The sequence below is a fragment of the Balaenoptera ricei genome, chromosome 16 (assembly GCF_028023285.1).
Source record: "Balaenoptera ricei isolate mBalRic1 chromosome 16, mBalRic1.hap2, whole genome shotgun sequence".
NCBI classification, from domain to species: domain Eukaryota; kingdom Metazoa; phylum Chordata; class Mammalia; order Artiodactyla; family Balaenopteridae; genus Balaenoptera; species Balaenoptera ricei.
In genome coordinates this window covers 39,811,287-39,955,465 of record NC_082654.1, presented here as the reverse complement: position 1 = coordinate 39,955,465, position 144,179 = coordinate 39,811,287, and the positions used below count along the sequence as shown (strand labels likewise).

At 37.7% G+C, this 144,179-nt stretch overlaps 1 protein-coding gene across 1 annotated transcript; it reads left to right on the top strand.

Moving 5' to 3' along the window:
• Nucleotides 1-59,334: 59,334 nt before the first annotated feature.
• Nucleotides 59,335-136,112, top strand: A1CF (APOBEC1 complementation factor). Its single transcript, XM_059899448.1, has 12 exons — nt 59,335-59,412; nt 84,978-85,121; nt 101,826-101,960; nt 103,761-103,891; nt 108,885-109,123; nt 115,476-115,640; nt 121,874-121,971; nt 126,420-126,693; nt 128,653-128,858; nt 131,913-132,049; nt 132,767-132,918; nt 135,961-136,112. Exons 2-12 carry the CDS (start codon nt 85,023-85,025, stop codon nt 136,110-136,112), a joined length of 1,788 nt encoding a protein of 595 aa, XP_059755431.1. The 5' UTR covers nt 59,335-59,412; nt 84,978-85,022.
• Nucleotides 136,113-144,179: the final 8,067 nt, after the last annotated feature.

The window sequence follows — 144,179 nt, the reverse complement described above, 5'->3', positions numbered from 1 at the left end:
TAACATAGGCAAATCAGTCAATATGATACACCACATTAAAAAAAGGAACGACAAAAATCACATCATCATCTCAATGGATGCAGAAAAAGCATGTGATAAAATTCAACATTCATCCTGATAAAAACTCTCATCAAATTGGGTGTAGAGGGAACATTTCTCAACATAATAAAAGCCATTATGGTAAACCCACAGCCAGCATAATACTCAATGGTAGAAAGCTGAAAACCTTCCCGCTAAATTCAGGAACAAGACAAGTATGCCCACTCTCGCCACTTCTCTTCAACATAGTACTGGAAGTCCTACTCACAGCAGTCAGACAAGAAAAAGAAATAAAAGTTATCCAAATTGGAAGGGAAGCGTAAAACTGTCATGATTTGCAGATGACATGATACTCTGTAATAAAAACCCAACGACCCAAGTGCCCATTAACAGACGGTTGGTTTAAGAAGATGTGTATGTATATACACATATATATATATGGAATAATTACTCAGCTATAAAAAGGAATGAAATATTGTCATTTGCAGCAACATGGATGAACCTAGAGAATATCATACTAAGTGAAGAAAGTCAAACAGAGAAAGACAAATATTATATGATATCACTTATATGTGAAATCTAAAAACAAAAAAATACGATGAATCTATATACAAAACAGAAACAGACTCACAGACATAGGAAAAAAAAACTTATGGTTACCAAAAGGGAAAGGGAGGGTGGGGACTGATAAATTAGGAGTATGGGATTATAGATTCAAACTAATATGCTTAAAATAGAAAGGCAACAAGGATTTACTATAAGCACAGGAAACTGTATTCAATATCTTGTAATAACCTATAATGGAAAAATAATCTGAAAAAGTACATTTATACATATATAAAAAACTGAATCACTTTGCTGTACACCTGAAACTAATACAATATTGTAATTCAACAATTATTTCAATTTAATAAAGAAGCCAAATTGTAGTGGGTCAAAGAGTAAATGAGAACTAATGAAAAGGAGAAAAGTCTTTAACAAGCTACAATACATACAGAGAAACAGACACATATCACATACAAAATGCAGTTATCACTAAGATATTTAGATATCTTAATTTTATAAGTAATGAAACTAATAGAACATTTAGGCTCCATGATTTTTTCTGTGTGCCTTTCAGACACCCTTTAAATTATCTGTGGTGTCTGATCTACCTATGGTAGGCAGATGCATGTATTTAATATGAATTCTTCAATCTCATAAATGCTGTAATTCAATGTGGGATTTAATCTTAATTCCAATCCTTACTAGTTTCATGACCTTGGATTATATGGTTTGTCCAGCGTCATACATCTAGTTTATTAGGTAATTTGGGCTTCAAATTCAGATCTGACTCCAAAGCTCACATTCTTCATCATGGAGACTTCTGGTGAACATACTGACTTGTGAGTCGGCCCCCACTTTTATCAATGCCAGCATGACTTTGGTTTTTTTCACATGAAGCTACCTACCCTTCCCTTCCACAGCACACAAAATGAGAGCTATATGTGGAGAGACTGGATAGAGGTCCTTAGGTCAAGAATACAGCCAAGAGGCAGGAGTAAAAGCCTTAGTCTCCATATTCCTAAGGATGAGGGGTCCATCCCTTCCTCCTGGCTAACCATGCCCTTTCCCAAATTCCCAGCCAGCTGTAGCTGAGAAACAGATAACCTGTTATACAGAAAAGTTCTCCAGCAAAAGCCTGTGCGAAAGAAGAGTGTAATTAAGTGGTACCAATTATAGAAATCAATCACATGCAAACTTTACAGGCCACTCTATATTCATTGTGGAGGCCTTCCAAATGGCATCACCTGTGATAAGAAGAAGTATGTCAATTATGTCATTATCAGAGTGAAAAAATGTGCTGACAAAATAAAGCTCTAAATATTCCTTTGAAGTCAACCACTCGTTTTAAATGGTTTGGACGTATAATGTAGGGAAGTGTTTTTAATTGAAATAGAGTAAATAAGTTATTACAAAGAGTTTCAAAAGAAAAATGATTGTTATGCTAAACTTCAGCTATTTTTTTATGGGTTTTCCATGGCCATAGGCTTGCCTTTTTTGCATTTTCTTTTTTTCTTCTACTAGTGAAGAAACAAAAAATGACAGCAGCTAATGCCAAGTCCTTTGAGCCATTGCTCTATAACAAAGCAATTTAGGGAGGCAGACAGAGGATGGAGTCAACTTTTATGAGAAAGTTGCTCATGTTTTCCTCTGATACAACTTTTCCATTCAGATGTTTTATGACAACTACAGTCTCTAAGGACTAACTGCAAAGTTAAGACTGATATTTTACAGTAAGACTTCCCTTATTACTTAATCACTGCAATCTGACAATAAAACCATCTGCCTATAATGGGCCAACTCCGCAGACTGCTCAAGTCCAGAAAGCTGAACGTCTAAAAGGACTCATTGTTTTAACCTGGATGCAAAATTTTACTTTCAGACAGACTTTGAGTCTGAATTTTATGTCATCAGTGGGATAAGACATTTTGCTATTTTTTCCCACTATAGGCACCTTAAATTTTAAAAATCTGATTGGCTTTACATTAAATGATGAAAGAATCATCATCAGAAGTGCTTGGGATGATACAGAGTCTCACATTTGACAATCTGTTCCTGTTCTACAATCACAGTAACAAGAATTCCTGAGACTTATTTAGTTGTTACACAAGGGAGTGTGCTTTACATGCAATTTACTGTTGAATTCACACAAGAATCATACAGGATAAGAACTATTATTTTCTCCATTTTACAGAAGAAAAAAAAACTAAGGTTTAAAGACATTGAATAAGCTTCCAAAGTCACAGAATTATTAGTGGCAGTGGTGGGACTCAACTCAAGAGGTTTGAGATCAGAGTCTAGTACTCCTAACCTTTATCATAAAGAAAACAGAAGGCATCAATTACTATAAGGAATGGGAATCCACATCTAGAAGACCGTGCCAAATGGTTAATGAGTTAATGCACCTCAGGAAAGGGAGATAAGAATATTTTTTTAAACAATGTACATAGCATTTAAGAGACCTACAAATACGAGCCTTTTTTTCACTTTCACTTTTGATATAAAAGAATATTTTGAAAAATCCACAAGAAAACTAAATGGATGACTTTAGGTCAGAACTATTTTAAGGAGGCTAAATCTTGGTAAGTAGACCCTGTTATGCTAAGCACTTGAGAAGGTTTCTAATACTTTTTAAAGGAGAAGTATTTATACCCAATTCATTTGGGTTTTTAAAGACTCAAAGGAAAAAAGAAAAAAATGCATTTTGTTACTGGTGACATACTTTCTAATTATGACATCTATTTCTTGAATTGATGCTTCATAACCAGATTAACAGGCTTGTGTCACAATATTGTTATGAACTGATCAATTGAAAGCCCATTATTGACCCAATTATTCCAGAACAGGACAAATGAATGAGATGAAAGTCATGGTCTCTGAGGCGCCCAAGCTTGATCAGTTTGATTCTGTTTAAATGGAAGTACTTTTGACAGTGGTAAGGGGCACTATTAATGATTATGCGGAGGCAACAGATGCAAAGCTATGGACATTCACTTACCCTAGCTAAAGCTCACTCTCTGGTTATCTCTTGGTGCTGCTACTGTTGGTTAAGGTAGGAGAGTGAGACCCTCTGTGGAGTGTCGGGGTGTTAGAAAAGGAGCTTTTGATAAGAGTGAGTGTAGACAAATTGCTTGTGCCCCATTAAAGGAACAAGATGAAAATTCCTGTTGAGACCATGTTTCAAACAACTCCAAATCTGGACTAGTGGGTCATGGTTTATGAGTTTTACTGCAGTTTGTACATAAAAGAATACACAGGATACATATGGACATAATCAGAGTGAGGCTGGTAGAGGCTGAAGGGATGAAATTCATGTGAAAACAAGAATGAGATAATAATAAGGTCCTGCAGAAAGGGAGAGCATGGGCAGTTCAAGTTGCAAGGAACAGGCTTAAGCTGTAGTACTTTTTTTTTTTTATATAAGATACATGTGGAAATAAGGATGATGAGACTGATCACGTGCCGTGAGCTTGCAAAAATTTATAGTCACACAGATTGGCTTCACATAGAAGGAAATATTCAGAAATTGGAAGCTGGTTTAGAATCCAACATAACCCTAGACACTGGATTGTCTCCTCCCCCCTGGCAACAGGAGCTCCTTGCTTCCTTCTCTGCTGTGATGTGAAACTACCCTCTGCCTCTGCTTCTTTCTAAGTCACTGTCTTCTGCCCTTCCTTCCAAATACTCACTTCTTTATGTGCACCTGGCATCCAGTATCTCCAGTGTAGAGAATCCATTTTGTTCATTAACCCACTATCCAATAGAGAGCTCCTGCAGGGAAGGGTATCTGTGTCAGAAAATGTAATAGGCTTCTGGTTAGTCTGCAGGCCAGTTGTCTTTAGGTCAAAAGCCTACCCCTTGCCCAATAGCCATGACCATGGTACTGGAATCACAGCAAGTTGAATGTGGTTACCTGTGGTGCTGGGACACCACACTCTCCTAGATGTCCCCCCACCTCTCTGGCTGTCCTCAGGTACTTTTCCAAGATTATGCTCTCTGACTAGGCAATAAATGTTGGATTTCCTTGAGGCTGAGCCTTAGGCCTTTTTCACTTTTCCCCAATATTTTTCTCCTTATATAATCTCTACCACGCCCATGACTTCAGTTCACACAATATGCCAACAATTTAAAAATGTATCTCTTACCTAGATCTCTCCTTTGAGCTCCAGACCAGATATCTAATTGTTAAGCTGATATTTCCACTTCTATGTCTGAAAGACTTCTCAGTTGCAATTTGTTCTTGACTTATGTTCTTCTGCTTCAAACCTGTATGTCTTCCCGTATACCCTTTCTTCCAGTATCCACCACTATCCATTCTGCTGCTAAAGCCATTAGCTTAAGAGTCATGTTTGACATATGCTTCTGCCTCAAATCCACTTTCAATCTATCCCTCTGTTCTGTTAATCTCACTTCCTCAACATCTCTTAAAGCCTTTCCCTTTCAGGCTCTTCAAAGCCACCACCCTAGTTCACGCTACCATCATCAATCTCCTGAACCGCTGTAGGAATCCGCACATCGGTCCCCTTCATCTACTCTAGCCCCTTTTCGATACACCCCTGACACTGCAGTCACAGTGAACTTTACAAAAAGCAACTCTTATCATGTCATCCTGAAATTGAAAACTCCCAGTGATTTCCTATTGCTCCTGGAATTGAGAACAGCATTTTTAATGTGGTCCTGCGTATCTAGTCTAGGCCCCCTCTACCTCACCACCTTCATTTTACACAGTTACTTTGCTCTAGCCACATTAGCCTCATTTCTGACCCTTGCATATGCAAGGATCCTTCACTGGGACAAGTTCTTTTTCAATGGGCTGATCCTTTACATGGAAAGCTCTATACTGCCTGGTCATCTGTATAACTCCTACCCATTCTTCAGAACTCTACATTTTCTGATCCCCATCTATGTCAGGATCCTCTGCTATACACGCTCATAGGGCCATATTTCTGTCCTTCAAAAGGATACATTAAAGATGTGATTATTATTCTTTTTATGTTTCCCCTCCAGACTCTAACATTCATATTAGCTAGGAACATTTTTTTAATTAGTAAATGTTTAATATATGGGCTACAAACAACAATATAAATATGCACACAATTCTACATCAGAAACCCCTAACACCACCAACAGCACAAATCTTTAATTAGAATATGTAGGTATAAAGCTAGACTATGTTCGCTTACTATAGTCCTTCTGCTTAAATGTGTTTTCTCCTATTTCCTGCTGAACCCATAAAGTTAGAAGCAAAATTTTCCATTAGGTACTATTTCTGATCTGTGCTTTGCTTTTCTAATTACCTTTGCTTCCATAATATAATATCCTTAACCTATAGTATCTTTCCAGTGATAACCATCTTAATTTACAACAACTTCCTCCTTGACTAAATTTAAATGTTAGGCCAATTCTGTTCAAGTTTTAAAAACTTCATTTGAGTTGGTTAAGTTGTCAGTCTAAACAACATTAATTCTTCCAATCCAAGAACATGGAATACCTTTCCATTTCTTTGAATCACCTTAAATTTCCTCATCAATGTTTTATAGTTTTCAGAGTATAGGTCTTTCACCTCCTTGGTTAAGTTTACTCCTAGATTTTTTTGTTTTTTTGGATTCAATTTTAAACAGGATTTTTCTTTAACTTTATCTTTCTGATATTTCATTGATAGTGTAACAAAACTGCAACAGATATCTGTTGGTTCATCAGTTGTAACAAACGTACAGCTCTACATGGGTTACTGATAATGGGGGAGAGTACACACGTGGGAGTAGGGAATGGATAGGAAATCTCAATACCTCCCTCTCAGTTTTGCTCTAAAAAAATTGTCTTAACTGGACACCATAACACTCTTAGAGGAAAACATAGGCAGAACACTCTTTGACATAAATTGCAGCAATATCTTTTTTGATCCATTTCCCATAGTAATGGAAATAAAAACAAAAATAAACAAATGGGACTTAAACTCAAAAGCTTTTGCACAGCAAAGAAAAACTGTAAACAAAATGAAAAGACAACCTATGGAATGGGAGAAAATATTTGCAAACGAAGTGTCCAACAAGGGATTAATCTCCAAAATATACAAACAGGTCATAAAGCTCAATAACAAAAAAACAACCCAATGAAAAGATGGGTGGAAGACCTAAATAGACATTTCTCCAAAGAAGACATACTCATGGCCAACAGGCACATGAAAAGATGCTCAACACCACTAATTATTAGAGAAATGCAAATCAAAACTACAATGAGGTATCACCTTACACCAGTCAGAATGGCCATCATCAAAGAGTCTACAAACAAATTCTGGAGAGGGTGTGGAGAAAAGGGAACCCTCATACACTGTTGGTGGGAATGTAAATTGGTACAGCCACTATCGAGAACAGTATGGAGGTTCCTTAAGAATCTAAAAATAGAGCTACCATACGATCCAGCAATCCCATTCCTGGGCATATATCCAGAGAAAAGTATGGTTTGAAAGGATACATGCACCCCGGTGTTCTTTACAGTGCTGTTTACAATAGCCAAGTCATGGAAGCAACCTAAATGTTCATCGACAGATGAATGGATAAAGAAGATGTGGTACATAAGTACAATGGAATATTACTCAGCCATTAAAAAGAATGAAATAATGCCATTTGCAGCAACATGGATGGACCTGGAGATTATCATACTAAGTGAAGTAAGTCAGACAGAGAAAGACAAATATCATATGATATTGCTTATATGTGGAATTAAAAAAAAATTATACAAATGTACTTATTTACAAAACATAAACAGAATCACTGACTTAGAGAATGAACTTATGGTTACCGAGGGGAAGGGTGGGGAGAAGGGATAGATTGGGAGTTTGGAATTGACATGTACACACTGCTATATTTAAAATAGATAACCGACAAGGACCTACTGTATAACACAGGGAACTCTGCTCAGTTCTCTGTAATAACCAAAATGGGAAAAGAATTTGAGAAAGAATATATACATGCATATGTATAACTGAATCACTTTGCTGTAACCTTGAAACTAACACAACATTGTTAATCAACTATACTCCAATACTAAATAAAAACTTTAAAATAATTGTCTTAAAAAAAAACTATTCAAAAAGACAAGTTCCCAAAGGAGTAGTCGGCTGATCATAGAAGTATGTGATTCAAAAAGGAAGAAAGATAAATGTCAAAAAAATGAAAAAAAAAAGTATACTCTCACTAGTAATTCTTTTCAGTCTGCAAAGTAAAACAATGGGGTATAATTTTGCACCTCTTATGCTGAAAAACACTTAAAAGAATAAGAAAACCCACTGTTGGCATAAATTTTTGGAAAATGAGCCTCAAGCACTCTTGGTAGTAATGGAAATGGATTGGTTCAATAATACGTATGTTAAAATTTTAAATATGTCAAAATTTTAAAGACATATATCATTTGACCTAGTCATTAAATCTGAGAAAATAATTGGAAAAATGTAAAAAAAAAAATTTTTTTTTGAGACTAAAGATCCTAATTTCAGCACTGTTTACACCAGTAAAAATTCTAAAAACAACCTAAAGTTACAATAGATTGGTTAAATAAATAAATATGGTAAATCTACTCTGTGGAAAACTCTGTAACCATATCTTTTCTTTATGTTGATGTATATTTAGTGACACAAAAGATGCCTGTGGTTTATTCTGTAAAATGCATATTATAAAATAGCATTTTTCATATATCATATCTATCCTCTAGAAATGCTTACGTCTTCATTTAAAGATCTCAAGATCTCAAGATTTACCAAAAAGTTAACAGTGGATATATCTGAGTAATGAGATTGAGTGATTTCCACTTTTAATCCTTTCTATATTACTTATATTTTAAAATAAGCATTACTTTTATAATAAAGTTGGAAAAGAGGCATAATACACAGTCAGTTAAAAGCATTTAAGAGTATAGAGATAATTCACACTTGTTCCTGTATCCAAGCTATAGCCCACCACCTCAGGTTTCTCAAACCTGAAAATTTCTGATTTGGAGAGGACTTCCCTTTCCAAGAATGGTATAATAACTCTACCATGCCATCTAGTGTTAAGAACTGTGATGTCTTAAGAAAAGCTGGCAACTCAAAAAGATTTTAAGTATTCCAATTCACAATTCTATAGGCAATTTGAGGAAAACAAGTACATCTTTTAAAAAGGACACTGAGATTTGCTGTGAGTGTAGAGTTAGGTCAAAGTTTAAATTGCAAACTTGCAACTATGTCATTTTAATTAGGTTGTAATTGAAGAAATCACAAGACAATACCCAAGAGCCAAGGTAGTTAAATATTTAAACTGGTGAAGGGGGAGAGTGAATCTCTGCCCTTATCCTCATCTCACCCACACCACTACACACACCTACCTTTACTACCATCACCACCATCACCTACAGAAGTTCAGAATCAACCAGTTTCTTTAAAAAGTTACAAAACCAAAGATTCTATTTGAAGATATACCCAGAGTCTACTTACTTTTGCTCTAAGTATAGAAGACAAACAAAAAATGTGAATAGCAGATTTATTTTCTTCTGTGTTATTGATAACAAGTTAATACTCAAAGAAGTTGATTTCCTGTTGGTAGCTTGGCTCCAGGGTCATTTGGGAATACCTTAACACAACTCTAAGTAGAGCCATACACCAGTCAGACAAAAATATTTACTGAGTACCTATATGCAAGGCTGTTTTAAGTGTTAAGAAACTATAATAGGTGTTATGAAACAATCATCTGAAAAGATAAAGTCTCTGCTAACAGGGAACTTATAGACTAGTGTGACTTTCTTAACTAAACAAGATTTTTCCAGTTTGAGATCATGTACCAAGTACTTTAAATTTTTCCTGCTGTTAAAAAACAAAATTCATGGGGCTTCCCTGGTGGCGCAGTGGTTGAGAATCTGCCTGCCAATGCAGGGGACACGGGTTCAAGCCCTGGTCTGGGAAGATCCCACATGCCACGGAGCAACTGGGCCCGTGAGCCACAATTACTGAGCCTGCGCGTCTGGAGCCTGTGCTCCGCAACAAGAGAGGCCGCGATGGTGAGAGGCCCGCGCACCGTGATGAAGAGTGGTCCCCACTTGCCACAACTGGAGAAAGCCCTCGCACAGAAACGAAGACTCAACACAGTCATAAATAAATAAATAAATAAAAGAACGTGAATTTCTTAAAAAAAAAAAATGGAGACAATTTCTTAAAAAAAAAAAAAAAAAAAAAAAAAAAACAAAATTCAACTGAATAAATTTGAAGATCTAGTTGGTTCTATTGTATGATTCATGAATTGGGCAGCATCTCATCTAGTAAAAAGAGAGGTGCGCCAAGGAACACCTGTTCATATTTTTCTTTTGCTACTAACTTTCTTATCCCATCCATACAGAAGCTGGATGGGATAAGAAAGTTAGCAAAAGAAGACTGTTTCAGTCAAGGTCGCCTTTATTTGGGGGAGGGGCAGCAGGGGTATCATCAAGCGGATTACTTCACTATTGTTGATCAGGACATTCCAGACTGATTGGCTTAAAACTCCACTCCTGAGAGGGGTTGAAACTACAGTTCAGTCTTAAGTTTGTTGTCCTGGGAGCAAGTGACTCCACCTTCATACCTGTTCTTCCTTTTCTTTCCTTTTTTTTTTAAACACTACCCCATGACTGATAATTTGATTTCTGGGCATTTATCTTAAAGAAAAAATACAAGAAACTCACCTCGCAATATATAATAGTGATAAATTGAAAACAACCTAAATGACCAAAAATAGACGATTGGTTAAGAACCATTTTTGCAATAGAATAGTATGCAGCCATTTAAAATGCTATATCAAAGCTTCTAAAAATAAAATTTGCAAACATCCACAATGTCCAATGAAAGAAGGAAGAAACAATAATATATGAAATATCAGAAGCTCTTCGGCAAGTGGAGTAACCATGGGTGATTCAATCTGTCAGAGTTTCAGCAACTGTCATGAGCAAAGGGCGTGGCAAAGTCCCAGGACAAGATGAGATGGTGGAGCTATCCAAGTCTCACAGGATTCCCTAAAGAAAGCCCCTAACACTGTGTCAGGTACATAGACAACCAGGTTCCCTCACAATCCTTGGAATGGAAGATGCTAAAAACTGGGTAAATAGCTGTACTTCATCAAACCTACATCCCTCAGACTAAGGCAGGACAAGATGAGTCCAAAGAATATGGGAATGTCCTCATGTTTATAGCTTTCTGAGAACCAAATATTGGAATAACAGTAGACCTCCCTTCCCACTCCAGTTTTCTGAATATTTTAATGCATTGAGTTGAAGGGGAACAGAATATACCACCCCAAAATATGTCTCTTTGGCATAAGGATCATTTTGAGCTGGTTATTTTTAAGAAATGGCAGACATAGGAAAAGCTCTGAAAATCAGATAAAGTAAGAGACATTTATATTTATAAGGGAAATCTCCATTTGTAGTGTGTCTCCCTCTCTGTATCAGGAAGAAGAAGATGAAAAATCTCTAGTAAATCTTATCAGTGGAGAAGACAGAGACTTAGATCTGCATAACAATGTACGCTTGTATACTGTGCCTTTCCTGGTAACCTCCCCATAACTGGCCATTCCTCTTCCCATCAACATCTTCTATCTTTAGCTGAAGATGGTATTTAAGGTGGTGGCTTGGGTCATTTCAGGAAGTTACTCAGTTTTCCTGGGTATCTTCCATGTATATAGGATGTACACATGTTATTTAACTTCTGTTTTTCTCTTCTTAATCTGTCTTTTATTACAGGGAGGTCTCAGCCAAGAGCCTAAAAGGGTAAAGGGAAAATTATTTTTCATGCCCCTCCCCATCCCCCAACCCCGCCAGAGTGACCAAGCAAGGCTTACTTCCTCTTCTGAAAAATAGACTGTTTGCCTAGGAGTGTTGACATGCCTTTTCCAGCTTCCTAGTCTATTGTATTGGCCCTTCTGTGCCTACATTGCTAAGAGTTATTTGCGTCCTTGCCAAAACACCGGAGGAAGATCCAATTTGTGATCAAACCAGATGTCACAGGGTCCAAAGTGGCAGTCAGCAGGGACTTTGGGTTGAACCAAGAAATAGACAAAGTTTGTTTTCTAAGCAAAACTCAGTAAAGAGTTCTTTCTGCATCCTCTTAGTAACTACAGCTTAATCTATAAACCCCAGCCTCACCAAACCTGCCCCAATGAACATAATATACCCATCCACAGTAGTCATTCATTCAACAATACAAGTTGAGTATATTCTGTGTACCAGGCACTATGCCACGGGTAGAATGGAGATGAGAAATATCCCCAGGCCATGCCCTTACAGTCCTCAGGGTGGAGAGGAAGGCGGGGAGAATGATGGATATTGATTGAATAAACATAAAATAGTAGGAGAGCCAGAGTGAAGCGAGGGGAGCCTTTGATGAGAGGCAGTGAGGGCTGAGCTCGTGAGGCCAGGTTAAAGATCCTGGCCTTTCTTCTGGGAGTCAGAGGCCCCGGGGTCCACATATGGCCCGGCCGCTGCCTTCTCCCTGGCTTCAGGACAACCACATCTTGTTAACAGTCACAGTTCCAGTTTATCTTTTTCTCCTTTGTAAAATGCAAGGTTGAGTTAAATGATTTCTATGGTTTCTTCCAGCCATGAACTTGTTCCTTTTACAAGATCTACAGTTTACTTAGGCTTAAATCACTAGAATGTTACAAAGATTTCAAGGATGTGTTGTGATCGTGAAGCCATGAGCCCTTACAGATCCTTGCTTTTATAGAGTTTGAAATAGTCTTCATACCAGGAGAACTGCAAAGCGACTACTGTTGACCTGAAATAGACTGCCAGGAAACAAAACCAAAACAAAACAAAACAAAACAGACTGCCAGATATTTCTCCAGCAAAGATGGGTTTACTTGGGATCAGCAGATAATTGCAACTTGGGGGCCTGCAAACATGGCGAGCCACATGCAAGTCCCTGCACAGCAAGGGAAGGAGAGCACTTTTATAGAGGGAGAAAAAAGTTGGGGGGCTGGGGGGGCTATAGTAAACAAGGAGTCCATGGTTTTTCATTGACTGAGTCCTGGCCAGGAAACAAGGGGAGTCTTTTTTTCTTCCTGTTAGGCTCTGCAATCATCTCAGGGAGTAGGACCCTCACCCCCCTCAACCTTCTGGTCTCCCACCTCCATGTAATTGACATTTCTATGCATTTTATAGTATTCGTGAACATTGTGCAAAGAAAACGGATCAAGAATAGTGTGACTCAATCATTTTAGCTGTCATTTCTTGTTTCCTTAGTGTGGAACACAATGTCATCAATTGCAAGAAAAGTTTCAGCTGCACAATCAATAAACTCTAATGCTTCATACACTAAAGCTGACTTGGAATGATGCTAATGTTATTCAAGTGTTTTCAGTTCCTTTTTTTTCTAGCCAGAGCCTTCTACCTTAGCAAAATGGGTTCTGATGAACAAAGAACATTCTTTACAATTCTATGCCACTTAGTGTTATGTTTTCTGCAACTTAGGTGTTGAATCTTGTCCTTCTTCTAACTCCAGTCTAATACAGTCTTTTTGTAGAGTTTTGAAAAGGGTTTAGTTTTGTTTCCCTCTCATGGTACATTTCTAAATTCATTTTCTCATGTTTTATTATGGTCATGAATGTCAAGACTGGGACAGCCTGAGTATTAAATGACAGCTCAGAAAAAATAAACACCTTTACAAAAGCCAATTGAGCATAAATAACAGTAATTATTACCTGCTTAGTTTTAAGACATACTTGCCATCAAATTCAACTGTATCCTTTCAGGATGTTGTGAGTAATGGAAACGTATTATATTTGTACAAAATGGATTGAGTTCAGTAGAAATACTAAATTTCTTTCTTCCTACACAGTGAGCTTATTATATCTCAAACAAGAAGTTATGATTTGGGACTTGAAAGTGAAGCAAAACAATTTTCTTAGATTTTTCAACTCTGTCTAAGTGGTTGATACAACTCTTATTGCTTTTGCTTGATGGCAGGGAAGGGCTGTTTGCCTTTGTGTAAGGAATCTGGAATTTAAAGTTGAGAAAGCCGTGGCTTTCCTAGATATCATGATAAGTAGATACATATTGAATCGGATGAAAATGTCATGAAAAGGAGCCTAAATGATGTTACAAATATGAGAGATAGGCTTTAAACATGAAGAGACAACAAGAGCACTTTGGCTACTCAACTCTAAACTTTTACAGTTTTTTCCCTCTGATGAGTTGGAGTTTGTTTTGTTTTTAGATTTTTAGCTTAAAAAAGTAGACATTTGTGGCTTTTCAGGGAAAGGTAGGGGAAAGGCAGCTGTTGGTATGGTGACAGACCGATGGATAGTGAAAACCCGCAGGCTGCCTGGGGATTGCCTTGCCTATAGGAAGGAACCATGGTGGGGTAATTAAAGGTGTGGATTCCCAAGTTAGCCAGCCAGCTCCATCATCCCCTCCTCTGAGTTATTTAGGCTGTGATAGTTTTAGATAAATCTCTCTGTGCATCAGATTCTTCACCGATGACACAGGTCTAACAGTACCTACTTCCTAGGATTTTGTGAGGACTGAAATGAGATTACACATACACAGTGTTCAGAAGAGTATCTGCACATTATTTAATTAACTTTACGGCAATGCCACATATGACTTAAGCCGTTGCCAATAATAGGCGATACATTTTAATGGTGATCACCACCACACCTGAGAGATTAAATGAGGCCATTTATCTCAAAGTTTATCAAAAATAAGTAAAATCAGTGGTGTCAAACAGAACGCACAAATCAATGGGAAACTCTTTGGACAATTCTAATGCTTTCAGAAAGATCAGGTGTTACATTCTAATGTAGAATCTTGACTGTGCAGTCAAAAATTCATTATTTCACGTGGGAAGTTTCTAAAAACCAAAAGATATTTTGCTCCTCAATATAATAGCTTGTAATGTACTGGGAAATTGGCTTTATAAACACTTTTGTTTTTCTTTCATGCATTAAATGTATAGTGAGTTTGATCCATCCCATAAAGTTGGCCTCCTTTCTGTGAAACCTATTTCAAATCATTCCACCTCAAGGGTAAATTGCCACCACGTTAAGAAACTATTTTTTAAAACTGGCGTTTCAACAATGTGGGCACTCCTTTAGGAGAAGTCAGATATTCGTTATTCCTTTAAATGATCTCTTAAATATGTAAGAAAAATTAAGTTATTATTGGGTGACAAGGGTGAACATTAATTAACTGTTAACTGAACATTAATTAAACTGTTAACAGTTTAACACATCCTGGTTCAACCTGTAGAGTCTATAATATATAATTTATCATTTACAGATAGTGAAAACAACCCAAATCAAGAACTGTCCACATCACGTTTGGCATTGTGGCATGTCAGGAATTGATTGGCTGTTTAAAACCTAGGGATCTCCTTGGGTATTTAATGTCAGCATGAAAAAAGAACCTAAACTGAAATGTTAGGAGGAAAGTACAGAGATATTACTGTTACTTAAAAGGAATCCAATAACCTAAAAATAGGTTATAGACTGTAAGTGAATTTAAACGGTTTTGAAAAATTTGTGACAAAAATTGTTTCAATACTTTAAAACATTAATTTTATACTCTCCATGACACTGGATTAAGAAGTATTAAACATATACATATTATATATTAAGTATATATGATGGAATATTATTCAGCCTTAAGAAAGAAGGAAATCCTGCCATTTGTAAGAACGTGGATGAACCTCTAGAGCATTATGTTAGGTATAATGTAACAGACAGAGAGAGAGACAAATATTGCATGGCTGTATGGTATCATTTATATGTGGAATCTAAAAAAAAAAAAGTCAAAATCATAGAAACAGAGTAGAATGGTGGTTGGCAGGGGCTGGGGGAAGAAAGGAGAGGTTAATAAAAACGTACAAACTTTCAGCTATAAGATGAATAAGGTCTGAGGATCTAATAAAACATGGTAACTACAGTTGATAATACTGTATTATACAATTGAAACTTCCTAAGAGAGTAGAATTTAAGTATTCTCATACACACACACACACACACACACACACACACACACACAAAGGTAAATATGTAAGATGTTGGAGGTGTTCATTAATTCAATGGTGGGAGTCTTTTCACAAAGTATATGCATATCAAATTATCACGTTGTGCCCTTTAAATATACTACAAATTTTATTTGTCAATTATATCTCAATAATGCTGAAAAAAGGATTAAATATTGCCAAATATTAAATACTGATTAAATATTCAACTTCCTTGTGGAGAGCCATTTTAAATCTCAGTTTTAAAACCATATTTAATCTTAAAATATATATTGCTGCTGGAGCTGTGCATTTAGAGTGACAGTGTAGAGGAAGACCTGAAAGAAAGGTATGATTAATAGAAGGTTTTGCTTTCAGAGCATTTCCTGATATTGTACAAGTGAATGCAGGAAACAAGTGAGAGAGCTAATACCTCCACAGTCCTTATAATTGTGGGTCACATAAAATTAAATGATTTCTGGATCTACGGGCTGCGAAAGCTCACAGAATTTTAACTTATAATGCAAAGAATAAAAAGATGGGGAGCCTTAAGACAGTAAGCATGGGAAGGTTTCCTGTGGCTTTAGGAAATCATAGAGGGATTTCTATATAATTATTTTCTATAATCATACAGAGAATCAGAGATCAAGAGCCATATGGCCTCATCTTCCATCTCAAGAAAAAGTAGCAATCACCTTACCCATTTGACAATAAGGTAACTGAAGCTGCTAGCAGCAGGTTAACTGGCCTAAGGTCATGAAGGTAGTAAAAGGATGAGGAGTCTCTAATCCCAGTTCAGGGTTTAATCTTTCTGTTACATCTGAATAGAAAGAAACTAAGGCAAAATCAAATAGTACTTGGGGTAGATGTGCCATTGCTAAAACTAGAAAACAAATCCAAAAACCCAACCAAACTAAAACAAAAAAACCCAACCATAACTGTTTAATTGCCTTGGTCTAAAATGAACTCTCTCTACCTTATACCAGTCAGAGTGGCCATCATGAAAAAGTCTACAAGTAATAAATGCTGGAGAGGGTGTGGAGAAAAGGGAACACCCCTACACTGTTGGTGGGAATGTAAATTGATACAGCCACTATGGAGAACAGTATGGAGGTTCCTTAAAAAACTAAATATAGAGCTACTATATGATCCAGCAATCCCAATCTTGGGCATATATCTGGAGAAAACTCTAATTTGAAAAGATACAAGAGGCTGGAGAGAAGATGGCGGAAGAGTAAGATGCGGAGATCACCTTCCTCCCCACAAATACATCAGAAATACATCTACACGTGGAACTGCTCCTATAGAACACCTACTGAACACTGGCAGAAGACGTCAGACCTCCCAAAAGGCAAGAAACTCCCCACGTACCTGGGTAGGGCAAAAGAAAAAAGAAAAAACAGAGACAAAAGAATAGGGATGGGACCTGCGCCAGTGGGAGGGATCTGGGAAGGAGGAAAGGTTTCCACACACTAGGAAGGCCCCTCGGGGGCGGAGACTGCGGTGGGGGGGGGGGTCGGGGAAGCTTCAGAGCCACGGAGGAGAGTGCAGCCACAGGGGTGCGGAGGGCAAAGTGGAGAGATTACCGCACAGAGGCTCGGCGCCGAGCCGCACTCACCAGCCCGAGAGGCTTGTCTGCTCACCCGCCGGGGCGGGCGGGGGCTGGGAGCCGAGGCTCGGGCTTCGCTCGGACCGCAGGGAGAGGACTGGGGTTGGCAGCGTGAACACAGCCTGAAGGGGTTAGTGCGCCACAGCTAGCCGGGAGGGAGTCCGGGAAAAAGTCTGCAGCTGCCGAAGAGACAAGAGACTTTTTCTTGCCTCTTTGTTTCCTGGTGCGCGAGGAGAGGGGATTAAGAGCGCTGCTTAAAGGAGCTCCAGAGACGAGCGCGAGCCCCGGCTATCAGCGCGGACCCCAGAGACGGGCATGAGACGCTAGGGCTGCTGCTGCCGCCACCAAGAAGCCTGTGTGCGAGCACAGGTCACTCTCCACACCTCACCTCCCGGGAGCCTGTGCAGCCCGCCACTGCCAGGGTCCCGTGATCCAGGGACAACTTACCCGGGAGAACGCACGGCACGCCTCAGGCTGCTGCAATGTCATGCCGGCCTCTGCCGCCGCAGGCTCGCCCCGCCTCCGTACCCCTCCCTCCCCCAGGCCTGAGTGAGCCAGAGCCCCCGAAGCAGCTGCTCCTTTAACCCCGTCCTGTCTGAGCGAAGAAAAGACGCCCTCAGGTGACCTACACGAAGAGGCGAGGCCAAGTCCAAAGCTGAACCCCGGGAGCTGTACGAACAAAGAAGAGAAAGGGAAATCTCTCCCAGCAGCCTCAGGAGCAGCGGATTAAATCTCCACAATCAACTTGATGTACCCTGCATCTGTGGAATATCTGAATAGACAACGAATCATCCCAAATTGAGGAGGTGGACTTTGGGAGCAAGATATATTATTTTTTCCCCTTTTCCTCTTTTTGTAAGCGTGTATGTGTATGCTTCTGTGTGAGATTTTGTCTGTATAGCTTTGCTTTCACCATTTGTCCTAGGGTTCTGTCCATCTGTTTTTTTTGTTTGTTTGTTTGTTTTTTTTACTGAAAAAATTTTTTTTCTTAATAATTATTTTTTATTTTAATAACTTTATTTTATCTTTATTTTATTTTATCCTCTTTCTTTCTTTCTTTCTTTCTTTCTTTCTTTCTTTCTATTTTTTTCTCCCTTTTAATCTGAGCCATGTGGATGAAAGACTCTTGGTGCTCCAGCCAGGCATCAGGGCTGTGCCTCTGAGGTGGGAGAGCCAACTTCAGGACACTGGTCCACAAGAGACCTCCCAGCTCCACATAATACCAAACAGCGAAAATCTCCCAGAGATCTCCATCTCAACACCAAGACCCAGATTCACTCAACGACCAGCAAACTACAGTGCTGGACACCCTATGCCAAACAACTAGCAAGACAGGAACACAACCCCATCCATTAGCAGAGAGGCTGCCTAAAATCATAATAAGGCCACAGACACCCCAAAACACACCACCAGACGTGGACTTGCCCACCAGAAAGACAAGATCCAGCCTCATCCACCAGAACACAGGCACTAGTCCCCTCCACCAGGAAGCCTATACAACCCACTGAACCAACATTAGCCACTGGGGACAGACACCAAAAACAACAGGAACTACGAACCTGCAGCCTGCGAAAAGGAGACCCCAAACACAGTAAGATAAGCAAAATGAGAAGAGAGAAAAACACACAGCAGATGAAGGAGCAAGGTAAAAACACACCAGACCTAACAAATGAAGAGAAAATAGGCAGTCTACCTGAAAAAGAATTCAGAATAATGATAATAAAGATGATCCAAAATCTTGGAAATAGAATAAACAAAATGCAAGAAACATTTAACAAGGACCTAGAAGAACTAAAGAGTAAACAAACAATGATGAACAACACAATAAATGAAATTAAAAATACTCTAGAAGGGATCAATAGCAGAATAACGGAGGCAGAAGAACGGATAAGTGACCTGGAAGATAAAATAGTGGAAATAACTACTGCAGAGCAGAATAAAGAAGAAAGAATGAAAAGAACTGAGGACAGTCTCAGAGATCTCTGGGACAACATTAAACACACCAACATTCGAATTATAGGGGTCCCAGAAGAAGAAGAGAAAAAGAAAGGGACTGAGAAACTATTTGAAGAGAATATAGTTGAAAACTTCCCTAATATGGGAAAGGAAATAGTTAATCAAGTCCTGGAAGCACAGAGAGTCCCATACAGGATAAATCCAAGGAGAAACACGCCAAGACACATACTAATCAAACTATCAAAAATTAAATATAAAGAAAACATATTAAAAGCAACAAGGGAAAAACACCAAATAACACACAAGGGAATCCCCATAAGGTTAACAGCTGATCTGTCGGCAGAAACTCTGCAAGCCAGAAGGGAGTGGCAGGACATATTTAAAGTGATGAAGGAGAAAAACCTACAACCAAGATTACTCTACCCAGCAAGAATCTCATTCAGATTTGATGGAGAAATTAAAACCTTTACAGACAAGCAAAAGCTGAGAGAGTTCAACACAACCAAACCAGCTTTACAACAAATGCTAAAGGAACTTCTCTAGGCAAGAAACACAAGAGAAGGAAAACACCTACAATAACAAACCTAAAACATTTAAGAAAATGGGAATAGGAACATACATATGGATAATTACCTTAAATGTAAATGGATTAAATGCCCCCACCAAAAGACACAGACTGGCTGAATGGATACAAAAATAAGACCCGTATATATGCAGTCTACAAGAGACCCACCTCAGACCTAGGGACACATTCAGACTGAAAGTGAAGAGATGGAAAAAGATATTCCATGCAAATGGAAATCAAAAGAAAGCTAGAGTAGCAATTCTCATATCACACAAAATAGACTTTAAAATAAAGACTATTACAAGAGACAAGGACACTACATAATGATCAAGGGGTCGATCCATGAAAAAGATATAACAATTGTAAATATTTAGGCACCCAACATAGTAGCACCTCAATACATAAGGCAAATACTAACAGCCATAAAAGGGGAAATTGATAGTAACACAATCATAGTAGGGGGCTTTAACACCCCACTTTCACAAATGGACAGATCATCCAAAATGAAAATAAATAAGGAAACACAAGCTTTAAATGATACATTAAACAAGATGAACTTACTTGATATTTATAGGACATTCCACCCAAAAACAACAGAATACACATTTTTCTCAAGTGCTCATGGAACATTCTCCAGGATAGATCATATCTTGGGTCACAAATCAAGCCTTGGTAAATTTAAGAAAACTGAAATCGTATCAAGTATCTTTTCTGACCACAATGCTATGAGACTAGATGTCAATTACAGGAAAAGATCTGTAAAAAATACAAACACATGGAGGCTAAACAATACACTACTTAATAACGAAGTGATCACTGAAGAAATCAAAGGGGAAATCAAAAAATACCTAGAAATAAATGACAATGGAGACACGACGACCCAAAACCTATGGGATGCAGCAAAAGCAGTTTTAAGAGGGAAGTTTATAGCAATACAATCCTACCTTAAGAAACAGGAAACATCTCAAATAAACAACCTAACCTTGCAAGTAAAGCAATTAGAGAAAGAAGAACAAAAAAACCCCAAAGTTAGCAGAAGGAAAGAAATCATAAAGATCAGATCAGAAATAAATGAAAAAGAAATGAAGGAAACAATAGCAAAAATCAATGGAACTAAAAGCTGGTTCTTTGAGAAGATAAACAAAATTGATAAACCATTAGCCAGAGTCATCAAGAGAAAAAGGGAGAAGACTCAAATCAACAGAATTAAAAATGAAAAAGGGGAAGTAACAACTGACACTTCAGAAATACAAACGATCATGAGAGATTACTACAAGCAACTCCATGCCAATAAAATGGACAACCTGGAAGAAATGGACAAATTCTTAGAAATGCACAACCTGCCCAGACTGAACCAGGAAGAAATAGAAAATATGAACAGACCAATCACAAGCACTGAAATTGAAACTGTGATTAAAAATCTTCCAACAAACAAAAGCCCAGGACCAGATGGCTTCACAGGCGAATTCTATCAAACATTTACAGAAGAGCTAACACCTACCCTTCTCAAACTCTTCCAAAATATTGCAGAGGGAAGAACACTCCCAAAGTCATTCTACAAGGCCACCATCACCCTGATACCAAAACCAGACAAAGATGTCACAAAGAAAGAAAACTACAGGCCAATATCACTAATGAACATAGATGCAAAAATCCTCAACAAAATACTAGCAAACAGAATCCAACAGCACATTAAAAGGATCATACACCATGATCAATTGGGGTTTATTCCAGGAATGCAAGGATTCTTCAATATATGCAAATCAATCAACGTGATACACCATATTAACAAATGAAGGAGAAAAACCATATGACCATCTCAGTAGATGCAGAGAAAGCTTTCGACAAAATTCAACACCCATTTATGATAAAAGCCCTGCAGAAAGTAGGCATAGAAGGAACTTTCCTTAACATAATAAAGGCCATATATGACAAACCCACAGCCAACATTGTCCTCAATGGTGAAAAACTGAAACCATTTCCACTAAGATCAGGAACAAGACAAGGTTGCCCACTCTCACCACTATTATTCAACATAGTTTTGGAAGTTTTAGCCACAGCAATTAGAGAAGAAAAAGAAATAAAAGGAATCCAATTCGGAAAAGAAGAAGTAAAGCTGTCACTGTTTGCAGATGACATGATACTATACATAGAGAATCCTAAAGATGCTACCCCAGAAAACTATTAGAGCTAATCAATGAATTTGGTAAAGTAGCAGGATACAAAATTAATGCACAGAAATCTCTTGCATTCCTATACACTAATGACGAAAAATCTGAAAGTGAAATTAAGAAAACACTCCCATTTACCATTGCAACAAAAAGAATATCTAGGAATAAACCAACCTAAGGAGGCAAAAGACCTGTATGCAGAAAATTATAAGACATGGATGAAAAAATTAAAGATGATACAAATAGATGGAGAGATATACCATGTTCTTGGATTGGAAGAATCAACATTGTGAAAATGACTGTACTATCCAAAGCAATCTACAGATTCAATGCAGTCCCTATCAAACTACCACTGGCATTCTTCACAGAACTAGAACAAAAAATTTCATAATTTGTATGGAAACGCAAAAGACCCCGAATGACCAAAGCAATCTTGTGGACGAAAAATGGAGCTGGAGGAATCAGGCTCCCTGACTTCAGACTATACTACAAAGCTACAGTAATCAAGACAGTCTGGTACTGGCACAAAAACAGAAATATAGATCAATGGAACAGGATAGAAAGCCCAGAGATAAACCCACGCACATATGGTCACCTTATCTTTGATAAAGGAGGCAAGCATATACAGTGGAGAAAAGACAGCCTCTTCAATAAGTGGTGCTGGGAAAACTGGACAGGTACATGTAAAAGTATGAAATTAGAACACTCCCTAACACCATACACAAAAATAAACTCAAAATGGATTAAAGACCTAAATGTAATGCCAGACACTATCAAACTCTTAGAGGAAAACATAGGCAGAACACTCTATGACATAAATCACAGCAAGATCCTTTTTGACCCAGCTCCTAGAGGAATGGAAATAAAAACACAAATAAACAAATGGGACCTAATGAAACTTAAAAGCTTTTGCACAGCAAAGGAAACCATAAACAAGACAAAAAGACAACCCTCAGAATGGGAGAAAATATTTGCAAATGAAGCAACTGACAAAGGATTAATCTCCAAAATTTACAAGCAGCTCATGCAGCTCAATAACAAAAAAACAAACAACGCAGTCCAAAAATGGGCAGAAGACCTAAATAGACATTTCTCCAAAGAAGATATACAGATTGCCAACAAACACATGAAAGAATGCTCAACATCATTAATCATTAGAGAAATGTAAATCAAAACTACAATGACATATCATCTCACACTGGTCAGAATGGCTATCATCAAAAAATCTAGAAACAATAAATGCTGGAGAGGGTGTGGAGAAAAGGGAACCCTCTTCCACTGTTGGTGGGAATGTAAATTGATACAGCCACTATGGAGAACAGTATGGAGGTTCCTTAAAAAACTAAAAATAGAACTACCATACGACCCAGCAATCCCACTACTGGGCATATACCCTGAGAAAACCAGAATTCAAAAAGAGTCATGTACCACAATGTTCACTGCAGCTCTATTTACAATAGCCAGGACATGGAAGCAACCTAAGTGTCCATCATCAGATGGAATGGATAAAGAAGATGTGGCACATATATACAATGGAATATTACTCAGCTATAAAAAGAAATGAAATTGAGTTATTTGTAGTGAGGTGGATGGAGTTAGAGAACTGTCATACAGAGTGAAGTAAGTCAAAAAGAGAAAAACAAATACAGTATGCTAACACATATATATGGAATCTAAGGGGAAAAAAAAAAGTCATGAAGAACCTAGTGATAAGACGGGAATAAATACACAGACCTACTAGAGAATGGACTTGAGGATATGGGGAGGGGGAAGGGTAAGATGTGACAAAGTGAGAGAGTGGCATGGACATATATACACTACCAAACATAAAATATATAGCTAGTGGGAAGCAGCCACATAGCTCAGGCAGATCAGCTCGGTGCTTTGTGACCACCTAGAGGGGTGGGATAGGGAGGGTGGGAGGGAGGGAGATGCAAGAGGGAAGAGATATGGGAACATATGTATATGTATAACTGATTCACTTTGTTATAAAGCAGAAACTAACACACCATTGTAAAGCAATTATACTCCAATAAAGATGTTAAAAAAAAAAAGATACATGCACCCCAATGTTCATTGCAGCACTATTTATAATAGCCAAGACATGGAAGCAACCTAAATGTCCATAGACAGATTAATGGATAAAGAAGATGTGATACACACACACACACACACACACACACACACACACTGGAATATTACTCAGCCATGAAATAGAATGAAATAATGCTATTTGCAGAAACATGGATGGACCTAGAGAATATCATACTAAGTGAAGTAAGCCAGACAAAGAAAATATCATATGAGATCACTTATGTGTGGAGTCTTAAAAAAAAAAAAAAAAAAGAAATGATATAAGTGAACTTGTTTACAAAACAGAAATAGACCCACAGACATAGAAAACAAACTTACAGTTACCAAAGGGGAAAGGGTTGGGAGAGGGATAAATTAGGAGTTTGGGATTAACATATATACACTTACTATACATAAAATAGATAACCAATAAGATCCTACTGTATAGCACAGGGAACTATAATCAGTATCTTGCAATAACAAAAAGGGAAAAGAATCTGAAAAAGTTTTATGTGTGTGTGTGTGTGTGTGTGTGTACTTTGCTGTATACCTGAAACTAACACAACATTGTAAATCAGCCATACTTCAACTAAAAAAAAAGAAAAAAAATGAACTCTCTCTCGTTTGGTGGGTCACTATATTTGTTGCAGTGGAGGTGACAGTAATGGTGAAAATATATCCCCAGTAGGTGCTTCCTGGAAGATGTAGTTTGTGTCTACATGTTTCTAACATAAGTGGCTAAATTATCTTTGAAAATCTAAGAGCTGGTTGGATTCAAACTAGGCAAGCCTAAGAGACCAACTGTGAAGTTCTTATTTAGACCCAATTTGGGTCTTTCCCAGTTCCAATTCCTTTGAACTAGAACCTGTATACCCAATATCCACATCCATCCTCTTTCCACATGCGATACTGCCGCAGGTAGGGTGACCAGGTTCTCCAGTTATCCAGGACACAGGGCTTTCAGTATTAAAACCAGGATAATTCCTGCAAACCAGGACAGTTGGTCATACTAACTGCTGATTGCTCATTGAGGAAAAGGCTGACAGTGATGTGGCCACAGACAAAGGTCTGCTTCCCAAGAAGCCTGATCCACTTAGCTTGATTCTGTTGCTGAGAAGTGGGCAGATGTGCAGGGAAAAGCTGGGATGAGAAAAGGAAAAGAAAATGGCCTGCGCTCCCAATGGTTTCCAGATTTCTGATTTCAGTGGTCCACGAGGACCAGCTGCAACTCTATCATTTTATTAACCCAAAATAAACTTGTATAATAAGTTGCCTGGGTTTTATTTATTGTTTTGGTTTAAATTAGTGGAGGTCAGTTTCTGTTATTCAGAACTAAAATAACTTTGATTAGTATAATATCCATCACCAGCACTGTCCAAACAATTAAAAAAGTTTTTAACTCTCACACCCTACTGAAGGTGGGTCAGTAGTATCATATTTGTGCACCATAGGGAGAATTATTAATAGTTTCTGGAGCAGTAGCAAGATCTATCCATTAATGCTTCAGAAAGCAAAGCACTAATGGAAAAGTGGTGCCTAGTTTCCAATTTTCTTTGTTAATGAGCACATTTCACTCTCAGGTCAGCAAAGACTAGCTCAGATTCCCTGGTGGTGGGAAAGTTCTAATCTAAGTGCTATCCTGGTCTGTTTTGAAATCACAGTGCAGACAAAAGCTTAGATGTCCCAGGTTGAAAACAGATTTGGAAACTAAAACTGTACAAAAACTAAAATGTTTTAAAAAGTGTTATCCCTGAACATCTGGAGTCAAGGGTACAGTGATACCTGATGTGGGATAAAAGGCAACAATTTATGAGAATGTCCGGGTCTCCCTGAGCCCTGAGTTGCCTCACACTCACAAAGGATAAGGAGATTCTCATCCCAGTCCTTACCTGCTTTGGTCTCTCCCATGAGGTCTGAGGAACATGAGTCTCAGAAAGACAAAAAGAAAAGGCCCAGAGTGGCTGAGAGAGCTCTCTCCTTCCTGGAATAATAATCTATCATGAATCTCACCACTTCTCCAGTACCAACCTAGTTCCATCACTATCATCTCTCAATTTTACAGCAGTTACCTCCTACCTCATCCCCCTGCTTTCTCTCGTCTTCCTAAAGTCAACTCCTCACAAAACAGCCAGCGTATGACCTTTTGAAACCAGAAATCAGACTGCGTCACCCTCTGCTTCACACATTCTTGATTCCCCATCATACTCAGAATAAAATTCAAACTCCTTATGGTAGTTTAGAAAGCCCTGTGTACTCTGGCCCCTGCCTCTCTTTCCCCGACTTCAACTCCAACCACTTTTCTCCCTCGATCACTCTGCTTTAGCACTTTGTACTTGAACACACTAAGCACATGACTCTTTATGGGCCTTTGCACAAGCTGTTCCTTCTGCCTGGAATGCTCTAACCTCAAATCTTTGCATAGATCTTCAGTGAGGTCTCAACTCAATTGCTACTTCCTCAGAGAAAAACTTTCCTCCCATCCTATCTAAAACAGTACCTCTGCCCCAACCCAGTCACTCTCTTTCCTTTTATTCTGCTTATATTTTATATATAGCATGTATTTCTTGACTACTTACACATATATATGTGTGTATATATCATCTATGAAACATACATACACATATTCTCTGGGTCTAACAAAATAAGCCACTATTCTGGGTAGCGTGGAAAAAGCAGAGTGTCAGAAAGATTTCGGTTTGAATTTAAGTTGTTGCTGATATTGTCTGCCCCCCTCACTAGAACATAAAGTCCATGAGAGCAAAGCCTTGTCTTCTCAAATACTGCTATATCCTTGGTTCCTGACACACAATAAGTCAGTGAGTGAGTGAGTGAGTGAATGAATAGATGAATGAAGAAACAAAACACTCCTCAGTTCAATTCCCAGCTCTTCCACTTCCAGGCTATGTTACCTTTAGCAAGTTGCTTAACTTCCCTGGACCCTAATTTTCTTCATCTCTAAAGTGAGCATAATTATCACCTCCTCTAAGAGTTGTCATAAGGAATAATTGAGATAAATTGTATAAATCCTCTGAATAGTGGGATAGAACTTAGTATGTATTCAACAAATTTTCTTTCCCCCTCAAGGTATCACTTTTCTAGGGATACCAAAAGCACTGTAAAGTGAGGCTTCACAAGTTATCAGACTAACTACTAGGTTATGTGTCATGAATTCATCAACATACCCAAACATTGAAATCCTATCATTTATTCAACTAGACCTCTCTGTCCCTGTACATTCCTTAAAAATGCAAATATTTCTCAATAAAATATCCATAAGTTCATCTTTATCTTAATAAAAATGCGTTTCAATTTTTTTTCTATGACTTAAAGTCCTGTAGAAGAAATAGAAAGCATAAACAAAGGATGCCAAAGAGCAGCTTCATAGATGTGTAGAGAGTTCGTTTAATATAAAATCACAGCCTGAAATCAGAGTCACAGCCAAATCATCAGAGGTGAGACAATTGGTTCTTGAAGAGGAATGGCTAAAGAGATTTTTTTCTTAAGCACGGACATCACTCAAGTTTGGCAGGTTTGTTGCTACCTGACCAATGGGTACTCATGGTGGGAAATTCCCAAGTGGCTGAGCCAGAAACAAACTGTTTTATTGGTTAGAGGACTGATCATATTAAATTAAGCTAGTGATATGATCATTCCAAAAGACCTTACGATTTCTTTATAGTTTAGCTAAGATAGCCCCAGTCCTAATATGATTCAGCCTAATACCTATGCCTTCCATCCTTCTTCTATTCCTAAAGGTAGAAGGGAAAGGAACTGGCCACAGTCAACTACTCTGTTTTTCCACCATCCTTTCCACAAAGGATGCACTTAAACAAGCTCATCTAGGTTGCTCACATCACCACTCTAGGCTTTGAAGTAGTCCGTGCCTCTGATGTTGGTACCCTCTCATCTCACATCTCTTTATTGGCCTTGAAATACCTCACCAACTCTTGTCTCTTCTGGGACCATAGAGTCTGTAGCCTAAAAATGCCTGGGTTCCCTGGATCACCAAGAATTTAGAATCAGGGAAAAGTCATTGGAAGCCCATTAGCTTGTGGGTCTATAACATTGAGGGATTTCAAGACTTTCCTTTTATTCATTCAGTCTTATTCAGTGACATGCTTCCCTTGCCTATGTCCATCTGCCACCCCCAACCCAGAAAAGCTTTTGAAGTTGAAAGCCCTTTTGAAAATAAAATTCTATCATTTAGTAAAATATTTTTTCTTTTGGTTGCCAAGATATATTTTTAATAGTCTATCACACCCAAGTATGTGCAATTACGGGTAGATTGTTGCTAATCAACTTGGTTTGGCTGAAATATAGCTTTCTTTTATTTCCTTATTTCCTTGTGTAGTTTTGAGCCAACATTCCTAAAATGGATGGCTCTTGATTGAATAAACAGACGTAAATGAGACTGATCTTTGGATAAACATAAACCTTATTTTTATAGAAAGCTGTGCTCATGTTTGTTGTTTTTTTTAAACATACTCATACCTGAAGTCCAGCCAAAACTGTCTTATCTCTTACAGAAATCTGTGCTGCTAATATATCTTAGAGAAAGAATTCTAAATAAGGGAGGCAGAGATGACCTAAAATCTCCTCAGTGTCTTAAATTCTATACTAGTAATTTTAGAATCGTAACTTTAGAACATGAGATTGCACTGAGGAGCTAATAATACTACTAAAACTTGTTGCTGTCTTTTCTAAGCCTAGATCAAAGGTTTTTAAAAGCAAAGAACACCAAAGCTCTAAAAAAATTTTAATAATTACTATGCCGTTTGCAGGACGATCCAGATTAATCTTTTATTTCGAGGGGCCACCTTATCCTCTCTATAAACTAAACGTAGAAAAAGTGGGAATGAACAGCAAAATCTTGTTTAATATCAGCCTACTTCAATGGGTAAAGGAAAGTTTTTCAAGTAGAAAGTCCCTGACCTATGGCTTAAAATTTTATAAGGATTTCCTTTGCTATTTAAACTTTGCTGATTATGAAGAGGAGAAAACATGAGACAGTTCCTGGGGTCACCATTCATTTAAAAGTCTTCCGGGGAACTCTTGCAATGCATCAGTGATAACTATGCCCATTCCATTATTTTCTCTATCATCAACTAGTATTTTGAACTTTTGAATGTTTGCTAGAGGCCACACACTTTGCTGGGATCTAAGAGTAAAATGTTGACCCCACCCCTATTTTCAAGACAAGAGCTCAGTCTTAAAGCTCACTTGTCCTGATCAGTGCCCCTCCTTAGAATGACAAATTCATCATTATTTGTTTCTGGAATCCCTCAACCCTCCTTTCAGGGCGTTGCCCTCTTCAAAGGCTCTGCTCTACAGTGTCGCTTGAAAAATAATTCACATTCATGTGAGTAAATCTATGACTAAGTTCTCCTTTCCCTCTCTTTACCTTTGCCTACAATTCACCTTCCCCAATAGACAGAATCTACTATAATAGAATATATACAATGATATATGAATATTGCCTTTCAAGGAATAACACTTCTGAAAGAGAACACTTGGAAAGGATAAAGTTTAGCTCAAGATATGAAGCCTTCAACAATGAAGGCTTCAGGCTATGGGGCGACCTACTGTCCTCCATTTATTTTGCCTGCAAGAAGCAGAAATACACTAGCATAGACACAAAGTAGGATTGATGATAAGAATACAGGCATTTCATGGGCCAAGAACAGAGGATGAAGAAAAGATGGGCAATTGGTAGAATTTTAACTAGAAACTAGGAACTACATGATTTCTAACTTCTGTTCCTCTGAGTTTGGTCCATTTCCTTTCTCAATCAGCTTCTTCTACTTCACCTCGCACATGGCTCAATGTGACCAGCAGTTTCAACTCTATGTCATAAAGTTTCAGCCCTTCTGCGCATCACCAACTAGTACCAGTCTTAGTTCCTCGGTTCAAATATGAAGGAGGGAAACAAGGAGAGGATATGAGTCAGAGTTTGAATGGTCCAGCTCATCTCTTCAAGCCAAGCTATAAAAAATTTGCTGTCTAACAATTGCATAGGCAGATATTGGATAAGGTGCTTACTCATAGCCCAATTATCTGGACCCAGGATGTATCAAGGCACCAAAGTATGTAGGGCTGTCTAAGTGGCATTTGGATAGGGAAGAATGTTTTAAAATCTGTGGATAGGGGCAAGAGATGAAACATCTTTAGTGGACTCAACCTCTCTATTCCTACCTTGAAATATCTGTAGGTTGTTTTATAGTATGTTCAGCCCTTCCTCTCTTTTGCTTTCCAATTATTATAGATTTTCTTGATTCAAATCCATTTCACATTTGTTTGCTAGCCTCCTACATCTCTTTCATTATCCTTCACTTTAAGCCCTCAACCTTCAGAACCTACTTAGCATTGAAACAAGGCAAAATCCACATGGATCATCTATCTAGTGACCATGATTGCCCACTTCTACAGCAATCATGATAAGAGGGTGCTCAAATTTTCTCCATCTGCCACAGCACACTCTGACCGTAATATTGAGTACCATAGAGACAAGTGGGCAAGAAGAATGGAATGTTCATAAATGTCCTTTACAATAGATCCAGAGAGGAATGAAGGGGGTTCTACATTGCCCTCTTTTCAACTCACAAGAATGGACTGGCTCTGAAACAATAGAATCTGGTTTCTCTTTTATACCTACCTGGTCTCTTTAAATCTCTACCTCCCTTTGCCTTTCTTTCTCCATTCTCCCAGTATGTTAACCCTAATCTCAACTGCTGAGGGAAAACAAACTTTACTACAGATGGCAAATTGTCCATTTACACAAAGTACACTGGGGTCTAAGAAACTATGGCAAGGAAGATAGAAAATAAAATCCTCTACCCTGATATAAAACTCCCTTATGAAATGCCCCATCATTCCAGAAATGCAACCATCCTATGGTTATATTGCAAACCTCATTTAATAATGATGTATTTGATGACGTGGAAAAATTGCAAAGTAAATATTATTTTTTGTCCTTCAGATACAACTATCTGATGAATAGGAGTATTTGAATAGCAGAGGAATAGTAAACAGATTAAAAGGAGTACTCAATTTATTTCCCTGGGTCTATTATTGGATCTGTCTTGACTAATCTTGTGACTTTGGACAAATTGTTTAACTCCCACTGGGGCTCAGTTTCCTCCAAAATCAAGTGCTGAGTTAGATGCTAAAGCAAACAGTGTTGGTTTCCAGGAATCATTCTCTCCCCTCCTTCCTTGCTAGTGGAACTTATCTCCCACTATAAAGCTAAAAAGATCATCTCACTTCTCCATTTTCCTATGTATCTAGGACACAGGCACCTAATCAGTCTCAACCAGTAGAAAGTGATTATTCTGCCTGGGGTATTCTGGGAAAGGTTTTCCTTACTATTGAAAATAAATTTCCCTCCTATATGCCTTTGGAAGCTTTTGTGCTTGGAGCAGTGGTAGCTATCATGCAACCATGACATGGAAGATAAGAGGATTATATAGAATCTGAGGGTCCCCCTGTCACTTTTGAACTGCTGAATTACCAACATTAGAATTCATTAAACAATTTCTCATTCTATAAGCCATTTGGGGGGACATTCCATTACTTTTAGCCAGAATCATCCTTATTGAATAGATGTCATTCTAAGGGGTCCTAAGACTGCTTCCAGCTTTAAAAATATATGAGTCAATAAGAAAAAAGAGAGACAGAGAGAAAGAAGGAACGTTGTCCCCTTGATAAAAAGAATAACTGCAAATCTTTAAGGACCAATAGTAAAGAGACTTCAAAAAGAGATACTCCAATAAGACAGACTTACAATGAGAGTAAAGAACTGCTGATATGATATGGCTTGAAGAGAACAAGATATGAATTTACCCCAAATATCTCCCACTGTTTCTGTGTGTGCCTCTGTAGCGTCATGTGTAATATTTTGACTGCCCATCATTTGAACACCCTTCCTATTTTAGCAATCTGTCTCCCACTATGAAAGTCAAAGGGAGATTTGCTCTCTTCCTATCTCTGGCAGCCAGAATAAGAGAAGATGTCTAAGGCTTGGCCAATTGAGGGCTTCTACACAGGATTTTCAATTTTGGGGAATGGAGATGAGGGATGCCAAGGCAGTTCTAAAGTTATTGACAAGTCCTTGGCAGAGACAGGGCAGGGAAGGGATCACCAAGGGTGACTCCTCAACCAGACTGTTTCTATGGTGTGTTTTGGATGAAAATTCCTGATGCCCTGATCTCACTTGGTCCTGCCTGTGTTTTGACACTGGTTCTGCAAAAGCTACTAGGAGCTATCCCCAATATATTTGAAATCGTTTTCTGGTTTTGGTTAACCAGAGCTTGTTTTTGTTTACTACAACCAAAAAATCTGACTGATACAGTCAACATCTTGAATGTGAAAAATGTGTCTTCAGAAGTCTAGATTTCATACAAACTTGTGAAAATAAAATTTGGAAGAACAGCTGGAGCATTTGAAAAACAGCTGGAACTTTACAGTACCTTCTGGCCTTACCCAAGAGAGGGATATCAGTCTTGGAAGGCACCAAGGGAAGTGAGACAGACTTCCCTGAGCAGCCCTGAGCATCTCTGCTGCTCCCCTTCCTGCGAACAGGAAGTTCCCTTCCCCAAAGACTTTAGAACAAGTGGTCACAGATGATATCAGCAAACAGTCTCATTTCTTACTGTCATCTTTCAGGGAGATCTGTGATTTTCCTTCAAAAGTGTTTCTGAATATTCTTAGTGAGGTATGTGTGTTTGAGAACCAATATTGAGTAGAATATGACTTTTATTAAGTGTGACCCCTGCAGAACTGGCTAGAGAGAAAGAGGCCTACAAATTTTCCATTTATGGTGGAATTATTCCCCTATCCCCCAAAGACCAAACTTCCTGCTACAATGAAAAAAACAAGTTAAAAATTAAAATAAATAAACTTAAAGGAAAACACAAATGAGAGCTATATGAAAACAAAGATAAGAAGTTAATTGGAGGTTAATGTTGTTGGTAAAAAAAATACAATGAGCAAAAATATTATCATTAAAAATAAAACAGGTGATTTTTATCCTGTTATCAGTTAATGGCAGAATCAAGCTTTGACACCAAACCTGAAATCACTGGGCTATCCCATCTCTTTTGCACTGTGCTGCTGAGGCCCAGTTTAATGTCTGGGACAGAGCAGATGCTCAGTAAGTAAGCTGACTAAAAGAAATGACCTCTACAGTCTCCCAAGGCAGTAGAAATAGAAGCAAAAATAAACAAAAGGGACCTAATCAAACTTACAAGCTTTTGCACAGCAAAGGAAACCATGAACAAAACAAAAAGAAAATCTACAGAATGGGAGAAAATATTTGCAAACAAATCAACAAAGGATTAATCTCCAAAATATATAAACAGCTCATGCAGCTCAATATTAAAAAAACAAACAACCCAATCAAAAAATGGACAGAAGACCTAAATAGACATTTCTCCAAAGAAGACATACAGATTGCCAACAAACACATGAAAGGATGCTCAACATCACTAATCATTAGAGAAATGCAAATCAAAACCACAATGAGGTATCACCTCACACCAGTCAGAATGGCCATCATCAAAAAATCTAGAAACAATAAATGCTGGAGAGCGTGTGGAGAAAAAGGAACCCTCCTACACTGCTGGTGGGAATGTAAATTGGTACAGCCACTATGGAAAACAGTATGAAGGTTCCTCAAAAAACTAAAAATATAGCTGCCATATGATCCAGTAATCCCACTCCTGGGCATATATTCAGACAAAACTGTAATTCAAAAAGATATATGCACCCTTATGTTCATAGCAGCACTATTCACAATAGCCAAGACATGGAAAAAACCTAAATGTCCATCGACAGACGAATGGATAAAGAAGATGTGGTACATATATACAATGGAATACTACTCACCCATAAAAAAGAATGAAAAATGCCATTTGCAGCAACATGGTTGGACCTAAAGATTATCATACTAAGTGAAGTAAGAAAGAGGAAGACAAATGCCATGTGATATCACTTATATGTAGAATATAAAATATGACACAAATAAACTTATCTACGAAACAGAAACAGACTCACAGACATAGAGAAGAGACTTGTGGTTGCCAAGGGGGAGGGGAAGTGGAGGAGGGATGGATTGGGAGTTTGGGGTCAGCAGATGCAAACTATTATATATATAGGATGGATAAACAACAAGGTCCTACTGCATAGCACAGGGAATTTCATTCAATATCCTGTGATAAATCATAATGGAAAAGAATATAATAAACAGTATATATATATATATATATATATATATATATATATAACTGAATCACTTTGCTGTACAGCAGAAATTAACACAACATTGTAAATCAACTATTACTTCAATTAAAAAAAAAGAGGGCTTCCCTGGTGGCGCAGTGGTTAAGAATCCGCCTGCCAACGCAGGGGACATGGGTTTGAGCCCTGGTCCCGGAAGATCCCACATGCCGCGGAGCAGCTGGGCCCGTGAGCCACAATTACTGAGCCTGCGCATCTGGAGCCTGTGCTCCGCAACAAGAGAGGCCGCGATAGTGAGAGGCCCGTGCACTGCGATGAAGAGTGGCCCCCACTTGCCACAACTGGAGAAAGCCCTCGCACAGAAACGAAGACCGAACACAGCCATAAATAAATATAAATAAATAAATAAAATTTAAAAGAGATAAGCAAAACATTCTCTCAAAAAAAAACCCAAAAAACAAATGACCTCTACTCAGCCAAGAGACATATTTGAAAAGTTGCCATCTGAGGGGGTTTGACAAGGAGTTCCTTGTTAATTTTTGCATACTCATCCCACAGACATAGACAGGACATCTATAACATGCAACAGATTGTGCCTTGCAGGTATGGAAATGGACTAAAAGTTGTTCTTGCCAGAAGCACCTGGAGGACACAGAACCCCCCCCCCCACCATCTCATCTTGTACTCCTTGCTCTCTACTAGACACACACATACAAAAAAAAAGAAAACAGGAATCAGGATGGTTAAATTATAATATAGTAAAATACAAGATTCAAATAGATAAGAGTTAAAGAGAAATCAAAAGATCAGATGAAAATAAAGAATGAAAAGGAAAACAAATTAGAGATCCAAAAGATAATATGAATCCAAAAGGAAAGAGTGTTTTGAAAAACCCTAACTCAAAATAAGAAAGTGTACCAAACCAACGCAGTACAAACTTAGTGGCTTAAAACAATACAAATTTATTCTAACAATTCTGGAGGCCAGAAATCCAAAATGAGCCTTACAGGGCTAACATCAAGGTACTGGGGCAAGCTGGATCATTCTGGAATCTCTAAGGGAGAATCCATTTCCTAGCCTTTCCTGGTTTCCAGAGGCTGTCTTTGTTCCTTGGCTTATGGCCCTGCATCAAAAGACTGTTTCTCCCTGTTTCCATCAGCACATTGCCTTCTTCTCTAGTTCTGATTTTTTGCCTGTGTTCCTTATGATAATAAGGACCCTTGTGATTACATCAGATCCATCCAAATAATCAAGGACAATCTCCCCACCTCATGATCCCTAACTTAGTCACATCTACAAAGTCCATTTTGCCGCATAAGGAAACATTCCGAGGTTCTCAGGATTAGCATGCAAACATCTTCAGTGGCCATTATTCAGCTTGCTACAGACTGGTTGTGTCAGAATTTCCTGAATGGTGGATAGTTAATAGTATTGAACCCATGTTCATTTCCCAGTTTTGGTAATTATATTAAAATTATGTAAACTGTTAACAGGAGAAGCCGGATAAGTGGTATATGTGAACTCTCTGTACAATTTTGGTAACATTTCTATAAGTCTAAAATTAGTGAAAAACAAAACAATGTTATTGAGGTTATAAACAAGAACAAAGAATTTCCTGGGGGTTTTATTAAAAACAAAGATTCCCAGGTCCCTCCCAGGATTATAGAATCACATTCTCCAAAGACAGAGTATAAGAATCCGTAATTTAGACAAGTACACGTTCCCTGTTCCACAGGCAGGTTTGACAGTTGCTAACTTGAGATTATGCCATTGCTATTCAAAATGTGGTGCACTTTCAGTGACATCACCTGAGGTCTTTCCAAAATGTAAATTCTCAAGCCTACCCCAAACCTATCAGTTAGAAGCTCTCCTGGACGTGGGGACCAGGAACCTTGTGTCTTAACAAATTCTTCAGGTGATTCTTTTGCATAACATATTTTGATAAGTACTAGATTGCACACATTTAAAGCATGGGGCCTGACTATTATTATCTCCAGTTACTTCAAGCCCAAGAGAACTGAGGATCAGTTAAATGAGGTTTTCAAAATAAGACAGCTGATAAGAGCCAAAACTAAGATAAAATTCCAGGTTCAACTGAAATCTTCAACAACTTGTCATTTAATTCTGATATTTCCCCTTTAAGTTAAAGTCTTTCCCAAAATGAAAATATATTACTCTGCATGGGTAAATCATTAAGATGAGCAAATTATGTTCATTCGTTGAACATGAATGAGGTAACCTGTTACTATTAGGAACTTGAATGAGGAATGAGACTCTGAATAGTCCGTTTGATGGTCAAAGGAAAATCTGATACCATAGCCCTTGAATATACTGACTCAACAACATATTTCAAAACTTTCAATCCAATAGTCCTTTCTTCAACTATCTTATTCTATTGTCCCTATAAAAATACTCACACTTCTCAGATATAACTTCCCAATAATGAGACCCAGATAATATGATTATCTTACTTATGAAGGGATAGCCAAGGAGGCAGATTCATATGCTTGGTAAAAAGGACGTTTGGTAATGCAACTCAAAGGAAAGAAAGAATATGCCCCAAAAAAGCACTCTAAGAGGTTGAGCATCACAGCAGAGTGCAAGTCTGACCATAATGGCAGTGTTACAACTGCATGTTCTGTGTATCTTCCCCAGTACTGCTCTCCACCGTGGTCCACCCTGATGGAAGAGATGGAACTGCATGATTGATAGCCAACAACAGAAAAGAAGCCCCAAGAGGAAGGCCCCAAGAGAGGGAGCCGGAAGGCCGAAATTTAAAAACATGTGAAGGAAGGAAGAACCTTCCCCCAGGACCTTGAGAAGAGTAATTAACTGTGGAGTGGGAGTCATAAGTGGCCCACAATCACCGAGGTTGGAGGACAAGTGGATGAGAGTAACAGAGTTACTCACGCACTCCCCTCCACCAGTGGATTCCACGTGAGATAAAAGACACAAATCGAACCTGAATTATGGTTTCATGGACTTGGGTGTGCTCGTCCAGCAGATTGAATGATGTTTACTAATAAGTTGGACCCCCGTCCTAACCACAGGCGAAGACAGAACTCTGAGTGAGCAATAGAGCAGGATGGGAGTGGGCTTGAAGCCCTGAGGGAGGTTTGGGGGAAGAAGAAAATCAGCTTCACCTAAGCCTAGGGGGCGCTCAGAGGGAGAGCCTAAACCCACCATGTGGGCCTCAGTGCCAGGCCATCCTCTTTTTCCAAGCTCCAGAGATGTGTATTGTGTGGGAAGCTGGCCTTTCACGGGTTCTAAGCACTTCCAAATGCTAAGGACACTTCAAAGGCTTGCTTATTTCAGATCCTTGTTTTTCCATCCCATAAAATCTCTGGCTATGAAGAAAACCAATTGATTTTTTTTATAAACATCTTTATTGGAGTATAATTTCTTTACACATGAGGGAAATGAATCCTAGAAATGATGCCAGGGCACTGTTTGACACTGTTTCAACAACTTGCATCATAACCACCTACGGCCTGATTTGAATTAATTTTAAAGTGCTTTGTAAACTACTCAAGAACTTAGCAGCTCTTGCTGAGGCATGGAGGTTAACAGCCTCCAAGCAGAATGTTAGGAAGGGAGAAGGTTGCTGCCTGCTACCTGAGCTGTCCTGACTTGCTGGCTGCCTTCCAGACTACTTGATTAGATCAGGACCTAAATTTGTCACTGACCTGTTTTCACATCTCTGGTATAGGCAGGTAATGTAAGCCCAGCGCTCTGGTGTTATGTATGAAACTTGGGTTTAGCCAGTTCTGTGTTTCATATCTCAATTCTGCGAATAGTAACCTGTGCCTGTAGTTATTGTTAGAGGTGGGTAAGAGCCTAATAGTGTGGGAGTAAAGGAACCTGGGGAGAGATCCAAACAAAGAAGACAAAATGCATCTCCATGAATGAGCTCATACACATGCGACTACCAGATTCCTGCTGAGGACACAAAAGGCTACGGGGAAATCAGAAAATCATTGAACTGACCTGACTTCATTCAACACTTTTGAAAGCCATAGCTCTGAACTGATATTGAGAACAAATCTCACCATCCCCGCCCCCCGTGATTGAGAAGCTCTTTGGTGAGGTGTTCCTAGCCTAGAATTCTAGAACAGGATATGTAAAAATAAAATACACAGCTCCTGGACCCTAAGAATGCACATTCTAATGCAAGTAAACTTATTTACGAGAGTGTGATAAGTGTTATGATGGAGGTAAACCCTCGTGTTGTAGGAGCAGAGAAGATGGGCAGCCAACCCAGAATGACATGGTTTAAGAGCAGAAAGAAAGGTTAGGGATGGAAAGACACTTGGAGGTAGAGAAGAGGAGAGAAATCCTAAACTACTAGGGCAATGATTCCCAAACTTTTGTGGGCAAAAGAATCACCAGGGAGCTCTCAAAATGCAGATTCCCAAGCCACTCCTCCCTTAACCCCTTCCTGAGTTTATTATTAACTGGGACTTGGGTGGATCCCAGGAATCTGATTTTTCACAAGCATTCCGAGGTGATTCTATTTCAAGTGGTCCTATACCCCATTTTGGGAAACGCTTTACCCAAAGCTAAGCCAAGATCACCCCACTCTCGTGTGTGCTATTCCTGACCTGAGGTAGGCAGAATTACAAAGTCAAAAAAGTCATCATTAATGACTTTGTCTATATTTTCTGCACTCTTTCAGCTGCAATCCACTCAAATTACACCCCTCTTCACCCAGTCACTCATGGCCTCCTCTATGGAAACATGTTCTCTGGAAAGTGCACCCTTCACATCCCAGCGTGAAGTGAGGGTCTTGAGTTACCATGACCAGGATGAATCTGCTTTTTATCCTGATCTCTGAAGAACAAAAATCTTTTCTTCAATTAAAGGAATGTGAACATCCTCAGGGAGGCAGGATTACCTGCAGATTACCAGGGAACCTTTCCTATTGACCAGAAAAATCAGACCTTGAAGGTGACCATTTATTTAGTTTGTGAGAAAAGGTACCCCAGAGCTCTGGGACACACCTGCTCTGTGGACCGCTCACTCTATCCACACTTGCTATCTCTTACACAAGATGCACAATGAACGGGTCTTCATTTCTTTGTGGTCCAATGAGTTTTATGCTCCTCTCCATATTTTCAGAAGATAAGGACTGAAAATAACCTCTGAAAAACCACCAAAGCCAGGGTCCTTGGGAAGGCCTGTCCTCCCCCAGGGAACCGAGGAGAAGAGGAAGGAAGGCTGATGGCAACAGGAACCTTCCCAAACAAATAGTTTTCTAAGACAGTTTACATATATCACCAAACACCAAAGGAAAAACAACTTAGAACACACTACTGGGCACTACTTTTCCTAATCAGATGAAGCCTATTTCTTCAGGGTCTCCTGCGGCCCTTTTCTATATCACTTCCTTCCATACGTAAAGCATTCCCTGGCTCTGTGTCCATCTTCCAATCTCTCTTCCACTCCCATGTTTTTGCCTCTGCTCTTGCTTGCAAAACACCACCCTGATCCTTGTTGTATCTTTCCTGGAGGTCCACCGTAACAGGCTCAGAACCAGCCTACTGACTTCAATGCATCACACTGACTCATCAGGCCAGTGTGGCCAGATGAGTATTTGCAAAGCACAGCTGCTGTCAGGTAAGTCCTCTGCTCAGTGGCTCCCCAACGCCTCCGTGGAAGACCTTCTTCAACACTGGGAGCCAACTTCACCCTGTGCAACAGCCAAACATATCTTCATGCTGTTTTCTTCCAAGGACTGTCTCAAATTCTCTCTTCGCTTTGGTTGTTGTGGCTGCTTTTTAACATTATTTTTGTAATGTTGTAAATGCACATAGTAAATATTCAAACAGTGCAAAAGGGTATGAGGAAATAAATTACATTTCCTTTCATCATTGACTCCCACCCTGTACCCTTTCCCAGAGGCAACAACGCTGCCAGTGTCAGAGCTATTCAATGCATCTATAAGCATATCCCTATGTATACATGCCCCCGCCTTTTAAAATAAATAGTAGCACACTATACACACTGTTCTACACTTGGCTTTTGTCATCTAATAATGTCTTAGAGATTGTTCTGTATCGGTACATACGGATAGACCTCCCACATGCTTTTTAGCAGCTGTATAATATTTCATTAAAAATATATCATAATTTATTTAACCAGTACTCTGCTAATGAACAATTTGATTAGCCCAGGCTTTTGCTACTAAAAATGATGCTAAATTACACAGAGACAGATTCACAGTGAAGCTACTGAAGCTCAAGCTTCAGAGTCCCTCACTTTCATGGGTCATTTGGTGTATTTTTCCTCTTAACAAGAGAACCACAAAATTATAATATATCTGCTTCAAGATCCACAAAACCTGGATCAGCACCTGGATGTAGTATAAATTTTCTATGACAGCAGAGTCAAAGTGCATGTGTATTTTACATTTTGAATAATGTTGTGAATTCTAAAATCAAGTCTATAATCCATGTTGATAGACACTCACACTACCTCCTTCAATTCCCAGGGGGATTCTACTGACACCTCTGGTAAGATGCATCCTTTGGTATCTTGCTTTAGTTATTCAGGTACTTGTCTTATCTTCTTCTTCGGGCTGTAAGTATCTTGAAGTCGGCACTCAAGTCCTCTATCTCTATTCTGCTCAGAGCCTGGCATAGCTGCTCCACACAGCAGGCATTCAAACATTTGTTGACTCTGCTGGAAGTCCTTTTCAGACATGAGGGGCATATAATCAGACAATAAAATACTTATTGAGTGAATAATAAACCACTTCTGCATCATCTTCAATACAATTTGATTTTAGATTCTATCCATGAGATACCAGCTGTGCCAACTTTGCAGATTTAAAGACTATGCTTTCCTTTCCATCATTAAAGTCATGTAAAATAGTACATAGCAGTGGCCTAAGGCCAAAGACCTATAAAATATTACCTAATAAGTTCTCTTCCCTTTTTTAATACTGCTATTAAGCCACTGATATTGCAGTCTAAATATAGCCTTGCAAACAAATTTAATTTGTAAATATGAAAAAGAATCAAAAGCTTATTGAAGCTGAAACACAAGCTGGCTACTTCTTTCTCATTATTTTCAGTAAGAGGTCCATTGCTTTGCCTAAGAGGCAAATTTCATTTGTTAGACATATTTGGTTCTTTACAAAACAGCACGAGGTATTAGAAAACTCTTCAATTTGTCTGAAGTGTTTGCCAATAAGTTCAGAGGCATTCAAGTTAAGGTAACCAGAATATGTAGGCACTAAATTGGATGGGATATGTAATTTCTCATTTTAAGCAATATGAAGTTTAGCAATGTTGAAATCAGTGCTGAAGGCACCATTTTTTAATATAATAAAAACTTATATTAGAGGATCCCAGAAGTCCACTTAATCATTATCATACATTAATCCTCTCCTCTGACTGTCATTGGATATTCACTTGATTCCAACTCAGCTGTCCCTCCATGCTTTCTAAAATCTCTTTTCCTCTTTCATTAAGCCCAGTAGTTTATCAACTTTGATATGCATCATAATCACCTGGAGAGTTATTAAAAACACAGTTCCCTATTCCCATTCGTACAGCGTCTGACTCAATAATCTCTCTAGACCTTGCTACTTAAAGTATGGTCCCAGCAACATCACCTTGACATCACCTGGGAGCCTGTTGTATATTCAGAATCTCAGGTCTCACCCTAGCCCTACTGACTTAGAATCTGCACTTTTACCAAGATCCCTAAGAGATTTGTATGCACTTCAAAGTTGGAGAAGCACTGAGCTATTCTCTTCTTCCTTCCAGCCTTTTCAGTTTGTCTCCTTGATTCTATCCCCTCTTGTCTATTCAAAGACATTATTGCTTAAATCACCTCCTTATTTTCTTATATTGTCACTGTGCAAGGTAATTGAAATTCAGCAGTGAATGAGTCAAACAAAGTTCCTACAACCACGGAGTTTATCTTCGGAAAGAAAGATAATAAATATAACCAACAAATGAAATGAAACAGGTAACGACCAGGATAGGTTAAGAAAGAAATAAACACAGTATAATGAGAATGAGGTAGGTACTATTATTATTCTTATTTTACAGACAAGGAAATTGATTTTGACAGTTACACAATTAGTTGAGAGTCACGTAGCTAGTAAATGGCAGAGCTGAATTTAACCTAAACTAGAGCCTACTGTCTTAACTACTCCACTAACATAGATTCATTGAAAGCCCAGGTGGGATTCATTCATACCCCATTTTTGGTCACCTATGAGAACTTTGCATTTATTTTTCCAGGATTTCTGACCGTTCTGTTCCCAGTTGCATGTTTTCTTGCCCTGATAAGTTTGGATGCATTTCTCAAGCTCTGATCCTGGCTCCACCGCCAATGTATTTACCCACCCTCTTGCTTCTCATACCACAGTGGGGAGAAAAACAATCTAATCTTTTACCTCAAACCCAGAAGGTCCAACTGCCTCTCCACTGGATAAAGAAATTGACCATATTATCCGTCATCTTATCTAAAAAAAGTAAAAGGAAAAGAAGGAAAGAAACCTGCTTCTCTGTAACTACAAATCACCAGTAGTGTGCCCTTAAATCCTTTCCTAGAGGTAGAGCAGCTAGTAAATTAAAACACACACCTAGGGAATATAGAAGAGATCCCATCTCTTCTCTCAGATCCAGAAAATGACAACAGTTCTCTTGCCCAGGTTATAAAGACACTTGGGTGATTCTAGTCAACTTTAGGCAAATAACCTCCCAAAGAGCAGCGTTCAGTTTTCATAGTACTATGCTAAAATACCCTCATCCAACTTCGATTCTCTGAAATGTTGATAACATTTGTGATATAATAGAAATATTCAAGTACTAGAATATTCTAACAGATAACTCTGAAACATTGTACACGTTTGTTCCAAGAAAGTATTTTACAACTTTGCCCATATTTAAATATGAAAACTGCAAATAGATTTTATTTTGTACAAGCACTTACAAAAACTTGATGCTTATTGAATCAGGTAACGGGAAAAGATTTTGGTTTCAACAATAGCATTAAACTTTAAAAGTACGGCTTGAAAAAAAAAAACCGCCTTGATGCAGCGTAAAACAAAGAGAAAGAAAAGCTCTGTAGGCGACCCTGTATGGCTGCCTCTCAACATTCCCTTCCCCTTTCCCCTTAGTGCACCAGCCCATGTGGTTTTCAAATTTAACCCTGGCTAATCTTAATCATGAGAATGAAATTCCCCTTTGCCAATAATTGGCTTAGAAAACAAGACTTAAGCCATGAAATGGATAGCTTTTCCCTACAGAGGTTAACTGAAGAAGGAACTCATGAAGATCTTTCTCTTCCTCTAGATTTTGCTATGTGAGCATGTAAGGCCTGAACCGAATTAACCATGAGGGGCTGACACATTAAACCAAGAGTGTTGGCTGAAATATGGAGCCAGAAGCTCTAGAACAAACCTAAAGCCTGTGCTACCTGAGGGCATCCAGCTGCCATATTTTATCGAATTTAATATGCCATCCATTGTAAGACATGCCATTATTATATGCACCACTAAGAAAAAGCTCTGTCCCTGAGACATAATGCTTTCTTACACTTAAGGTTTTTTTTTTTTTTTTTTTTTTTTTTTTTACTTTGTTACTGAAATAGCTCTTTTAGACTTATTCAGGCATAGATTGGAATTATACCTCCTTTTCATACATAATAATAAGGGATGCATACAAAACAAATTTAAGGTCATCTCAAAACTTCTTCACACTCAATCTGGCTCTCCTTGGATCCCATATACTAACCTTTTCTATGCCATTAAGGATACCAACAACGCTTTTTTACCCCCACAAGAATGGTCCACTACTATCTTCAGGACCGCCTTTCAACCCAGTAACACCTATTCTTCTTATATTGATACGCACATGGAGGTGATGACAACATTATATCCACTGTCTGGCCAACTGAGACTGTAAGACACATTGAGATTTAAAATATGGAAAATGTGCATCTTAGAATCACTAAATACCAGTATACATGCCAGCAAATGTCCTTATTGCTGCAGTATCCTCTAACCATTGACATGAGACCATGCTAGCTGAGAGGCCACCAGACCTCCCACTATCACTGACTGTGAACTGCTCCTTTAGAATCATGACAAACAACTGGAGAGGTGGGCCAACAACAGGGTCTGTGCTGAAGGATTCTGTAAGGCAACAGTGATTTATGGGTTGACTGGTGAGTCACTGGTGAAACCTTACACAGTATTAAAAGCAATTCTTAAAGGGCATGGAAACTGGAGGGCAATAGGTATTAATATCTACATTATAATTCATTGTCCAGCACACCCAATATGACCAAATGGAATTAAACATTATTTGTCATAATACAGAGGGGGATTTGCTACCATTGGTTTAGAGGATGACAATGTTCCTAAATAAGTGGAGTAAGTGATAGTCTGTGGGTCATTAAAAAAAAAGTGTGGAGCATGTTTATCAAAGAGTATGAGGCAGTTGAACAGAGCCAGGGAGCTATCTTTTTTTTTTTTTTTTTTTAATTTATTTATTTATTTATGGCTGTGTTGTGTCTTTGTTTCTGTGTGAGGGCTTTCTCTAGTTGTGGCAAGCGGGGGCCACTCTTCATCGCGGTGCGCGGGCCCCTCACTATCGCGGCCTCTCTTGTTGCGGAGCACAGGCTCCAGACGCGCAGGCTCAGTAGTTGTGGCTCACGGGCCTAGTTGCTCCGCGGCATGTGGGATCTTCCCAGACCGGGGCTCGAACCCACGTCCCCTGCACTGGCAGGCGGATTCTTAACCACTGCGCCACCAGGGAAGCCCCAGGGAGCTATCTTTATAAACTAGATTATAATTTAAGAGTAAATGTATTCAAGTTAATATTTTTGCCAGAAAAATAGAGTCTCATCTTGAAACTAAGCATTTTCCAAAATCGGTCACGTGTCGTTTATGGGTTCTCAGCTTGAGTCTCCCTATACTCCGTATCAGTCCTCCACTAAAACAAAACACTTAAAAAAAAACTCCTATATGTTTTAAACTCCAGAGAAGGGAATAACAATGATAACAAAAATAAAAAACAACAGCTACCATGTATTGAATTCTTTGTATATTACAGGCACTGTGTTACGCACTTAATACGCAATGCCCCATTTCATCTTCACTTATGAAGTGGGCACTTTGAATACCACCGTTTTATAGAGAAGAAAACTGAGGCTTGAAAGTTTTAGGGAACTTGCCTGAGGTCTCCCGCTGGGAAATGGCAGAGCCATGAGTCAAACCTGGTCTTTCCATCTCCTAAGACTATTTGCTTTCCACTGACTGCCCATTGTCACTAATTTATAAGGTGGTAAAATAAAACCAGGGGTCCCTTCTGAGCCTTTCCATGAAGAGCAGAAAGATGCTTTATTTAATTCTCACCAGTATATTGGAGTAACCTACGTTGATTTAAATATACAGCTTACTCAAATTGGAACTCCTCCTACAAACCAGGATATGTGAGAAAAGGTTGGAAGATGCATAATTTACGCACTGAGTAAAGGACTAGTAAAATTTAAAATTTTTTGAAACTTATACTCACTTTTTTTGGTTCCATTTACAACAATAGATGATACCTGGTTGTATGTAAGTACGGATAAAGAGAGAGAAGGAGAGAAATAGTGAGAGCGGTGATTATATACACATATAACCTTATAATTAGACTTTTGAAGATCTTTAACATATGTCTCAATTGCAATATTCAGGGCTGCCCATGTGCATCAAGTCAGGCAATCTTGGGTTCAAGTTCTTGCCTACTGCTGTGTGACTTTGGTCAAGTTACTTCTCTGAGTTTAGTTCCTCCATCCATAATATAGGGAATAGTAAGGCCTCCTTTTCAGAATTATTTTGAAGTTTACAAATGGTGTATGTAATGTGCCTCAGACACAGTGTCTGACACATTCATTTAGTCATTCATTCCTGTATTTAGCCATTCAATATTCATTGAGCACTTAACTACATTCCAGTCAACTTCTAAATATCAAGGACACAGTGGCAAACAAACTCAATAAGATATATACCTTGCCCTCATAAAGTTTATAATTTTGTGAGGAAACTGCATTAAATCAACGAATCATAAAAGTATGTGTAAAGTTACAACTGTAAAAAGTGTACCTGGACACAGCAGCTAACTGAAAGATATCCCAATGGCCAAAGTTGGAACAGTTTGAGCAAGAGAAGAAAGTACTATTAGATTACAACCCAAAGGGTAAAATAAATATCCATGGTTCCACACTGATAAATAAGCAAGCAAACAAGCAAGCAATAAAGCAAGCAAATAGGGGAGAAGAGCCAAATCTCCCATGCAGAAGAATTCCAAAGAGATTATGTAGGTCCTATACTCTAAAGGAGGGGGAACATAGCTCCCTACTCCTTCAGTGTGGCCTGTGCATAGTGTCTCTCTGCCAAAGAGTACAGTATGGAAAGGGGAAAATAAAGAGTAACTTTGCAGCAGAGAAAGCTGACAAACAGTGCTTCAGCCAGGGGTTCAAGGTCAACATCAACAGTCATAAGTCATGTTGATAGTATGTACCCTTGATATGATTAAAATAGCACTTTACCTCTGTGCTCTTCCCCCAAATCTATAACTCCAGTCTCATCATGACAAAAACACAAATAAAACCCAATTAAGGGACGTACTACAACTCCCTTGATCAGTATGCCTCAAGACTGTCAAGGTCACCAAAAACAAGGAAAGTCTGTGAAACTGTCACTGCCAAGAAGAACTTAAAGAGGCATGATTGCTCAATGCAATATATCTTGGATGAGAACCTGTGACAGGGAGAGGATATTAGGTAAAATTTAAGGAAATCTGAATAAAGCATGTATTTTAGTTAGAAATACTGGGTCAATATTGGTTTATTAGTTGTAACACATGTACTATACTATTATATGATGTTAATAATAGGGAAAACTGGGTGCTGGGTATATGGGAAGTAAGCACTGTCTTCACTATTTTTCTGTAAATTTAAAACTGTTCTAAATGTAAAGCAATTATACTCCAATAAAGATGTTTAAAAAAAAACTGTTCTAAAAATAAAGTTTATTTTAAAAATAGTTAAATGTAAAGCAATTATATGTAAATGTAAAGCAATGTAAAGCAATTATACAAATGTATAAATGTAAAGCAATTATAAATGTAAAGCAATGTTCTAAATGTAAAGCAATTATACTCCAATAAAGATGTTTAAAAAAAAACTGTTCTAAAAATAAAGTTTATTTAAAAAATAGTTATTTTAAAAATCTAGAATGTACGGTTCTAAACTTTAATAAACATGTTTTCAAAAACTTTAAAAAGTGCCCCTAAATAGAAGCATATGCAACTAATAGAGCAGGCAATTGCTAGATTTGATTTCCAACTTCTGGATTTATATGTGTGTATATAACAGTTTCCTTGAGGCAGTATTGGAAGAGCTGGGTTTGGACTCATTAAACAGTAGCTATTTTTTTTATTCTGATAAACTTTTCTGGTTTAATTAAAGAAAAAAAAATAGATTTCTGCCTCCTATGAGAAATCTACTCTATTGGAGTCACTGATTTGAGTTAGGCTACCCAACGGCCTTTGCCTGGGAGAGGGGTTAAGATCCCTAAGTGTGATTGTTTCACCCAAGAAGCCAAGATGCTGCCATTATTCCATCAGTCTAAGAAGGAAACTAACGTGTATCAGATGCTTGTGTGCTCAGCACGTAACAAGCTTTTTAAACAGAACCAATCTCACTCTTCACAGCACTTCTGAAGTGTGACAACTCCCATTTTACACATGAGGAAACTAAGGCTCAGAAAGTATATGGCCAGATCTGCCAGAGCTCATACTCATTAAACTGAAATCTTTCTGGCTTCCTGCTTTTTCTGTACAACCCAAAATAACTACCCTAATGAGATGAAACATTTTTAAAGGCCTGTCCTAGTCACAGTTATATGGGAATGTACAAATTTCACAGAATGGTGAAAATGTCAATCTACTTCCATACTAAAAATTAAAAAAAAAACAAAAAACAAAACTCCTTGGCATTAAGTCAGCAGTCAGATGTTTGAACTCAAAGGACCTCAGCAAAGTAGGTCTTGCTGAATTAAATGTGCCTTTAATTGGTGTTTTGGTTGAATGTCCCTTTTGCAGAAAAGGGATCACAATAAATGCCATTAACATGGAACTTGTTTTCCAACTGAGTGAACAGAACTAGCTGAGGTTGTAAAGTTTGGTTGTTCTCTTTTCAGTGGTTCTCCGCTGTGTGAAGTTAATGGGGTAGAAGTAATTTGTGTGGCCTGGTCAAAATATTGCCAGCAACAAAATCCAGCAATATTTGAGTTGGCCAAAGCAAACACAACCTGGGATGTGTTTTATACCTTCCTCTCCAATTCTCTCACCCCAGGATTCAGGCATAAATAATGCTACCCTCAACACCAAGCATGCATTTTAATTGATGCTTTGACACAAACTGAATATACTCTGGGCCCTTCTACTGTCTCTCATATTTCTGTCAAATAACTATATAAAGGAACTCTTACCTTTCTCCTTTATTAGGAAATCTTTCTGGATGGTGGACTCATGATATCATTGGAACTCATGTTTTACTTCAATAACCTATAGCTAACATCCACTGAATCCTTAGAGTTTGCCTGACAATGGGTTAAGCACTTTACATAATTATAGTGATTAATCCCCCAAATACCTCATTTTAAATGGAAGGAAACTAAGCACCAAGAATTTAAATAATTTTACCAAGATTTCACAGGTAGTGAGTGGGGGAGCTACAATGTAAATAAGCAGGACATCAAGCTTGAGAGCCTGAATGCTTCATCACCGCACCATCTCACCAGGCACTACTACTCAGCCATGCCAGCCAGTGAATTCCACTATTGACCTCCTAACTCTAACTTAGAACCAAGTTTTAAAGTTGGATTTCAAGTTTGGGAGTTGCTTATCCTAGGTCTTGATGTTCTCCACTAAACTAAACCTTCTGCCAGCCTTGCAGAGGTCACTTCTTTCTGGGTCTCAATTTCCTCAATGACAGAAAAAGAAGGGAAGTCATTGCTTAAAGAGTGTGGATGATAAACCAGCCGGTGAAGGCAACACCCCTCTTCAAAGCCTTCTTTACAGAGTAACTGTCATTCCTAAGACGGGAACAAAATTTAAAGTGAACCCTCTCAGCCTTCTCTTTTCTTGACCCAACTACATTCCAACATGTCAAATTCAGTTTTACTAAGCATCTCCTTACCAACCAATTTAGCATACTCTTTACAACAGTAGTATACAGATTTCACTTTTAAAATAATTAGTATTAAAAATAATACCTAAATACACTCTTATTGCTGAAATTCCAATAATACTGAAGTGAGCATTCTTAGTTGCCCAAGATTTCTTTTTTATAGTAGCCTATTCTTTTTTTTTTAATAAATGCTAATTCCTATCAAATATCTGAAGATAATAATTCTTGGACATGCTATGTTCTGAATTTGTTGCTTATGTATCACAGATCTGCCTTTCCTCAAATGCTTATTGACCTTGATTGTTCATTTCTAATTTTATCATCCCTTTTTGATAATTATCAAATTTCTAACGTAGGTTTTATAGTAGCCTGCCTCTGGCAAGTGGCTGTGTCTCTGTGTGTGTCTGTGTGTGTGTGTGTGTGTGTGTGTGTGTGTGTGTGTATCCACAGAGAGACAGAGAGACAGATAGACAGAATTTAAGGTATTGGCTTATGTAATGCAGTCCTGGAAGTTTGGCAAGTCCAAAATCTGCAGGGTAGGCTAGCAGGCTGGAGACCCAGGGAACAGTTGCATTTCAAGCCCAAAGGCAGTCTGCTGACAGAATTCCATCTACCTTGGGGAAGGTCTTTTCTCTTAAAGCTCCAACTGACTGAATTAGGCTTACCCACATTATGGAGGGTAAACTGCTTTATTAAAAGTCTACTGATTTGAATGTTAATCTCATCTAAAAAATACCTCCACAGAAACATCTAAAATAATGTTTCACCAAATATCTGTGTACTATACCCTAGCCACGTTGACACATAAAATTAATCACCACAAAACTCCTAACTGGATGTAAATTTTCAAGTGAGGAAACAGATTCAGAGACATGAAATTGTCTCCATAGTTATTAAGTTATGTATATGACAATATATCCCTCTAGACAAAAGCCCCATGAGAACAGATACCATGCCTGCTGGCTCCAATAACCCCCATACCAAGCATGATCCAAAAGTTCAATGAACATTGTTCCTTTAGGTGCAATCCTGTAGACTAGACTTCCTGAAAAACTTTTTGTGACAGAAAAGACTAGTTGCTCACCTCAATTCTGTTCTTATTTGGGATGGCCTTGAAAGAATGATTCCTCCAACTAGGATCTAGATGAGGCCATTTGACCAAATTTTGGCCAGTAAGATGTAAGTGGAAGTGTTGAGTGGGATTTTGGGGAGAATTTACCTAAAGAGAGGAGGTACGACTTCTGAACCCCTTTCTGTACCCTGCATTCTGGATTTTAGAAGTGATGACCAGCTTGGGACTTCCCTGGTAGCGCAGTGGTTAATAATCCGCCTGCCAATGCAGGGGACACGGGTTTGAGCCCTGGTCCGGGAAGATCCCACATGCCGTGGAGCAACTAAGCCCATGCGCCACAACTACTGAGCCTGCATGCCACAACTACTGAAGCCCGTGTGCCTAGAGCCTGTGCTCCGCAACAAGAGAAGCCACCGCAATGAGAAGCCCGCGCACCGCAACGAAGAGTAGCCCTCGCTCGCTGCAACTAGAGAAAGCCCGCACGCAGCAACGAAGACCCAACACAGCCAATAAATAAATAAATAATGTCCCTTTGGAAAAAAAAAAAAAGTGATGACCAGCTTCATCAGGATCCAGGTGTGTGAAGATGAGGGTCACGACATAGCTGAGGGCAAGAAGGAGCCCAGGTCCCTGAGAAAATCTTATAGCTACCCTGCCAGCTTTCACTGCCTCCTTTGGACTTATTTTACATAAGATATAAACTTCTATCTTCTTTAAATCACTGCTATTTTGGGTTTCCTATTATATGAATCCAAACTTAATTCAAATATATGTAATTTCCACTAAAAGAGCTAGAAATGCGGATAGAATATAACACACTCATATAAATGCATAAAAACAATAAGAAAACCAAAAATTGGCAGAACCTGATTATTAGTAACCAAGTGGAGTGGATCCTTGTAACCAGGTGGGGACCTTGGACCTGAAAGAAGCATAGTATCAGCATTGGTATTGAGCCCCTTCATAAAGCCAGGACTCTTGAATGTAACCACGCCATCCAAAATGAAATGTAGACTGGAAGATATTTGCCCACTGGCAAAGGAAAATTAAAATGGAATTTGTCTGTCTCAATTTAGATCTAAATGAGATAAAATTTCTCTAATGTTTATAACCTAATATATCCTTACGCAGGTTTTAAGTTACACACACAGACACACACAGATGTTTTGTGTCTGTATATGCATGTGTATATATGTATTGCATAGTATCATAAATACCAAGCTAAAAAATTAATTTAGAAAAGTGTCCCCCAGAGGAAGCAAATACAAAACCTCTCTGGAGGGATACAACCCCGTTGGCAAACTCAGGCGGTCCAGAATTCCTACATATAAAAGCACATATGAAATATAACCTCTCTATTAAATAACTTATATATTAAATATAACAATCTAAAAATGACAAAACTACAAGGACATAAGACATCTTAAAAGAGAGTTAACAAAAACAATAAAAAGAACTGGACATGAATTGCTTCATAGATAGAACTGTAATCATATACAGACTATAAATGAATATGTTTATCATGATTCACAAAAGATGGAACTGAAAACAAAGAAAAATAATAATTCACAGCTCTGTTAAAAAAACAAATAGAACTTCTAAGATATATATATGTGCACATATACATGTGTATATGTGCACATATATATATACATACACACACGTACAAATGTATATATGTGTTTGGCGAAGTTTAAAAACTCAGTGGATACATTAAGATGAATTAAACATAAGATTACACAGTGCTGAGAAGGAAATTAATGAACTGAAAGGTGTATTTGAAGAAATTTCCAAAATATATCTAATCATAGTTACAAAGAGAAAGATTAGAGAGAATGGGTTCAGGGGCAACATTTGAAGAAATGATGATCAAGAATTTTATAGAAGTGATGAAAGACTTAGATCTTTAGATTCAGGAAGCAGAAGGCTTCTCAAGCAGTCTAAATAAAAATACCGATTTGTTAGTGGGAGAACCAGGATAAGAACCCTAATCTGGGTGGATTACGGTGTGGTAGAGCGAGACCCGGAGCTGAGACAGGAACTTACCATGTGCCAGCCGTGGTACAAGCACAAAGCTCATTTAATTCTAACAAAATATTATAAATTAGAGATTACCAAGCCTATTTTACAGATGAGAAAAAATTAATGTTCAAAGACATTAGGAAACTTTCTAAGGCCACTCAGTGAGTAAACGGCAAAAGCCTGTATGCTTTGCTCCACCCCTGCACTGTTTCCTGGTATAACACCACTTTGCACAAAACATTTAACCTCTTATTATCTCATCTTTTCTTCTTCAAAACAGAGGAAATTGCCCTCCTGCCTTAATCGTTCCCCGGAGTTGCTATGAAGATAAAACACACATACATATAATATCTTTTTTATTTTTTTTATTTTTTTTTTTATTTTTGGCTGTGTTGTGTCTTCGTTTCTGTGCCAGGGCTTTCTCTAGTTGCGGCGAGCGGGGGCCACTCCTCATCGCGGTGTGCGGACCTCTCACTATCGCGGCCTCTCTTGTTGCGGAGCATAGGCTCCAGACGCGCAGGCTCAGTAATTGTGGCTCACGGGCCCAGTTGCTCTGCGGCATGTAGGATCTTCCCAGACCAGGGCTCGAACCCGTGTCCCCTGTATTGGCAGGCGGATTCTCAACCACTGCACCACCAGGGAAGCCCACATATAATATCTTAATTCCTACAGTGATCTATGATTCTCAAAGCACACGTACACTGTTTACTCCACATTGTAAATGCATGGTGTTCACCAGACCATGCGGATGACCCCGGACCATCTGACAGGAAACACCAGTTTTCAGAGCAGTACATTTGAGACCACACGGAATCACAGATGTCTGTTCACTGGTATAATGGAAGGAGGATGGTTAACCCTTAAGCCTCCTTTTAAAACTAATATAAAATTAATAGGTAAACATATGCTATGAATTTGGCTTTGGACTAAGCTCTTTCCATGCCTTCTCTCCTTTGAGTCTCATAGGAACGCTGAGGTAGGTTTTACCATGATCCCTATTACCAGATGTGAAAATAGAGGCTCTGAGAGGTTAGAACACTTGCCTGAGGGTAGGTAGCTACTGTGGTTAATTGAGATAACCCAAGCAACTGGAATGCAAAACCCATGTTATTAAACATTTTACTCTACCGCCTCCTAATCTGATATGGTTCTTGAGAAGACACATTAGAAGTGTTTTGGAAACTACAAAGTGCATTTGAAATGTAAGTTTCCATTTTGTATAAACCACAATGAACACAAATTAGGAATTAGGCCCATTGAGCAGCAGCTTCAGTTATGTTTGAAAAGTTGATGGTCTCTTCCTAACCAGCTCGCCATTAATTTCAGCTTTCTTTTACCATTTGAAAATGTATTAATGCAAATAATTAGCATTTTATTATTCCATTTCTGTTATTCTTAACCCCAATGTTGTTCTAGTATTTAAGAAAATCAGGAAAAAAATCTCCTTTTTGGTTCATTGATAAATGTTTTTCTACTTGGATGTGGAAAACCTAGATTTGCTAAATTAGCCAGATCTAGTTTTACTGGAAAAAACTTCAAGATGTTGTCCAAGTTGCCATATATTACTTCTCAGATGCTTTGTGAACCTGAAGAATTTAGTGTATCAGTTGGTCATAAGGAGTGGTACATTTGATGAAAGAAGGAAAAAATAGTATGATTATGCCATAATTGTCTTGTCTGGGACGTGTGTGTGTTTGTGTGTATGTGTTGTGTGCACAATACACACGTGTATATGCGTTTTAACTTTGCATCCCCCAGGATGTCTCCTACCTTTTGAAAAGAAGATCTTTTTTGTCAAAACTTAGTAAAATTAACTCAAGGAAATAGGTAATGTCATGATCATTAGGAGAGAGATTATATAATAAATTCCTCTCAAGAGGTTATCTAAGAGCTTAGAAGCAATTTTTCTGTGGGATTTTCTTTATAGCAAAGAAAATAGAGCACAGCACATTAGGCAGATTAAAAACCCAATGATCAAAAAACACCCCAAAAAACCCAATGATCAGTATTTTCTAATATCAATAAAGGAAAACACCAGATTACCAACTGGATTTCTTGTTCTAAAACTGTTCTTTTACCAAAAAATCCATATTTGCTTTTGCTTCGGGGTTGAACTAAATAATATTGCTTTAAAAAAGCAATATGATCTTTGTAAACTATAATTTCAAGAACATTCATTTCAACACAGGAATGACTATGGAAAGGAGCAAGGATTAAAAAGTGGGAGATACTCAATTCACGTTTAAAGGACAGGGCCAGGGTAGCCTCCCACTTGCTGCTATGATTTTTAGATTTAGCCTACACTTTAGATAAATTCTCAAGTACTCATTTAATCCTACAATTATGTGATATGGAAAATACTGTTCAAGTATGTCAGGAGAACCAAATGCAATTTCCTAAAGCACAAAACAAAGAGAGGGGTGGGTAGGTGTGTGTGTGTGGGTGTGTGTATGTGTGTGTGTGTTTTAATCAGTTCAACACTAGATGGCTCTAGTTACAAAACCAATAACTTGTCAAAAGTCTAAAATCCTGGGATGTGGCATTAAAGAACAGATGGATTCTAAACCACTGAATTAAACTTTGCTTTCTTCCAAAGTCTAGCAGGCATTAAGAATAGCATCAGGCTTTAAGGTTGAAATGTTATGAATCTCTAAAAGAGCAGGCTTAAAATCCTAGAAGACCTTATTTCACAGTTAAATTAAAACAAGAAGTTGCACTGACATAGCCTTGAGGATGTAGATTTCATTTGCTCTGCAATCATTCTACTCTGTACTCTATGGTACTCTACTATTTTCAAATCATTTTCGCATATACTTTGACCGTCTCAATAATCAGTGAAGTAGATAAGGCAGGTAGAGATCTGTCTCATTAAAGGCAGGGACACAGACTCAGACAAGGGGCAGAAATTTGCTCAGGGTCAAGCAGCTCTTGAGTGATAGCATTACCCCTGGATTCCTCAGGTACCAGCTCCAGGCTCAAAGCTCTTTCTACATAATAGAGAAGGAAAGAGAATTAGGCTTGTGCCCTAGGTAACGTGTCCAACACGGCCCTTTCATTATCTAGAATGCTCCCTTCTAGGGAAGTAAGTAACACCCACCCACCCATCAAACATCCAAAATGAATTTTGAATTCCTAAGAAACTGAAAACACTGAAGAAATCTTTTATTGAGATAGGAGAGGGAGGATCATGGCTGGGAAGGAAGCTTCTTACACTTGGTAACCTTTGGCTTTGAATTATAGTTTAAGTTTTTTAAAGCTTTCATTTTACCTAAGCCAGCAACTATCAATGAATTTTGCCTAAGTATGCCAGCTCTGCTAGGTGGCAAAGTCAGCCCAATATTAAAAGCAAGATTAGTTAAAATCCACAAGCCAAAGAGAACATGACTGATGAGAGCTACCATTTAATGAGCAGTTACTATGACCCACTTTGCAAACCTCTTCCTCCATTCCATTCTTTCTCGCTCCAATGCCACCACCCTAATCTTCACCACCATCTAGTCTGTTAGATGCTTTGCCTCCCTCAAATCCAAACCACTAACTCTTATTTGAACCTATACGTGAATAAAATAATTCTAAAACAAGCATATTTTGATCTTAAAAAAAGATAAACTAATATATCATATATCAATTATACCTCAATTTTTAAAATAAGGAGAGGGGCAGACAATGTCATCTCACGATAATTTATTCTCAACTCTACACCCAAAATATACACAAATAGATCATGTGACTCACCTTCTTGGAACCCTTCAGTGACTACCCATGGTGCCCCAGGATAATGTTGGAAATCTACAGATCTAGGGGTCACTTTCCGCCACTTTCTCCCTCTTGCCGCTCACAACTGGCTTTCTACCAGTTCAAACTCATTCAAACTCAGGGCGTCCACATGTGCTATTTCCACCTACCCGAATGCCCATCCTCCCACTCACACATCCCTCGGGTCTCAGTTTAAATATCTGGTGTTCTGGAAGCCTTGCCTTACTCCCACCCAGTTCCACACTAGGTTAGGTTCCTGTGGTGCTGTTGTTTCTTTTTTTAAAATGATTATCACAATAAGTGATATCAGTGAATATTCATCATCTCATATAGATACAAAATTAAATAGAAAATTTTCTTGCGATGACAACTCAGGGTTCACTCGCTTAACGACTTTCATATATAACATACAGCAGTGTTAATTATATTTATCATGCTGTACATTCCATCCCTAGTACTTGTATGTAACTGGAAGTCTGTACCTTTTGATTGCCTTCCTCCAATTTACCCACCCCTACCACTAATAACACAACTCTGTTCTCTCTTTCTATGAGTTTGTTTTTGAAGTGTAATTGTAGGTCCCTGTGTTTTATGCTCTGCTTAGAAACCTGTACTTGTCCCTCATAATACTTATAACTAAGTTAGTCACTGGGGGGAGAACTTGCTTAACGCATATACCCTGTATCTGGTTGGTTAATCATGGAATAACTAAAGACTGACAATATTTTGTGAGCGTTTAAAATTGTGCTCCACAATGAAATAAAATTTACATCATAACCAGTACACACATACACATACATGTAACTGAAACAAAAGTTTCAGGAACACTATATACCCTTTCTAGAAGCAATTCACTTGATATTTTCTATTCTATTCTGGTTTTAGTATGTTGGATATGACCCAGTATATTGATTTTACACCCTACTTATAAATTCAACTCTCATTTTAAATAATTACCCATCTACACTTAGCAGATAGTAAGTCCTCAGGTAACTGAAGAATAAACAAATGAAAAAATATTTACCGACCACTATTTAAACCGAATTTGTTTCCTTGTTTACACTGTATAACAGTTTATTTGATTATTGCTTTGTCTCTCCTAGGATAATGAGGCCCCAGGAGGACTAACCTAGGTCTATTTTTACGAAGTAAAAGCAAGCCTTGCCATTCTAGGTACAATTATTTCCCTTGATTAGACTGATGAGATCAAGGTCATGAACTTGATCTCATTCTGATCATTTGGTTTCTCTTTGTCCCAAGGCCACAGATTGCCTCCCTAAGTAAGTAACCTTAGGAAAGAGAGAGGCTGATCCACTATTTTTCTTTTTATTGCTGATCAGCACATCCCTATTATTGCAACAAATATGGCTTAGAAAATAAAAAGGAAAAAACTTTCCAGCAATATCTTAACAATACCACCAAATTCATTACTGCCTTTGGCTCTTATGAGTAATATATGAATTGTCTTACCTGAACTGTCAGATCTAAGGGCTATTTTAACTTATTTCCAAACATTGTGGTTTAACCTGATTATAATCCTGCCCTGTTAAATGCCAGGACCGCTCAAATAGGAAACCGATATATTTTTAAATAACCAGTTAACATAATGCCTTCTTTTACCATCGTATTTTGCTGTTCCACTAGATACCCTCAAAACCCTGGCTTTTTTTGCTTCATCTCTACTTCTCGCCATCCAGGCATCTACCATACCAAACAACCAACAAAATCCTCCCAAGACTGACAATCTTACAATATCAACAGTTCTCTGCAGGGCCAGGTGAACTCAAGGAAAGAATTCCCCACACATTGGGGAACCATATGAGCCCAGACTGAGCTTTCACTAGGAAAACCAATAAAACTGCTTGGTGAGGGGGGTCCACTCCCAAGGAGGTTGTAGAGGGATGTGTCCCTCAGAGAGCTGTCTAGCTGGGAGGGGCATGATGCTTCCCTCAGGTCTCACTCCAGGGGCAAAATTCCAGGGCAAAACAATTGTTCCGGGAGTGTTTTTGTTAAACCTTGTCAGGCATTGCTTTGGAAAAAGCTTAGGTAAATCAAGGCTTCCTTGTGTTTGAGAACTGAAAACTGTGGGCAGAACTAGCATTCTGACAGTATGCTTTATTTTCCCAGATGTGCACAGTCGACTTGTCTTCCTCTAGGTACATATTATGGAACGATTGTTTGTAAAAAACAAACAAACAAAAAAAAGCACAGAATGAACCAGTACTTCTGTTAATAGTTGGTTCCTAGAAAATCAGACTCCTCTTATTAGAACTGAAGCCAAGTGTGCCCTCTAATTTTAGCGCGGGGGCCTGTAGTTTATAAACCCTTACAATTTGCTCAAAATTAGGAGAGTTTTAGTTCTTTTTTTTTTTTAAGTGGGCTTTATGACCCTTTGAAATTTCTTCTATAGACTGTCGCTCTTCTCAGAGAACTGAGAACGTAGAGTTTATATCTTTGGAAATAACATTTTCCTATTCTTCAAGAAATGAAGAAGTAATGAACAATAGCTTTGGCTCTCATATAACCTCAGTACATGGCTGATTATTATAGCTCCCTCTTAAAATCTGAATGAGCAGCTTGTATAAAAAGAAGCGTGCTTTCCCCAACCTGATCTGACCCTATTTATTTGGTTATATAAATGCTTTTTGTGTTTTATTTTGGTAAGCCTGCATTTATCTACATACTTGACCTAAAACTCCACACTTTATTCCGTGTAATACAGTGACATAGGAAGTGTGGAGGGAAAAAAAAGGAAACATTCTCCTAAATTACCATAGGGTTAATATCATTTTGGCATAGCAGAAAACAAGGGAGCTAATATAAAGAAAAGCTTAGTTACCCAAATTGCAGTGAGTTCTACTTTTTAAAATATATATCACTTAAAACAGCATCAAAATAATATTCACATTAATGATTCTTAATGCAAAATTCATTTTAATATGGTAAACAAATGACAACAGTAATTTTGTAGATTCTGCTTGGGTTGTAGTGACCCAATTATCTGGTCAAAGGGCTGCATGGATGCAAGAGACAGGGTGAGTTAAAGTTTAACTCCCAGGAATTGTAAACCAAACCTAAAGCCACTGAACCTTTGGAGTTTGATATGATGATTAGAGCATACCCAGAGTGACACGTTGAATTCGCCATAATCAAGGAAACCTTTTCCGGGTGGGGATCTCTGAAATCACTCAGGTATTGTCCATGTGTTTTGCTTTTTCTATTTCAACTCTGTGAAACTGTGCGGTGTGGATCAGTGGGAATGCAGTGAAAAACAGTTTTTACCCTCTTCCACTATAGAGCTGAATTCAGAGATGTTTCTAGTTTGTTTTTATACTAATGAAGCCACCTGAAAACAAAAGAAAATTAGAACGATCATATAATCTCAAAATGAGATGGCAGCTCTTTTTGCTCCTTGATTTAATCAATTTCTGAGGGTTAAAAAAAAAATGTAGATTTATCACTTTGGGTATAAGAGTAAGGCTAATGTTTCTGAGAAATGTATTTAGCAATAGCCAGACAGCTGGGAGAGTTGTGGTTGACTGCCTGTCCTGGTCCTCAGATCCCAGGAAACATAAAAGTATAATTAACAAGAGAAATAGTATTAACATCACTGACAGAGTCTGAGTTCTCTGTATAGGTCATAATTTCTACCATACTTTATACTTCATATATTCAATTATCTTCTTTCCTCTCCTCCTTTATCCTGCACCACCACCAAAAGCACACATAAACGCACACACACACACACACACACACACACACGGAAAATGATTGGTTTGAGTATATTAAATCTCAACCTTGAGATGGCTAATTATTAGATCTTTTCCTTTCAGGATGGTTTGGGCAACTGTGCCGCAGTGGATATATTTCACATGATCATTTTGTTCACTCCAACAAGATGATTCACAATCAGACTATGATGGTATTTTACCTAAAAAAAGAAATCAATCAAGGCACTTACCAGGAATATCCCATTCCTCCCAGAAATCTCTTAAATACTCTGATTGAAATAGTTTTGTTCTATGATTACCAAAGTAAGTTCCAAGGAGAATGGGTTCCCAAACAAGTTTCTTTACCATGGGACTTCTTAGATGTGTATTGTGTATCTCCAAGAAGATGACTAACACACCATCATTTGTGCATTGTGCAGGATTAGTGTTCTGCAAAACGTGCATTGGCAAATTTAACTCTAGTTGTATACAATTTAAGATCATCAAAGATGTGGTGGTCTGGTCTGAAACATTCTTTTTTATTAATATGTGCTGAGATGCATACAGTAGGAGCATAGGTCTGGAAATAAAAGTGAAACCACTAACTTGTCAAAGCACTGAGGGCTTCCCCTGTTAAATACAGGTAATAGACAAATGACTTACAGGTTCATTTTTAAGGGCAATATTTTCTGGAATAGTATTGATACTGCCCATTTGAGACAGTTCTCATATTTTACTGTTTCAATTTATTATTTATCAAGTGTAAGGGAAGGAGAAAGATAGTTGTCAAGAAAAAAGAAATTAGTTGTTATGGGCAAACGTAAAATGGCATAGTAGATATGAAAACACTGAATATTTGGTTATTATTTCCAATTGGGCTAATACCAAGTTGCTTTTGTGTCTTTTCAAATATAGCATTTCCTACACTGTATTCAGTGGACGTTAATATATGTGGCTCAAAAAGAGGGATTCTATTGTCAAGTAAGTTGAGGAAATGGTGGTTGGACAAGTTAAAGCAGGTCTTGTTACTACATGAGTATTTTGAATAATAATAATAACAGACATTTATTAAGCATATTGCCAAGTGCACTTCTAAGCGCTTTCCATGCATTTATCTCAAGTTATTCTTAGAAGAGTCATATAAGGTAGATACTATTATAACACTTTTCAAAACGAGAAAACTGAGGCACAAGTAAGTTACCTAATGGGCTGAACATCACCCAGTTAGGAGGTGGCAGAGCCAAGTTCCCCAGCCAAGTGGTCTGACTCCAGAGCCCAAACATAGAACCGTGAGACCGTCCTCACAATGACTGGAGATTTACTCTGTGTGTAAATGCATTCATTCATCTTGAATATCTAGGAGAGTAGGCAATGTTCTGTTTCCTAAGCTTAATTTACAACAGAACATCTTCTTTCAGTAACATTTATTAACATCTCTCAGAAATGGTACCCCTCAGACTACAGATTAAGACAGAACAAATCATTTTTATAGCCCGTGTCCAGCATTCATAACAACCAGAATTGACTGAAACCATCACTACTGAAATCATCACGATTGCAAACCTCTTAGGTACCTTAGAGTCTAAACATCTTTCGTCAAACAGAACCATGCCTATCTTAGAGACTTTCCAAATTAATTATAGACAGAACACTGGACTTTTCTCCTGACAGAGCTGGGTTGGACTGCTTGTTCACAAACTCCCTAGGTTTGTGACCCTGGGCATGATATTCAGCTTCTCTAAATCTCGGATTCCTCAAAGGTTAAATGGGGGCAAAATCTGTCCTGCAGAATTTAGTAAAGATTAAATGAGATGATAAAGCAAAATAGTTAAGCACAGTCCCTGGTACACAGGAGGAATTCAGCAAAACTCTCTTCCCTTTCCCTTTCCCTGTTGGTAAAAACCTCCAGAAAAATTTCCTAAAACTTTCTAAACTTACCTATTAGCTCCTCTTTGTCAAAACAATGCTACTATCATTTAAATGAAAAACTGTATGTAAACAATGAAGTTTTCTGATGAGTCACAAAGTGAAACCCCATTCCATTTATTCAGAAAATAAGAGAACTTATCATTCTCTTTTATTCTAAAAAAAGAATTTTTTCACTGAAACCCACAGGACACCCTGTCACAGTGTGTGTTCATTTCATCACACAACCAGTTGATATTAAAAAATCTGTTTCAATAACTATCTTTTAAAATACTGTCATCCTACAGAAACCTGGGCAGTATGGGTAGTACGCTGGGTACCATTGCACAATGGTTTTCATTACCTTATGTGTCTCTAAATGACTCAATAAGTTCAAACAAGATGGTATTGATCCACGGAGGATAAACACCATTTTATCTTATTCATGGAAACAGTAACCAGGCTCTTCTAAAGTGCAGTCGTAACAGTCCAAACTCCCCCAGGGAAAGCATCTGGAAAAAGGAGCAGCACGTCTACAGTGACATTCTGTATTAGAAATCTAAATCCCATCTGCTCCTTGGCCTGATCAAGTAAAATCCAGGCAGTAATTAACAAATATTTACTGCTGATTCGATCAGAAAAGCTGGTTTATCACTTTATTCCATCAGACCTAACCCAACTAGGTTATTAGCATTAAAAACTATTTCAAATTTTTATTTTAATAAATTAGAATTTTGTGATGAATATTTTTGATGGATCCAAATGAAACATTAAAATATTTCTCTTCATAAAAATAGTTGTCTTGACTAAAATATACTGGTATCTTAAGCTCTCAGATTTGATTTTCTTTTAAGGATATACACTAAGCTTGTTTTTTCCTTATTCGGATATATATGTGGAATTTTATATATGTAGGTATTACTGATCATACAGAAAACATTTTCCAGATTTGCTTATTCCAATAGGACTCAGTTCCTGCTAAAATTAAGAGGAAAGTAATAATAAGGATTAGGATAACTCTCTCTAGTTTGCAAGGTTATGTACAGGGTTCTGCCCCAGTCAGTAATATGGCTAAAGAGAATTAGCATATGACAATTTGGCCAGACAGAATGACTAAGCGAGCAAACTGGTTTGCAATTCTATCAAAATCCCTCCTTCAAGGACATAGCAATGTCTCCTCTTCTTCTAGCAGTTAAAAAATGACCATTGTTTTGGGATGCCCAGTGGACTTAACACTAGATTTACATAACAAAATTAACTACCATGATACCTTATTTCTATAAAATATTCCAGTTTACATAGCAAAATTAACTACCATGATACCTCATTTCTATAGAATATTCTAGTTTACAAAGCATTTTATACAGAAGAATTTAGATTTTTTTAATGCCAAATTTCTTCATAGTCAACTTAGTAATCCTAGTTTCTTCAAGGTAATTGTCATTATTCATCACTGAACGATGCTCTCACCTAGAGTTTATAAGCTTAGCTCCATTTATGTAGCAATAGTGCAGACTACGTAGGGAGCCTTCAACTACTGTCCTGGGCATTAACTGATTTGTTGATGAATTAAGAGGTTTGATGAAACTGTGAAGAAAGGACATAAGGATCCAGATGGAAGGTGAGAGGAGAACAAGTCCCATGCAGGTCCCAGAAGAAAACAACCCTAAAAAGATTTAAACCAGTGCAGATGTTGTAACTAAGACAGTGAAGGAAGCAAAGAAGGGAAGATTCTATAACATCTCCTAAAAAACTGACAGAGCACTGACAGGGTATTAGGTATAAACGTAATTGATTTTCACTTCTATTAACCCATCTGTAGTATCCTTCTATCCAGCTTGTCTATTAGGTTTATATTTCGTGCTCAGCTGGGGCCTTCTGCATGAATTGGCTTAGCCTAAAACCTGTGCTTACTTGCAGTGGAAGTCAAAAATCAGAATCTGATACCATGGCGGAGAAAACTCTGTTGGCACATACAAATGCCCACCTCAGGAAACCTCTTTCCAATCCTCTTTCCTGAAGAGCCCTAACACTGCCTCACAATTCAGGCATTTACTACCAGCCAATTGACACTCTATGATGATGATAACAATGATATTAATAATAGCTCTTATATCTTTATATAGCTCCTGCCATATGCCAGACACATAGATTAACTCATTTAATCCTCTGGAATCTCCTGGAATCGGTACTGGTGCAATTCCATTTTTCCAGTAAAGAGATGACGTCTCAGAGACATGAAAAATATTGCCCAAGATCACACAGTTAATCAGTGGTTAGAAACAAGAGTGAACTCCAGGAGTCTGGCACATAGACCTTGCAAACAGAGTAAAAATGGAACACTGAGAAGCACTGAGTCTTGGAGTTAAAAGGAAACGTTGAGGTCCTTTGACAGAGAAAAAGCTGAATGAGTGTCCCAAGATAAAAGACACTTTTTATTAGGGTAAGAACCCATGTGCAGTACTCCACCCCTCAGGCAGGCCCTTTCCATTATACCACCTCCCACAGGACAGCATTTCTAATTCATCCTGATTTTCTATGCAAACTCTGAGAGAGAGATTAATAGGACCTCCACGATTATGAGGAAATATCCCCTTCACTCTGAGTGCCACTCTCCCTGTTATGTTCAGATTCAGGGACTGACACAGCTGGAGACACAGTTAAAGGAGACCTCTCTTGTGAACAAAGAGACTGCCAGGCGCAGGTCACAGAGGAAATATGCACAGACACAGGCCAGGAAACACAGTGGAGTCACCTCTGAAAATACAAAGTAATTGTCCTGAATGACTTGGCTGTCTTACACTGGAATTCTGTTAGTGTCTGAAAAGGACATAGCACCTCCCACCTGGAGGACACACCCTTCTCCCCAGGGAAAGGATAATTGGGTTGCTAGGTCTCTGAATGCTAAGGGAATCCCATATTTAAACTGACCTAATTTGGAGCTTTAAATTGAAACCCAGATGCACCCAAATAGCAGCTCCACCAGCCTCAATAGAGTTCTTCATTTAGGATAAGAAGAGTATGTTTCCAGAAGTTCCTTTTTAAAATACAAATTAGTTGGAATACAGAGTGGGGAGTGATCAGGGCACTTTGAGGTGTTGACATTCAGGAACACTGCAGCCTAAAATCACCTAGCATATTCACTGGTCTCATAAAGCCTTATGGAAATGGTACTTAGGACAAGTTTTGATGGTGGGGAAGAGAAGACGTAGAGGAGACATGGCCCAGGGTGAAAGTGTCATGGGTAACCAGAGGATAATAGAAGGTATTTGAATGGCAGGTGTTTGTCTGATTTTTGAGAAATAATTTACTTATTAAATAATTTTGATTTATTATTAAAGTCATTTGAGCATCACACTTACCAGGTACTAATTCCTCCATGTGTCTCTCTCATTTCATAACAGTTACTTAATACAACTGCATTACTTAAATTGGAATCAATCAGGGAATGCCAATATGTGGTCCCAGAGGGTAATAAAGATAAGAGAAAAAATTACAATGTCTAGAAACTCTTATTCTTATTTGCCTTTCAAAATAAGCCATAAGATCAAATATTTACTATAATAATAATAATTCAGCTTACTACTTCCAATAATAATAATTCAATATTTCAAAGTATTCCCCAAATTCCAATGAAACAAAGCTGATTCATGGTGCTGGAATGGCCAAGAGGGAGATGATTGCAATGTTAAAGCAGAAGGCTCTGGACCCAGAATGCCTGGGCTCAAACCCTAGTTTCACCACTTACTAGCCATGTGACCTTCAGTAAGGTAACTTCTCTGTGCCTGTTTCCTCTGCTGTAAAATCAAGGTTGCTTTGAGATTAGATCAGAAATTACATATGAAGATCTTAGAACAATACCAAGTAAGTGTGCATAAACCTCAGCTATTGCAGCTATAATTCTCATCTCATTTCTGTGTTGATTACACAATGCTTTACTAGAGGAAAATGGTTAGAAGAGAGAGAGGCTATGAGGTCAACATGCAGAAAGTGTATTTTAGCCTGGAAGTCAGTGGCTTAGAAATTAACTATCCCCACGACTGGCTTGCTGTGCAAATTGGGAACAATTTCTCCCTGACTCTGTTGCAGTTTTCCCAAGGCAAAGATGTTCTCTATCATAGGCAGGGCCTTCTAATTAAGTCAGTATAGAGTGATTTAAAGGAACCTGTGTAATTAGCAAGAGAAGCAGACTAGAAATCTGGTCTGAAATCACCCCAGAGTACAAACCTCTCAGGCTCTGTTATTTTCACTGTTATGACAAAAGAAAAAAAAAAAAAAACAACCATCAAAGTATTCAAAGGCACAGTACTCTCTATTGAATAAAATAGCCACCTAACTGGGGACAGAAGGCAAAGAGGTAGAAGAAGAGATAAAGAAAAACATTAGTGAGTGTCATGTACCAAGCTCTGTGCTGTGCACTTATCGAATCACTTTGAATCACTATAACAGCCCTATAAGGCAGGCATCATTATCTCCAATTTTGAAATGAAGAAACTGGGACCCAATTATAAATAACTTAACCCAAGTTTGCAAAGTTCTTAAGGGATGGAACTCAACACTTGAACCTAAGTCAGTATGACTTCGTGATCCCATGGTTTTTTGTTCGTTATTGACTATGACACCCTTAGACTTGTGAACCAATAATGAACAACACAGTGAAAAATATTGTGTATTCTAATATCCTGTGGTGAAACTAGAAAATTAGGAAAAAGAGGACAAAGTCTGGAGTAGTCAGAGGGGCTATATAAAATGTCCATTCTGTTTAGCAAATATGTATGAAATGCCAACTAACATGACGCTAAGTGCTAAGGGCTAAGAAGATGAGTGTATATCCTTGGTGAGTTTATGGCCCTCCCTCTCTTTATCCTACCTTCATTCCTCAATGAATGAATGAGGAATGAATGTAGGATGTTCTGTCCTTCTTTTTCTTTTCCATCTGTCTCTAAACTAGTCTTTCTGCCTTTAAGCTGTTCTCAACAAAACTCACGAATTATCTTTCTAAAGTACGCAGGGTCCTAGAATTCTTCCATGTTGTTCCCAGTGACTTCATAATACAATACGAACACTCTATCATGCAAATATTGATCTAATTCTTGCCTACCTTACCAGCTTTATCTTCTGTCACTCTCGCTCCCCCCCTCGAGCAACCCCCTCCCAACTTGAATTCAACATTCTAATCATACTCAGCTTCTCAACCATCCATATTATTTTCACTTACACCTCTGTCCCCTAGAGTCCCTTTCTTCTCCCTTCTCCTAACTCCTAGCCATCCTTCAAACTGGCCTGAGTAGAGGGAAGGTATACACTGGAAATTAATATGAAGTACCACATTGGAGAAGTTTGGTAATAAGATAGAAAAATTGACATTAGTTCATAAAGTTATATGAGGCCATTGGAATTATTTTAGTTGAAGAGTAATATAAAATGGATATTTAAGAAAATCAACCAGTGTTGTACCAATGACATTAGAGTCAGAAAAGACTAGAGGCTGAATTATAGCAATGATCTAGGTATTAAATGATGGCTGCAGAGATGATAATTAATGGCAGTGGGAATTCAAAAGAAAGCAAAGTATCAGAACTCAGTGGCTGACTAGAAATAAGGAGGCAAGAATTTAATAAGGGCAGTTTATACCAACGCATGTAAGTTAGCATAAAATCAGAATTTATATAATCTTTTTTTTCACTGTGATTGAAATGTATTATTTTGTTTATATATACATTTGAGCTGATTTTATTTTTGCAACTGAAAAATACTGCATTGACACAATTTAATCATTGACATACACTAGGATCTTTACTTTCATCTTCAAATGTTCTGTCTAGCTGACTTTTGTCCTTGAAGCAAATTGTCCAATTTTGAGAGGTAGAACTATAAATCTAAGTAGTTGTATGTGTGGTCAGACTGCCAGGAATTTGTATGAGTAAATTTCATAGATGTTTCAGGAGGTACAGACTGTTTTTTCTTGCCCCCTCCCTTTATTTTCTGACACTGAGTCTTGGAAGTTTCTGGCTTTTCAGTGGGAAAAAAAACTGAATCGTGGAAACAAACACTTCAAATTATTCATTCATCAAGCTTCGCACAATCTGGTCTTTAATCTTTCACTTTTTCTAAGCACATCAGGTTGGGAGCAGCCATATGGTTGTAATGCTGGGAGGGCTGGGGAAGACTAGATGTGAGACCAGAGCAGAATTTGGGGCTGTTGACAAAGAGCAGGGAGAAGAGGATCTGGATTTCTTTCAGAAGCCTGAATCTTTAGAGGGCAGTCTACAATCGGGGATGAGAGATGGATGCTGTAATTGGTCAGCTTGGGTTTGACTAGCTAAGTAGAGGACATGAAGAACACATGGCCAGAGCCCCTGTGCTACTCATCCCGGTGAGATGCAACTGTGGGCGTCAGCGCCCTGAAATTCTTACTACAGGAAACTGTCACCTGCCTCTCTGTGAGAATTACAATTGCAGGCAATTCATAAAACACTGAGGGACTTCCCTGGTGATGCAGTGGTCAAGAAGCCGCCTGCCAGGGCAGGGGACACGGGTTCGTACCTGGTCCGGGAAGATCCCACATGCCACGGAGCAACAAAGCCCGTGCACCACAACTACTGAGCCTGCACTCCAGAGCCCGCGAGCACCAACTACTGAGCTCCCGTGCCACAGCCACTGAAGCCTGCTTGCCTAGAGCCCATGTTGCACAACAAGAGAAGCCACCGCAATGAGAAGCACGTGCACCGCAACGAAGAGTAGTCCCTGCTCGTCGCATCTAGAGAAAGCCTGTGTGTAGCAACAAAGACCCAACACAGCCAAAAAAAAAAAAAAAAACAGTACATTTAAAAAAAAAAGAAAACACCGAGCAGAGCCATTTGCTACATCTCTTACCAAGGTATATCAGATGGCAAGTCACCCTTACTCAGTGACCTAGTTATAGAATATCCATATAATCTTTTTTTTTAAGGGAAACATAAGGCTGTCCTTTATTGAAAGAGTCAGATTGCCTCAGGACCATTGTACTACAGAGCTTTAGATCGTTGGAATTTGTAAGCTTCAATCCAGGAATTTGTAAGCTTCACTCCAGGATTGAATGTATTCCATTAGTCAGTGATTGGTAGCCTTGGTGAACATTGAGTTTTCAACTGAAATTTTCCAAATTGGTCTGAGGAAACCAGATGCAGGAACTAAGTTCAAAAGGACAATCTCAACGAGAATAAAAAGAGACATGATAACACCAGACCTCACCAGCTCATCAGGTCTCTGTAATCAGCCACACAAATAATTGGTCCCAGGACTATTGGATAAACATCTGCTTTTAAGCTGAAGGATATCTACATTGTATGCTGTGATTACCACCATACCAATTTGTAAGTCAACTTAGAAATGAAACATACATGCAAAGAAATTCTACTCTTCTTGCTAGGTTATGTGATTCTAGAATTTCTAAACTCTGCCAGTTCTCTTTCCCAGGGATCTTTAAGAAAGTCAGGCATGGGGTCAGAGTTGGGCATTGTTATTGAGTGAAGATAACACCATAGCCATCTGTACCCTGATTTTACATGTACTAGAACAATGCCAACACCAAAACCATGTAGGTATATGTATTAGCCAGGGTTCTCCAGAGAAACAGAACCAATATTCCAGTTGGAATCCTAACTGGCTAATACATATACCTACATGGTTTTAGTGTTGTCATTGTTCTAGTATCTGTAAGATACATATAAATCTATTTATCTATCAATAGATAAAGAGGTTTATTACAAGGAATTGGCTCACCTGATTATGGAGGCTGACAAGTCCCAAGATCTGCAGTTGGCAATCTGGAGACCCGGGAGAGCCAACATGTAGTTCCTGTCTGAAATCCAGAAGGCTTCCCAAGAAAAGCCAATGTTTCAGTTCAACTCTGAATGCAGGAAGAGACTGATGTCCCAGCTCAAGCACTCAGGCAGGGCAGAGCTCTCCCTCTCTTTTTTTTTTTTTTGTAATAAATTGGGCATTCTCTCTTATTTAGCCTTTTTATTCTATTCAGACCTTCAGTTGATTAGGTGAGACCCACCCACATTAGGAAGAGCAATCTGCTTTACTCAGTCTATCAATTCAAACATTCATCTCATCCAGAAATACCCTCAAAGACACACCCAGAATAATGCTTGGCCAAATGTCTGGGCACTCTGTGACCCAGTCAAGTTGATACATAAAATTAACCAACACAGTATAACCTTAAGGGAATAGAAAGCACCTCACGTTGTCTGGTCTTAAGGATCTCCATTCTCTCTCCATTACCCACTCCTTCATCCAACACATGCACAGTTTCCATCTGCTGTTAAAATTTTCCAAAATCTTTTTTGGATTAAAAAAATTGCTATTTATCTCTCAACATTCAATGTTGTCAAGTACAAGTCACTTATGAGGATCTCTGGTTCAGAGTTTCTGATATTCTTATCCAAGTTGAGCCAAAGCTGGAGGATTTGTAAGGGAGTGGTGGTGTCAGAACCAGCTACACAAGGAAACTTCTTGTGTGATGTTGTGCTGTCAGCACTGGCCACCAGGAGTTTATTCACCCTTATGTATATATACACATTCATAGCCACACATGTGTGCTTGTGCATGCCTACATATGTACAACCACACACAACCTGATGGTGCAGGCATAAATTCATCTCAGCCAGGGAGAGTGTGAAAATAAGGATGGGGACTCTAGACACATGGCAAATGGGAAACAAGAACAAAGGAACCTAAGAAGTAAGAAGTAACTGGTGTATCTGGGAGACCTGATGGGCTTGAGCGCAGAATAGCTCTAGACTTGGATTGAGAGATAGTCAGAAAAGTAGAGTTAGGACCAGATCACGGTGGATACCGGATGTCAGGCTAAGGGGTTGGACTGTTTCTTTATAGTTAATTGTGAGACCAATGAAGAATATTAGAAGGGACATTTTAGGGAGATTGATCTAGCAGAGGTAGGCAGTAACTAGGGGTAGTAAGCAGTGAAGTTTCATTCTACTTGGGCTGAGTTAAGTCTAGTAATGGAAGAGAGGGTGGAGGAGGAGGGTAGGAGTAAGAAGAGCAACAAGTAAGGATACATATGTACAGGAGCAGGAAAAAGTCAAGACCCAGACTTCATGCGGAGCCTACGCTGGAGGTTGTTCTGGATAAAGAGGCTGTAAGGACCTCAGCTGTAGGGATTCATAGACCTGCTAAGGTGCTTCACTGTTAACTTGACTCAACTACTTCTTGCATCTGCTCCTCTCTCTTCTAAAAGCCATCCTTACTTTCTACTCTCTATCCTTTCTCTACCTCACAGCTTTTGCTTCCTCTCCACATATAGAGCCATGACATAGAATTTTACGCCTACAGTGGTAATATGAATACCTTATTGGTTGGTCCTCATGGAAATGGAGTTGAATATGAATCACTTATGCCAGAATCTAGGAAGAATGTGATTTTTTTGGTATTTCAAGGGCATTATTTGTAAATACTGGCAATTATGAAAACATGTATTCATTAAAAGTGATGAAAAGTAGACAGGACAATTATTAGAGACAATTTTGAATTATTCTCTTTCTCCTCTAATCTAGTCTCTGTCTTTCTTGTATAGACTTTTTCTTCTTTTTAGTAATTTTTTAAGATGTGTCTGTCCCAACTATTTGGCAGGTGGAATAAATTACTCTCCATATTTCATTTTGTTTGACATTTAACATGTATAGACTAGATCTTATTTCAGAAGTTCTAACCTCAGCTGCGTATTATCACCTGAGGAGGTTTTAAACCATCCAATTTCCTGGGCTCCACTCCAGACCAGTTGAATGCGAATCCCTCTAGGGGTGGTAAGGGTGATGCCCAAGTACAGGTGATTATAACATGAGGCCAGGTAGGGAGTCTGTTCTTTCTCCATCGTTTCTGCTAAAATTTAGAAACACTTGCAGTTAAATCTTGAAGTCCTATTTTGACAAGACATGCATAGGTTAACACTTTCTCTCCTGTCTTTCCTTGTGTAATTTATAGTTTCAAGCTAAATTCCAGGGATTTAAAGGCTCTTTGTTGATATTTAAAGGGCATTTGAAGCAAATAAATGGTGAAATGTTTTTTGAAGCCAATAAAATATACCTCTGTAATATCTACTTAGTGAGAATATGCTAAAGAGCAGGAGGTGTTTCCACTGGACCATAAATTGTGCAATTTTAAACAGATTTTTTTAATGAAAATAAAAACTTCTGACCATTTGAAATCACTTTTTTCTCAAACAAAACAAGAAGGATCCCAGATGTCAGGATTGTTTTGCAGTAATGATGATCTGTGGGCCAGATGAATGTGCTTAACTGTCCCAAGAGTTTGGGTAACTTTTTCTTTTCAAAAGAGATGGTGTGTGACTCCTGATTTTTAATTATTTAAAAAAAAATGTTAGGAAGACATGTCTTCTTCTCATCCCCTGCATGTTCATAATGCCCTGATTTAGTCCAGGTGTAAGTATATACACATGTATATACACAAAGAAATGTATAAAAATTGCAATCCAATTATTTGTCTATTATACCTCTGCTTGTTCTTTTTCTCTGATAAATTCTAAGTTGGTAGCCCCAATAGTATTTTTTTCTCTGGTATAGTTTTATTTTTGTCTATAGATATTTTTACTGTGGTGCAATTTCCCCAGTATCTTAGGATGTGCTATTTTAAGTTACTCTATTTAGGACTTGGAATGACAACAAGTAAGATTGTATATGGATTTAAACATCAACAAACAGTAATCAAAATATCAGCTTTTTACATCTTTGAAAAAATAGCCATTTATTTAGCAAGTTTGTCTGTCAGCATTGCTCCTCTACAACTGTTAATAATTTGTCTTAAAAATATAGTGTACCTTCCAGATAGAATCAGCAACTTCTTTAGCCAGGGGTGTCACCAAAGGAGCAGGAGAGAGAACAAAGTACAGGATTAAAGAATGGAAGGGAGTAAGAGACAGGAGAAGAAGAAAAGTAATTAAATGGACATTTGAAGGAGGAGGGAGGAAGAGAGAGAGAGAGAGAGAGAGAGAGAGAGAGAGAGAGAAGACCCTGCTACCAAAATAGTTGTGTTTGGTGCCCATGAGAACTGCTTGTGGCTTTGGTTACCCACCACTGCACTACTCCATCAGATATTTGGTCCATAGCTGACTGTCTCCTCTCCGGCTATCTACAATCCAGAAGAGCTAAAGATCAATGGGAAGAAGGAACTAGCACTTTAATTTAAATATAGGAATAGAAATTAACATGAAACTCCAGTCAGATCCTGTCAAATGATATATCACTTGGTCACCTGTGACGACTCTACACTCTGCCAAGGAGTGATGTCTTAGTGAGGTATGACCAAGCATGTAACAGAGGGCTGGCAATGTCCATTTTGGACTATGTCCAAAGGGGGTCAGATCCTGGATGCGTCCAACTGAACCATCAGATTGCCCACCCACAGCACTATTTAAAAGAGTTATAACAATAGATCATTTTCATTCAAGCAAAGAGGCTAAATTACCACAGCGCTTTAAATGACCAAGAACATCTGTCCTTATGGAAGAGAACATAGACCCACAGTATCACCTTCATCAGTTTCGTCATGGTACCATGTGCTCCTCACACTTTAAGGGAAGCTGGGTAGATGCAATCTCCCTCCTCTCCCTGTCACCATTTGCCTATTATTTTTAAGAGGAGGAGAAGTCAAATTTAGTAATTAAGAGCACAAACTCTGGCCCCAGGCTACTTAGATTCAAATCACAGTTGTGCCACTTATTACCTAAGTAACCTTGGGCTCATTAACTTCTCTAACTTGGTTTATTACCTATATCAGAGGAATGATAATACCTACCCCATTAAGTTTTTATAAGGATTAAATGAATTAAATTTTAAGTTTTTAGAACATAGCCAATAGTAATCGTTCAGTTGATGTCAGCTACGTTTATTGTTTGTATTATTTGAAATCTGTTCTAATATTGCCCCATAATAGGCAAAACCAAGTATCTTGGTTTTATTTTGTCTTTTCTGACCACTAAATGACCATATTTAAATAAGTTTATAAACTCTTTTTTTCTGTGAATTTACTGCTCATGTCCTTCGCTCTTTGTCCACTGACCTCTGAGCCCCTTTACTATTGATTTTAAAGTACTCTTTGTATATTGCAGATATTAATTCTCTGTATATTATGTAAGTAGCAATCATTTTCTTCTAGTCTGTGGCTTCCTTTTAACTTTATGTTGTCATTACAGATGTTTGTAATTTTTATGTAGTCACATCTGTTAGTCTTTTCAATTCTGGCTTTTGGTATGCTTGGTTAGGAAGACTTTCTGCATTACAAGATTATAAAAATCTCCTCCCATATTTTCTTCTAGCAGCTATACAATGTTTTTGAAAGGTTATTTCTTTAATTCACTTAGAATTTTGGTATGTGTTGTGAGATGGTATGCCAACTTTATCTTTCTTCTCAAATTGTCTATGATCTCCCTATATGATTGCACCTATTAGCAGTTCCAATATAAACACAACTATGGGTCTATACTTTTTTCCATTCCATTAATCTATCTGTCTATTCCTGTGCCTATTTTATTTATTTTTATTGAAGTATAATTCATCTACAACACTATGTTAATTCCATGTACACAACATAGTAATTCAATATTTCTATATATTACCAAATGATCACCATTGCCTGTTTTAATTTTAACTTTTGATTAGGCTAGTTCCAAATAACTCTATACTTTCAATGCATGTTGTGATATGTATTGCCATTTTTCCTGCCAGATGAACTTTAGAATTAGTTTGTCAAATTTCAAAATAATTTAATTGGAAATTTAATTGGTATTGCACTAGATTAATAATTTTGGAAGAATTGATCTTTATAATAATAAGACCTCTATTTACCTAGACTTTTAGATCCTCCAGTAGAATTTTATCATTTTCTTCATATAGATTTTGGATATTTCACATTGTTTGTTATTTTATATATTTTGTTTATATTGTTCAGATTCTCATTTCATTTTTTTTTCTGCTTAAATATGGAACATTTTTATAACTGTGCTCGGAGTATTCTTTTATTAGTTCTAATAGTTTTATATAGTTGATTTACTTCTTTTGACTGAGAATGAATGATTGCAGTGTTTCACTATTTAGTGTGATGTTTGTTACATGTCTCTGATACTCTATCAATTTAAGAATTACTATTCTGTTACTAACTTACTAAGAGTTTCTTTTTTTAAACCACTAGTGGGTGTTGAATTTACATTTACTGGGATGATCATGCTTTTTTCTTCTTCATCAATGAAGTGAATTAAACTAATAGAATCCCTGATGTTGAATAATCTTTGTAGTCTTGTAGTAAACCCATCGTGTTTATTGTATATTAGTCTTTTGATATTTTGCTGTATGCAGTTCATATCTATATTTGTGATACTGATCTATAGTCTTCTGTTTTGTGATATATTTGTCTGGCTTTGTATCAGAGATATGCTAACTTTGTCAATAATTTCATAAGTTTTCTGTTATTATTCTATGCTTCAAAAGCTTTCTATAATAAAAAATATATTTCTTAAATGAGTCTGTAAAACTCACTTAAGAAAACTTAAGGTTTATAAAACTTGCCTAATAAAGCCATTTGGACCATGTGTTATTTGGGAGGAATACAATGAATTTTTTCAATACAGTTTACAGTTATTGGTATATGCAAATTTTTGACTTACCCTTGAAGCAATTTTGAAAATTCACAGTTTTCTAGGTAATTGGTTACTGCATCTAATTTTTCAATTTATTGATAAAAACGTATTCTTTAAAAGTCTCTTGATCTGTGGTTATATTCATTTTCCCTTTGTTTTTAAAATAGGTTTTCTTCTTTTTACCTTGTCAAGATTGCCAGAGGTGTGCTAATTTACCCATCTCTTCAATCAGCTCTTACATGTATTTATCAAGTCTACAGATTTTTGTGTTTTATTAATTTACTTTTATCTTTAATTCCTTCTGATTTCTTTTAGTCTCTTTTGCTTTTTCCTAGACTTCTTAGTCAAATGATTATCGCTTATTAGAAAAATGCTGAAGAGAAACAGTTTCCTCAGGACGTAATCTTGACCACATCTCATGGTTTTTGATGACTTGCTTACACTGACATTCATTTGTTAATATAATTTAACTTTTTAAAATTAGAGTAAGAGCTGCATATTATAGACAGCTAAAAAATAGCAAGAATGATAAAAATAATTTTTTAATGCACCAAGAAGATAGAACCAGTTATAATCAGTCTGATGAATATAAAAATTAACACAAATGAAATCAGACTATATATTGTTTTGTAACCTGCCTTTTACTTGATTATATTTTACAAATATCTGCTTAAATAACATGTTCTACTAGAACATCAGTTTTATTAGCTGTACAGTACCACTGCTTATTAACATATTTCTTTATCATTGGATATTTAGATTGTATCTAATTTTTATTACAAAATTAACATGCTCTATGATACACCACACACACACACACACACACACACACACACACATACACACTGAGGACCTTAAAGATTTTTCCTACTGAGAAATGAAAACAAATGAAATAACTGGATTATTAAAACAATATGAAAGAAATCAAGATAATACATTCAAAACTGCACTTTTCTTCACCTCAGACAGTTTCTAGAAAGGAGAATAACCATTCAGAGAGCCATAGATGGTGGTTAAAAAGTCAACCAAAGCAGCAGATAAGGAACAAAGAAATAATGTTTACTGAGTATCTTCTGTATGTCAAGCACTTTGTTAGAAGCTCTCATATCCATTATCTGATTTATTTAATCCTTTGTTTAGAAAAAAAAAAAAGGAAAGAAAAACATTTAAGTATCTGTGTTCCTATTCTTTTCTTAAAATAGGAAACAGTGTCTCAGAATAGTGAAAATCATGGTGGCAGAACTGATTCATTACTAATGCCTGAATAACATAGAAGGGATTCTGGTTAATTTGATTTTTTTGCTGATATATATTGCTTTTTAAAAAATAAGATGCCACATATTAAGACTGTGTGAGATGTTTTTATGGTTATGCTTTGGAATTTTATGTATGCATATTCTCTATTAATTTTGCTGTGGTTCATGATGCACGGCCAAATAAAGAGCTATAACATTAATTCACTCCCAAAAGGAGCTTAAGACTGATTATAAACATTCTTCCAAAGAGAATATTAGAGCTAATTTATATTTTTTTATCAAGTAACACAAAGTAATTTTTACTTAGCCTCATTAGGCAAATGTGTAAACTTTGGTCATAAATCCTTCACAAACCATTTCAATGCAATTTGGAACTCCTTCTGTGTAAAATTCCCAGGAGATACTAGAAGGCTGAAATTCATGATAAAATCACTTGTACAACTTGCATGTTTCATTAAGAGTTATGTCCAGCCTACATCATGCAACATCAGTATACAATAAGACACTGGGGAAAGACTGGATTGGGTTTGGAGAGGTCTGAAGGCAAGTGAACCTACCATCAATTTGAAATGCACACGGCACATTGCTAGTACAGGTCCCCCGGCAATCACAAAGAACACCTCTCCTCTGTTTACCAAGTCAGAAATAGGTTTATTTCCCATTCAGTTTCCTTATCTGTCCTCTTTGGAAAAAAACCAAATAAGATAGAAATGATAATATTAACAAAACTACCCCATTTCCTAACTCTAAATTGTTAGTACAATGGCTGGCATTGTATGCCTGTAACAGATATTAAACATTTATTGACCTTTTTGTTAAAGTTGAGGATAATTACTTCATTTAGTTTTTTACCAAGAAACCTTCTAACTTTAGTTCTCTGCCTTTATCCTTCATCTCCTTTTTGTTCTTCTCTGCCTATCATTCACAGGTACCATTTCAGCTTTTGCTTTTCTAAGTCATCCTTTCTTCACTCTTTAAGTGTGCTTTTCCATCGTGTACTTCTCTTACCTTTGTCTCATGTCTTGCCCAATTTACTATTTTGAGAGACTTTAAAAGCAAACAAACAAAAAACTTGTTTTCCCACCTTCTCTGTTTCCCTAGCTGCCAACTTATGTTCCACCAGGGCATTAAGATCGTCCCACTTTGCCATAACTTTAGGCAAACCTAGATAACAGATATCACCCAAAATTCTCTCATATTCTCATATTTTTCCTTCCACAACTTGCTTCTCTATGTGAGCCCAATTTTTATGTATGCTTTTCTTCTTTATAGATTAGGGTTATAACTTAAGAGCAGCATACAGTATCTTCCTGACAGCTCTAGATTTGGAAAAGTCATAATCTACCGCCCTACCTGCTTCTCTCCTCCAGCTTCCTTCTTATTTTGTTCCCTGCCACCTTCCCTGAGCCAGGACACACTGGCACTGGAGGACATCAGGGTCAAGGGTCAGGAACAGCAGCTCTGATCTTGCCCAACAGTGAACTCTGGAAACTGCTACTGGTCAGTATCAGCCAAGTGATGAGGCGAGCTGTTCACTCCAATCCACCTGTGACTTTAAGGAAAGCAGAAACCTCGAACCCCCAATAATGTCTAAGTTCTTTTTATCTTCATCAAATAGGCACTAACATTGCAAATATAAAACCAGAAAGGCATTGAGAAGAAAAGTGAATCCAAACATCAACTCTATTTTTGAATCACTTTGCACTCAAAATTTTACTCTTACAAAATTTTACCCTCCCAAATACAATGACACATTCAAAAATGCAGAGAAACCATGCAAATCAATTTCTCACATAAAGCGAATTCATTCTAGGATAGAACTTTCAGGAAGCGACTGGAACAAGCATAATAATAAGTGTTAGGAAATTAGCTGCAGACTCATTTTACTTCTGATCCAGTGCAAGTCACTATCATTTATAAAATGCTGATCCAAAATCTTTAGTTTGCTCCACAAGTATTTACTGAGCACTTAGCATAATGTCAGGCTAAAACTCTTGGGTAAAGATGAGTACAGCACAGTGCACACATTCAGGACATTCACGGTTTAGTTAGGTAATAACTAAACTATAGTTATTATAATTATAGTACCATCTGCAACAACCGAGGGATGTACAAGCTTTCTTGAGAGCATTAAGGAAGTGGCACCTAACATTACCCATAGACAGGATCAAAGGAAGCATCACAGAGCAGATAATATTTCATTCAAGTCTGGAAGGATCAACAGGGCCAATGCAGTGAGACCAAGGTGAGAAGAGAATGGTAGATAAGAGAAGGCAAGAGAAGAGAAGGAAAGGGCATTTGAAGCAGAGAGCCCAGAAGTATAAGACAACACGGGACTTCCCAGTGGCAGGGTATGTGAATGACACTGGAAGGGGAGTCTGGGAGCTACTCCTGAAGACATGAGGTATCATGCTAAGGACTTGGGACTTTATCTTCCCAGCAAGTGGTTTTGCAATTCTACCCCTTGGAATTAGAGATTAATTATAATAATAATAATTAAATAATAAAATAGCTAACACTTCCTGGGCAGTTAGTAATCGTCAGGATCCACTTTAAATAAGAATACATTTTAAATACTTAATCCTTAAAAACAACCCTATGAAATAGGAACTAATATTATCCTAAATTTTAAATGTTAGGAAACTGAGACTCAGTTTCCACTGAATGGAAGCAGAGGAACAAAAGAGGGGAACATTCTTATACAGCAGGTTTGGTGGCAAGTACACATTTGAACAAAGTATTACTTTGCTAAGAAAAAAGAGGATGGGAGACACTGAGGGCAGATTAGCGAAAGTTGGCAGAGCTGGAAGAGACCTCTCGTTTTCTGTATTATTAGCTCCTCCCTCACCTCATTTTCAGAATGAATAAGGAAGGAGGAGAAGGGAAGGAAATTATACAAGGAAGTGCTGTCATGTCCAGCAGGCCCTTTCTGCAATCTCTTTGCTATTCCTCCCCTCCAACATGAGTGATTCGCAGTAAGTCAGGTGGGAGTACTTGCTGTATGCTGGACCTAACTAAATACTTGACAGGTATTTTCTCATTTCATCTTCACAACAGCAATGTCACAGCCTGCCTGTTACCCCAGTTGACAAATGAGCAAACTGATGCTGGGGGGAGAGGAGTCCATGATTCTTTCCTATAATATTGCCTGTACTCTTTCTCCATCCAACTTCCATTTCTTTGCCCCTTTCTTCCCTCATCCATTCTCATCTAGATAACTGTGCCATTCCATGAACCTCTGGAATTTCTTACTGCACAATCTCTGAGAAGTTGGAGTGATTGCCTCTCCCTTTCTGCTTTTATATTTTACTTATCTATGCCTAACAATAGTCTAGCACTTACTACATTCCAGGACTTCTTCCAAAGCCCTTCCAACACATTTACTCATGTAATACAAGACCCCCAGAGAAATGCTATTGCTTCCTCAGTTAAAGATATTGAGTTACCAAGAGGTTAAGGAACTTTTCCAGGGCACAGAGTAAGAGGTAGAATGAGAATTTGAACTCAGGAGGTCTAGCTCCAGGGTCTGCATCCCTATTCAGGCTTTATCTTCCTTGACTTAGCAGGACTTGGCACACCTGACCACGCACTTGATCTCAAAATCCTTTTTTTTTTTTTTCTTGGCTTCCAATCCACCTCTCTCATTTGGTTTACCTCCTACCTACCTGGCTGCTTCATCTCATTCCCCTTTGCTGATTCGTCCTTGTCTCTCCGACTTCCAAAAGTTAGAGTACCCCAAAGTAGGACCTATTTTCTATACTCCATCCCTACTGATTTCATCCAATTTCACAGCTTAATCATCATCTCTACACAGATAGCTACCAAATCGCTATCTCCTGTGAATCTCTCTGTAAATCTCCCACAACATTCTGACTCAGATATCTAACTGTGCACTGAACCTCTTCACATGGCTACCTAACGGGCATCTCGAAATCAATGTGCCTCCAACTGAGCTCCTGCTCTTCTTCCACAAACTCGTTACTCCTCATCTCAGTAAACTGGCAACTCCGTTCCTCTAGTTGCCCAGGCCAAAAAACGGTGTCATCCTCAGCTCCTCGTTTTTCTCTCTCACGATGCATCCAACTCATCTGTAAAATGTATTCCAAGATTTGATCACTCTTCAGCACCCTCACTATCACCACTCTAATCCAAGCCACTATTCTCTCGTACCCAGATGTCGCAGTGTTTCTAACTGGTCTCCCTGCTTCTCCCCTCGACCCCTCTAACCAGAGCAAGGCAAGTGAGGCACTGCCTCAAATGCAAAATGTAAGAGCCATCAAAAAAAACTCAGTAATTAAGACAAATGATATTTTAATGCAATTTAAAAAAAAAATAGCAAAATCAATGAAAAAAAAATCCATGATGAACAAAATAGCAAAACTTAAATAAAAACAGGATCAGAGTGATTGCCTTACCTTCCTTATCTCACCTTAGCCCCAGCCCTGCCTGACTCCCTTCAATGTTTTCTCGATGGTTAGAGTGAGTCTGTTAAACATAAGTAAAATCTTCACATCTCAGGGCAAAAGCCAAGGTCCTTACCGTGACCTACAAGATCCTTCATGACCTGGTCCGCCATTATCTCCCTGACCCCAGCTCCCACTTCTCTCCTCATTCACTCAGCTCCATCCTCTCCACACAGGCCACTGTTTCATTGACAAGCTCCCACCTCAGGGCCCTCCAACTTCTTGGAATTCTCTCCCCCAAATAACATCCCTCATTTCACCCAGGTCCCTTTCCAAATTCACTGTATCAGGACCACACTATCTAAAATTCCATCCTCCTCCCAACACATATACTTCATATTGCTCTTCCATTCTTTAATTTTTTCTCCTCAGAAATTAAAATAAGCACAGTATATATTTTGCTTATTTATCTTGTTTACTGTCTCTCACAACCACTATAAAACTCCATGAGATTTTGGGGGGAGAGGGGTTTGTTTTGCTCTCTGTTTTATTCCCAGTGTCTCAAAAATTCTTGGATGATGGTAGGTACCCAGTAAACAACTTTTGAATGAATAAGTAATACATGTTTATGAGTGCTTTCCTTTAGATCCAATGGTCTTAACGCCTGCTATATATAGGTTTTGAATTCTATTGCCTCAATAAATTACACTGGGAACTACTCTTCAAAATGCAGTAGCTCAGATCTGAAGAATCTGCAAGGTGTTAAATTAGAAAATGTATTGCAAAACGTTTCTTTCAAATTTGACCAAATTTTTAAACAAAAGTTAGACTTGCTTAAGAAAATATTTATCTTGGATTCGAGTTCACTCCTTAGATTAAGTCAATGTTGAAAGAGGGGGTTGTTTTTGAGAAATAAACATTGAAGATCAAGTGTCTCTTAAGGCAAATTCTGAATTTTGTTTCTATGTCCTGATTTCCAATGACTTGATTCTATGTTGAGATATTATACAGATTTTCTCAATAATGTCAGAATGAACCTATGTGTGATCAAAAGACCATTCTGATGTCAAAGTATTTTTAATCACCTTTATTAATAATTAACCAAAACTAAAGGCAGGTTTTACAAATAAAACTTGGCTCACCATGAATTGCTATCTCTTGATGGAGAAGATGAAGTTCAGCAAAGAGCAAACCTACAACTTGGCTAGAAGACAACAGACTTTGCCTTCCAACATCTGTTAAGACATGCAAGACTAACCTCATCAGACCCCAGTCCGTCCATGGCCTCACTGCTCTTACAGGTTAAATCCAGCACTGTGGGAGCATTTGAGAGTATCCTGATGAAAAGGCAATTTTAGTAACATTTGGGAAAAGTGCATGAGTTAGAATTAGTCTTAAAGGCTAGTTTTTCTTTGTAAATCTTCAAAGTGCCTTTTTTTAATTTATATTTTTTATTGAAGTATAGTTGATTTACAACTTAGTGTTAGTTTCAGGTGTACATCACAGTGAAGTGATTCAGATATATATATATTCTTTTGCAGATTCTTTTCCCTTATAGGTTATTACAAAATAGTATAGTTCCCTGTGCTATACAGTAGGTCCTTGTTGGTTATCTATTTTACATGTAATAATGTGTATATGTTAATCCCAAACTCCTAATTTATCCCTCCCTCTTCTTTATCCTTTGGTAACCATAAGTTTGTTTCCTATGTCTGTGAGTCTATTGCTGTTTTGTATATAAGTTCATTTGCATCTTTTTTTTTTTTAGATTCTACATATAAGCAATATCATATTCGTCTTTCTCTGTCTGGCTTACTTCACTTAGTATGATAATCTCTAGGTCCATCCATGTTGCTGCAAGTGGCACAAAATGCCTTTTGTAGGTTTATCTTTTAAGAGGATTGTATTGTTTCATAGAGATTTCTATGACTGCACTCACCAGCAGTTTAGGATTAAAAACTGAATATAGGTCTCATTTTATGCCTACCTTGTAGTATCCATAGAAAGAGTATTTACACTATAAATGTGTCACTAAAGCTACACGTCCAATCTGAATTGCTACATATATATATCAAACGACCACTATCAGAAAATACTTTCCAATTCGTCTTAGCCAAGATAAAAAGTTAAGATGAAAACAAACAAACAAACAAACAAAACGCTGCCTTTTGCAAAGTAACAGACACAGAAACTGGTGTAGTAACTGAGTTAGCCAACTGTCCATAAAACACAATGCCCTAAAGCTGGGCAGGGAGTGAAGCTGCCATATAGATAGCACTAACTAAATACTTCTTGAGAGAATGAATGATTGAAAACTGAATTGATCTGGGTCAGAAGCAAGCAAGAATTATGCGAAAATTCTAGGGCAAGAATGGCCATGCTTATATACAGAACATGAAATTGTTTTATCCCTGTAACAGCTAATGAATATTCTCACTGGAATCTAGTTGTTTTTTTTTTCTTTGGTTTTCTGAATTATATTGAAAATATTACTTTCTAGATGATGCTTATCTATTGTTTGGGAACTTTATTTTTAATTGAGTATAATTGCTTTACAATGTTGTGTTAGTTTCTGCTATATTATTCTATTACTTTCATAATAGAATACTTTGAAGCTGCATTTTACTCAAATTATTATCTCGGCTTCACTTTTGTCACCCAATTTTTTACCCATTCCCTGTATTATTAATGGTACCTTTACTCTGAATCTTTAAATGAAAACCAAAGCAGTATAGGAAATCCCAATGCATAGAACAGAAAAGTTCTTAAAGGGCCTATAGTGAAATACATTATATTTGCATGTGGTTCAATTCAGTGTAAAAAAAGCTTCCTTTGTCTTAGTTGGCAGAGTACATCAAGCAGAGTGAAATCCCAGCACAGAACCCTCACTGAGTCACTCCCACCCTAATCCAGTGGGTCAATGCACTCCCCTCTGTACATGGGAGCCTCCAGGGGCTCGCACCATCATAGCCTGGGACCTTCACCATGGACAAGTCCTTGTGCTGGGAACCTGTGAATTTGAACAACCATCATATTTGGAATGGGGTTCAAATCACGTTCCCTGATAGAAAGTATAGATAATGAAATGCTGAAGTTTCATATTCACATCTACATAGATCAACATGGACATATGTAAATTTTCCTAATTTCTTAGATTTTACAAAGGGCTTCATGTCCTTTTCTGAGTGGTCTATGTGGTATATGATCCAAGTGTCAGTAGGCCCTTCCAACACCATTCAAAAGGATCCATTGTTCTTGTTTTGTTAAAACCCATGTGACATTTTTATTACAGAGTAGTTTGCATGATGACTTCTGTATATCTGATACCAGCACACTCTGATCTAGAAATTTATCTTTGAAGAATAAGTAGATAAATGTCTCAGGGAACAGACAGAATAGATAAATGAAGCTAAAGCTTTCAGGATCTTCAAACAATATCCTCGTCAATTTGATTTCGTAACAGTGCTTTCTTCCCACATCTGCAAGGACCATTCCTCATATACTTTTAATTAGCAAGCATGAATTTGTTTTTGAGCATTTGGTGACATTCTGAGATAATTGGACTGAGAACTACTGGTCTGCATTCTAAGTGGAAAAAGGATATTATTCAGTGTTGACTTCTAAATTTCAACTAAAATTGAACATTTTTTTAAAACTCTTTTTTTAATGAGGATATTTAACTGGCCTGGTTTGTGGGTGTCTGTTAGTTGCTCTAACCTTAATGAGTAATTTATAGAGAATGTTTCCTAAAGATGTCCTTCATGAAAAGGACAAGTTTGGACTTGGTAATAGTAATTTACTTAATTTATCTTAAATTTGGTTTCAGTGAGCAACCCTAATTAACCTGATTTTTTGCTGATAATCACTCTCAATGGAATCAAATCACAAATCCGGGGATGGATTGAGCGGCACCCAGAAGGAAGCAGCCCTCCGCGCACTGGTCCAGCGCACAGGATATAGCTTGGTCCAGGTAGGAACTTCTTGTGCCATCTGCTGAAACCCACCACTGAATTCAGAGTGGTGGGAATATTAGCGATCCTAACATGCAAAATGTGATCGGTCAGTTGTATAACTCTTTAGTTGGACATTCCTTTCCAGGGGGGAAGGAAGTTGGATCATTTCAGTTTTGTAGGTGATCTTCCAGGTGACGTTCTTTCTACTCTGGGTTATCAACTCAATTTTGCCTTGTCATTTGGAAGCAGAACTACTGTTCACAGTCATAAAGACTATCACAGTTTTGAAAGGCCAGTTCAGTATAAGAAAAGGCAGCTGGAATTCACCACCCAGAGCTTGTCAGTGAAGGAGAACCCAGCTGGTGCTTCAAGAACCAGAAGAAAACAAACTATCCAGGAACTTGCCTTAGTTTCTAGAGAGATTTTTGACTGCAGATGTTAAACAACTTCTAGAGGAAGGATCCAAGAACTGACCATCTGGTCAGTCTAGCTATTCTTGGATGTTTTCTCATAATACCTATCCGATCTGTTTAGGATATATAATAATTTCTCTCCATGTTCAGCATTTTTGAAAAAGAAAGAAGAAAAACTATCCTAAAACTATCTATTCATTGTCATTGGTTGTTATGAATTGTCTGTACATTATTATTGTCTTTATGATAACCTCTGTTAGAGAGCTTATGATATATTGAAAAACAAACTAGTATTAGACATATAAGTTAATTATCTTACTTGAAGAAATAATGTTGCTTTTTTTTTAATGTTGTTCTTTTTACAGTAAGACAAAGTATTTTACTTCTCAGCTATTATATTTTATCCACATACTTTCCCAACTTAAACCGAATCTTTGTGCTATTATGAATACGAAAGTCATAAGTGGATAATAATAAAATATACAATAGTGTCCTTTATTACATGTTCCTTTGTCAGATCAGTTGAAAACTAAATGTAGTACATTTTGCAATAATCTTATAAGTCATGGCACACTTTGTTAGAGATAATATAATGTTCAAAGTTATTTCTAATTTTTCATCCTAATGAAGAGTATTTATTTAGACTTTTTTAAGATTTCACAGAGTATTATTTCACAGAAGGCTTCTAAAAGTTTAAGTCAAGGGAGATACTAATGTATTATTAGTTTTTAATACTTAATAAAAGTCTATTTTAGGATCATTACTAAACTTTTAAATGTCTTCATCTCCAAATTTAATGTGCTTCAAAATTAATGCCTGATTGAAAATTTTTATGCAGTCTTTTCCCACATAAAGGGGTATTTCATAATCCATAGAGAAAATTCTATAGAGTTTACGGTCTGTAAAACAGATACACTTAGAATAATAATTTTTTACATTTGCTCAGGTACAGTTAGTTGAAAAAATGTTTTTTTCTTTTGTAATCAGCAGTTTCATAAATGTTATAAAATCAAAAATGTTTTATATCAGTTTATCTTTTTAACTGCTTTGTTTCTGAAACACTCATGCAAAGACAGTGGTAGTGGAAAGCACTTAAACCCTTTTGAAAACCAATTTGTCAATATTCATACATAAGTGTATTCCCCTTCTGGAAACAAACCTCTAATGATCTGAAATATAATGATGAAAACATATATAAACCTTTCTAGTGTGACGCTATTTCTAATATCTCAATATCATAAACCTAATGTATAAAAGGAAATTATTAACTATGAATATATAAGTATACTCAACAAGCAGAGCTTTATGAGAAATAATCCTAAAACAATATAAACTGTCCATTTAATTTTATTCTGGGCACTGGTTCTTTGACTCCCCCCAGACGAAATTCAGGGAAATTCTCATGACTTTTCTGGTAACTTTCAGCTAATAAAAGATCCTCCACTAAATAATGAATATGTCTAGTCCAGTAGAATAAAAACTTAACTTCATTCAAAGTGAAAGCCATTTCCCTTTCCCAAGCATGTCAGGGTGGAGGGCAATTTCTATTTTTTCTCCTTTATGCTTTCAGAAGCATAGTTTCCGACACCAGTTTCCTAACTAGAATTCCTGACTCAGCTGAAGCAGAAGAAAGGGGTGAAAGCAAAGGAGAGGGGACAGGAAAGTTTTTACTTGACTGATTTTGGCATTGGGCTCTGGGCCCAGCAGGTGTGTAAACCTCCTGGGATACTTTGTAGGGTCATCAAAGACCACCTTAATTCCATTGCCAGGGGTCTCTCACCTGGCTACACTCTGCTCTAGCTAGAGGCTCCTTCCCTGGGCCTCAGTCTCCTTTGACAGAGCTCTTTTCGACACCCTAAGCATCCCTCTTGGAGAAGATGGAAAATGACCCCCGATTCCTACATGTGGCCAAACTCTAGTCCCCTGGAAACACACATTCTGACCCAGTAAAACCTGCAAGTGCACGTGACACAAAGCAACCAGCTCTCCTCCTCACCACCATCAAAGCAGGAGGCCAGCCCATCGTTCACCATTAGATACTTTAGGACTGAGTTAGACCCACCAGTTTCGTGTGTTCCCAACAGCAGGGAATTCATAGCAAGCTCTGAGTGGTTTCCTACTCCTCTCCCCTGCTTTAGGTTAGCTGAGAAGCACCTCAAAATTCCTCCCACTTAGGGGCAACTAGGATTCACAACACACCAGCAGTGGGCTCCAACTATCTTTGAATCAACTCCAAAAATTCCTTTCAAACTCTTCAATATTTTTTTCTAAATTCAGGGATGAGGAGGGGTAGGGGATGTTCAGTTAAGAATGTCAAACAGTTAAACACTTTCTCCCTACCTCCTGTCCTGCTTGTGCTCCAGTGACAGTTTCGTATCCAAACCAGAGGCCAAAATAATCCCATGCCATCTTAAAATCCTGTTACAAATGAAACGTAAACAGTCATTAAGTGATCATTCAGAAAATTCTGCAGAACAGAAAACTTTAACATATTAGAACAATGTAAAAGGCTTGCAAATAACAATATATTTTAAAAAGAGACTCAAACAGCAATGGAGATCTTTTCATAAACCTAATAATTTAAGAACATTTGCATTAAAAAGGAAAAAAACAATAGGGTTATTTTACTTTTATCATTTAAAATGTTTTCAAATATAATACCCCTAAAAATATATGGCCAAACTGCCTATTACTTTGATCTTATATATTCAATGACATTCAGAAAATATTAATAGAGGTTTTAGATCACAAGTTAATAACAATTACAAAATAGTAAACATTTACTGGACATTTATATTCTAACTGCTTTGTGTCTATTAATTCATTTAATACTAACAACAACACTATTAGGTAGTTACTATGATCATCTCCAATTTCCAGATAAGGAAAACAAGGCTCCAGGAGTTAGGTAGCTTGTCCAAGATTTATAGGCCATCTTAATTCCACTGCAATTGGCCAAAATTTCTGGCAAGATTTACAGAGCTAAGAGCTGTTATAATGTTATCTTTAAGATTGCAGTTTGAGAGATTAGCATGGCAGAGCATGCTAAAAATATTTTGTTGAGCTTAAACTTTGTAACATGATTCACTTTAAGTAATTATTTGTTAGCAGAATGACTACTGGAACAGAAATTTTCTGGTAATGTAGAAACCTAAAATTCTGAAACCTAGCTATCTAGATCTAAAGCCTCTAATCAAGATGTAAATATATACATGACTTGGGTCAATCACTTTGAATGATTTGGAAAATACCTTCTGATTTTGGCTTCGAAGTGTAGAAAATCACCCAAGACTTCAAATCAGAGACCTGCTATTCAACCCAGTATCTACCACACACAAGAATGATCTATATTTTAATTCTTTTTTTAAAATTGATGTATAGTTGATTTACAATGTTGTGTTAGTTTCAGATGTACAGCAAAGTGATTCAGTGATATATATATATTATTTTTCATATTCTTTTCCATTGTAGGTTATTACAATATATTAAGTATAGTTCCCTGTGTTATACAGTAGGTCCTTGTTTACTTATTTTATATATAGTAGTGTGTATATGTTAATCCCAAACTCAAGTCCCTTAACTGCTCTCAGCCTTAATTTCCCAGAAGGTTGGCTAGGACCTACCCCACTCTTAGTCAAGATTTTGTGATTCTAGCATCTGCTCAATCTAGTTTCTGGTCAGCAAACTTGTCTAATTGGAAGAGGAAACCAGCATGTATTGAGACATAGCTTCAAACTCTACAATTTAGGGAAAATCCTTCAGCCTTCTCAATACATCAGTCTTCCTACTCTGGATTACAGAAAACATTAGTATCGCCATCAAAAAAAAAAAAAGAACATCAGGTTTACTATTTTAAAAATCTCTGTACACAAATGAAGGTAAATATGTTAATACAATTCAGGGAGCCTACCCATAAAATGATATTTTTAAATGTTATGGTATTTGCTAAGTTAGGGTTTGAAGGATTTGCTTCTGCTCTTCTTTGCAGTCTCTGATATTGAATGCTGAATACTTGCAAAACAAGAAGTTGAAAAAGAGAGGGTGACAATCTGTGCTCTCTTATCACTAGCAGGACAAATACAGCGGTCAAAAATAGAATTTTGCAGGTTACTTAATAACGTGAGCCAGTCCTTTATATACAAACTGATGCAATAAAACGTGCTTGTGAGGGCTTGAAAGTATGCTTTGTGATATCCTTTTTCTTAATAATAATTGGATATCTTTAGAATTGATAGCTAAATTTTTTATCAAAGTTCTTTAAAGAATAAAAGAACCTTAATGCAATACTCTGCATATATAGGTTCAATAAATATTATTGATAAAAATTGTGTAATACTGACAAGTTAAACTTTCAACTTAGTTGCATTATGCCACACAGAAAGATTTTGGAAGTGTGCCACAATGTTAGCTTGTAAACAGACTTTGTCTCCAGGCAATGAAATTATGAGTGGGGCTTTTTTTTTCACACTTTTTCACTCTTAACTGTACTTCCCAGATTTTCTAAAACTACTATATATTTCTTTGAGAGTCAAAGGAAAAAAAAAACACATTATGATGAACCCTTCCTCCAGAATGCATTACTAGCGTGGGTCATCAACTCTGTGACATGCGATGCTTCTTTCAGCTGGAATTTTCTCCTAAAATCTAGAAAAATACATTTTCATAGATGAACATTTTCAGAAAACTTTCCACCCAATGTGGAGTCAGTTTACATCAGTTTTAATTCTACTACAAGGAAAGCTAAATATATAGCTAATAAAGATCACCCTCAAGTAGTCTGAATATTTTTTTAAAGAAGACTCAGGATACTTATATACTATTTTTAAGTGATTTAAAATATGGTGTGTATTAACACTTTGTCCAATTACCCTATTGATAATCTATTTTCTAAAAATTATTACGACAAATATTTATGTGGTATGTCAGTCCCATTTCTCGCTTAATCCAGTGGTTGTCCTTAAACAGTTTTTTTGTTCTTGTTTTTCTGTTTTGTTTCCTTAGTCCCTATTATTGAACACAATGTATTAGTGTTGGTCCTTGGCATTATAGAAGTATAAGGTGTAGCAGCCGACCTAAAATGCATAGCAAGTAGTTGCAATAAAAATGAATTTATCCAGAATTTAAAAGGACACCATAAGACTGCATTAAATGAACAATACAGCTGTGGGTGTTACCTTTCTGTTTAGAGCCTTAAAACTGACTGTAGTCTTTGACCTAAGGAATGAGGAAAAACATTTAGACATAAGGATGCTCATCATAGTGGAATTTATGTTTAAAAATATTGGACATATCCTAAGTGTCCAATAAAAAATTACTGGTCATATAAAATATGTCACCGTTATATTTCCAAATTATATAGTCATGTAAACCTGTGATTTCAAAGACATGGAGAAATGTCCAAATTTTAATGTTTAGTTAAAAATCAGAATGCAAAACTGTATGTATCAGTTTACAGATATTTTAAGAAATTATTCACACACACAAATATTGGAAGACAATGAAGTGTAATCTCTGATGAGAGTAGTTTTTTCTTCCTTGTGCTCTTTATTTTCCAAACTTTCTATAATGAATATGGATTGTTTTTATGTCAAGGAAAATAATCTCATGAAGTAGAAAAAATTTGTAAGAAGCATTCGGTTAGGAATAGAAAAGTTGGGAAATTTTCATGAAGAAAACATTACTGAAGCTGGATGATAGGTGCTTGTGTTCATTAGGCTATTATTTCTAATTCTTTATATGTTTACTACATGAATATTTAATACTGATATAATTCAACCCTTCCATTTTACAGTTGGAAAACAAGCCCCAGAGTTATACAATTCAGTAGAGACATAAGCCAGAGGTCAGCAAACTGACCCATGACTCAAACGTGACCACAGCCTGTTTTTGTAGTGATTGAAGGCTATGAGTGATTTTCACAATTTCAAAAGGTCGGGTTTTTTTTTAATCCTAAAGTATCAACTATCTGGCATTTTATACAGAAAGTTTGCTGACTCCCAACTCCTATCCTTAATCTAGTACTCTATGCTATAAGTTAATTCACAGGTTTTGTAAAAAATTGAAGTACAGTTGATTTACCATGTTGTGCTAATTTCCGGTGTACAGCAGTGATTCAGTTATACATATATATACACACACATATATTCTTTTTTTATATTCTTTTCCATTATGGTTATGGTTTATCACTGGATATTGAATATAGTTCCCTGCGCTATACAGTAGGACCTTGTTGTTTATCCATTCTGTATATAATAGTTTGCATCTGCTAATTCCAAACTCCCAATCCACCCCCCACCCGCTCCCTCTCCCCCTTGGAAACCACAAGTCTGTTCTCTATGCCTAATTCACAGTCTTTAAAGAAAACTTCCTATAACATAGATGAGCATTTAAGATTCCTTAAAGGAAGTAGGAGCCCCTCCTTGTCCTACCCACCAAATGAAGTCTAAATCCTCATTCATTCACTTATTGATTTATTTATTGATTCCACAAAGAGAGACACGGTGCCTGCCTTCATGAAAATTACTCATGGGAAGACAGAAAATAAACAAGAAATAAAATAATGACATATCATGTTGAGTGCTATGAATGTCATAAATCAGGTTAAATGACAATGGCAGGAGGACTTCTTCAGACAAGATGACATTGAAGCTGAGACTTAGAGGATGAGAGCAAACAAACATTGCAAGGAGCCAAGGACAAAACAGCATCCCTGGCAGAGGGGACCACTTCGGTGATACTGATTAACCAAAATATTTGTAAAATGCACAACACTTTTCAGCGGTGAAGACATTAGTGTGTCTTAATTTCAAAGATCCAGTAAGATTACAGCAGGTAAATGAGAAATCAGTGGGCTTCATCCTTCTCTTCCTTTTTTGATCAGTCATCAGTCTGTTCCTGGGAACAATTTCCTCAAACTAGAATAAAATACAGACTTTAATTCCCATTTCTCAAACTTTGCTTTCTAGGCGTGTTCTCTTATTTGGAGTTTCACTGCAACTGCATATTTTAATTCTAATTTATTCAGTCCCTCAATAAATATGTACCAGCCATAAGGTACAAAGGATGGCACTAGATCTGATTAGGAGACCATCCCTCTGCTAAGTGTGCCTCAAACTAAGTTAACTCCCCTATCTCTCTGGTTTGGTATAATGTACTTTAGGAAATTTCCTTGGGTATTTTTCAAATTACAATTTTTCCTACAAATAATGCAATAAAAAATAAGTAACTTAGGATCCCAGAGTTTACAAATGGCTTCGACTAGACTAGCTCAGTGAGAAACAGACGGAGGAACACTGTGGCATGGACATTCTTTTCCAACCACCACACAAAAATCCTAGGGACAGAAAAAGGAATTTGACTTCATGGTAAAATATAGTTCTTGGGTCCTACTTTTTCTTCTATTGCCTGTTCTCACCAACTGCTCCTGTCCCCACTATCCAAGGACTTATTGTTCATGCACTTGGTGAATGACCTAATTCCTTAAATAGGTGTCACTAAGCATGAGAACAGGGTGGGACCAGTAGATCATCACAGGCACGTGTTTCCCTAAGCTTATCACTCCAGCCACCCACAGGCTAACTTCATTATCAAGCTCCTTAGAAGCCTTGCTTCTACCAGCCAGCGATGCCATAGGCTGGTGTGGAAGACTCCAAATGAAGGAGCAGCTCTGTGAGTCCTTTTGTGGAGAGTGTGTACCTGACATGGGATGGGAACTTCAGTATCCCACGGAATAGAAAGGCATTCCAGGAGCTATTTGCAAACAGCAATGAATTTCTCCTCCAATAGCCTAATAGAGAGTTGGTTATATATGAGGTCTTCAATATAAGGTTCAAAATCTTTGCAAAATATGGATTATAGTGTTTTCCCTTAAACTAGAAGCACATAAGGGTTTCCATTTTATCAGCTTAAAAATTGGTGTAAATTTCATGACTCAAATACACAGAAGCATCGATGGCTGTTTTGAACTTTAGACTTTGTTTGCAGACAACTTCAGGATTTTTTAAATTGTTACCTGTTAATACCAATCAGCAACCCAAAGTAAGTGGCTCTTCATCTTCAGAAACTAAAATCTTATTATGACATGCAAAGAGAGCTCTCTAACATAGGCTAAGGAGACAAAAATGAGCTCACAGAACCATACAATCATGAATTTGGGTAGGACTTCAGTAGCTGTGATCCTTTTTTTAACATTGTTTCAGAGATGCAGGGTAGAGAGCTGAACTGATGTTAAACGGTACCTTGACAGAGGATTCAATAACCTTGAATTTCATCATGAGAGAATTATTCCACTTTCAATTCTATTTTAAGCTTTCTGATGAGGGCAGTCATTGAAGGTACATCTTAAACACCTCTCCAGCCCCTGCTAATCTTTTTTGTTGTTGTTGTTATTTTTTAACATCTTTATTGGAGTATAATTGCTTTACAATGTTGTGTTAGTTTCTGCTGTATAACAAAGTGAATCAGTTATATGTATACATATATCGCCATATCCCCTCCCCCTGCTAATCTTTTTAAACAGCAGAACTAGGGCTCAGAACTTTTACTAGACAACGATGTCCAGCTAGAACTTGATCATGGTTTCCTTCTTTTGCAGTTTCTTTTATAATGACCTTCCATCTGTGGGAAATGATACTCCACTTATGAGAACGATATTTTCTTTTTTGTGTAAGTTTAAGAAAGTGAATCAATGCAAAGAAAGTCATTAAGTAATTAATGGACCAGGTGCCAAGGGGATATGCAATGGAGACACATTGGTTTTAAAAATCCCTGCATTTCCTTTAAGGGTCCTATTGACTAACTCAGAAAACATCCTATGAACATTTTTCCACATTTTAATATGGTGAAAGTCAGCCTCCCTTTCACAAGCATCCTAATACCCTCCCAAGACCTCTGCAATCACCTAGTTAACCCTATTCTCCCTTTTAAATGAAGAATTTCAAGTCAGGAAAAATTTAGTGTCTTGCCGAGACCCTCAGCTTGTAAAAATTCATGGGGGTGTGATAAGGAGAATAATTACTGTATAAAATATCTCACATGCTAAAAGACAAGTGCATTTGATGGAATTCTCCTTGGCATATGTTGAACTAGGAAAGGATAGAAGAAACCAAATGTTCATTATGTGCATATGGCCAAATGTCCTTATTTGCATGTGGATATCTTTATGGCATTTAATCAGATCTCCAACTACTATTAGTCAATTCAGAAAGGCAAATTATATCTATAATAAAAAGTTGGATGGGCCTATTGAATAAATTATACATTGCAAAAAGATAAAAGCCCAAAATGGATAAAGGAATCACCAGAGATTTCACCTAGTTATTTTATAGATGGAATTTACAGGTTCCTGGAGATTGCAGCAGTAAGACAAGGCAACTGCCCAGAGCCAGAAGTGAGCATAAACACAGCAAATCCTGGTCTCAAGATAATATAGGCTGTGCAGTCCATCATTAGTGAAACTCATGGCAAATGTGGACAGAGGGTCTTAGAAGTTAATTTGCATTTTACTTGTTCTCTTATGTAGAAACACACATACACACTCCAAAAATATATATTTTCTGATTTCTAATTTTGTGTAAGGATATTCTTGAATTTAATATACCCATGAATTGGCCAAAAACATATAATAAGCTTTACAAAATGCAAGTTATTTTTAGAAGCCTGTTTGCTCTTAAATACTTCAACAACTGAGATACTGAATTCCTCAAGGGTGGTTGTCACACATAATCCATAAAGGGAAAATATTAGAAGATGAAATTATTAAAGGCATCATCTGATAACAAGTTAGTTCTGTCTCCATAAGACAACTAATAACTTGCAATGAAATTAGGACTATTTTCCTAGGCAATAGGCTTTCAACAGTCAGTCTTCCAAAGTGATACAGGAACATGATTCATAATTTGCTGATAGTTGTTTTTATGAACAAACCATACCATATATTTTTTAAAAATCAAATGTGAGAGCTTTTTGAAGACTGAAACAAAGATAAATTTTCAAAAGCCAAAATCTATTTGCATCTTTGTGATTTTTGCCATAAACACATATAGCCAAAAATAATATTTATTTAGAATTCATTAAATAACTTGAATAGAAATACGGAGTTTAGTGTTAAAAGTAGACCTTTTCTCTTATGTAAGTGGAAAAGGTTTTATGTGATAAATATATTTTCCTGATGTACAATAAAATAAATGCATAACTATTAAAATAAATCATTGATCTATAAACCACCTAATATTACCTCACATAAAATATTTTGAGAAACTCTGGGCTGTATGATGATAAAGTTAAATTTATATTCATGTATTATGTTCCTGCCCAAACTTTGCCTCTTTGTTACTAACTATAGTACCACATTTCTACAAATTCCAACATCCCATTTATTCAGTCTTTACACCACAATTGTTATTGGCTCTTTCTATTTTAAAGAAAATATCTGGCATTCATATTGTGTATGAATGCAAAGCTTGTGAAAAATAGCTAATAATGGTAATGCCAACTTCCACAGTATATAAGTTAAATAAATTCTGCCTTCGAAAAATTCTTAGCCTAAAATAGATTTTACCAATATGAAGTCACTGGTCTTAAGATGTGCAGGTAAACAAACAATACACAAAACAGATCATTATCTTTCATACAGAATTAACAAAGTAAACATTCCCTATAGCACCGTCTGTTGTCCTTAACAATAACAGCATTAGCAGACCGAAGTTAAAATCACATCTAAGAGGATTCTTTTGGTACATCTTATATAAGGCCCCTTAGATATGCCTTGAACCCTATCACATATTGAGATATGTAGTTCGTACACCGGTGAAAGGTAATAGAAATAATGCCTTATAAAGACCTTTATTCAATCTTTCAAATCAACAACCAGGAAAATATGGTATTAATTTATGAACTGCAATAGACAGTCCAGAGAGCTGTTCTCAATGCATTGGCATCAGCTATGAGAAGAGACCACAGGAGTTTAGCTATGGAACCATTGTTCTTGGTATGGTGGTGGTGACTGGCATGCTTGTGAAGGTTAGAAATGTCACCAAGCATGGGGAGATTGTCCAGCACCTGAGCGATCAGGAGGAGAAATAGATACAAACATAGTCAATTGGAAAATGGGTAGGAGAACATCTGAAAGCAATTTATAAGGAAACATACACCATTTCTTCCCTCTTGGCAAGAAAAAACAAAGGACCAAAGGGAACCACAAAGATGATTACAGATTTGGAATATAAAATTTCCAAAGAACCGTTAAAGGAATTGAAATTACTACTCAGAAAAATAGACTGAATGAGAGTTCATTAATTAATATTCTTCTAGTTTATGAATCGGTTCATTTATGTGAGACAACCAACCATCTGGTGTCCATGTTTGATGAAGTTGAACAAGAAAGTAGGTGTGACACACAACATACAAAATTGTGAGGCTGGTAAGCCTGAGAAGAAAAGTCATCACGACTTTTGAACAGTATATTTGCCAAGTTCACCAGATTGAGAATCAGAGGACATTTAGTCTCATGTTTTCTGCAATAAATTAAACCAGTGTAACTTTAAGGAAGTCACATAATATCTCTGGACTCAGTTTCCTCATCTGTAAAATGAGCATATTGGGTTAATATAAAAAAACAGAGAAAAATGTTATAACTACAAGCATGGACTCAGGATTCAGATTTTGTCTTTGTCACTTACTGCTTGTATGTCTTTGGATTTCTCACCTACGAAATGAAAGTAACAGTAGTATCATCCTCATAGGTTTGTTGAGAAGATTAAATGAATTAATACCTGGGAAGCACTTGGCACACTGCTTGACTCAGAGTTAGCCGCTGTTTTAGCCATTGTTTTTTGCTGCTGTTACTATTATGTGCAAGTATTAGAGGTAAATTCTGGCTGATTAAGCAGAAAAGGAGTTTATTAAAAGGATGCTGGTTTACAGAAATTTTGAATTTAGAGAACTAGATTCAAGAGTAAGCTTTTAGGAAAAAAAATAGATATGTATATGTATAACTGAATCACTTTGCTGTAAGCCTGAAACTAATGCAACATTGTAAATTAACTATACTTTAATAAATAATAATAAATTAAATTAAAATTTAAAAATTTTTTAAAGAGTAAGCTTTTAGGAATGAAACGCAAAACCACACCACAAACCTGGAATGATAAGAAAATGTATCCAAGGAGGATTCAACACTAATGTTAGCACGTTGAAAATTTCTGCACCAGAACTCAATTTAACTTTATTATAACCATTACTGTCCTAGTTGCAAGGGACACTAGAAAAGCAAGTATCTGGTATTTTAAACTCCTATAGGAAAAGGGCAGTTTTGCCCAGATTTCCCAGATGTATTAAAAGATCAGATGCCAGGTGGCCCAAATTAACTCAGTCCACTTGTCCTTCATGCTAAGATTTATTGCTTAGAATCATTTACTAAAGGTTGGGTGGTTTTATCCAAGGTCAAGAAGATGGTATATAAAATTTCTTAAAGGCTCTATGGTTCCTTCATGAAAGGCTTAAAATATCTGCAACAGAAGGGACTTCCAAATACTTACTGGGTAGGCTCAGTATCCAGTATTTAAATTAAAGCCACTGGATTTATAGTTAGAATGAGGTCTTTAATTTTTAAATTTACACAGTTGAAGGTCTTCACCTATTTATGTGTGACTTGAGAGAATAAATGGTTTCCAAGTCTTTGATTGGAAAAATAAAAGATCCCAGAGTTCAATGAACAAACACTCATGGCAAACAAAAACCTATATTTTCTCTCTCTGGATGACTAATACATTTGTGCTGCTGGAGGAATTCATCTCACAAGAAGGACATCAGCCGGGAGAGGAAAGAGCAGCTATAACTCGGCTTTATCTATTTTAAACTCCTCAACTATAAAAATACTGCCTAAAATACCAGCAATCCAGCTCCCAACTATCCTTTCCGAGTAACGGACAGCTATTTCAACCCCATGACTAATGCCCAGCGCCTGTCTTAAAGTGGCCTGGACTTCCACCACTGGTGCATTCCCAGCCCCGTGTGTGGCTCATAGGGCAAATCTCCCCCAGTGCTTGAACTTCACCAGTCAGACTCTTGGTGATCCCCCAAAATACTCTTGGTGAATTTAGTTCAATTGTTTACAGAAACAACAGAATTAATCATCTCTCCTACCCAATCATTTTGGCTTATAAGCAGATGAATTCTCCTATATACGTGACATGCACAAAATAGTTTGGTGACATTTTTTAACAATTATAGCAAGAAAGTTGAGGGGGAAATTCTAAAGGTCAATCTGCTGGTTGCCTATTTATTTTCAAGCTATCACACAAAGCTTGTCAAATGAGAAATTCTGGAATAACCATTTCACTATGATGCGATGAAAGTTTGGTTTCCTCAGCAGGAATAGGAAAAATACTGCCAAGTTTGTACTAAATTTATTCCAATAATCCATTGAATAGTATATCTCCAGACATTTAAGAAATATAGAAATGGCCCCAGAGGGAACAGCATCAACCAAATGGTGACAGTCGACCCAAGGAAGTGGATTGTAGTATGACAATAGAAATACACCTCTCTGTAAGCAATAGGTATGAGATATGTTCTTACCCAAAATTTGTGTAGTAAAACGACTGGAAATTGGAAAGGATTTTAAATGCAGCAGAGAGTTTTCAATTCAGTGGCATGATAATATTTTCATAAATAAGTACTTAAATGTGTGAATCTGTTATAAGTGATTAGGCTACCACATAACAAAGCAAAATGTAGTAGGAATTAAGCTGATGGCCTTTGAAACCAGACTGCCTGGCTTCAAATCCTGACTTTTCCACTCCACAACCACATGATCTTGGCAAATTACTTAATCTCTGTGGGCTTAACTGTCTTCTGTAAGGTCCGGATAGTAATAGCCCTTAACCCATGATACTGAGAATTAGAACAGTGCTGTCATATACTAAGTGTTATATAAGTATTTGTTAAGTAAGAAAACTTTAAATATGTCTCTGAAAATATCAAATTCATTTTTTTAGGAAATTCTTGGTTGAGATATGCTCATTGAATTCTTACGTTTTTGTTTTTTTTTTTTTTCCTGTAAGTATAAAACATTTTATTTCTCATATTTTTCAGTGACAGTTTTTCTACTGGATAATCCTGCAAGAATATAGGGGAAGAAAAAAATACAAGAACTCTTGAGGCAAATATTTCAATGTTTAGTAAAATGAAAAGCACCTACTTGCTTGAAGCAAAAAGTAATCAAGGCAAGGTAGAACACCCATATGACATCTTTTTAATTTAAGGCAACATGATTAAATTAGTAGGAATTTTTTAAATGACTGCAATCACAGACATCATTTAAATACTTAAATACTGTGATCCAAAAAGCCTTTGTACTACCACTTATAAAATAATTGAGGGGCTTCCCTGGTGGCGCAGTGGTTGAGAATCTGCCTGCCAATTCAGGGGACACAGGTTCGAGCCCTGGTCTGGGAAGATCCCACATGCCGCGGAGCAACTAGGCCCGTGAGCCACAACTACTGAGCCTGCGCGTCTGGAGTCTGTGCTCCGCAACAAGAGAGGCCGCGACAGTGAGAGGCCCGCGCACCGCGATGAAGAGTGGCCCCCACTTGCCGCAACTAGAGAAAGTCCTAGCACAGAAACAAAGACCCAACACAGCCATAAATACATAAATAAATAAATAAATAAATAAATTTTAAAAAATAATAATAATTGAGAAAGTCTCAAGTTAGTATATGTAGAGATTTAACAGTGAAACTAGAAGCTGCTTTACTTTGATTTTTTTGACAAACAACTATCGCGAAAAACAATGTCTTTAAATAACTAACATGTCTTTTGAAAATATACATAGAAAAATATTTGGAAAGGCAGACAAACTTAACAGTAACTATTTCTACAGATGGGTATGATGCGTTGGGGAATTTTTCTTTTTACTTTATACATGACTAGGTTTTATCCAACATCATGTATCATTTTATGGTATAAAAGTTTTTTAAAGTAGAAATTGTAGAAGTTAGCAATGAATACTGATATTTGGTCTTTTATGTTTTCCTTTCTCCAAAAATCACTTAAAGTACGACAAAGAGCTTTGGCTATGCCTAAGTGGAAAGTAAATTTATTCTTCTCCAGCAAATGAATTATTTCAGCTCAATAGTGGTGGATTAGGCCTATCTTTCACTTTGGGCCCCTGAAGTTATTTTTAGGTCATTAACCTTCAGAAAAATAAAGACAGCAGGGCAGACAAGCATCGGTGCTGCTCCTCCCCCAAAAGGACATTGAATTTACCAAGGATTTTTTTTAGAACAAAGGAAAAAAAAAAAAAAAAAAGAAGCTAATGCTACAGCATTTGGACTGAGAACAGCATTACTCTCCACAAAGAGATGCAACATTAGTAAACACCTTTCACCATCTTGTCAGCTTTGAAGACAGATTTAAGTCCCTCACTGGTTACCCCCAAAATTAGCCAGTCCACTGTTTCAAATGTTAACCTTCATGATGTTTCTATTTAGGGGCCCACATTGCCTTGCTCAGTGCATGAAACAGCCTCAATCCAGGGAGACAAGAAGAGAATTAATAACTATTGAATATATATCACATGCCAAGACCTGTGCCATGCAAATTTGATACATTATCTCCTTTAATCAAAAGCTGATAGTATCTCCACTTAATATATGAAAAACACTGAGGTTTGGGGAAGTCAAGCATTTTGCCCAGCGCCCCACAGCTAGTGGGTCATGGAGCCAACTAGTTCAGGTCCAGAACCTCATAGACTTCAATATTAAATCAGAACCCCAGATTCAAATTATAATCAGATCCTTTGATGATCAGGCATTGGTGAGTTTGAATGGCAAAATAATAACAAACCAAAAAAATAGCAACCCTTTATATTTGTCCAGCACTTTATAAGTTTTCACAGTGCTTATCTGGAGCAAGTCGCTAAAACAAGAGCATGGTGTTGAAATTCACACAAAAGAGGGACTTCCCTGGTGGTCCAGGGGATAAGACTCCGCGATCCTAATGCAGGGGGCCTGGGTTCAATCCCTGGTCAAGGAACTAGACCTCACATGCATGCCACAACTAAGAGTTCGCATACTGCAACTAAAGATCCCACGTGCCACAACTAAGCCCTGGTGCAGCCAAATAAATATTTTTTTAAAAATTCATACAAAAGAGATGTCCATTTTTATCCTCTGACCAGTCCACTACTATTACTTGTCAATAAGTATCTTCCTTATTGAGAAATGATTTTGAAAATAGTTGAGGAACTCAAACTAAAGATTCTATTGTTTTCTTCTCTCCCTCCTACAATCCACATGGGATTTGCAGGAAAATGGACAAAGAAAATATGGTGGTCCCCCACCTGGTTGGGATGCTGCACCCCCAGAAAGGGGCTGTGAAATTTTTATTGGAAAACTTCCCCGAGACCTTTTTGAAGATGAACTTATACCATTATGTGAAAAAGTGAGTCTAAAGATTTTTTTTTTCATCTTTCAAGGAAAAAATACTACTCTCTTCACCTTGCTTTCACTCTCATTCTTCTTGGTCAGTGATGGTTTCTCTTCCAATTACCATTCCTCAATCATGGACAAAGTTAAAAACTTCCCAGCTGTTAGTGATTGGCCCCTAATTATCACTGCCTTGAATCATCTCTGTCCTGTTACTGACAGCTGAAACTACCATTGCTGATGACGTTTTAATCTATATTTCAATCCCCCATCTCCACTAGCATAGCCATCTTACTGCAAACTCAACAGGTCTATCAATCTAGAATAACACTACAACAGCCTGTCTAAAATAAGATATTGCTTCAACTTTGAAATGTTAATATGGTTTTATAAAGTGTAAGATTTTCACATTAAAAAATGTGTATGTCATGGCTCAACCGTGTCCCCATACATATTGATCCAGAATGAAATTTCCTTCTACAAATTTGAATGCAATCAACAAGATTAATAACATGGTTTTTCAGTCACTATATAATAAAGGAATAAATTTCCTCAGTTTTAATTCCAAATGATATTTTGCTACTAAACCCAAAGTTAAAGCAAAAATACAAAATTAACATTTTCGATAATTTACCAAGTAGTGTTTAAAATTCCTAGAAAATTTAATGAGAGTTTAGCTATTTCTTTTCCTAAATGCCAAAATCAGCTGTGTGTGTGTGTATGTGTGTGTGTGTGTGTGTGTAATTCAGCTCAGTTTCAGAACTACTCTTAATTTTATACAAACAACGTCACTTGGCACGTGCATAAATTACAAGGACTTAATCCTGTAAGAATCTTATATACTGAACATGAAAATGAGCACCAAGAAACACTCGAAATGCAGAGATGAAACATGCTTGAACTCTTTCCTAATGAGCCCAGAAAAAAATAGGTGTCCATCACTGAGTACCGTGGGGTGGCGTGGGGCTGACCTGTGGGTCAGACACCACTGACATAATAGAAGTAGCTTAATGATGCCTCTTCTCCCCACGCGTGTCCCTCACATCTGTGTGGGCCACCCGTCTTACAGCAGCCAGCAATAATGAATTACTGTGTCTGGATTATAGAGAAGAGTTGGGGTAGCAGGAGGGAATAGTATATAAGCAAAGCAGCAGAGTTACAGTGAGAGGGATAGAGTGAGTTCACTGCTACCATGGAGGTGCTGGCCCTAGATCAGTTGTGTTAAGACTAGCATTTACCTTCAGCCTACAGATGGAGAAAACAGGGCTCCCAGGACCATCCTCTGAAACACACCTTCTGTGTTCACCTTTATATCATGGTAGGTGGAAAAGATAGCTAAGAAGTCAGTTTCACAAGGCTCCAAATGAGTGTTCTTGGTTTTGGTTTTAAACATCACTGGTAGATTATGATCAAGTAAAGATAAAAACTATGGAGGCCTCAGAGGCCAACGTAAAGGGCAAGGACAAATCTATCAAGAAATTGTACTTCTGATGACAAGTGTGTTTTCTGGTCCCTAAGATGTTGTATAAATCCCCAGATAATTGTGTGATGAAAGGTCACTTGCTCTGCCAAAAATATACATTCTGGCAACTCAGGCTGAAATGCTACTTGTACATGTTTTCTTTATTTATCCTGACTTTGCCCATGAGTCAGATAACAGATCTGAACCCAGCATGAAAACATGCAAACTATTACACATGGGATGCAAATGCCAAACACGGCAGAGACTTCAGAAAACATTGTGTATGCGTGTGTGTGTGTGTTTTCATTTGGAAGTACAAATGTATAAATATGAATTCTCTCTTATTACTTGTAGATTGGTAAAATTTATGAAATGAGAATGATGATGGATTTTAATGGCAACAATAGAGGATATGCATTTGTAACATTCTCAAATAAACAAGAAGCCAAGAATGCAATCAAGCAACTTAATAATTATGAAATTAGGTAAGATCCATCTCTTCTAGATTAAAAGTGAATCAGACAATGTACCTTTATCTGTTCTTCCATCAAGTTTATCTAATACAGTATATGCAAAATATAGCCAAAATCAGAAATAACAGGTTAGTTCTTTTTCTTGGAAATCAATTTAATGAAATGTTTATTTAACCAACACTATATAAGGTGCCAGACTAAGTTCTGTGAAATGTTCAAAGAAGCAAAATTCATTCATTTATCCATTTCATAAATATGTGCTGGACACTGTTGAAAACATTAGAAGTATCAAGGTACACTTTCCTACACTCATAGTGAGCAATTGGATGTATAAGATTATTTAAAAGAGTTTGAAAAAATAAAAACCAGGAAATGGGGTAAAGTTGTGTGAGGAGGTTGCTACTTTAACTTGATGTATTTAAGAAAATATGCTTCCGGAAAGTAAAATTTGATCTGAGACTTGAATGAAAAGAATCCGCCATGACAGTCAGACCTGGAGGAAAATCATTTCAGAGAAAGAAAGAACAGCAAGTGCAAAGGTCTCAAGATGAGAATAAGCATGATGTGTTAAAGGAACAGAAAGAAAGCCAACATTCGGAAGAGTAAAGAGAGGAGGGTTGAAGGCAATACAGTTGGATAGTCTTATATTTCATCATTAAGAATTTGGATTTTATTCTAATAAAAAGGGGAAATCACAGGAGGTTTTAATTAGATTCATGCTTTTTTACAACATTCCTCTGACTACTAAGTGAAGAATGGACTGTAGCAGGGTAAGGACTGAAAGAGGGAAGACAGTTCAAAGGCTGCTGCTGTGTCTAGAACTAGACGGGAGATGGTGGTGCTTGCATAAGGGGTTAGTGGTAAAGGTGGTAAAAAGTCAGATGTGTGATATATTTTGGAGGTTGAATAGACAAGACTGGCTAAATATTGGATTTAGAGTGTGAGTGGATTTATAATTCAGGGAAGAAAATTAGGATTTTGGTCCAAGTATGTGTGGATGTGATAGTGTCATAGAGATGGAAAAGGCTGGGAGAATAACAGGAAAACATGAAGAGCTCTGTTTGGGACAATTTACATTTGAGATGCACATTAGACGTCCCAAGGGAGTTGCTGATTGTATGATATTGGAGTCAGGAGAATGGTCACGATTGGAACGTAAATTTGGGGGTCAACCAAATATAGGCAATATTTGAAACCATGGGATTAGCAGAGGGTTCCAGGACATAACCCTATACAATTTTATAAATTGTATTTATACAATTTATATTTTGTATTTATAAATTGTATTTATGTTCCAGGACATAACCCTATACAATTTTATAAATTGACAATACATGAAATTATCTACGATCTAAAATCTAAACCAGAGAGAACTGCCATAAATCCTTTCTTAAGGAAGCCCAGGGCCACGTGGAAGAAAGATTAGTGTGTTAGATGAAAAAGCAATAGCCTGGGGTCAGATGGGCCTCAGCTGAGTGCCAAAAAGTGACTTGACCTCTCTGAGCCTCAATTTCCTCATCTATAAAGTAGGAATAATAATACTTATTTCATAGGTTTATTATGGGGTTGTTATCAAGATTTCAATATGTTTAGCTTAGTGTTTGGAACATAGTAATAGGTCAATAAGTGATAGAACTCTTACATATTAGCACATTCATTAATTCTGAGATGCAGTCTTTCACCTATATTTTCTTCCTGTAACAGAGATGCACTTTAAAACTGAGGGAATCTTAAATTTAATGAATACAGAGAGAGTAGATTTCCTATCATTAGTTTTCTCTCACTTCCTATAGGCTCAAAATAAGTCCTGCATTATCCTTGTAATTCTGTAGTCAGCCAACTACTGGGTCATTTTTCTTAAACCCCTTAGCCATGAAAAGATTGATTGGACTTGGCAACTGCTAGTAGCCTAGTCATTCAGTACCAGGATTGGATTCTGGAACAGATTCTTGGAAAAAACATAAAGGAGGCTCCCCTTCCACACATGCCACCATGGATCCAAAAGAGCTCTGATATATGGAAAATGTTTTGGTATGAGAATCAGGAGATCAGAGGTCTAGCCCAGGTTCCTTTGGACAAATCCTTTGACCTCTTTCAGCATCCATTTTATATTATCACCTGATCACGCAGAGTTATTCCAAGCATCCATCATATGAAATAATATATACTAAATTATTTTAGAAAGGGCTATAAAAAGCTATATTAAGATATATTAGTGATGTTTTCAGGAATTAGAAGATTCTCCATTCCTTGGTCTTTCATAGAAACTAAACATCTTAATAGCAAAGGTTATTCTCAAAATAGCTTTTAAGTTGAGATGGATGTAGAATTGGCTCTGGTAGGGAATCAACAAAGTTTGCTGTATCTACTTAATATATTGTTACACACTGGAGCCTGTCAATACTTTTTGAAAATAGACGGGGTATGAACAATGAACACAATCCATTAAAAAATAACAGTATCTTCTGTGAATTTCAATGTCTTCATCTATAAAATAGAGACAAAAATATACCTACCTCATGGGGGGGATTATGAAAAATAAAGGAGATAATGCATGTAAAGCTCAGTGCCTGACACATATCAGATGCTCTATAAATGTTTGTGGATGGTTACGATGATGGCAGGAGGGTGCAGAAAAGGAAGAGGAAAAATATGACAAAGCATTTGGAAAGAGAAAGTTGGTGGCCAAAACTCCAGTTAAAGTTCAGGTTGGATGCCAGAAGCAAGGTGATGGCACAGAGTGACTTTGAATTTTCATGAGTAGGATAAATGGAATGTGAAATAGCAGAATAGACACCCCAGGGCCAACCTCACCTACTTCCACTCTGCCTTGGATGTTGTCAGAGAGAGAACCTTTCTTGTAGAGAAGAGGTTGGTTTGTTACCTCTCCTTGTTACAAATCTTTGGTTTGTTTTTAGCCACTGTCTCTGAGGGGATAGATAAGGTTCTTATCCGGAAAAGACCCACAGGTGTCATATCGTCCTCCTCGTCATCAAATATCCACTGAGCATCCTCTAAATGCCTGGCTTCTGGCGACGTTAAAGTCGTGCCCTCAGCTTTGGAGAGAGAGTTTTCCGTCTCCAAGCAATTCTGGGAAAGGTGCCTGACAAATCACACAGATTTAAAAACAGGATATGGAGACTCCAGCCTCCCCCTACTGGTAACTGACGGGCCCCTGAATGATCAAAAATATAATTTCTAAATAAATAACATCTTGGAACAAAAGGTTTAAGTTAAAAAAAGAAAAAAAAGAAAAAACCCTGAAAGATCACTTTATCGACCCTTCCCTCCCCCCAGAAAAAAACACATTGTTAGGACAATGTTCAACAAATGGAGATGGACCGGTTACATGTCTGATATGTGGTCCCTGGTTCTTCAACAAAGCATAGAGGACAACTAGGACAGAGCTCAGCCTGGGCGAGGACACCTGCCACACAGCTGAGAGCCACTACTTCCAAGGAATCAGAGCAATCTCCCACTCACCTGGCTGAGCACTTTTTACTCAGGAGGAATGAGTGGCTTCCGTTAAGGGAATTTTACCCATTTTTAATAACTGAGTTATTACAAAAGTCACATGGTCTAACACACAACACACAAAAACAGCCAAAAAACAGTAATACAAGTTCAAACCGTTCCTTCATTACCCTATTGCCTAAAGAGAATCACTATGTTGAATTTTTATAGTCTTTCTAGATTTTCTATAGTTTTAATCAAAATGGCTTTCTCATATACTCATTTTAGTCTTTTTCTTTTTTTTTTTAACCCAGCAGCATAGTGTGCACTGGCATTTTCAACCATCAAATACTCTCCTATGTTACTATGTTTACTCTCCTATGTTACTATGTTTATTGACCACAGAGCATTCTAGGTTATGAATGCTCATCTTTTCTATACCAGTGCACCCCAGCCAGGAGAAATACTGTCCCCCTAAGGGACATGGAGAAAGATGAAGAGGCATTCTTGGATGACCTAACAGGTGGATTTTGGCATTTAGTGGTCAAGAACCAGGGATGACAAACATACCACGGTATACAATGAGGAAATGTCCAGCCCCAGAGTCAGTCATCTCAGCTGAGATACATTAAACCAGTCCTGCATGATGGACTGTTTTGCTCATTTCCAATTTGGGAGCTATTTTAAATAGTAGCGGTGAATAACCTTATACAAAAATGCTGATGCTCGTCTTTATTTCTAAGGACACTCCCCTAGAGGGGCATTATTTGGCCAAAGGTTACACACACTTAAGACTTTTGATACATTTTCCCACATGTCCCCCAGAAAAGTTGAACCAACCTACACCTTGCCAATGAAGGTATCCACCAACTGGCTGATAAGCAACACTGCACAGTGGAAGAAACAGGGATTAAACTGAATCCAGAGGCCAATTTTAACTCTCAAAATCTACAAAATCTTAAGCAAGTCACTTATATATCTTGGAGTCTCAAGCTCTTCAACTGTAAAATGGAAACAATACCTATTCTGCCCATCTCACGGGCTCCTTGTGTCGGCCAAATAATATGTGAAACTCTGTTCTGTATAGGGGACTTTCATAGTGATCATGTCAGAATAGCTTCTCTATTTGGTTGGAAAAAAAGGGAGCACCAGGGGTTGCAACCTCAGATACCTCCAGGGCAGGATACAAGAGTACACTGAGCCAGGTGTAAAGACCTCAGGATTGATGATGTATTAGGAAGTGCCGAGGAGTCACAATAACTAGTGAATCTACATATACTCTAAAGACAGCAGACGCAACTCAGTTTCAAATATTTTTTTTCTTTAAAAATGCAGAGCCAAGGTTGACAGAACTTCCAGTTTCTCAAAAGCAGCTACAACTTTCCAAAACCAGTTTAAACACTAAGACGACCAAACGTTCCATATCCACAGGCCATATCAGGTCCCGGGCCTGATATTTTCCATTTCAATTTCAATATATATTTTCATTTTCCATCTTAAACCTTAATCGAGCAAAGACTCTCACCAATCAAAATGCCTGCTGTTTTTGCAGAAATGGGCGTCTGTTAGGGGTCTGTGCCAGCGTGGACAACTGTCGATTATTTGTTGGGGGAATCCCAAAAACCAAAAAGAGAGAAGAAATCTTATCAGAGATGAAAAAGGTCACCGAAGGAGTTGTGGATGTCATTGTCTACCCAAGTGCTGCAGATAAAACCAAAAACCGGGGCTTTGCCTTCGTGGAATATGAGAATCATCGGGCAGCTGCCATGGCCCGGAGGAAGCTTCTGCCAGGTTAGGACCCCTCCTCAAAGAGGAGACTTCTCCACTCCATCCTGCCTGCCTCAGGCTGTTGTCCTCCTTAGCAAAGGAAACAAACGCCTGTTGTTCGTTTTTTTTTTGCTCTTTATCTCTGGTTATGTTACATTTTTTAAACTCTTGGTCTTTCTTATTTATCTCACAGTTGATTCAGTTCCCTGAAGTTTTCACAGATTGGGTTCTGAAAACTATTCACTTTGTGCATTAAATCCAATGTACATTGCACAGGAGAAGTCCAGAACTTGAAGTTATAGCAACCCTATACTGAATCTTTAAACTGAAGAATCTCCTTAAAAGTAAATTTATCAGTCAACAGTTATCTTTGTATATAGTTTTTGTTATCAGGCTTATTAGAAATAGGGTATATGTTATCCATTATAATGTAGAAATAATAAATATGCAAGTGATACATTATCCCAATGACAATTAAAATGACATAATTTTATATGACTCCCTAGTGTCTAATAATTTCTGTCTAATTTTAGGGAATAGAAATAATAACTTTCCATAGAAAGACACCTTAGATGCTACAGCCACGAGGTAGGTCCTATTTGGTCAACAACCATAAATTCCTGGGTTTAGAAGACGCCACCAAGACACTGCCCCACTAAGATCAACTTAGGAAAAATTGTTGAAAGTCCTGTGCTTGTTATAAAATATTTGCCAAACTTACACAAAGGTATTAAAATGAATTAATATTAAAATGATAAGTATTTCAAGAATGGCATATTGAACACGTTGGAATCAAGGATTCTCTTAAGTACTGTGGAAGTTACCAGAATCTAAAACAAAGCAAAACAGCAACAAAAACACCTACATTTATTTTTATTTTTAAAAATAAAACCAATAGGATTAGCCCTCCAGAAATTTTCAAAATTGAAAGATGGCTTCTGAGCTTGGGGAATATGTTTTTTTTGTTTTTTTTTAAATTATTAATTTATTTTTATTTATTTATTTATGGCTGTGCTGGGTCTTCGTTTCTGTGCGAGGGCTTTCTCTAGTTGCAGCAAGTGGGGGCCACTCTTCATCGCAGTGCGCGGGCCTCTCACTATCACGGCCTCTCTTATTGCGGAGCACAGGCTCCAGACGCGCAGGCTCAGTAATTGTGGCTCACGGGCCTAGTTGCTCTGCGGCATGTGGGATCCTCCCAGACCAGGGCTCGAACCCGCGTCCCCTGCACTGGCAGGCAGACTCTCAACCACTGCGCCACCAGGGAAGCCCCGGGGAATATGTTTTAATAATATTTTCATGAAGGCAGCTTAAAGTGAAAAAATATGAGATATCCCCCAAAATTGCTAAATCTATTGAGAGGTGGACATTTTTTATATTCAATATAATATTATTAATATATTTTATACATGTGTAATAGTATTGTTATAAAACATAGGAAAGAGAAATTTTGCAAAGACTAAAGAAGATGAAATCAATATTTAAAATTTTAACAGTAAAAATGTTTTGATCTGAGGTGGATATTTTTAATGGGGAAGCTTCCATTCACCACTTCTTCACTACCCAGTGGTCAAGTCACCTGACTCACAGGTGCATAGAATCACTAAAACTCTTCACGCTGCTTACCTAGCCTCTCAGTGACCTGAACTTAATATTTTGCTGTCCTCTTCAACATCAACAATTCTGCTTTCGAAAAGTGCCTCATATCCATCTTGTTCTCAGGCCATCACCGTAGGCTAAACACATATATTCCCAAACTTGGATTCTTTTTTTTTCCAAGGTCTCCTAAGTATTCTCCCAGCTCTGCTTTCTCTTTGATGCCCCCAGCCCCCCACCTCCCCCACCTACTCCATCCTAAACATTACCACCAGAGTAGTGTTCCTAAAATAACATATCATCATTTCTACAAGTTCTTCCAAATAGTAGGAATTCAATCTCTCCTTGTTAAGAGGCTGAATGATGTCACTCACTCATTAGTTCAAAAATATTCACCAACTTGCTGCTGCATATGAGATAAAGCATAAACCTCTGAGCTTGTCATTTAAGGCCTTTGACTCGGGGCCCCAGTTCTTTTCAAACATAATTTGGACCTTCTTTTTCACAATAAACACCCTCCTTTCTATCAGGACAAACTCAGTGTCCTAGACAACACCATGCTCGTTTTTTGTATCCTTTATTTTGAATGCTGTATCCCCTACTAGAATGACCTGCCCCTCCCCGTCTCTACTGACTCACGGCATTCAAAGCCCCAGGTTAACCACCACTTCACTGAGAAACCAGCTTCCACTATTCCATCCCACATTAATCGTTTTCCTCCTTCATTACCTGTGAAAACAGATATGTACAATCATTTGGGGGACGGGGGAGGATGGCAGTGAAAGAGGGTCCAAAATGGGAGAAAGAGTTTTCAGCAGCCAGACAATCAGTGTTCCTAGGGAAATAAAACTTCCCGTCAGCTTCCCTTCTTCAAAGAAAACAGCACATTGACCCACAGAAAGAGCTTGTCTTTACCTGAGTTGAACTGACTAGGCCGGGCAAGGCTGAGCAGCTAGGCGGCAAGAATTCTCAAGCACTGTGTTATGCTTCCACCCAAGATCCTGAGCTTTCCCTATGGAGTCTCTGGCCAGGACGCAGCAATATATAGGCTGCCTCACTCTCCCCAGGCATTTTCTCATCCTCATGATGATTGGAGGCAGCCCCCTCCCCCCCTTTGCTTGTTGCCCTTTAAGTTGGCCTCAGCTGGTTGAGTTTCAGTCCACTGGAGTTTACTCAGACTGCCTCATCAGCAGAATAACAAGAGGCGGTGAATAAGCCAGCCAGAGCAAACTGCTTCCTTTCTACTGAAGCCTGAGAGTAAAATCTATTACCCATTTGGACATCTACTTATGACCTCACCATAGATTAAACAACAACACAGGATTTCAGTAATGGGCAATCCTCTGGAGACCCCAGTTTGAAAGAAGAAGGAGAGCTTTAAGAAACGTGGTAAGCAAGGACCACAAGAAGCTTTTCCTTCTTAATTGATCCAGACTTGAAGACAGAGAGAAAATTGTGGTCTAAAGTGGTATATTGCCTCCCACCAACTACCTCCTCAAACAGTGGACGCTCCCTCTTGACATTGAATCTTTACTGAGGTGTACGTAGAACAAAGTTGATGCATCCAATTCAGGCATTATCAAAGCATTCTAAGGATACTCTGAAAAAAAGTTCCAACAGTGGTTTGCAATTTTAGCCTCCATCAGAATCACCTGGAGGGCTCGTTAAGGCACAGATTGCTGGGGCCCCCAACCCCAGAGTTCCTGATTCAGTAGGTGTGGTATGGGGTCTGATCATTTGCATTTATAACAAGTTCCCAGGATGCAACTGCCCCTGAGACCACAAGGTTGAGCTCTGATCATCTAAATCAAGGGTGGTCCATGGTGGGCTACAAATTTGAATTATCTGAGGAGATTTTTAAACAATACCAGTGCCCAAATCAACCTCTAATTGAATCTGCTTCTCTGGGGGGCGGCGTTGGAGCACTGATATTTTAAGTTTTCCAGATAATTCTGTTGTGTAGCCAAATTTTGTGATCCACTGCTAAATCTATCAACTAATGACATTAGCCACTCACCTGCATGGGAAATAAATAGGAACACCTGGGAAACATGTATTAAGCGTCTACAATGTACTTTGCTTTCTTCTAAATGACAAGGTTCTAAAAAAAATCATACCCAATTTGAGTGAGTGACACTATTCACATTGGACACAAAGAATGTATATTCTGAGGAAACTATACATCCCCAAAAATAGATCAAAAATACTCAAGAGGAATGTACGTTATTGAATTATCATTTAAAAGCAATAAATTAAGTCCCTTCTTTTTTTTTTAAGTTTTAAATAGGTGGGTTTTTTAAAATTTTTATTGCCGTATTGTTGCTTTACAATGTTGCGTTAGTTTCTGCTGTACAGCAAAGTGAATTAGCTATATGTACACATATATCCCCTCCTTTTTGGATTTCCTTCCCATTTAGATCACCACTGAGCACTGAGTAGAGTTCCCTGTGCTGTACACTAGGTTCTCATTAGTTATCTGTTTTATACATAGTAGTGTATATATGTCAATCCCAATCTCCCAATTCATCCACCCCCCCTTTCCCCCCTTTGTGTCCATACATTTGTGCTCTACGTCTATGTCTCTATTTCTGCTTTGCATATAGGTTCATCTGTAGCATTTTCCTAGATTCCTCATATATGCGTTAATGCATCACCTTCTTTTGTCTTCACAACAACCCTGAGAAGCAAGTACTTTTATTATCCCAATTTTACAGATGAGGAAACTGATGCTTAGAAAGGTTGTTTCCTAGCCAGGATCATTAATCTGATATTTGAACTTGTCTGACTTCAAAGCTCAAGTTCACAAATCACTTTCCAACACTGCCTTTCACAGGGATGTTTATGGAAATCGCTGCTCCCTGCACCTCCTCTCACTTCTATCCACTTTAACCTTTTCCACATCTTCAAGCCTGTGAATGACTTACCGTGGTCCCAGTCTGGGAAGGCAAAAGGCAATGGGCTAGAACCGTGTTCTCAATTTTGGCTGAATTAACTGAGGTGCTTTTCAAAATCCTGAGGCCTAGACCACTTAAATCAGAAATGGAAAAGAGGGTCCAGAGGTCAGCGATGAGCCGATTCCCAGGGAAAAATCAAAAGCACTGATTTCTAATATTTTTGGATTTCCATACTGTTGACACTCCCACTGTGGCTCACTTCAAACCACCAAGGTGACATCAATTGACTCACAAAATTCTGAATATTTAACAGTCTATTCTTGCAGGTAGAAAGGACCTGAGTCCAGCACACCCAGTGGAACCCATATTTTTGTAAGCTCTTCTACTATGGGGCCAAGATTGAGAACCACTGAGCTACAGAAACCAGAGTCACCTGGGAGCCTTAGGGTTTTGGGGATAAAACCCTTAGCAAAGTCTGTGTAAAGCATAGAAAGGAAGGGAATGGAAGAAAAAGGAAAGGAGATGTAGAAGGGGAGTGGAAGGGAGGAGGAAAAGAGAGTGATGGAGAAAACTATCCTCTGGGCCGCAAGGCAGAACAAGGTAGCCAGCCAACTGGGATAGCAGGAGCCAGCCTCCCGCTAACTCACTGGGATTCGCTAACTCATTAGGATGCGTCTATCCTTTGTTTGAGTTTTAGAATGTCAGTGCCACAGATGCTTTCACTGACTGTTTTTTAAGGAATAAAAAGATGCATTTTGATTAAAAATATTTACCTCTTGTGTAGTAATTAAACAAGTAAACCCTTACCAACACTGAGAATTTCTGATTTTGTTCTCTCACACTTTTTATTGCTTCCAGGATATAACTTGTTCCAAGACCAATAAAAATAAACATTTCCAATCAAATTTAGAAATTGAGTTGACCCTCACCCTCCTCTCATCACTTCAACATGGATCTGTACTGTGTAGGGGTACAGGGGTTGAGTAACAGAAATAAAAGGGAGCAGTGGAGAAGTGAAATAGATCTGGGTAAGGTATCTTCTCAAAAGCTCATTTCCTCTTCTGTAAAATTGGGAAAGTCATTCCCCTCCCCACAGAGTTACTGTGAGAAGGAACTGAGAGAATATGGGAAACACACAGTAGAGTGCAAGACATTCAATAAATTGCAGTTATATAGGAATACAAATATATATGTAGTCATGGATAACAGCTACCCTTTCAAGATGAGTTCAATTTCCCATCATAGACTCTTCATTGCTCTTTGTCTTAATTTAGAAAATAATAATAACTTTTTCTCCAGATTTCTGAGTTGTCTATGTTCTGACAAAGCGAGAATTAGGAGGGAATATAGTTGATCAGAGCTCTGACCGAGTGTAAGTGACCGAAAACAAACTAGGGGTACCTGAGCCCTACCCACCCTTCACATGCACCATTTTTGGACAGCTCAGTGGTGGCACCTAGTCACACAGATTCCAACCGCAGCAGATATACTTCCTAATGACCTTTCTAATGCTTCAGGAAGCCAGACTCTATGTCTGAGCTCTAAATCCATTCTTTTCCTTTCTTCCGTTTTTGCCATCTCCGATGACTACCTTCACCCTGTGAGAACTAGGACCCAAACATGACCACTGCTGCCTCATTTCTGTTCCATTTCAAACCAAGTTCTAGTTCTGTTTATACCCTATCATTATAATAAGCCACTTGTCATACAGAACTCCTCCCTTCTAGCCAGGTCTTATTTGAAATGTCTCTTAAAATCAATAATCACCTCTTTTAATATTAGTCTTCTTGCTCAATCAAGACCTCAAAGTTCAATTTAAAAGTCCATTAGTATGAACTGAGATGATGTCCTAATTTCTATATAATTGTACTTGTGATCCTTCTCAACAGGAAGAATTCAGTTATGGGGACATCCTATTGCAGTAGACTGGGCAGAACCAGAAGTAGAAGTTGATGAAGACACAATGTCTTCCGTGAAAATCCTGTATGTAAGAAACCTAATGCTGTCTACCTCTGAAGAGATGATTGAGAAAGAATTCAACAATATTAAACCAGGTAGGACATACCAGACAAGATTACTTTTTCAAAACATACTTTAAAAACACTTATGCTTGTGATGACTTCCTGTACCTTTAAATAAGATAGCTTTCACTTATTCTCATAATTGCATAGACTATTAAAACTATATTCCTACCTTTGGATTAGAAAATAGGGACCTAAGGTCCTGTAACATTTATCGATATTATAATTGTACATGTTTCTGTATGATTACTTAATGAATACATATTTCCTTCATTAAACTATAAATTCCATGAGTTCTTTTTGTTTCTATTGTCTCCTCAGCTCCTGTCTGTGTGCCTGGGACTTAGTAGATGCTCAATAAATATTAACTGTGTTAATGAATGCATGGCCATAACTATAGCTCTAATGCAGGTTTCTCAACCTCAGTATTCTTGACATTTTTGGCCAGATAATTCTTGGCTGTGGGGGTCTGTCCTGTGCAGTCCATGGTGTAATAACAAAAAATGTCTCTAGACATTTTTATAATTTTGTAATTTTTGTAACCAAAAATGTCTCAAGACATTTTTGTGCCTGGGAAGGCAAATTGCCCCCAGTTGAGAACCGCTGGTCTAATGGAATATGATTGTGACTTTAGGTACATAAGTAAGGAGGTGACAATTTGTTCTAGGAAACTAATTTGGGTGAAGAGAAAGCAAAAAGGAAGGTGGAGAAGAATAATTACTGTTCATTTTGTCAATACTTTTCATTATCAATTTTAAGCCATGAGATCGACTCCCTATCTCTTTTTTTCTCATATAGAAACTGCAACACTGAGACAAGTAAAGCATTTTAAGAAACAATGTCCAAACAAGCATTTCCCAAAGCCAGTTCTGCATAACATTAATTCTATAAACTGTTAGTAGATGTTACTGATAAAAGGGGTCCATGGTCAAATAAGTTTGTTAACACCAGATTCAGCAAAATTAAAGGTTTGTTTGCTTGTGGGACTTATCAGAGTCCTTCACCTTCTAATTTGCTTTGAAAGTCTCCAAATGAAGAGTTGTAGGATAACTCACTCCTCAATTTGGAGGGCATGGATCCCATTTTTTGGCAGATCATCTTGTGGTATTAGCATGCTTTGGAGCGTATTAGTCTAAGTTTATCACCGTGGTGACATCTTTCCATAAATGAGAATTTCTCAGGCAGTAACTCTCTAGATTGTTGATAAGCATGGGCCATGATGCCATCATCTTAAAACTACCTGAGGATATTCACTTCATATAGTCATGTTGCCTGTTTCCAACTCTGGTTGCTCTGTCAGTTATAATAGGATAAATTGATAATTCATTCTAATGGTAATTAGTAAGGTTATCATTTCTCCCTTTTTAAAGATTCATCAGAGATTTGTCTTTTTCCAGCCTTCAGGAACTCTGCCTTCCCTGCTACTTTAGTATAATGGTGTGGCTCAACAATCCTATGATGTAGGGTACCTTACTACTTCCATTATTTTAAAGATAAGAAAACCAGGACTCGAGCAGATAAGTAGCTTGTCCAGGGTCATACAACCAGCATACAACCAGCAAGTGGCAGATTCTGGACTTGAATCCAGGTCTGGTTAACAGCATGTTCTTAACAACTCTAGGACCCTGTGCTCTGTGCTTATTCCATTCACTCACTCATTCATTCACCTGTCATTGCTTCAGTAGCTCATGGGTGCCAGGCACAGTGGGAGGAGCTAACAGGTATGATGTGTGTGTGGAAGGAGTTTAAGATGCTCCAGAAGAATAACAGCAATGGCAGCCTAACCTCCGAGGTTCAGAGAAGACTCATGTTTAGGAGAAGTGACGTATAATTGGAGATCTGAAAGTTGATGCAGTTATGAGCATAAGAACTGATCTGTGAATGTATAAGCATTGCTCCACCATGACTTTAAGCTGATTTTCTTCCTTCCCATAGTGAATAATACTTCTTATTTTTATGTAATTAAAACATTACTCCTTGAAGTAAGTCAGAAAGAGAAAAACAAATACTGTATGCTAACACATATATATGGAATCTAAAAAAAATGGATCTGATGAACCTAGGGACAGGACAGGAATAAAGACACGGACGTAGAGAATGGACTTGAGGACACCGGGGATGGGGGAAGGGTAAGCTGGGACAAACTGAGAGAGTGGCATGGACATATATACACTACCAAATGTAAAACAGATAGCTAGTGGGAAGCAGCTGCATAGCACAGGGAGATCAGCTCGGTGCTTTGTGACCACCTAGAGGGGTGGGATAAGGAGGGTGGGAGGGAGATGCAAGAGGGAGGGGATATGGGGATATATGTATACATATAGGTGATTCACTTTGTTATACAGCAGAAACTAACACAACATTGTAAAGCAATTATACTACAATAAAGATGTTTAAAAAAATTACTCTTTTTAGGGGGGAAAGGCTGGAATGAGAAACTACTAAAAGGCTGTTTCCTTTCACAGTCACTGGCTGTCAGCTTTCCCAGTCTGTGTGTTGAAGAGAGACAAGTGTCCAGGCACTTTTAATTATAATGAAAATAATAAATGCCAGGTGTGTTTCTCTCTCTCTCTCTATCTCTCTCTCTGAGGCTCTCAGGGCTCCATAACTATGTGTGGCTGCTTCTTGGCACTCTGCGAAAGAAAATGAACTGCAAAGGGTGGGCTACTAGCAGACATCTGCTGTATCGGGGAAAGAAAAGTCAGAGCTAATCAGTTTCTTTTCCAGTGGAAAGGATGTGTTTATACTTACCTAGAAAAATTTGAGAAACAGAAAAATAACTCTTTAAAAATTCTATTGAAAGTTTGGATCCCTCGGAGGATCCTGAATATTCCCTGCAAATATTTATCAATGTATTATTTTAACCCTGATTAACCTGAAAATATTATGTCGGTACTCAGAGAAATAAATGACAATCAGAACAAAAACTGGGGCCTGAAAATGTATGTTCTTCCCCAGTGTAGCCTAAGGGTATCTGCTGAAATTCCAGTTATAGTCATTCTATAAAATCTGATTTTCCTAAAGGGGTTTACTTTCAGAATCACCTGGAGGGCTTGTTAAAACAGATTGCTGGCCCTGCCCCGAGTTTCACAGTCAGTATGTCTGGGGTGGGGCCCAAGCACTTGTATTTCCATTAAGTTCTAGGTGAAGCAGATACTGCAGGGAACCATGACCCTCTGAAAGTCTCCCCTTGGGATTGCAGATGTGTTTGTCTTCAGGTAATTCATGTGTCTCTGACAAGCTGGTAATGAACAGAGTAGCTGTTTTCCAGTTCTCTGCATTATGAGTCTCACAGTTGGTATTTTATTGCCTCACTCTCTGCCAAATGAGGATCAATCAATAAACAAATGCCTATGCACAAAGAAGGAACATATTAAAATAAGCCATATGTTGAATACTATTGTAGAAAATACCAGCTTTTATGATAAAAACTCTCACTTTCTACTTTGCCTGCTTTATGAGGTTAAATTTTTACATCTTAAGATTTCTAGTGGCGCAGTGGTTAAGAATCTGCCTGCCAATGCAGGGGACACGGGTTCTATCTCTGGTCTGAGACTATCCCACATGCCGCGGAGCAATTAAGCCCATGCGCCACAACTACTGAGCTTGCGTGCCACAAGCACTGAGCCCACATGCCACCACTACTGAGCCTGTGCTCTAGAGCCCGCGAGCCACAACTACTGAGCCCGCATGCCACAACTACTGAAGCCCATGCGCCTAGATCCCATGCTCCGCAACAAGAAAAGCCACTTCAGTGAGAAGCCTGTGCACCACAACGAAGAGTAGCCCCTGCTCGCCGCAACTAGAGAAAGCCCGCACACAGCAACAAAGACCCAACACAGCCAAAAATAAATAAATAAATACAATAAAGTTAAAGAAAAAAAAAAAGATTTCCAAAAGCATGTGTGGCTGGACATTACTGTTCAAAAATGCAAGCTGATTTCAATATCTACAAGCAGAATTTGAGAACATCAAAATCCATTATCATCTGAAGTGCCACCTAACTATTGTGAATGATAGGAGTTGGAGTGTGAATTGACTGATAATATTTGCTCATCCTCTGTGCCCAGGTCCCACTCGGTTTCAGTGCCTGGGGGCCCCAGAGGGCCCTACTTGGTTTCAGCCTCTGTGTACAAAACACTAGGTAGGAACTAGGGTAAAGACAATACCAAAATGCCTCTGGGAGCTAACAGTGGAGCCTGGGTGGAGGATGGCACTGGAGAATGAATGGGGCAAACACTGGAAAAGTAGAGGTCCTCATTGGCCCACTTTTTACTTCTTAATTACCAAGATAAGACATAAGGTTAAGTCACAATAATTACCCCACTTGACACTGAAGGAATAAAGGGACCAGGTTAGAAGTTCGGTTAATCACATGTCCCATGGTTCATGGTCTCAAATACCTTTATTTATTTTCAGCTTAGCCAGACCATTTTGCTCCGTACAACCACTATCATAAGAAGTCAAGGGTTGAATGCCGAGGGGTGAGAGAAGAGAAGTACTGCAATATTTTAAATTTATCCTTACATTAGAACCCTACCATTATTGCAAAGGAAGACAGTTTATAGCCATTGAACCTCATGATAGAGTAGAAACCTAATTGCCTTTGTGACCTTGAACCTAAGAGGGTAGATAACTGAACTTTGACAGGGAAAGGGGAAAAGGAGGACTTCTCTCCTCCTCTCTTCTGATCCTCCCTGGCATGGGGTCCCATCCTAGGTTGTCTCTGGAAACTAAGGATAGAAGAAAACCCATTCTCTCAAGATACACCCAAGAGACTATAACTAAAAGGGGGTAATTTACATGCTAAACTAACAGGTTAATGTTAAACAAGTTTCCATCTTACCTTCACTCTAGGCAAAAGTTCTATTTTTAAAATTGAGTAAGCAACATTTCATAATAAAATGTAAAATATAAAGCTCAACCATCTCAGTAGAACTTTATTTTTACACATTACCATCAACATATTCAGCAATCCCTCTGCATAAAAATAGGATAGTTTGATTTGTTATTTTTTTTATTACACGAATAATATAAATAAGCCTTGCTAATATTTGTAGAATACTGGAGAATATAAATTAAAATATCAAAGTCCCCTTTCTTCTCCCCAACTTTTCTCCCCATTACTGAAGTAACCCCTCCTAATGGTCTGATCTTTATGCTTCCAGTTCTCTTTCTGTGTGTGTGTGTATTCATATTTATGTGCACATGTATGCCGGTTGGGATTTTTAAAAACATAAATGCTATGATATTATACATATTATTTTGTAAATTTTTAAATTTAACAACAGGCTCTGAATCTTTCCATGTATATAAAGGCCTATTTGTTCTCTTTAAAGACTCCTTAGTGTTATTTAATAAGAATATACCAAATTTAATCACTCTCATGAAATTGGACATTGTTTTATTTTTGCTATTTCAACTGACTGGTGTAATGAATACCCCTATGCATGATCTTTTTGCATATGTGTGAATGCTTCTATAAAAGAGGTACCTCAAGGTAGAATTAGTAGATATCTACATTGTTTCCAACCTTTAGATATTATGAACAGCATCGTAAGGAACTATCTTGGTTTTCAGATGTTCTTTCACAAACTATTTTTTGTTTGTTTGTTTTGATCAAGAGAGCATGAGATAAGCAGATGGGAGATCTGAGTTCTAGTTCCTAGCTATGTGAACTCATAAATCTCGCATACCTTATCAGAACCTGACATTCCAAATCATTAAGTTAAAAATAAATAAATTAAGGTAAAATGAATTAAAAATTAAATTATTACTAAAGTCCCTCCTAACTCTAACACTTTTTATTATATAAATCAAAAGAGACAAGGTATTTTTCTGGGGAAAAAGCCATAAAATTTAAAAAGGTAATTACCTAAATATATATTTATAATATGACCAATAATTGAGTTCAACTCAATAATATTTTACCATGTATAAGTTACTATCTTTTATATTATATAATATACAAAACAAGATACCGTTCCTACCCTCAAAGATCTTATAATCTAGGAAGTGGAAACACAAATCCACAACTAATTATAATAAGGCAGAATATGAGTATTATTTAAAAATTAGGAAAAAATCTTCTGTTGAATGTACAGAATTTTAAACCTGGACACAGGAAATATTTTCAATGACCTCCTTACTTAAATAGAGTCTCCAAAAAAAAAGGATAAAATATTCTTAGAAGCTAAATGCTTAAATATATCATGTTCAATGTTATCTCAGGTTTGCTGATGGGGCTACTTTCAATCTGCTTCCAGGTGCTGTGGAGAGGGTAAAGAAAATCCGAGACTATGCTTTCGTGCACTTCACTAACAGAGAAGATGCGGTGGAGGCTATGAAAGCTTTAAATGGGAAGGTAATGTAGGACAAAGAAAAAATATGTACAGGTTCCATCAAAGTTTGGTGTGGAAGTTTTATTCAAGGGAACAGTCCTGCAAGTCCTTCTCTCTCAGCCTTCCTTCATCTCTGACATGGCTGCCTCAATCCATCTAAGATGAACAAAAGAGAAGTGATGGAAAATACAATGGAGATGTGGCTCATATGTCCAATTCTATCTCTAATTTTGGCTGATTTGGGCATGTCATTGGCCCTCAATTTCTTTACAAAGAGAGAGTCGGAGTGGATTATCCCGAGGTGTTTTTCCCCAATTCCAGTTTTCTCTATTTCAAAGAAACTATCACCTTTCTAGTGCAGGATTTTGGAGGCTGATAATCTAAAAAGATGTCAAGGTTATCATTTTGCCCTCAGAGTTTGATCTTCCAAACTCTGGAAGCCTTGGAATCTCTTCACCTTGTCAAGAGTAAGGTCTGGGGAAAACTCAAATACTACATCCTTACTTCTGATTTGTATGTAGAAACCAATATAACATTTACTTCTTACTCCAATAAACATTAAAAGGCTTTTGTAGACCACTTATCATGCTAAATAATGTTTGGGATACAAAAAGGATCAAACCAAAGATGTTTATCAAAGGGTTAAAAGTCAGCTGGAAGATTAAGACAAGTATGCAGAACTTTTGCAAAGTCCAGCCAGATAAATTTTGTTTAAAAAAAAAATAAGAAGTGGTGAGAATGTGCAAAGGAAAGAGGAGTGGGTCATAAAGAATCAGAAAATCTTCATGGATAAGAGAAGATAATATTTAAGAGAAGCCATGAAAGTTGGGCAGAATTCCAAAGAAAAAACATGGAAAAGGAGAGGGAGTCTCAGACAGAGGCACAGAATTTGGAAAGAGCAAGATATGATTGGAGAACAGTAAAAGTAGATTGCTTTGCTACGAACCTAATACACATAGGGCTGTTTCACCTGCCGGACCTTGCATCAGTCAGTCCTAATAGGAGACAGTTGGCAAAGGGACTAATTACAAACATGTGAGTGCGGGGTAGGGGAATTAAAAGAGACAGTGCAGGAACCTGGGGCTCACCCACTCCTGCACCCCAGGGGACAAGGGGCTACAGAAGGAACAGGAAATCTAAAGGAGACAGGATTCTAAAGGGCAGGTCTCTGAGAAGAGTAATGACCTTTGGCCAGTGGACACGTCCAGGCCAAGGCGACCTCTCAGAGAGGGAGCCAAGAGAAGAAATGGCTTGAACTCACTGTTTTCTCTCCCTCCATCCTCCTGCCAGCCCTCTCCATTGGCCAAATCCAATCATAATCCAGAAAGCCCAGGAGCCCTGAAGAGGGTGCTATGCAGAGCACCCTGCCGGAGCTGGGAGGCTGGAGGCCAGTGGGAAGTGGATCTGGAGGGCAAATAAATGGTCTCCCAGCACAGGCCCTTCAGACACAGTGGGGCCTGGGCTTATGAGCCTACAGAAGAGTTTGAATCCTGATAGTGGGGGAAAAGTACTGACTCCAAAAACACAAAAAGAAAACTGCGGCGCAAAAATTAATGTATATTTAAATGCATGTCTATGAAACAAAACATTATTTCTTCTTCATTGATGATGATATTTATTATCATAACAATGTTATTACTTTGAAAACAGTTTGTAGATGAGTTTCTCAATTTGAAAACATTCTTGAGGGATATATGATGCCTACTGAGAAGGGATCATCATAAATTAAATGCTAAATAATTACATTGGAATAATCACAGTGGAAGAGTATTCAAATTGTCTCCAATTTTTGCAGCTAATATATTTAGAGCTAAATATTTTTATAGCAATGTATACATGTATTATGTAGTTAAATACATATTCAGTGTAATTATAAATATATATACTAAATATTATAATAATATTTAACTATAATGTGGTATGGGAAAATCAAAAGTAAGTTTGCCTAGGAACTATGAAGGTTTTTAAGTATACATATGGATATTTATATTTAATTTATTAGACAAGGTGAGGCTTTGAAGTTTTTTTTTGTGCAGTGGAGTAATGATCATGTTAACAAATTAGGGAAATTAACCTCTTAAGAATTGAACTGTCATAGAGTAGAGAGAGAGATGTAATTGGAACTAGTTAAAAAAACTATTATAGTCGCTCAAATGTGAAGAAATAAGGGCTTGAATAAGGGTGGGAATGGAATGTAGGAGAGAGCTCTATACAAGACTATGGGGAGGTGAATTCAAAGGATCAAGCAACTGATTGGATATAGCAGTGAGAAAGAAAGATGAGTCATTATAGGTTTTCAATATAGGAGACCAGAAAAAGGCTGATAGGGAAGTCAAGAAGAGAAACCTATTTGGAAAGAAAGGTGATGAATTGATGTTTGCACGTGATTATTCACTTATTCTGTAAATACTTGTGAATGTCTACGACGTGAAAGAAATTTTGCTGGGCTTGTGGCTATACAGGTTAATAAGATATTGTTCTAGATCTTGAAACATCTAAACCAAATAAGTGAAATACAGTACTGGGTTTAAAACAGGGTTAGAGGGGCAGAGTAATGCAGAACAAAATCTGTTACAGTAAGAAATTTGACTTGGCAGTTAAAATATTAAAAACATCTCTTGATATGGAAGTTCCTATGAGCAGAGACCTATCTGGGTGTCTTATCTTCCTCAAGACAGGACCGAAGACAAAGAATTACATCCAAGGTCACCCCATTTCTTTAATACTCCAAGTCTGTTTCTTCTAATTACATCAACATCAATATAATAGAGTTGAATATGAGCTGAATTCTATCTCTCAGTGTGGTCCATCTAACATATTTGATGCTGACTCCAGCTACTAAAAAGTAGGGTAGATACATGTAACTAGGAACAAGAGGCTGACCAAAATGATTAGGATGAGCATAAAGCACAAATTTTGTCCAGCAGACTTCAGTGATGCAGGAACCACTGAATCACTCATGAAATCATGAGCTGCTGTGAAAGGGAATTTTTGCAGGAACACTTTACATCATTTCTTTTCTTTATAACAAATGACATTCTTATTTGAAAGAAGCCACCAACTGTTTCCTCAAAACACCTTGTCCCTTTGATAAGAAATTCATCAATCTATCAAGTATTTGTTGAGAGCTATCTTTGGCTCTTGTGTATGCAAGCAGCACATAAAAGCAAGTCACATTTGTAGATCTACACACAGCCATTATCTTCGATATCTGGATCTGGTTACAAAATGTCAGAAACTTGTGTCAGAAAAAAACCACTTCAACAATTCTTGAGGACAAGTTTTAAGTAGTGCCTGACTTGAGAAACTTCAGTACTGCCCCGCCATCCCTGTTTGTTAGTTCCCAGCTGTTTAGCAGATCAAAAGGTTGCTTCATAAGGAAGCACCTACAGGGGACAATGCAGTACCCTCAATGATTCCTCTTCCTTAAGCAGGGCCCCACTTTTAAGCCTCACATCTCTTCCAGTAAAAATTCACCTATTGCGTAGCTGCACCAAGGAATAAGACACGTACCTGGCTGGCAGCTGGAAAGGCCTGATATGCTGCCCATGCCAAGGTGTTAACAATTGGTAAGATCTTTTATTGGTTTCTTTTCATCTTCATTACACTGTGCTAGGTACTGGAGATTATATTCCATCCATAATTAACCTAAAATTTCTTAGAATAATTATATAAATAGGTAATTAAAAATATATATCACATATAAATATTACATAATTCTCTGTCTCAGTAACGGTATTCACTTAATAAATTTGTAACTAATATGTCGATAGACAGTGGCCAACTTTTCACTGTCAAACCTGTTGATAGATTATATGCAATTTACCAACATACCACTCAGGGAAAACTCAGGGGGCACACAAAACAAGAACCTATGAAAAGGTAAGATACGTATGCCGATGGAAAAAAATTGCACTATCTAAAAGTTGAGAATTACGTTTTATTCTGTGGATATTCTGAGGACTTCAAGCCCAGGAGACAGCCTCTCAGATAGCTCTAAGGGATTGCTCCGAAGAGGGAAGAGAAGAGCCAGGATATGTAGGAGTTTTTGCAACAAAAACCAGGTAGTTGGAACATCAAAAGATTACTGTCAGTTAAAGAAAGCCAGATATCTCAAGTTAAGGAACTTAGCACTTTCTATGTATAGGAAGATGCAGAACTCTGTGCTCATTGAAATCATTCCTTTGATATGCACCTCAGCGCTCTGAGGCCAGTATCTTGTGTTTTCTCATCCTGAGTTTCCTCAGGATCACCGTTGGGGGAGTATGTAATGTGATGGCTCGATGGCTGCAACATCCTTTGTTTACTGATATGAGAGGCAATATTTTTCATTCACACATATAAGTGAAACAGTCAGTAAACACAGCAGCAACTAGACTAACACTTAGAAGGAGACGTGTTACTAGGGCTCAGCCACACCTGGTTGTCTTCATATCTTTTCACGTTGCTTTTTCCTTGCTGTCTAAAACAGGTGCTGGATGGGTCCCCCATCGAAGTGACCCTAGCCAAACCAGTGGACAAGGATAGTTATGTTAGGTACACCCGAGGAACAGGTGGAAGGGGCACCATGCTTCAGGGAGAGTACACCTACTCCTTGGGCCATGTTTATGATCCCACCACAGCCTACCTTGGAGCTCCTGTCTTCTATGCCCCCCAGGCCTACACAGCGATTCCCAGCCTTCATTTCCCAGCCACCAAAGGACATCTTGGCAACAGGGCCATTATCAGAGCCCCTTCTGTTAGAGGTAACATTAATCAGCTCTTGCCTTAGGAAAAAACGCTGCGATTTCAAATGCTTTGTATTGCAATAGCCTTAGACAAATTGGATGGGTCCACTGGGAGACAAGAACTGGGAAATTGTTTACTGAAAATCAAATATTATATCAATAGTTTTCCTTCCATATGAATCTTTTTTCACATTACAACTGGTTATTGAAAAAACTTGGTCGGAACACAGTATAAATGAGTCTAATGTACACATTTGATCTTTGCATGGGCCCGTAAAATGTGTACAAACTAAAACTCGGGTCCACAATTATTAGTTTCTTCCTTACCACTGTACTACCATATTGAAGTCATATGTGACTCATTACAAAACTTCCAACTGAGAGCAGTATGGTTCAGTGGAAACCAGTTACCTCAAATATCAAGACACATGTGTATTGGATGGTGAATCAGTGCCATAACATCCATATATAAATCACAATTTATCATAAATATATTCTAACAGATATATGAGATACTCTCATCTGACCTCCCCCAAGAAATATGCGCTATGCCTTCTAGAAAGCCATATTACTAAGGAAATCAACTTGTTTCTCCAGGATATCGAGAAACAAATAGTAAAGTCCAAATAGAAAAATAAAAAACAAAAATAAAAAAAACGCGACCTCAATCTTACTGCCAAACAACACATCTTTCCTGCTGAATCCTGTGAGAATTCCAAATGTTCAAGCAGTTTTCTGAGCTCGGTTATTTCAAAAAATGTAAAAGATAAGGAAAGCATGTTTTATTTTCAAGAAACTGTTTTCTCTCTACCTAATGGGATCCTTCAGAGTGGTTCTGCTAGGAACCAATGCCTACAGAATCTCAGATCTGTCTGACAAATATGACACCAGTCTGAGCAATTCAACAGCAAACTGTGTACTTAATTCTATTCTCGGGTTTGACTAGAAGCAAAGGGGCATGTTCAGGTTACTGTGGAAACAGTTATCTTACTGTGTTTTACTATTTTTCAGGAGAACTGAATTGACCATCCTAGGAACTCTAGTCTTCAACAGCCTTAAAATTTCCATACTCATAATACTCCACCCAAAATTGTAATGTAAAAGAAATCTTCAGGATCTCCTTCAGGATAATCTGTCTATAGGTTTGATAATTATGTCATTAAAACATTGTACATTTATAACCTAAAATCACATCATTAAACAATCCCTACATTAAGTATAAGTTGTCAACCAGTTGTGATGTAGGAAAAAAACAAACTTCACTCCAAGGGAAAAAATACCTGTCTTATAACAAGAAAGGAATCAATGAATGATATTCATGGATGAAGGGTAATCAATTTAATTTTTTATCTCTTTATGCCACCAATAGGAAATCAAAGTAGCAATGTGGCAAAACAAAAAATCAAAAGGAATCTATTAATGAAACTCAATGGAAATTTAAGCCTCACATTGATAGAATATAAGAGAGAAAATGGTGAGTTTTAAAACACATTTTCTAAATGTTGGTTTTCCAGCAGGCCATCACAAATGGAATATTAGGGAAACTAGAATTCATTTCTAAGTTACTGATCAAAGACAAAAAGGCAAGACTTATTTTAATACATGTGGTCATATTATGCTGGGATGTTTTAATAAATACCTTCCCAACATTTATTAGTCTACAGAAAAACGTCAACGAAAGGTTAACTGAAGAGAGAAATTGCAAAATTTCTCTGTACCAAAGTTTTAAAGTTGCGCGTGTACTTATCCATAGCTTTGATAGTATTGCTTTCTTCCACAGACAGTTAAAAAAAAAAAAAAAAGACACCTGTGGTGAACCCTATCTTATGTTGAGTTTCATGACATTAGAATCCTGGAGTTTTCTATCCGTCTTCAGGGAAATAATCAATGTGACTTGGGCTAACTTTTCCATTACAGTAAGATTCAGGGTGATTTTCTGGTGGTTTGATTCGGTTTAATGCCTTCTTACATTCCTAGAAATTTACATGAATGTACCTGTAGGGGCTGCGGGAGTGAGAGGACTGGGCGGCCGCGGCTATTTGGCTTACACAGGCCTGGGTCGAGGATACCAGGTCAAAGGAGACAAGAGAGAAGACAAACTCTATGATCTTTTGCCTGGGATGGAGCTCACCCCAATGAATCCTGTCACTTTAAAACCCCAAGGAATTAAACTTGCTCCACAGGTAGGTAATGTTATTCCAGAGATAGCTTGGATAGTTTGTATCCGTTGGGCCAAAGACCATCATTCACCATTCATCAAAGGATTTGACTTGATCCCTACTTCAGCTGTTGTCTTGTTTTGTTTTGTTTTATTAAATAGATATAGTGGCCAATCAACATAATGTACTGTGAGAGAAAAGTGGGTGTTGAGTACAATTGTTTCATTTTTAGACTCTTTTTATTTTAAATTATGAAATTTGACATCTTAAGTAATCTTCCACTGAAATGCAAGGATCCTGAGCACTACCAAGAATTATCAACCAATACCTTAAATGAGAATAAAATGAAGCAAGGCTGGTTGGCAAATGAAGAGCACTCATGACAGGGAATGAATAGATCATTTAGAACATCTTTTCTTGGAAGCACTGTGTCTAAGAGAAAACACTGTGCTATCTCTGGTGTATCATTACTCATATTAACTATAAGATGCCATCAGCCGCATCAAATCAAGTCATCTACAATGACTGTATTTGGGCAGTAACATTAAGGTAAATTTTTTGCTTCCATTTCACAATTCTAACTTTCCACGTTTCTGCATGAGGCTATGATTTTATTATCGGAAAATTAAAAGTTATAAAAGTTGTTCCAGTATGGAAACTGAACAACAGGGTTAAAAATAAAACAAAACAGGATCTGTGTTAACCTTACACTGTCCCCTCTGGACGTGCAGTCCATGCTGGACTCTGCAGAGACACTTTGGCTGAATAATCAATATCCAGTTGTTCAGAGTGACAGTTTGTATATCCTAAAGGAAAATTCCCAACTCCCACCCCAAAGGTATTAGCCCCAAATTTATGGGAGTAGCCTTATGATTGCAATCAAGTAGAAAATTTGATTTTCTAAAAATCTCATCTTCAGTGGGTTTTTTGTTTGTTTTTGGTGTATTAATGGCTTTCTTATACATATAAATTAGCTCATCTACAGTTTCTGCTAGCCCTCCCCATACAATTTTTTTTTAAAGGATGCCTATCAGAGTGGTAAATAGTAATCATGTGTCTGTTCAAAAACCATTTGGGGGGCACGCATTATGCACCAAGTATTGTGCTAGGTGCTGGAGATGGAAAAGTGAATATAACACAACCCTTGCCATCAAAAATCATATGGCAATCTAGTGAGAGGATCCTGACACATAATAATTACAATAAAATCTAGTTAGTGCCATGATGGAGCTTTGCTCAGAAAACACAAAAGCTAATCAATCCAATCTATCTTGGGTTAAAACCTAAAATAAGCAACCTAATTAAAGTACTAGGATACCCAGAAGTATTTTTAGAAAATAAAAAATAATCATTGTCATAAATTCTGGGTAATAGTTCTAAGAACTGCCATAGCATGAGTAATGATCTCTGGTTTTATATTAAATCCAGGTTAGAAATTGGTCATGCTCTATAGTAATATATGGGGGCTTCCCTGGTGGCACAGTGGTTAAGAATCCGCCTGCCAATGCAGGGGACACGGGTTCAAGCCCTGGTCCGGGAAGATCCCACATGCCGCGGAGCCACTAAGCCCGTGCGCCACAACTACTGAGCCTGAACTCTAGAGCCTGCGTGCCACAACTACTGAAGCCCACGTGCCTAGAGCCCGTGCTCCACAACAAGAGAAGCCACCGCGATGAGAAGCCTGCGCACCTCAAAGAGTAGCCCCCGCTCGCCGCAACTAGAGAAAGCCCGCGCGCAGCAACGAAGACCCAACGTGGCCAAAAATAAATAAATTAAATAAATAAATTTACAAAAAAAAAATTATATAGTAACATATGAGTAACTATCTCTATCAACTAATGAAAGTTTTTCTTAATTAATTTGTCTCTGAATTTCTGCCACTGCGGCTTAGAAATTAAGGGCCATGCGACCCCCAACCAGCATAGATGGAGCTTACACAGCTCCACGGTGGAGTTATGAACTTCCAACAAGAAGAGCAGACGGCCCTGCAGAGTCAGGAGTTAGAGCTGGAATCCTTTACATGTGTTTGCACAATGGGCGTAAACAAGCAGGCAGAATGTCTGCCAGCTCAAGTAACTGACTATTGCCCAGGAACCATAGAGAACAGTTTGTAGATGACAAGAGATGCTACAAAACTAAGAGTATTAAGAAGCAACAGTTAATAGAGGAGATAGGAGCAATCTATAAATTCAGTGAACTGGAAAATGTCATGCTATTGCAGCTGGATAAGCGTTAGAGCAAATGAGATAAGAAATTCCACAGACTCAACCTGGGAATTGTTCTGTCCCAAGAGTTATTTTTTAGGACTTACGCCCTGTTTCGCACAGTTTACTGAATCTGCTGACCAATGGGAACATCAGGGCTTGTGGGCCACCAAAAATGACTTCGGCATGAAGAAAATACGTGCCTTTAGGCAAGATTTGGTTTGGAGTAATGACAGAAGAGAAAAACATGAAGGAAGGTTCCAAAAATCAGATCATTATAAAAATGAACAGAAAAACACCAGAAGTGGTGTTTTGCCAAACAAAGACATTGCAACTATCAGCACCCATCTATTCATGTTCATCAATAAATACTAACCCATTAAACTTTTTAACTCTATTTTTATGAAAATGTAAAGTTAAAACCCTATGACAAATGACATGAAATAGGAATAAATCCTTAGGTTATTTTCTCTAAACCATTATAAACAGAAGGATTCAGGGTAGTAATGAGTAAATCCAGCTACACAGTGCTGGAATATCAATTTTTTAAAAAATGGAATAAATATACCAAACAAATCGTAAATTAAACTATTGGTAAAACGTTAGAGCTAATGGACTAAACTAAAAGCGTATTAGAATAAATGGTGTGAAAATGATTTTCATGAATTAATAGACATAACATTTTAAATGGAGTTCAACTTGAGTTCATCTTAAATTTTATGAGTCATTAAACCATGTGGCATTTTATATCTTCTTATATTTGCTTAAACTCTGAAGATTCAAGTTTAAAAACTTGAAAGTTAGAGAAATAATGCAAATGTGATATTTGGAAGGGAAGTCACTTTTTTTTTTTTTTTTTTTTTTGCTTTTGTAGATATTAGAAGAAGTTTGTCAGAAAAATAACTGGGGACAACCTGTGTATCAGCTGCACTCTGCCATTGGACAAGATCAAAGACAGCTCTTCTTATACAAAATAACTATTCCTGCCCTGTCCAGCCAGAATCCTGTCATGTGTGTAACTTCTCCAAATTCCTAATCATTTCGATTTTAGAATAAGAGTCTTGTAAATTAAGTGTATTTTATCACTATCTGAATAAGATAAATATTCAAGTCTACAACCTACTCATTTTTCATTCAGTGCAAATGTTGAGATGTGTATTTGGGATATATGTGACAGCTATGAGACTAGCATCTCAAAGCCCCTAAATTTCATATAGACAATGAAGACTGTGTACTCTCATCAACCAATGGAAAACTGCAGATGTTAAGTGTAATAGAAGTGAAAACTACAGCCCATCTTTTTATCCGTGTAGTATTTGGGTTGAACCATACGAAACTGCCCTTTTATACCTAACAACACCATGCCCTGCCGTTTAAGTTTTGAACCAAAGCTATAACCTCTCTATTAGTGGTTATCACCTTCTCAATTTTACCTTGAGCCTGCATTTCTACACGTTTTAGGAACCATCGTGTTTCACACGTACATTAGAAAGAACTTATAATGAGTTGCAAGTACGCTCCAGGAATGTCATCGCCCACCGATGTTCTAGGTCCATTCACAAATGTTCCAACATGCATGTATATCTGGAAGCTTTAAAAGCAAAGAGAGTGATAAGTCCCCACGCGAAATTCCATTATCCGATCAAAAAAGTGAACAGCGCCTTAGGTTTTCACCTGTCTCAGCTACATAAGTTTAAAATGCACACCCTGACTGACTTTGCTTTCCAGCCACCCTTTCACACCCCCGAAGCTAAGTGCCTATGTGGATGAAGCAAAGACATATGCAGCCGAGTACACCCTGCAGACCCTGGGCATCCCCACCGATGGAGCTGATGCCCAGACCGCAGCTGCTGCTGCCGCTTCTGCTACCGCATTTCCAGGTATGGAAAAATAATGCCAGAAATGGCACTCTGCAGAGAGTGTTTGGGAGACCCTCTTTGGGACCATGGACTCACAGAGTTATCTGTGAACCCCAACTACAATCAATCTGATTTACACCACCTGTGACCAAAAAGAATTTGCCCGATGAGTGAGCCATTAAAGTACAAGGCAAGAGAATTGAGCTGGGCAGCCGAGGGGGGGGTCTAGTCTCAGCTCAGCTATAAGCAGCTGTGTGACCTTGAATGAATCAATCCCTCTGCGTCTGGTTTGTTTGGGTTTTTACTTTTAGTAAGAGAGTTTAGAACTACTACATTCTACTACTACTATATTCATGGATGATGTTTATTTGAACTCTTACTATGTGCCAGGCACTGACTTATCTCAGCAACGCTCGTGACATCACAAGAGACAGGTTCTATCATCATGCACATTGTACAGATGAAGAAACCAAGTATCCCCAACAGAAAGATTAAGTCATTTGGCCGAGGCCAATCAGCTTTTAAGCAATCCATGGACTCCCTCCCCAATTCTAATCTTCAGTTCTACTCAGTTCTACTGGTATTGCTTTGCTTTCTGAAAGAAATGTGTAGATCAGATTTTTTAAAATTATTTTAAGACAAAAACTCTATGTGTGTGTGTGTATGTGTGTGTGTGTGTGTGTGAGAGAGAGAGAGAGATGGAGAAAAAGAAAAAGAGAGAGACCATTTCAATAAGTGGCTAATGAGGCTCATTTTATCTGTTCTATAATTTAGGTCTGGGGCATATGCTGATTACTTAAAGTAAAGCCTATTTGTAGATCAACATGCCTTGAGGGTCACAATTAAAAGACTTTCCCCCATTTATTATGTACCCACAACAAATGCTAATAGTTAAAAATGAATCCTCTAGAGATTAAAGAGGACCAGACAAGAAATTTCTTTTGGAAATTTTCCCTCAGTAGTTAGTTTGAGCAGCTCCGCTCTTTCTTAGTAATAAAAGTTTAGGTCTTTCGAAGAAATCTGTCATTCTGACTTGTCATTGTGTTGGCATACCTCCTCCCATAAGCCCAAATCAGAGAGTTCTGACTAGACTTAGAAATAAGACATTCCTATCAATTGATTAATTCATATATTGGTCCTGTGTAGGTATGAGAACTGCTATATACCTCACATCCATAACACCTGAGCTGGCTCTCATTTCCTTTTATTTCTCAAAACTAGCAAATGTGGCCTCCATTCTGGCAAGTGAAGCCGAAACTAATCATGCTTCCCGCACAAATGTGACCTCAATTCCAGCTTTGTTCTTAGAACGTGGAGAAGATGTGTGATGCACCTCTTCGAGGTTATCAAGGCAACAGCTGCCACTGCCGAGGGCCAGGTCCCTCCTGGGTTGTGCTGCGGCCGTCAGCGCCGTGCTTGCTTCCCATACAACAGGGTGTTGACACATCCATATTCTGGGGACTTGTGCCAGGCTTCTCAGTTCTTGCAGAAAGTTAAGGCCCTGGCTTGCAGAAAGCCGTATCCCAAAGACACCAAATTAATGTACTATAAAAATAAATGAGCCGCTGCCAGGAGAATTTTAAAGTTTGCTTTCACACTGGAAAGGATTTGCTTTTTGCCCAAAAATGTTTTATCTTATCCTCAGTTTTATTTGCTCCTACAAGAAATAAAAAATTATTTAGAGCATGAGAATTGCCTTGGGGATGCCTAAGAATTTGAGAAGATCTTTTATCACTTGCTGTGGAGTCAAGCAAAGAATAATAGGCTCCAAGGGAAGAATCTATTGAAAACACAAATGCTCTTGTACTTTAGAAATTAGCCAAATTGAAAAAGAAAATTCAATTTTCTTTTCAAAATCCCTAAAGATAAAACCTGTGCTACACACGCACATACACGTATATTTTACTTACTTACTTTAGAAATACTGCTTCCAAAATTATGAAAGTAATTGTTAACATATTTCTCATATCCTTGGAAAATGTACCAAACTTCACTAGCACATTAGTCAGCATTACTGCCCAAAGTGCACGAGCCAAGGAGTGGATTCAATTTTTTCACAAATAGTCCAGCCAGCTTCCCATCACCACTTCCTGAGAAGCCACCAGAAAGAAATCGATGTGCCTGGGTTTGGGCAGACTTCCACAACACATAAACCAAATGGGCTTGTTTTCTTTCTTTTTTTAAAATCAGGTCCCCATTTGCTGCTTAAGTATACTTTTTCCCTTTTTCTCATCATCTTTCACGATTTGGGGATCATCTCAGAAATAACCAGGTTTGGGTCTAAAACATTAACAGGGAAATACCACTTTTAGATAATAGCTATTACGCTCTTTTCTTCAAAAGTATTAATCAGCTAGACATGATAGTAATATGAAAGCACATGAGTATTTCCTTATCACTCAAACCCCTTAGTTCTCTGACAGCGAGGACAAGCACTAAGACCTCTGCATACACCAAAGACAGCCTGATGGTGGGGTGAGGCATTTTTTTGTCCTATCCATTTAGACCAAAATGTGGACACCCTAGGTATTTGCTTTTATGGTGCTATATAGAAATATGCTAAAACTTTAACTATTTCTCCTATTGGTCTACCCAGTCCCTACAACCCTCCCTGGGTAAAGGCAATGGTTTTTAATATTCTATTTAGGTGAGGGTGGGGATGCAGCAGAACCAGACCCACAGGGCCCACCCCGATCTCCTTGCCAACCATCAACTGCCTCCCCTCCTTTACAAGTTCTGAGACCCTCTGAAAAAGTTCTGAACGTCAAACTTTAATCAGCTCGGCATCCTGTCAAGTTTCTGTTTCTTGGGCTCTATCCCCCATGTTGCCAGTTTTCTAAGAGTGAAACGATTCTGTTATAAATGGTTGACCCCACTTGGAGGAACACTCTTCCCTAATCAATGAGTCCAGATATTACGTCCCCTGAGGGCACCTTTTAAAACGTACACGTTAACTTTTGGCTTTAAGCAATACGTTAAATTTTCATCTTTCATAAAGACAATAAGCCAAAAGGAAGCAAATCCGAATCCCTTTCATGAAGTTTCCTCTGCCTTCTCCTCCAGGCTACGCTGTCCCTAATGCAACTGCATCTGTGTCTGCAGCGCAGCTCAAGCAAGCGGTGACCCTGGGACAAGACTTAGCAGCATATGCAACGTATGAGGTCTACCCCACTTTTGCAGTGACTGCCCAAGGGGATGGATATGGAACCTTCTGAAGACATCTTGCTTTTAAGAATAAAACACACAAAACTCAATCTAGAAGAAATACACCTCTAACTCAGTCCCCTAATGATCACAAGTAACGCTTGTCCCAGAGTGATGCCTTTCCTGAGACTGTACAGCTTACATTGATACTAAATGTAGAACCATGATATGAGAACTTTATTTCTAATGAAATCCAATGTTAAGGAGCCATTTATCTAACAGGAAGCTAAAGAGCCATTGCCCCCAAAAGTTGTTCTTCCAAGGTTCCTGAATGTCTTGGGAGTATGTTTACAAACCCTGACAGAGTGGAGAGAGATCTTTTAGCCAGCAAGAGTTCAGGGGCTAAGCAGACCAGTAACAACCAAGGGGGCCAAGGAATTCCAGAGTCTTAACCCCTGGCTCACAGCTGCTTTTGTAATACACAAAGTCACAAAAGGCAGAGGGACAGTAGGAGATGCTTTTCCAAGCACGTTTCCCGTTGCCCACTGCATGCGGCATGTGCACAGCCTGGACCTCGTGAGAGACTATCCAAGGTTTAATGGCGTCAGCATCATTTCAGTCTGAAAATTCCATCCAGTCAATTTGTCATAGGTCAGGATCTTCTCATCCCCTGCAGCCCCTGGGGACTAGGAAATTGATGTGATATGTTACAGCTATTGTTAAAACAAATCCAGGCCCATCGTTTATTAAACTCATTAGCTCACACCTCTTTTTCCCTAGAACTCCTATGCTTCCTAAAGATGCCCGCAACATAATAGTCATGCCAACTTGAAATGACTTTTTCTCATTTTAAACATTTTGACTTGTCCATATTGATTTATTTTCATCTCAATCTCATTTTGCTCATCTCCAATATCATAAAAAATAAATCTAATCTACAGCATATCATTTATGATACTTTTTGCTATTCAGCAAATTGGCTGAAAAGTCATTTCAGAGGGAGGAGTGAAGATTTACTCTCATTTCTATGACGTTTTTGTAGCACCCAGCCCACCATCCAGCATTCAGAGACAGTTATTAACCTGGGTTCAGCCTTGGACTATCTAACCCACTTATACTAAATCTGCCAAGAAATCCACTGCCTTCTCTTCCTTTTACTTTCAATAAGTATCAGACACCTTTACCATATCTGAGTCCTTTGGTTTTGAAGTTATCACAGGAGAACTTTATATCCATCACTGATTATTATTAGAAGCCAATTTTTCAGATATTCAGCAAGGGTGTTATTTATCAAAATCTCCTAGAGTTTTGGGTCTCTCCTCTAGAACATCTGAGGTGAGGGGGCTACAAAAACTGGGGAGTAGAAGGCACTGCTTTCTTTCCATACTTATAAATGATGGCTTTTTGTTCAAAACAGAAATAATCAAAGTCCAAACACAAAATACCCATTACTACCACTCCAGTCTCATTAGTGGTTTAAGACATACAGTACTAGATTTCCATTTCCCTTGGCTTTTGTAAAATTCTGCAAGACTAAAGGGAAGACATAAACACCAAAGCATAGAAAACTTTGTCAACTCTTGAATGGAATTCTGTGACCCCAAATCAGGCCAGATTCCAATGAAAATCAGGTAAATTCCAACAATTAAGAGTCCTTGTAACCTTTCAGTTCTATTAACTCCAATCTGATATCAAAGGCCTCAAGGTTACAGCTGAAACTCTGAAAGACCTCATGCTTTCAGCTTTGTTTTGCTTTTCATATTTCCGAGGACAGTGTTTCCCAGACTTGACTGCACATTAGAAATACCTGGAGAGCTTTTCAAACTGCCGATGCCAAGGTCACACCTCATACCAACTACATCAGAATGTCTTGGGATCGGAGAGCCGGACATCAGTTTGTTTGTTTGTTTGTTTGTTTTTAAAGATCTTAGCTGATTCAAGTGTACAACTAAGTTTGGGAACTGCTGTACTCTTTGTATTTCCACTCTATTTTAATACTTTTTTTTTTAACATCTTTATTGGAGTATAATTGCTTTACAATGGTGTGTTAGTTTCTGCTTTATAACAAAGTGAATCAGTTATACATATACATATATCCCCATATCTCTTCCCTCTTGCGTCTCCCTCCCTCCCACCTCTCTAGGTGGTCAGAAAGCTCTGAGCTGATCTCCCTGTGCTATGCGGCTGCTTCCCACTAGCTATCTATTTTACATTTGGTAGTGTATATATGTCCATGACACTCTCTCCTACTAGAGAGTGAACTTGAGGATACGGGGAGGGGGAAGGGTAAGCTGGTATTTTAATACTTTTTTATTTCACTTTTATTAAATAGAAAAATGCAAGAAAAAATTGTCTAAGTTAAAATAAATAGCCAGATCATAGTTTTACATATATTCATCTCATGAAAAGTATGAATGTGAATATAATTCATACTGGCTTCAAACTAACTCTTGGGCCAAACTAATTCTAAGTATGAGAAAGTGAAACATTCCTCCTTAAGCAATTCTTAGGTCCAAATTTACACTCCTCCACAGACCTGCTTTCATACTCAAGGAGAATAATTACAGTGGAGGCAGGCAAATTGCTAATCAGTCCAAAGAAGCATTCCAAATTCCAAGAACAAAAGTTTTAATGTTCTTTAAAATCTTTGAAAATAAACATAAACAGGCACTCTGCATATCTAGTATATGCAAAAAAGAAGTTATGATACAGAGGAGTTTTAAATTTAATCAAAATGAACAATTAGTTAATACAGGAATCATCTTATGAGAAAAAAATCATTATTCCAGATTAAATCATAATCATTTTTTTAAAAGGTTAAGAGCAGAGACATAAATATACAATAATAGCAAAGTATCAAGAAAATTACCACTGGAATATCATCTCATTACTTGCTCAAGGAAAAAAAAGTCACAAGTATTCATAACATTTACTTCCTGAGAACTAGTTTTATTCAAGTGAGTAGATGTGGTTTTATTTTTTGCTGAAATCTTACTTTATTCTAGTAAAATCTAGAGAATTCCATTTAGAACATAAATCATAGAAAGTATCAACGTGTTCGCCATGCCATATGTTTGCATTGCCTTTGCCCAAATTAAGTAATGTAGAGCAACTCCTGTTATGATGAGTTTGAAACTTTAAAAATTGGGATTTTTTTAAAAATCAAGTATAGAACCAAAGGTTTATTTTGCATTATGTTTATATCTTTGAACTTCAGAAATTAGCACTTATTTAATACCTACCATACCTTGTGTATCAATATCTCTTTTTCTATTTCTTACTTTATTGCTTAATAAAAAAAAATCTTCATAGAAACAAAATTAAAATGAGTCAACCCACTAAGTGACAACAACAAAATACCCAAACCAATAATTTAGAAACATCTAGTAAATTAGGATTGGGTTTCTAAATGTGAGTAATTAATAGCTTAATGAGAATTAAAATCAGCCCTATGTTACTTAGGAGGAAATGAAACAGCAGTGAGATTAGATATCAATTTCTTATCTAAAAATGCTTCCTCTTCTTAAATTGCTGTACTTCTCTCCCACCCCATTAATTTAGCTAGAACTGCCTTTAACTGCCACAAAATATAATTTTCCTAGATGACTATTCACACCCATCCACCCCCGCCCAAACCTGATATCATGCCAAACCACACGGTATTCGGGTGACAGCACCCAAAATGCTGCTAGAAAGCTACCTCGTGTTAAGAAAACACTGACTTCAAAAAATATCTAACAAATGAGAACGTATTTCAAAAAATATCTAACTAATGAGAACGTATTTCCAAACCACAGGTGTTTAACTTTCTAATGATGGATGGAAATTAAATTATAGCTATGTATTGCTAATAGCTATGCAGGAAATTTTAGTCTTACATAAAAGTTTTTTTAAAAAAACATTCTTCCAATCACATAGATTAGCTTTTCAGAAATACTGCTTCAATATAATTTTTAATTTATGTTAATTTTCACTATATTTTTAAATGACTATTTTATCGTTCTTTCTTGGGCAACTGGGTCACAATTTGAATTCATGGGGATAGGGAAACTTTCTAGGGTGCCTTGGCAGAATAAGGGTCAATAAAGAAAGTTAGGATTTTCAGTAAACTGTCTTGTATTCAAAGCTACAAAGTTTGATAAAGTTTATTATTGTTGTGCAGCTCCAGCCCTGTCCCAGGTTTCCTGAAAGTAACTTAAAACTAAAAGGGAACAATGTGCCCAATATTCACACAAGGCCACGATCATGTATTCCCCCCTTGCACTCATATAGAAGTCTCCAGGGGGTGAAAACATAGCTACAACTTAACCTAGAGAATTGGTACTTTTTATATGTTGTAGATATATTTTTATATATTGTAGAGACATCTGCTAAAGACAAAACTAAGTTTCAAATATGACACCATAAGTGAACTTTATGATAAACACTTTTAAGAGAAAATACTAATAGCATAATTTAGGAATTTTAACATACTTACTGAAAGAGAAACTAGGCAACAGACATTCCTACCTGACAGGCAACGGTTATCTACTGGGTTTTGTTAAATTGATTGTCAAATCTGATGTTGAAATTTCACTTCATTCTAGTGACATCTTGAAAATGCTCTCAGTTTAATGAGAACATATTCATAGAAAGTGTAAAGTATTCACAAACTGTATGTTTGTGTTTGCCAACATTAGAACAAAGCAAAGCAAGTCCTGCTATAATTAGTGAAACTATTAGGAAAATAAGATTTGTTTTCTGACCTCCATACCTATCTCTTTACTTATGGAGTAAAACATTAAAAAAATTTTTTTTTACTCAATAAAAAATGGGTACAGAATATTCTATTGCCCCCCCAGTGTCCAACATTTTAAAAGCCAGCTTTTTCTTACAATGTTGATACAGAATATAGAATGAACAAATTTAATAGGAACAGCAATGTATACCTTGAACACAGACTCATTTATGGGAAATGGCAGACTTTATGCATCCCCAGCTACCCTCAGTTTTGTAGGAAAGAGAAAAGAACACCTTATACTTTAGCTAATAGTGAAGAGAAGTTCATAACCAATCTAGAAGTAAAAAGTAATTAGAAAACCAGAAGCCTTCATTCATTCAAAAGTGCCTGGAATAAAATATAGAACACTTCTGCATCACCTCTCCCTTGTGGACTTTTCTCCTATTTTGAGAGGGAAATCAAGAAAAAGAATATACCCCATTCTCTCTTCACATATGGTACTTTGTCTAAGGGGAGGAGAGATACCAAGAAACAGGTCTTTAAAGAAAGTTAGCTGCCAGCAGGAATTTCTTGAAGACAGAAGGGTATCCACCCCACTCATGGTTTAACACCATCTCTCTGGAGTGACAATACATCCTGGTTTGCCAGGACAGTGCAGGCTTATGTCTGTTGTCCCACTATAAATATTAACAATCGACAATTAAAATGAACAATTGTCCCCCTTACTCTCAAATTTGTCTCAGTTTAGACAACAGATTATACAGTGACCCCATCTTTATGGCTCTTTTTGTTTTTTTATTGTTGTAGAATTGGCTTTATCCTCTCTAGAGCACATACAGCTTAAACTAAAAGGCCTCGCCACTTCTTTCTGACTGGGGTAGGATCATGGTGAACACAGAGGAAGACATCATCTTCTCCACTCTTCAGTCTACTCCCCATCTAGCTGACCCTCTACTGTCCCTTGCTGGTCCTAATTTTCTTCCCACTGCCCCTGGGCTCTGGGTCCTGAGTTCTGCCTTTTGTTGACAGAGCTAGCAGCCACTTGGCCATGTGATGCAGAAGAAAAGATGAAAGATAGCTCTTGGGGGCATGTGCTTAGCCTGTCAAGGTCAAGAGGGCATTAGTAGGGTCTTAGAGCATTTGCTGGGTTCTTTCTTCCTTGAACCAAGCTACCTACACCTCAAACCAGAAAGGACTTCCTATGTAAATCTTCATATAAAGAGGCACGATGTCTTTTTCCCTCCTTCTGTGTTTTCCAGATTTGCTCAAACACTGACTCCCTTCTATTTAACTTCACCATTATGTTTGCTCATCAACTATCCTTCACCCCAAATCATCATATAATCTCATATAAAGAATTTATTATTTTTAATGGAAAATAATGTTAACAGATAGTTTCCTTTTTAACAGGAATTCCTTTTCACTCTTCCTTTATTCTCTTTACTAATATTGAGAATTAAACAAATTTTATAGTCTCTATTGCTATTAACCCACAAAACTATTCTTCATAGAATGTATGATCAGTCTGTGTTTACTATGCACCTACTCTTATGCCAGAAACTGTGAATACAAATCTATTTTTAAAAATTTCTTCCCTCAGTGGGGTACACAGTCTAGTGATCCATTCTGCAGTTTTTAAAACTGAATATAATTGCACGTATTTAAGTGTGTCGTCTGGTAGGTTTTGTCACTTAGTCAGAATCCCCAAAATAAATCGACTCTGTTCTAAACCTTGTTTCCACTATCACTGCCAAACACTAGGTTCGTATAGTAAGCGTTTTTAAAGACGAATTTAACTCTTGATCTATCATTATTGCTACTTAAGTAAAATGAGTTTTCAAATATTTTCCCCAGGAGAAATATAACAGACTATGCAAAAATTTAAAAAGAAGAAAAAATTTTAGTTAGAGACCCAGAAGGAGCTTTAAAACATGGAGTTGACAAATTCACATACTGATTTATGATGTTAATGAGCAGGGACGCATGCTTTTTATTTACTTGAAAACAGTTTGGTTATTAACAACTTCTATTTTCTAAATATACTTGTGTTTATAAAATTAAAAACTCTGCGTAAAAAGCCTTATCTATACCTATATTTTTTGCAATAAATGATTTACAGTGAAGTATACCTATTTTCAAATGTAAATTTTATTTTGAAACTTGGCATTTTCTACAATAATTTATAAGGGATCTTTGGGTTCACAGGCTGCAGATAAGTCTACTAAATCAATCTGTCATTATCACTGGTTCAAATACGTAATGTAATTATTGGCATTTTTATACCTACTTCTTCATGAGTTATTTTTTCTACTTTTCTGACTGCAATATAGCCAGATATTATTATCTCTTCTCTTAATGAAAAGCATGCTGTCAGCAAAATATATGTCTAGTTTCTAGATGTTAAACAATCTCTTCTTTTCCTTTTTTGTTATTATTGACATTATTTATGTGAAGTTAGTTAGCTGAGGTACCAAGAAACAAAAACAGTATTAAAGAGTATGCATAAGGCACTTATTTTTGTACTTTCAGTACAATGTTTTATAAAACTCTGTGATCTATCTCTGTATACTGAGTAAAATTACAACATTCATTCATTGGGAAAATAATCATTGGTTTGGAAGATAATGGGCACTGTAGAATCATAAATCACATGAAATGAGAAATAACGCAATATTGTGATGAGTAGTGTAATTCCAAGATGGTAAAATGATTTTAATTGAATTTTCAAGCACCATTATAAAGTTTTTAAAAGTATCAACATGTGTTGCTGATTCATTTTTTCTTTCCTGAAAACTAAAGTTTTGCTCTTTTTGAGTAAATACCTAAATATTAATGATCCATAATTGCAGTGTCCCTTTGGTGACTTCTTTACATTCACATCTTTTATAAAATTTCCCTCTGGTGCATCTTCTGAGAATAAATGTAACTTTTAATGATTGAGTGCATTATTTTCCAATCAATAAAGAAAACAAGAGGAATACTAAGAAACAAAAAAACAATGAGAAAACATGACTCCAGAAAGGTAAGTGGGCTGTGAAGTCAACATTTGCCCTGGGGGTATCTGCTGATCCCTTAATGGACGGGAGCGGAGGTCAGTAAACCATCCCTGGAGGACCAAATCCAGCTGCCTGTGTTTTGTTGGCCCTTGAACTAAGGATGGTGGTAGTATTTTTATAGGACCGAGCTAAAATGTTTTTTACATTTTATAAAGTTGTTTTGAAAAAAAGGAAGAATTTGTGACAATGCCCATAGATGGCATATAAAGACTAAAGACTTTACCATCTGGCCCTTTACAAAAAGTTTGCCAACCCTGCACTAAGCCAATACCACACATTTTGATGGTATTAACAGAATACCTTCTGTTACAGGTAGCATCCCACTTCTAGGTACCAAATTCTGAATCAGCTAGGATTAGGTT

Coding starts and splice junctions, on each gene's coding strand:
- A1CF (XM_059899448.1), top strand. CDS start 85,023: ATGGAATCAAATCACAAATCCGGGGATGGATTGAGCGGCACCCAGAAG. Junction 109,124..115,475: donor CCGGAGGAAGCTTCTGCCAG/GTTAGGACCCCT, acceptor CCTTCTCAACAG/GAAGAATTCAGTTATGGGGA. Junction 126,694..128,652: donor CAGAGCCCCTTCTGTTAGAG/GTAACATTAATC, acceptor TTACATTCCTAG/AAATTTACATGAATGTACCT.